Source organism: Primulina eburnea, chromosome 11 (assembly GCF_022965805.1).
Source record: "Primulina eburnea isolate SZY01 chromosome 11, ASM2296580v1, whole genome shotgun sequence".
NCBI classification, from domain to species: Eukaryota; Viridiplantae; Streptophyta; class Magnoliopsida; order Lamiales; family Gesneriaceae; genus Primulina; species Primulina eburnea.
The window spans coordinates 10,213,485-10,357,663 of NC_133111.1; the positions used below are offsets into that span (position 1 = coordinate 10,213,485).

The following is a 144,179-nucleotide window of genomic DNA, read 5'->3' on the forward strand; positions in this document are numbered from 1 at the left end:
CATAATCATAAATCATGCATGAAAGCACTAACAATGGGTTCCATAGTCTATGAAACCAATCTATATGAGCATGCAATGCAAATCAAATCATGTCTTGACTCGACTTAACTCTACTCTAGGGATCACGGTATGAATAAGACGTCACTGTCTGCCACCTACCCTCCCAATCGGGGTGACGGTACGTCTTATTCCTAGACTTCGGTCAGGTCTGCATCGAATGTCTACAATCGGAGGAAGTCTGCTCCTATGCGTCGATACACCGAACGTCTAGAAGTTTGGCAAATCTGCCAATGACTCTCCTATCTTAGATGCATGAATATAAATCTATAAATGCATAATCATATCAAAAGATTTGAATATAAATCTATAAACAAATCATAATCATATCAAAAGATAAACAATAATTCTAGTATGTGATTTTTGTTGGGAAACTCAAATTGAATCTCATTTGAGTTGTATCTTCCCCAAACAAAACATGAATTATACATTTCGTCGCACAATCTGTCATAGTCGAAGTCTCGATGTCGGATCTGTCAATATCAATCTGAAATGGCAATGTTGACACACATTGTATCAATCTCTAATCTCAATCAACACATATCTAATTCAATACTTGATCTCGGTACCAATTGACGGCATAACGACGTAATTTCTCGATACCGGTCGATTCAAATCTCAACAAAAATCCATATCAATTCTCAACAATGAATAATCAACATCATATATACATCAGACTCTCAAAATATGCATATTCTCAATCGAGATATGCTAAAATTCATAACAAATGCATACGGTACTATTTCTTCGATCCGATTTGCGAATATATAATCGCCAACTTCACAAGAACACATAATCTAGTGTAATTCACAATTTCCCCAATCACAATATCTCAAATCATGCAGGAATTAGATGAAACTTACATCCCCTTGTAGCCCTGGATGGAAGGAGTAATAATCTCCACTTGGATCAAAGTTTGGATGTGCAAACCTCTCAAAATTCCAACATTAAGAGCATAAGGAAGTGGAAGCTTGTCTCTTTGAATTTCTCTCGGTTCTCAGCTGTGCAAGGAGATGAAACGAAGACACACAATATATATATCCTGCATGTTGAGAGGCAAGTGTCTTATTTTTCAAGCACCACGTATGACCGCGGGTGCGGCATCTCAAAGACCGCGGGTGCGCTCAAGCTTCGGCAGGTCTTTTAATTTTCCAAAATTGACGGCCGCAGGTGCGGTCACTTCTGCACCGCGGGTGCGGTCCAAGTTCGTATAAAATCTTCTACCCTACTGGCCATTCATCGCGGGTGCGGTATGTTTCTCAGTGCGGGTGCGGTGTTGCTTCGACAACACATTCAAAAATCCAGAATTAATGACCGCAGGTGCAGTCTAAAATGGAGTGCAGGTGCGGTCTCTCATCCATGCAATATTTCATCATCTCATCTCCCTTAATACCTCTCATGACATGTCATGCATACTCATATCTTCCGAGTCTCACATCAATGAAGACTAATAAAGAAATCTCAAGCCTTACAATTTTAAAATACCTGATTTGGTAAATGAGATACTCAAAAAATTTAATAAAACACTGGATATTCGAGTAGGCAATATAACTTCACCAAGTGCTCGCATTTGCATCCAAGATGCATTTGGATGATATTTTTGTTTCATATAAATTTTTTTATTTTATTTAAAAAAAAAACAAATTCGCAACTGAACTTTTTGAAGTACATAGTTTTACTTTTGAAATACTTAATTCTACTTTTAAATACTTTCTTTGGTAAAAGAAATACTGATAATGGATATTACAATACTTGATATTCGAATATGCCTTTCACTTTTAAATATCCTCACATTTGCATCCAAGATGCGTTTGGAAGACATGTACATTTCATTTTTAAAAAAAAATTGAAAAAAAAAATTAAAAACTATGCAATGAACATTTTGAAGTACTTACTTTTACTTGCAACATACCTAATTTTAAATTTAAAATACTTCATTTGGTAAATATGATACTCAGAATGGATATAAAAAACTGGATATTCTAGTAGACATGTAAGTTTATCAAGTTCTCGCATTTGCATCCAAGATGTATTTGGATGACATGTTCATTTCATTTATTTTTTAAAAACAAAAACAAATTCGCAATTGAACGTTTTGAAGTACTTATTTTTACTTTCGAAATACCTACTTTTAATTTTTAAATACTTGATTTTGTAAATAAAATACTGAAAATTGATATTAAAATACTGGATATTCAAATATTCCTTTCACTTTTACATTTGCATCCAAGATGCATTTGGATGACATGTACAATTTATTTAAATTATTTTTTTTAGTTTTTTTTAAAAAAACAAATTCGAAACTGAACGTTTTGAAGTACTTAGTTTTACTTGCTAAATACCTAAATTTACTTTTTAAATACTTGATTTGGTAAAGGAAATACTCAGAATGGATATTAATATACTGGATATTCGAATATGTCTTTCATCCTCACATTGCATCCAAGATGCATTTGGATGACATTTACATTTCATTTAAATTTTTTCTCAATTTTTTTTAAATAAATTTGGCAACTAAGCATTGAACTTTTTTACGTACTTAGTTTTACTTTCCAAATACTTAATTTCAAAATTTAAATACTTGGTTTTGTAAATGAAATACTCTGAATGGGTATGTAAATACTGGATATTCTATTAGACAATGTAAGTTCACCAAGTCCTCGCATTTGAATCCAAGATGTATTTGGATGACATGTTCATTTCATTTAATTTATTTTTTTTAAAAAAAACAAATTCTCAAATGAACTTTTTGAAGTACTTAATTTTACTTTCGAAATACCTAATTTTATTTTTTAAATATTTGATTTGGTAAATGAAATACACAGAATGGATATTAAAATACAGGATATTCGAATATGCCTTTCAATTTTACATTTGCATCCAAGATGCATTGGATGATATGTACATTTCATTTAAATTATTTTCCCAAATGTTTTTAAACAAATATGACAACTAATCATTGAACTTTTTGACGTACTTAGTTTTACTTACCAAATACTTAATTTCAAATTTTAAATACTTGATTTTGTATATTAATACTCAGAATGATTAATAAAATACTGGATATCCTAATAGGCAACGTAAGTTCACAAAATATTGATCTTTTCTTCGAAGATGTATTTAGATTATATATTCATCTCTAGTGTATAATTTTTTGTGAAAAAGAATTTCAATTCCCAACTAAGCATCAAACTTTTAAAGTACTTACTTTACTTGATTAGTACCTAATTTCAGTTTGCAAATACGTGCTTTCCCAAACAAAATACTCAGAATGGTTAATAAAATACTGGATAGTCTAGTAGGCAACGTAAGTTCACCAAATGTTGGTCTTTCCTTCAAATATGCATTTGGATGACATATTCGTCTCACGTGTTTTATTTTATTTTTTTGTAAAAAAGAATTTCAAATTCCCAACTAAGTATCAAACTTTTTAAGTTGTTCGTAAATCAAAATAAGCACTTTGTCCACAAACACACTGACATACCTTTCCTTTGAAATTCTTTTTCACAAAAATTACAACACGTGAGACGAATATATCATCCAAATATATCTTCGAAGGAAAGCCCAAAATTTTGTGAACTTACGTTGTCTACTAGAGTATACATTATTTTATTAAGCATTCTGAGTATTTCGTTTGGGAAATCACGTATTTGTAAACTGAAATTAGGTACTTATGAAGTAAAGTAAGCACTTTAAAAGTTTGATGCTTAGTTGGGAATTTGAAATTCTTTTTCACAAAAAATTATAACACGTGAGACGAATATATCATCCAAATACATCTTCGAAGGAAAGACCAATGTTTTGTGAACTTACGTTGCCTACTAAAATATCTAGTATTTTATTAACCATTCTGAGTATTTAATATACAAAATCAAGTATTTAAAATTTGAAATTAAGTATTTGGCAAGGAAAACTAAGTACGTCAAAAAGTTTAATGCTTAGTTGCCATATTTGTTTAAAAAAATTTGGGAAAATAATTTAAATGAAATGTACAAGTCATACAAATGCATCTTGGATGCAAATGTGAGGATATTTAAAATTTAAAGTCATATTCGAATATCCAGTATTTTAATATCCATTATCAGTATTTTCTTTACCAAATCAAGTATTTAAAAAGTAAAAGTTGGTATTTAGCAAGTAAAACTAAGTACTTCAAAAAGTTCAGTTGCGAATTTGTTTTTTTTAAAAAAAAAAATAAAAAATTTTTAAATGAAATGTACATGTCATCCGAATGCATCTTGGATGGAAATGCGAGGACTTGGTGAACTTACATTGCCTACTAGAATATCCAGTATTTTAATATCCATTCCGAGTATTTCATTTACAAAATCAAGTATTTAAAATTAGGTATTTCGAAAGTAAAACTAAGTACTTCAAAAAGTTCAATGATTAGTTGTCAAATTTTTTTAAACAAATTTAGAAAATAATTTAAATGAAATGTAAATGTCATCCAAATGCATCTTGGATGCAAATGTGAGGATATTTAAAAGTGAAAGCCATATTCGAATATCCAGTATTTAAATATCTATTTCGAGTATTTTGTTTACCAAATCAAGTCTTTTAAAAGTAAAAGTTGGTATTTAGCAAGTAAAACTAAGTACTTCAATAAGTTCAGTTGCGAATTTGTTTTATTTTTTAAACAAAGATTTTTTTAAATGAAATATACATGTCATCTGAATACATCTTAGATGGAAATGCGAGGAATTGGTTAACTTACATTGTCTTCTAGAATATCCAATATTTTAATACATATTCCAAGGATTTCATTTACAAAATCAAGTATTTAAAATTTGAAATTAGGTATTTCGAAAATAAAACTATGTATTTTCAAAAGTTCAATGCTTAGTTGTCAAATTTTTCTAAACAAATTTAGAAAAAAATTTAAATAAAATGTAAATGTCATCCAAATGCATTTTGAATGCGAATGTGAAGTTATTTAAAAGTGAAAGCCATAATCGAATATCCAGTATTTTAATATCCATTATAAGTTTTTCCTTTACCAAATCAAATATTTAAAAAGTAAAAATTGGTATTTAGCAAGTAAAACTAAGTACTTCAAAAATTTCAGTTGCGATTTTTTTAAAAAACAATTTTTTTTTAATGAAATGTACATGTCATCCGAATACATCTTAGATGGAAATGCGAGGATTTGGTGAACTTACATTGTCTACTATAATATCCAGTATTTTAATACTCATTCCGAGTATTTCATTTACAAAATCAAGTATTTAAAATTTGAAATTAGGTATTTTGAAAATAAAACTAAGTACTTCTAAAAGTTCAGTGGTTAGTTGTCAATTTTTTTTAAACAAATTTAGAAAAAAAATTAAATGAAATGTACATGTTATCCAAATGCATCTTAGATGCAAATGCGAGCACTTGGTGAAGTTATATTGTCTACTCGAATATCTAGTGTTTTTTTAAATTTTAAATTTTTTTAGTATCTCATTTGCCAAATCAAATATTTTAAAATTGGAATTAAGTATTTCACAAGTAAAAGTAAGTACTTCAAAATGTTTTATGAGTAGTTGCGAATTTGTTTTTTTCCAAATGTTCCATGGAAACACCTATAATAACTGAATTTTTTGAGAAAGCATAAAACTGATAGTTTCATTTACAATATTAAGTAACATCAAATTTGGGTATCACATAAGGAAAAAAAAGTACTGAAACTTAAAAGTTAGTATTTTTGGCAAAACATTCCTGGAAAGAATTTGAAAGGAAATATTTGTAATAATAAGAAACCACAACAACTCACAACAAATATGAAACTATCAGTGAACCAAGCAGTTTAAAGATTAATACATACTCACTTCTTAACACATCTACAAATTGCAATTACAAAAACATAAATTGTAATATTCTTCATTAGAAACCTCAAATACTACCTAATAATTCTGAACACATTCAGTGTTGGTTTACAAAAAATTGTCATGCCATCAACGCACGATAAGTTTTACAATCACGTCAAAACAGCAAACAAAATGGCTACCATAAATGTAATGCTCCAAAAGGTCGATTAATTCAAGGAACAACACCAACTTACTAAAACCAACATTGTCATCCTCATCACTCATCACTCATCATTCACCTCATGGACAAATCATTTTAAACCTTTGAACAGGCCTCGTTCATCAGACAAAATCGCCAAAGCAATCCGAGTTCTATACTCTTCCATTCAAGTATTCCATTCTTCATTCCAAAATGTTGGGTTATCTCTATCAAAACATTCACCCCATAGACAAACATAAACACCACAATTCAAATCATTTCTTTGTTGCCTTCATTTTAACGCAATCACTTTTCCTTTGCCAACATCACAACTTTTCACATTCCAAAGATATCCAGACATATATTTGGCCTAAAAAACATTTCATTCAATATTAGTTTTCCAAAAAGTCATAAAAGATGTGTGTTGTGCACTTTTGATTTTTTTTAAAAAAAACTTTGTATCCGACTTATAATTTTCTTGGCTGCACCTTTGTAAACAGGACCACTAAGAGAATCCCTTAGTGTGAAATACTGATCGCCTCGAGTATACTCGAGCAAAATCCAATGTGCTCTCTAACTAATCGGGAAAATTATGTGCTTACAGAGTTCTAGAACATCTTTGTTTAGTTCAGACAACTTGCTCAATGTACTCCCGTATAACTGTGATGTAAATTCAGAAAAATCTTTACCTTTGACCCTCTTCTGCTTCATTTTCTCGAGCATCCGAATCACGTTAATCTATGCAAATTTTAAAAAAAAATTTAACTATCATTTTAATAAAAATATTCTTTAATTGACATCAAAAAATTTTACCTACACATTGGGAGACATGCAGTATATGTCATGCCTATATTTATGTTTTCTATTGCTCAAAGTATTGAAATAGGCATGAATAAGGTCAGATCGAAGTTCGCTGCCAAACAAACAAAGCAGCAACTCGTGCTCATGCAATATCGCGTCATCATCTTGCCAAACTACACCATTACAAAGACAAAATAACAAACATAACAACTAAAACAAACAAAAATGACAAATTATGATTTCATCATAATTTAAAAAAACAAGATCTTTTTATCCCTAAATATCCCCACATAATTACTTTTCAATTACGTCTCTCTTTTTTTTATATCTGATCATGACCATCATAGTCATGTCTTCCACGGAACTCCTGCAAAGATTCCTCTACGGCACTTTCAGCTATATCTTTAACATCAATATCATCCTATATAAAAACAACAAATATGAAAATACAAAATTCATTAACAAAATTTAATGCTTAACAAATCATAAAAAATATAAATTATTTTTAGCTATTGCCAAACAAATGAATTTTAAATTACCAGATCCAAGACGAGTGATGATTCTTGTTTTCTCTTGCACTTTGGGGTCCTACTAGGAGTTGTCAAATAGTCAGGATGTTTTCTATTTTCCAACCGATCTGTTCTTTTGTGAACCGTCTTCACAATAGATGATTTTGGATTAGAAATAATCATTTCTTTCCCTTCTCCAATGTCAGTACCTATGTGCACGTTGTCTCCAGAATTTGTGTTCATTTCCACTTCGTCCACAAACACTTTCACATAACTCTCCACTTTAACGTTGTCTTTTGTGTCCATTTTCAATTTGTTCTCAACAACTTCATTCAAACTTTCAACTACAGCATTGACATGTCCATTTACATCTTGCTCGGTATGACCTCCATCATACATATGTTGCATCCTTGAAGACAAATTGGGTTGTATCATCTTCAACCACTTCATTTTTATTCTTCCTTCAACACTTTAATCTCATTTTCAAGCCTTTTTATATGCTCCAACAATTCTGAATCATTGTATCGAGACTGAACCTGAAAATATAAGTGCTCTTTAAATATGGAAATTCATTAAATAGCATACTAATAAAAAATTGACTATCATTAAATACAAATGTTTACCTCAACAATCCTCTCTGTATCATCAACGATTTTTTTTTTCCTCCTCGAATGGTTTGATCTGCACAATCTAACAACAAGAAAGACAATTTTTTAGTTTTATTAATATATGTACACAAAACTATAGGATGATGTAGATTAAATTGCGCAAACCTTGTTCGATCTCTGCCTTTTTAGGATTCACGGGAATCTTTCTCTCTACCCACTTGAATAAACGAGGAAAGCAATGTAAAACACGCGGTTCACCAAGCATAGGAACTCTTTCATACACCCAAGCCTATACAAATAAAATGATTAGCATTTACTACAACCAACAATAACATATATAAGCTTCAAAAATTAAAAAAAATAATACAATCAATCCAACTGTGCAACCTCCCATTTACTTTTTTATCCTTTCTTTTCACTTTAGAGAATCCAAGATGGTCTTCAATTTCATCACGCAAAAACCTAAAGGCTCCATCTACCCAACCATATCCAAAACAAGCTTCCAAATTGTCCAAGTATGGGAAAATAAACTTTGGTGTCCCAAAATTACTAATAGGCAATATAACATAATTAAAAAGCAGAAAAATAAAAAATCTGAAAAAATTATCAATCTCAAGATCACTCCTTGTCACGCCCCGGGACGGTGGTTGGTGACATCTGTTGTTAAAAGCTTCGCTCAAAGACAATGGTTTTTCACTGTTGTTGTAGCTACAATTTGCGACGGTTTTTTACCGTTAAAAAACCGTTGGATTTTAAATTTGCGACGGATTTATCACAACCGTCTCTAAAATTAGCGACAGACTGCATGAATACCGTCGCTAAAATTAACGATGTTCTGGATAAATTCCGTCGCTACAATTAGCGATGGTTTATCTATGATTTCCATCGCTAATATTTTAGGTAAAAAAAAACTTGCTATACAAACAATATTCTTTATCTTAACTAACACTTAAAAATTTACCACAAATTATCGCAAAAATTTAATCCTACATAGAAACTAAAATCTTGTAAGAGATAAATTTTTTAAGTGTTGTGAAGTAGTAAAATTGTATAAGAGAGAAAAATTTTAAGTGTTGTGAGGTGGGTGTGGGAAATGGATCGAAAATGGTGGTATTTACAAAGAAATTGTGCGACGGTTGCAACTCAAACTATCGCTAGTAGCGACGGTTGTAGTGATACCGTCGCGAATTATGGCGGTATTTTCAAATTTTGAATTTTGGCGACGGTTTGCCTAATACCCGTCGGTATATTTCGCGACAGATATACTAAAACAGTCGCTAAAATTAGCGACGGTTTATGTAGAAACGTCACTACGTGAAAAAATGGGACGGGTCTAATTTTAACCGTCGCTAAAGTTAGCTACGGTTAGTCGCAAAACCGTCGTAATTTTAACATTGCGACGGTTTGTCAAAAACCGTCGCTAAAATTAGCGACGGTTTTAGAAAAAACCACCACTAAAATTTTTCTAACAAACACGCTAATAGACAATGGTTTTATAAAACCGTTGTCTTTTGCTTAAGAAAAGGCTCTACGACAATGGTTTTCACTAAAACCGTTGTCAAAAGTTTTTTAACAACGGTTTTAGTGAAAACCGTTGTCGTATGTGTGTTGTTGATTAAGAAATTTTTTGTAGTGAAATTTTTGAAAAACCTTAAAAGTTTCATTACCAAATGAATAAAGGAAAAACTTTATTTGTCCAAACATGAAAGTAAAATTAAAATTTAAAAGACATGTAATAAAAGTGTTTTCCAAATTCAAATACTGGAAAATAAAAATTCAGTTCTAAATAAAGCCTTAAAAAACGTCAACATCCTTCACATCAGTCTTATTTCCATTTTTCACACGATGTATCTTTCACCATCAGTTGGCAACCGATTCATTAGGAGACACTATCTTAACGTTCCAATTGACGTATTTGGGATAATCTTATTTCACCTGCCCATCGGCTCTTTGGCAAAAGAAACGAGTGATCACTTTATCTTGTTTTTGTAGCTCCATATATTGTGAATCACAAAGTTTTATACGGGGCCACCAAAGCGGCCGAGACAGCCGAAACCACAAGGACAACCACCTAAAGGGAATGTCCCAAAGACTACTGAAAAGCCACTGTGCAAGGAGTGTGATCGCCATCATTATGAAAAGTGCATGCGGGGAACCTACAAGTGCTTCAAGTGCGGAGCATTGGGGCATAATGCTAGTGATTATCCAAAGCTGAAGCAACCTACGACTGGAAGGGCTTATGTGATGCATGCTGAGCAAGCGGAGCCAGACACGACATTTATTACAGATAATCCGACTATTCGAGTGCTTAAAACTGTCTTATCTCTTGAAATAATAAGCATGGATCTAGAATTCAATGTGATGCATGGAAATTTATGACTTAGAATTGCATATTTCAAACTCTAGGATTTAAGAAGTTGAAATCTACAAAAAATAAATAATGAGAACCTAGTGCAATTGGTAATTTTGGAAACTTAAGGGGCTAATTAGCAACTTTCAAAAGTTCAAGGGGTTTATATGAGAAATTAGAGGGGCCTAGATGATATGAAATTCCTAAATTCTATGGCTTTAATCGAGAATAATAAAAATATTACCAGGACGAATATTGCTAGCGGGAATAACTACTTACTCTTTGCTAGATTCTGGAGATACGCATTCTTTCATATCTGAATCCTTCGTGAAACAATTGGGAATCCTACCAGTGGAAGTGGTTGAGATTCAAATTTATAGTACCTTGTGGTGAACATATGGTCTCTACAAGCATGATTAAGGGTGTGGAGCTCAAATTACAAAATAATATCATACGAGCGGACCTTATAGTACTACCTATGCCTGAGTTCGATATTATTTTGGGTATGTATTGGCTTACACATAATGGGGCCACTATTAATTTTTGAAGGAGATCAGTATCTATTAGACCACCGAATGGGAAAGAATTTATCTTTGAGGCGGCGCAAAACAATCAAATGCCGCATATTATTTCATGCATGTGTGCGAAGAAGCTTATTCAAAAAGGTTGCCAAAGTTTCTTTGTTAGTATTGTATCTGCACCCGACACTGACAGTCGATCTATTGAGGATGTGGAGGTAGTTAAGGATTTTCCGGACGTATTTCCCGACGATGTTTCTGGCATCCCACTTGAAAAAGAAGTGATATTCACTATTGAGTTGATGTCTGGTACAGTGCCGATCTCCAAGGCACCCTATCGATTAGCACCTGCTGAAATGAAGGAATTAAAAGATCAAATTCAAGAGCTATTAGAAAAAAGAATTATTTGCCCTAGCTTTTCTCCATAAGGTGTGCCAGTGTAATTTGTGAAAAATAAGGATGAAACTATGAGGTTGTGCATCGACTATAGGGCGCTAAATAGAGTGACAGTGAAGATAAGTATCCATTGCTTCGAATCGAGGATCTATTTGATCAATTGCAAGGAGCGTCAGTATTTTCGAAGATAGATATTAGGTCTGGATATCACCAATTGAGGGTCAAGGAGTCGGATGTACACAAGATGGCGTTTAGATTGCGATATGGGCATTATGAGTTTCTAGTGACGCCTTTCGGATTGACTAATGCTCCAGCGATCTTCATGGATCTCATGAATCGCGTATTCCAGTCGTATCTCGATCAATTCATTATTGTTTCATCGACGATATTTTGATATATTCCAAGAGCGGTGAGGAACATGATCATCATTTGAGGACGACCTTGCAAGTTTTAAGAGATCGGAAATTATATGCAAAGTTCAGAAAGTGCGATTTTTTGCTTGAGGGGGTGGCATTCTTAGGCCACATCGTGTCAAGAGAGGGAGTAGAGGTCGACCCATCTAAGGTCGAGTAAGTTAAGAAGTGGCATGTGCCTTAAAGTGTGATGGAAATACGCAGTTTATTGGGTTTAGCCGGCTACTACCGTAAGTTCATCAAAGGTTTTTCATTCATTGTAGTACCCTTGATGTCATTGACGAAGAAAAATGCGAAATTTGTATAGGGGCCGGAGTGTCAAAATAGCTTCGATCAGTTGAAACAAGCACTCACTACAGCGCCAGTTTTAGCTATGCCGACAGATTTAGGAGAATATGTCTTGTACACCAATGCTTCGAAACTTGGATTGGGTGTCATTCTCGTGAAAAATAAGCGAGTCATTGCGTATGTGTCTAGACATTTGAAAGTACATGAAAAGAATTATCTGACGCATGATCTTGAGCTCACAACAGTGGTATTCGCGTTGAAAATTTGGAGGTAGTACTTGTATGGCGAAAAATGCAAGATCTTTACGGATCATAAAGTTTTAAATATTTCCTCACCCAAAAGGACTTGAATATGAGACAAAGACGGTGGATAGAGCTTGTTAAGAACTACGACGGTGACATTAGCTACCATCCCGGTAAGGCTAATATAGTTGCGGATGCTTTGACTAGAAAGGAGACAGTCTTGGCACATTTATCATTACAGAAGCCTTTACAAGTGGAAATACAGCGTTTGAATCTTAAAGTTTATGCTAGGGGAGAGGCCCCTAGTCTCGCTACATTGACAGTATATTTCACTCTGCGATATAAAATTCGAGCCTGACAATCGAATGATGAGCAATTGTAGAAATGGAGACATCGAGATGAATCGAAGGACAACAAGTTATATTCAATCAAGGATGGCATAGTTAAGTATTGAGGTCGACTATGGGTTCCTAGTGGTGATTCACTTAGAATTGACATTATGACTGAAGCTCACAGTACTCCTTATTCTGTTAATCCCGGAAGTAACAAGATATACAAGGACTTGCAACTTTTATATTGGTGGTCGGGAATGAAACGAGACATTATGCGCTTTGTATCTGAATGCTTAGCATGTCAGCAAGTGAATGCAGAGCATCAAAGACTATCGAGAATGCTTCAACCACTCCCCATTCCCGAGTAGAAGTGGGAGAACATTACTATGAATTTCGTGGTAGCATTGCCAAAAAAGGTGAAAGGACTCAATGCCATTTTCGTAATAGTAGACCGTCTTACTAAATCAACACACACTACAAGAAATTTTTAAATCAACAACACCTCTACGACAACGGTTGTAACTAAAACCGTTGTCGTAGAGCATTTTGTTAAGCAAAAGACAACGGTTTTATAAAAATGTTGTCTTTTGGGGGTCAAAGACAACGGTAGGATCAATAACAACGGTTCTATAAAACCGTTGTTTTTGAGCATTTATGACAACGGTTATGTGAACTGTTGTCTATTAGCGTGTTTTCTGGACAATCGACAACGGTTTGGTGGGCTGTTGTCATATTTAGCAATGATTTAGCAAAAACGTCGCTAAATTTAGCGACGGTTTAATGAAAACCGTTGCTATTCCACAATTGCGACGTACAACCGTCGCCATCGTTAGCGACGGTTTTAATAAACCGTCCTTAAATTTTGCGACGGGCAAAGTTTAACCGTCGCATGTTTTCACCTAGCGACGATTTTATTAAAACTGTTGCTAATATTAGCGATGGTTACAGATTTACTGTCGCTAAACATAGCGAAAGTCATGATATAAACCGTCGCAAAATTTAAATTTTGAATAACCGCCCTAATTAGCGACGGGGTTGCCAAGAACCATCGCTACTAGCGATGGTTTAACCAATAACCGTCGCAAAATTTTCTATAAATACCGCAACTTTTGATCCATTTTCTTACACCCACCTCATAACACATAAAATTTTTCTCTACATACGATTTTAGTTTCGATTTAATGTAAATTTTTTTCCTTTAATTCTAGGTAAATTTTTAAGTGTTAGTTAAAATCAGGAATTATGTTATCATAGTGATATTGTAAGTTTTTTTTATATTTATTAAATTATTAAAAGTATTTTTTTTATTTTACCGAAAATATTAGCGACGGAAATCGTTATACTATCGTCGCTAAATTAGCGACGGAATGTATGAAAAATTTGTCGCTAATTTTAGCGACGGTTTCTGTCGTCCATCGCTATATTTGTAGGCGACGGTTTTGAAATCCGTCGCTAAATAGCGATGTGGTACGTAAATCCGTCGCTAAGTTTGTAGGCGACGGATTCTCATAATCCTTCGCAAATTGTAGCTACAAAAACGGAAAAAAACCATTGTCTTTGAGCACACCCTTTAACAACAGGGGCTTTAACAACAGTTTTAAAAGACCTACGACAACGGTTTTTCACCGTTGTCGTAGGCCTTTTTTCTCTTCTTTCAAGTGAAGACGAATTTTTCCATGACTTAGTATGCGGAGCTATACATTTGATAGATAGTTAGACTGCATGGGATTCCAGTGTCCATAGTGTCGGACAGAGACACACGTTTCTCCTCTTAGTTTTGGAAGAGTCTACATATAGCATTGGGGACTAAATTACTATTCAGTACCGCGTTTCATCCTCAGACAGAGGGTCAGTCTGAAAGAGTCGTACAAATTTTAGAGGATATGCTCTAAGCATGCGTGATTGATTTCTAAGGGAGTTGGGAATCATAACTACCTCTAGTGGAGTTCACTTACAATAATAGTTATCGGTCATCCATAGGAATGACTCCATACGAGGCACTTTACGGAAAAAAATGTAGGTATCCTATCCATTGAGACGAGGTAGGAGAGAGAGCTACGTTGGGACCCGAGATAGTTCAGCACATCACTGAAATGGTCGCCAAAATCCGAGATAAAATGAAAACTACTCAAAGTCGATAGAAGAGCTACGCGGACCAAAGAAAATGAGATCTCGAGTTTGCAGTAAGTGATCACGTGTTTATAAAGATAGCACCTATGAAAGGTGTTATGAGATTTGGCAAGAAAGACAAACTTAGTCCAAGATTCATTGGACCATTTGAGATACTCGAAAGAGTGGGAGCATTAGCATCTCGAGTGGCATTGCCACCTAATCTCGCAGGATTTCACAATGATTTTCACATATCAATGCTCCACAAGTACATGTCAAACCCTTCACATATATTGAACTTTGAGCCACTGCAACTTACACCAAACTTGTCATATGAGGAGATGCCTAATCAAATCTTGGGTAGACAAGAGAGAAACTTGCATAACAAGGTGATAAAGATGGTCAAAGTCAAGTGGCTGAATTACTCGGAGGAAGAAGCCACTTGGGAGACCAAGACAAAGATGAGGATTCGATATCCCGAACTATTCGGTAAGTCTTAATTTCGAGGACGAAATTTTATTTAAGAGGGGGAGGATTTGTAACGTCCAAAAACCAACCTGCGTAAACCACATGAATGCAAACGATTTAAATTGTTTACTTACTTTGCATAATTAATTTTAAATGCTTGCATGATGCATATTATATGATTAAAGGTATGATTACACAATTAAATCATTAAATGGCATGATTTCATGAGAATTGAAGATTTTGTCCGAATATTCGATAATAGACTGGGGAAAGGAGACCAAGGACGACCAAGACAAATGAATATTTTTCAATATATTTTTTCAAGGCTTCTTAATATGATTAAAATGATCAGAATTTTCTAAAAATGATAGAGTTCAAATTATTTTACGAGACAAAATCGATTTTATCCGGGAAGTTGGTTTTGGACAAACGAGGGACTTCTAAAATATCAAATGCATTATTTTTTAAAACTAATTTTTATAAACTTTTATTTTCAATTAAATAGGTGTTATTAGGCCTAATTTACCTATGATGAGTAGGCCCAATTTCCCCTAAACTTGAAAGCCCGAAACACAAGCCCGTTATCATGCAAATTAAAATATATAAAATATAAACCTAGGTCTTTTCGCACCCTATTAGCCGAAAACAACAAACACTCAAATTTAAAAATTCCAAGGGAAGAAAACTATGATTCTTCATCGTCCGTTCGTTCTTCTTCGCACCCCACGTCGACGATCGTATTTTCGAGCGTTTTAAAATGCAAAGGCACGTTTCTAAATCGTTTGACGCATCATTCAAACAATATTATGCATGTTTTTGATTAAGTTTGCATGAAAAATATTTATGTTCGATGGGTTTAACGATATAACGAATATTTTCAAAATTCTAATGTTTTTACGCATGTTCTTTGATGCTATGATTCCCAAGGATACGTTGCCAATATAATGCGTTTAAAGGATGGGGAAAGAGTCTTTAAGGGTTGAAACGAAGGCTGGAAATAGTGTTGGTCGTGGTAGGAGAGTCCTAGGGTTTCCTAGCCACCCGATTGTGTTATGGTTCGGCTAGGAGGTTTGTGCACCGGGGGCTTGGCCATGGCTGGCCAGGGACTCGGTGTGGGGCATGACTAAGGGCAAGTAAGAGTCCTAGCATGGCTAGGTCTCGAGGACGGCTTCTAGGGAAGAGTCCACAACCGCATGGACGCTTCCCATGCACACATAAGTGCGGTCTCTGAGGGAGTCAGTTGTGGCTTGGTTGGGTTGGTCTAGGCTGGTTCAATAGGGTCTAGGGAGGATGATCAAGGGACGGTACAGAGGCTGGTGCGGCTTGGTCCAAGGTGTCTCGATCAAAGCTTGAGGGAAAACTTGCGCGGCTCTTGTTCATGTGGGATGCGCTGACGCTTGAGTGGATCGAGTCCGGCAGTACACTCCTGAGGGCCTTTATTTTTCCACATTAGCTTGATAGTTAAAAGATTTAAAGATTTTGTTTAATGATTTTATTAGAGATTTTATGATTTTTTTAAGTAGGATGATCATGTTAAAGCTTAGAATTGAATTTTGTTGACTGACGATTTAGAGATTTTTAGGCACTTGAGATTTTAAATGTTCAATTATTTTGATTTATAAAAATGTTAAGTGATTTTAATTAATTATTTTTGAAATAAAGGTTATAAAAAAATATACTAGTAGGATTTTAAAGTTTAAAAAGTAGAGGACGTTTCATTTTGTAATTTAATTGTATTAGGATTATTCAATCTTTGGATATCTATCTCATTATTTTATTTAAGATCTCACATTTGTAAGTTTATCTTAAAGCTGAGTGGATAATTTTATCGTGTACAATATTTTTAGAGCTCAAAATTTAAGATAATATAGTGCATATATTTTTAATTTGGGATAAATAAATAAGCCATGATCTAAGTTATACAATAAGAAATTTTTGAATATAAGCAGGTAAATTTTAAGATATAAATTCAAAGTTGGAAAGATCATACCAAATTAAGATATAATATTTGAGATGCTATTGATATATCTGGATAAAGATTAAGTAAGGGGATAATATGATCCCTAAATTTCGAAATCTTGGAGTATTTAAATTTTGATTTTCGAAATTATGGAAACATGAAAAAGTCTACCCGGTAAAAAATGAAGGCATGAGAAAATTTAAAGTTTGCCTACCAGAATTTTAAGAAAAATCAAAAGTCCTATTTTTGGGAAAAATTACCAAAATTAGAAATTACTAAAAGAGATTTTTGGAATTTAAGAGCAAGGATTTAATAGTACTGGAAAATAAAAGATCTGCAAAATATTGGAAATTAGACGCAAAATTCGAAATTTTGCATGCTTAGACAGGAGTATAATTCAAAAATATATCCAAGGAATGGATATGTAGAATTCGAAATTATTCAGTATCATGGATAAAGAATGATAATTATCCTAAATTTAATGTTTGATTCAAAAATTCAAACGCTAGGATAATATACGATCAGGATAGCAGCAAACCTCTATAAATAGGAGAGCCATGCCATACAAAATTCACACCTCAGAATTCAGTCAATATTTTCAAATTCTCTCTAGTTGTCCCTAGGAAATTTTCGAGACTTTGCTCTCTTAGTGCTGTCGAGTATCGAGGCGCTGTTGCAGTTCAGATCCAGAGTTGGAAGTCGAAATTCCAGTGCAAGAACCCCATTTCTTTATGTTTTACATCAAAGATCTAAGGTAAGTGGACTCGTTTTAAAGATTTAATTTCGGTTATATGCATTTTTGTTTTTGAAAATTTGGTCGAGTGCAAATTCTTTTTCTACCCCTTTCTGGTTACGATTGTTGCATGAGTTATGTGTTGGCACTGTGAGTATTCGACTGAATATGGGTGGGAATCCCAATATGCATGATATGTTCATGGTCCTTATACGGTGGGATTATAACCGTTATACGGCTTCGCCCCTTTAGACGAGTAAAAATTAGGGACTGATATCAGTATAACCATAGAAAGTAGAGGAATCTCAGTGTCTAGTCGATGGTATGCATGTGGTATGAGTCGTGTTATGCATGATATATGTTCCGAAATTTTTCATGTTGTTTTGTTGTGCTTGAACGTCCCCCACTTGATGAGTGACGACCATATCACTCACCCATTACTCTCCCCTTACCAGATAAATTCGAAGAATAGGTTGAGCAAGAGGAGTCAGAACAATTTTGGGGCTGGTGATTCACGAGATCAGTAGTAGTCATGTTTTGAATTTTTATGTTTTAATTCCTTTGTAAAACGCTTCCACATTATTTATTTTTCAGTTGTAAAGACAATTTTATTTTGGAATGTATGAAATATACTGGTTTCGGTCTATATTGTGCTACGATGCCGGTTGTTTTTCGATTGTGTGATTGATGAACAACGCCGATATCGACTAACCCCGTTTCGTGGCGTGACAGTTGTGCCTCGGGAATATAATATTATATAATCTTTGCAGTCTTCCACTCATCATAAAAACTTAATTGAGTGGGGTTTCTACACATATGGTGTATCATACTAATTTATTTAATACTTCGTAAACCTACAATTAATTAGATCACCTTATTGAATATTTTATTAGTAATTTAATTAATTAAAGATACTAGATAACTTTGTTTTTTTCTTATTCAAAATTTGAAGGTTCTTATTGCTCGGTGCTGTTCTTGCGAGGGAAATTAATTTATAGAATCAAGATTTAAGCTGTTTTTAAATTAAAACATAGATCAATTATGATATATCATCAAAGATAATTTCTTAGTAGGTAATTATTGTTAGAAAATAATTGAGATTTTAATATAGATCTAAAGTTAGGATCTAAAGTTAGGATTTTCTAGTTGAATATGCAATCTTGTATACATTTATGGCGATGACATGTCAAAACTTTAGAGTTACACATGAATTGGTGACCTCAACTCATATTTTTAACTTGAAGAGTTATAATCTTCCCTTATTTCTAATTTACTCCATCATAAATTAGTAAATAAGTCTCTACATGAAATAAAATCTATATTTAAGTTTGATGTTCCAAACCCGACAAGATATAACTCAAGGAGATCACTTAATTTGGTTCCACATTTTGACATAGCAATCCATAAACACATCATATTAAATAAAATTTGTTGGAACAATATCATAGTAAAGATGATGAAAATGCAGTAACACATTCTCCTGCGAAGGTAAAATCCCCACTCATGGACGTGTGCATGTTCCATATCAATAACTTGAGTATCGAACATGTTTTTTAAGAACAATTCCGATGTTCTTGAATATGGTTGTTCTTGTATATTAAGAGAGAAAATAATTTTAGCGTGCGTGAATAAATTTATCTCAAAACAATTATTTCGATTGAGTTAGCAATACTGAAATTTTATTATTTTCAGTTGGGTTCTCCGTAAGTCAATCAGTATGAATGGTGCAGAAGTAGACTGACTGAGACTGTTGGAACAAACGGCTTATGAAGAAAATCGGTCGGGTTCTTCTGCATAGTATTTAAGATAAGTAAACTGAAAAGTAAGTAGGCACAAAGTTGTTTCCGGATGTAGAAGACTTTAACCTCTTCTTCTTCATGGAAGAATTGCACTAAAAGACTGAGGGTAATTGCAAGCAATTTGAAATCACCTACTTCAGTAGGACTTAACATTGCCTAACTAAACTCTTAGTAAACTCTAATCTAAAATGATTTGAGTAGTAAGACTACTTATTCTCAATTACACAGATTTCACAAAGAAATTTGAAGAACAAATTTGATCCTCAAAATGCTTAGATAATACCTTATCAACTTGTGCTGGCTTTTCAGTTTGGCTCATAAAAAGCTTCTTCCGAGAAGATCAGTATTCAAAAATTCAGCGCAATAAATAGTGTAAGTGTGTAACCATCAGGACTTGTTCAATTGATCTATTTATAACTTGATATGCAACGGTAATATTTCAAAATAATACATCTATATCCAAATAAAGATGTCGTTGTTGTCATATCATCATACTTTCTGACATTACCTGGTAGTGTGCAGAAACCTAACATTCTATTAAGATTCAATGATTGTTGGTACGTAACTTTATCTGTTATTTCAGCTGGGCTCTGATCTCCTAACGCTTATTATACTAATTCTTCATGGAATGTTTGGGTTTCGACTGACTGGTCAACTTTGATAAACCATCATTGGACTTCATCGGTTAAAATTGAATCGGTTCGTCAATTAATATCATTCTTATGCTTTATCAGTCTGGCTTTGTAATCAGTTAGAATCCGTAGAAAACTTCAGCTTATGAATATGCAGTTTTCCTTCTTGAATTTAGTTGGGTAGGTTCTATAATTATCCATTGCATCAACAATCATGTTAAATCACCAAAACTTAAAATGTTCCAACAATTTTCCTTTTTTGTGTTTGACAAAATTATGTCAATATTGAATTCATTATTTTCAACAATATATTCAACTGAGTTATCTGAATGAGTATATACAGATATTGTTCTTCATGAACTATCTTCTAAACTTATTGGAGTACTTGTCCGTAAACCTCTTCTGCGCATCAGTAGATTTAGGCTGACTAGAGCTAGCTGACTTCTTATGTTGCTTCTTCTTGTCAACAATAGAAGATGGATTGACGTAGAAAAACACAAAAGGTAGTTGAGAACTGATGTCGTTAATATTTTTATTAAAATTTGCTTAAAATTCCTCAATATTGGTGCGGATTTGAAAGTTTTTAACTTGAATTTGCCCCAAGATGAGTTGTAGTAGCTGCCTGAGCCATTTTTATTTGCTTTAATTGATTAAATATGTTGGTAATGCCCCTAGATAGATCTGATAATTCTTTGAGCATTTTATATTTAAATGGCTCCAATGCTTCCCTGATATTCAGATTGCTCCTTTTAAGAACTGTTATAGAGGAAGAGATGGCAGTCAGACTTGAGCTAATCTGATCTAGAGTTTTTCCATCAGTTAATCCAAATCACGAGAAAATGACTCTATTCTTGGAGTTTTGTGGATGCATCAACTGTTAGTCCAAGAGCTTGATTGTTGGAGGGTCCTGCTTGTCCGACCATTATGAGTCCTGATTTATTTCAGCTGATAGGTATCTCAACATGTTCCTCTAAATTCTGACTTATTTATTCTTCAGGATGCCATCTGAAAAGCTAGTTGCGATATGAAAACTAGTCTACTCCAAACTGATGATCTGAACTGGTCAGCTGAACTAATCTTCAAACTGGTCTCCAACTAGTTCTCAGAACTGGTCAGCAACTGGTTTGGTGAAATCAGTTGGCTCATTAGCTGGACTGATTCAGTTGAACTGGTCTTTGATATATCAATTGGACTGGTTCAGTTTGGGCAATAGTTGGTACTTTCAGTTTGCATCTCGATAGCTTCAGTTTTGGTTCAGAGACTGATCCGTTCGAAGCCTGATCAGTTTTGACTTTTTGTGCACTTGGGTAAACTTATTAGAAATAAAATAACAAGTTTTGTTAACATCAAAATCAAGATTGGGAACATGAAATATCCTAACAATATCTCTTTTTTTGATAATCACAAAACTTAAGCGGTAAAAACACTAAACACATCGCAATATTATAAAAATTGTAAAACCATACCTACTACTTTAATTCAATTTAAACAAAAAAATAAAGAATATACAAGTTGTAATATCCAAGCTTGGTGATCGGTACGGTTTTAGATTTCTTAAGTTTCTTGACTATTTGGGTAAGTTTAAGTATGTTGAGCCAATTGGAATGAGGCCAATTGGAGTGGTTAGATAAGACATAGAGGTGTAACTTTCTTATTTTGAGTTTTGTTCAAATCATTGTGGAAGGTAAGCCAAAAGTGCCCCGAAGTGTGTCGTGTGTTTCGACGTTCCTCCAGTGACACATGTTGGGATATTTAGCATAACTTTTTACTCAGACCTTCAAATGAAATAAAGCCAATTGGAGATGCAAGCTAAGACATAGAGCTACAACTTTGTAGTTTACCATTTTTTCCAAATTTTGACGGGAAGAGGCGTTTCGGAGGCGATCTTTGGAGAAGCTGTGCGCAGAGTACGCGGTGACCAGAGTGCACCCGCACTCCAACTTGCAGTGCACCCGCGGTGACTAGAGTGCACCCGCACTCCAAAATGCAGCGCACCCGCGGTCTACTATTTCAGATTTTTGGATGAGGTGCCGAAGGCATAGCGCACCCGCGGTGCAAGGGCTAGAGCACCCGCGGTCCGTGAACAGTAAAGTCATGTTTTTGGATTTAAGTGCTTAAATACAAGAGTTTGTTCCATTTCCCTCATTTCTTCTCCTACTTCTCGGTTCTTCAGCTCTAGGGAAGACTAGGTGTAATGCCCAAGAATTATAGAATTGATAAGACAAGATTATAAAGTGTTGCAAGGATGGAAAAACGAGAAATTCTGGAAAATGCAAGACCGCACCCGCGGTGCCAGACAAGACCGCACCCGCGATGTAAGGCTCGAGATTATTAATCTTTATTGAAGTACGACTTGGAGGATATGAGAATGCATGACCTCAAAATGAGAATGTTTAAAGGCAGGTCGAAGCCACACCGCACCCGCGGTGTATGGACAGTATGTTGGAAGATTTTATTCGTAACATCACCGCACCCGCGGCCTTTCAGGGACCGCACCCGCGGTCAATGAATTTCAGAAAATGAAAGGGCTGCCGAGAGCATAGCGCACCCGCGGTCCTGAGATACCGCACCCGCGGTTGTGCGTGTCAAGAGAAAAATAATAACACTTATCTTTGGCCATGCATATTGATGTGTTGTCTTCCTATCCCCTTTCATTCAGACACAAGAACCGAACTCTTCCTCCAAAGAATCCTTATGCTTCAAGGTAGATGAGAGCATTGGTGTGGAAAGATTTGTGTATCTGATTTTGAATCCGAGTAGAGATTATTGATCCTTGCATCATTGGCTACAAAAGGAAGTAAGTTTTGCTATGTTTCAGCATGTTTCGAAATATACGTGTTGGGGAAATGTTGATATGATTATGATTATGTGTTCTTATGCTCATGGTGAGGATAGAATTGCTACCGGATCGATTTTCAGATACCGTATGACGTTGTTTCGATTTTCCAGCATATTTATTGAGTTGAGATGGAATAATTTCAGTATGATATTGTGTTTTGATGAGATTATGAATTGTTGATATTGAGCTTAGTGTTGTTGAGTTATCGGTATGGAAGAAGTACGTCGTTATGCCGTCAATTTTATACCGAGACTGACTATTGAATTGCACAAGATTGTTTAAGTTGTGTTTTGATATATATAGCACATTGATTATGCCATTTCAGATTTGTATTGGCTATTGTGAACGCAAGACTCCGACTACGACACCGACTATTCGACAAGAAAGGTATAATTCATGTGGTCACGGGATTGCACAACTAGATTCAGATTTGATACGAGTTTCTCTAAATCACATACTAGACTGTTATTACATTTGATTATGAAATGTCTTGTTTATTGATTTATATTCAAGTCCTGAGATAGGAGATATTGGCAGATCGGCCAAAACTAGACCTTTCGGTGTATCGACGCATAGTAGTAGATTTCCTCTATGTGTAGACCCTCGATACAGGGTTGACCGAAGTCTAGGAATAAGACGTACCGTCACCACGAGTGGTTGGGTAGGTGACAGACCGTCTTATTCACACCGGGATCCCTAGATTAGAAACGAGTCGAGTCAAGAATTTGATGTTGAATACAGACTTGTATTCTTTTACATGTTTAGATTTTAATTCATGTTACTTGATATATGCTATGCTTTTGTACATGATTATTACATTGCATGCATACATGTTTTATACTGGGATTTGTTCTCACCGGAGTTATCCGGCTGTTGTCGTGTCTGTATGTGTGCATGGCAACATGTGGGGCAGGATCTGGGTCTCGAGCTAGATGAGAGATTGATGATAGTGTGGAGATCTCGGGCGTTGAAGCTTTCTAGTGTTTTCCTATTAGATTTGTACTACTTATGTTTGTAGTTGGGATTTGAACACTAGTGTATGATTGTACTAAACAGACTTGTATGTACATTATGTTGTTAATTATTATCGAGACAGATTATGTTTTAATTATACATTTGAATTAATGTTAAAAGCAAAATTTTGACCCACATTTTCGAGCAAAGATCCAATCGATCCCAAAAAGAATTGAGTTAGAGCCCGGGTCCCCACACTCGATGCATGGACAAAAAGTTGGCAAATTTATTCGAAGCAGGACCGCACCCGCAGTAAGAACAAGACCGCACCCGCGGTCGAAGCTTTCGAGAAAAATGAAGATAATGCCGAAGCATGAGCGCACCCGCGGTGCATGACATGACCGCACCCGCGGTCATGCGTGGTTGCTGAAAAATAAGACATGTTTCCAGATTTGCATGCAATATATATATATATGGTCATCCTCCTTCAGAATCAGAACAAGACAGCCGAGAATTCCTCCAGAAATCCCTTCAACTTTCGGTTGCTTTGATTTGTGATTTCGTGTGAACCGTCTATCAGAATTTAAATCTGATTTCGGTTTTGAGCTCCTCTCACCAAGAGCTACACAAGGACGTAAGTTTCGTTATGTTTTGAGATGTTTTGAGAATATGATGTTCCTAGAATTGCATGTGATTCAGATATAGCATTTCTACTACCGTAGACATTGTAGAATTGAAGTCAGATTAAAAAACAGACTGTTTCTGTAATTGTTATGATTTTCGAAAGATATTGACTGAGATTTTGATATCAGAATTGTATATTATTGATTTTAAATATACCGATATTGAGATTATGAGTTCTGGTATTATATCTGGGATGTTCAGATTGACGGGGTTATTCAGATTGTGTTGTTATGCCGTCGAAACATCAGTATTGATTTAGATTGATCAGATATGATATTGATTGAGATTCATTGTTATATTGTTGACTTGGATCAGATTGTATACCGAGTTGAGTATTGATAAGAACAGATTCTGAACTGAGATATATATATACTGATATTGTATTTGTGTGATTTGTCATTATCAGATTGATATGGACAGATTTGACTTCGAGACTTCGTCTTCGTCAGACCGGGACGACAAAGGTATAATTCATGTGATATTTGGGAAGATATAACTCAAATCAGATCTTATTTGAGTTTCCCAACTAAATCACATACTAGACTTATTGTTTATCTTTTGATATGATTATGATTTGTTTATAGAATTGTATTCGAATCTTTTGAGATAATTATGCATTGTTTACAGATGGTTATGCATTGCATTTGAGATAGGAAAGTTTGACAGAAACAGTCAGACTTATAGACGTTCGGTGTATCGTTACATAGGAGCAGACACCGTCCTATTGTAGATTATTCGATACAGATATGACCGAAGTCTAGGAATAAGACGTACGTCACCCCGATTGGGAGGGTAGGTGACAGACAGTGACGTCTTATTCACCCCGGGATCCCTAGAGTTATAGTTGAGTCGAGTCTATACATGATTTGACTAGAACTGTATGCATTTATTGTGGGGACCCGGACGCTAATCAAGTTCTTAATCATCATTGGGACTAATTAATCAATTATAAACAGGGTCTAATTTTCTTTTTTTTATGCGGAACGTAGTGAAATCAAACTAATATACAACTCAGTATATAAAAGTAAAAGTCCTGTACTACAAACATACATTCAACTAAGGTTTAAACAACTAATGTCAAGTGTCCAACCCTATCTACAATCCAAGTCCGGAGCCTCCACTCTAATCACGATCTCTCCTCATCTCCTGGACCCTGATCCTGTCCCACCTGTTGTCAAGTACACATACAGACAAGACAACAGCCGGATAACTCCGGTGAGAATAAATCTCAATATAAATCAACGAAACATGCAATCATATAAACAAATATAAAGCATGTAATCAGGTAACAGAATATGTAACAAATCTGAAACATAAACAATATCAAATCAAACTGTCGACATCAATCATAATTCAGACTAGACTCAATCCTAGTCTAGGGATCCCGGTTTCCAGATGTGGTATTCCTATATCGAATAACGTAAAGGATGGAACCATAATCTCTATTACTCGATATAACCAGTGCCCTGGTATTCCTATATCGAATTCCGTAATAGAAGAATTCCAATACCCTTTACTCGATATAACCAAATATGGTGTTCCTATATCGAATTACGTAATAGATTCCATTACTCGATATAACCAAACATCCAGTGTCCTGACCTAACCGTCAAGGACTGTAGTTCTATCGCTAGCATCCTATCTTGTGACATCGTGCAATGTGCCGTGGCGATACCACCACTATCCGGCACTTCTGTCACAAGATAACTCGTCTAATACCTGTCATCTAAAATCAAGAGAACAAGTATATCATCAATTCAATGCAAATATCAATGCAATAAAGTAAAGTATGTGATTTAGGGAAACCCAAGTCCAAACCGACTCAAGTCCATCTCCCAATACCACATTGACTTATACCTTTCTTTCGTCGGTGTCTGGCTCAGTCGAAGTCCTCAACTCACAGCCTGTCTGATACTGGCAATACCAACAATCTCATGTCAAGATACCGTTCAAATCAATAACAATCTGATCAATCTAGATTTAATTCAAAATCAACGGTATAATGGTACCATTTCAGTATCCCCGTCAATACAACATCACCAGATAATAGTTACAATCCATAACCCATATCCAGTATAATCTGTAATCCAATCACAATTCAAATCTGTCTGGTATAAATCAATATACCCTAAAAATTCATAACAATTCCATAATCAGTCTGTTTCTAAATCTGACTTCGCTTCTATGATGTCTAACATGTCCAGAACATCATATATGCATTACATCAAATTTCTACAACATCACATTTTCAAATGATACCAGAAATCAATAAAACTTACGTCCAGTTGTAGCTGTCAACGAGAGGAGTACGGTACTGTGTCCGGATTTAATTTCTGATATACGGATCACACGAAATCAAAAATCACAACAAACTAAAATTGAAGGGATTTCTCGGAGAATTGGCTCGGTTCTTTGCTGATGGAAAGTGAATATCTATATATATTAGGCATGCATGATGTGACAAGTGTCCACTCAAGTGCTAATTGCACTTTAGCCCCTGAAATATTCACTATTTGCAATTTGGTCCTCGCAACTCTTTTTAACTCCATTTCAATCCTAATTAATTACAAAAATCGTGGAATTTAATTCATCATTCCAAAATTCGTAAATTAAATAATCTCGGATTAAAATGATATAATCTCGGGTCTTACAACTCTCCCCCTCTGAGACATGATTTCGTCCTCGAAATCTCAAGCAATCATATCCCAGGCAATCAACTCAGAAATAACAGAAACTGAAATAGTAAACTCTAATCAGTAGAATAATTCTGGGAATTCCTGTCTCATATCTGATTCAGTCTCCCAAGTAGTTTCTTCCATGCTATGACGAGTCCATTGAACTTTCGCAAGAGGAATCGTCTTTGTTCTGAGCTGTTTTTCTTTACGATCGATAATCCGGATCGGTTTCTCGACATAACTCAATGTCTCATCCAGCTTGGTCTCGTCTGGCTGAATCACGTGAGAATCATCAGGGAGATATTTCCGCAGCATTGATACATGAAAGACATCATGTATTCCGGATAATGAAGGCGGCAAGGCAAGTCGAAAGGCACGATCCCCTATCTTTTCAAGAATCTCATATGGGCCGACATATCGTGGAGACAGTTTCTCTTTTTTGCCAAATCTGACAACTCCTCTGAAAGGTGAAATTTTCAGGAATACTCGGTCTCCAGCCTCAAATACCAACGGTCGTCGTCTGAGGTTGGCATATTTGGCTTGTCTGTCCTGAGCTGCCTTCATTTTCTTTTGAATCAATTTCACTTTCTCAGTCATATCTCTAATCATGTCAGGTCCAGTCTCAGGAACTTCAGAGATATCATCCCAATAAAGAGGGGATCGACATTTCTTTCCGTACAACGCTTCAAATGGTGCCATCTCAATACTCGTTTGATAGCTATTGTTGTACGAAAATTCACAAAGTGGCAATGCATCCTGCCAACCAGTGCTAAAATCAAGTACTACAGCTCTCAGCATATCTTCCAATGTCTGAATCGTACGCTCTGACTGTCCATCAGTCTGTGGATGATATGCGGTACTAAGATGTAACTTCGTACCAAGAGCTTGCTGCAGACTCTGCCAGAAGTGCGATGTAAACCGAGGGTCACGGTCTGACACAATCGACTTCGGCACTCCGTGCAATCTTACCACTTCCTTGACATAGATATCAGCCATCTGATCATATCTATATGTCATCTTGTATGGAATAAAACATGCAGATTTGGTCAATCGATCAATCACGACCCAAATCGCATCACAACCTCGGGAGGATCTCGGTAACTGTGTCACAAAATCCATGGAAATGTGATCCCATTTCCATTCAGGAAGGGACAAACTCTGTAATAATCCTCCTGGTTTCTTTCTTTCAGCCTTCACCTGTTGGCAATTCAGACACTTGGCTACAAATTTAGTCACATCAGATTTCATTTGTTTCCACCAATACTGTGTCTTTAAATCATTATACATTTTCCTACCACCAGGATGAATGCTAAAACGACTGTTGTGCGCTTCTGTCAGTATTCGTTGTCTCAATTCTGAAACATTTGGCACAACAATACGATTATTCACATACAAGACATTATCACGAACCTGATATTCCGATCGATGTCCAGCTCTGACCATCGCAGTCGAATTCTGTACATTCTGATCAACTTCCTGAGCTTCTTTAATTTTCAAAAGTAGCTCTGGTTCAGCTCGAACAGCACACAATCTCAGAGGCTGACGATCTGTCTCAAATACTAATCCAGACCAACAGCAATCTTCAATCAAATTCGAGACACCAATCGTCGATAAGTATAGTGCACATACTTTTCGACTCAGCGCATCAGCTGCTGCATTGGACTTCCCTGGATAATACTTGATTTCACAATCAAAGTCTTTCAGTAAATCCAGCCATCTTCGCTGTCTCATATTCAGCTCTGATTGCGAAAACAGATATTTCAAGCTCTTGTGATCAGAATATATTTCAAATTTCTCACCGTAGAGGTAATGTCGCCATATCTTCAATGCAAAGACTATGGCTGCCAATTCAAGATCACGAATTGGGTAACGGGTCTCATGTGGTTTCAATTGTCTCGAGGCATAGGCAATGACATGCCCTCGCTGCATCAGTATACATCCCAGTCCTCTATGAGATGCATCACAATAAACCACAAAATCACCAGTACCTGAAGGAATCGTCAACACAGGCGCACTGGTCAATCTCTTCTTTAACTCACGAAAACTGGTCTCATATTCCTCAGGCCAATTAAACGGAGCATTCTTCTGAGTCAACTGCGTAATCGGTTTAGCAATACTCGAAAAATCTTTAATAAATCGACGATAATATCCTGCCAAACCCATAAAACTGCGAATTTCCGGCACAGATGTAGGTCTCGGCCAAGAAATCACTGCCTCAACCTTACTGGGATCAACTGATATACCGTCTCCCGATATAATGTGACCCAAAAACACAACCTGTTTCAGCCAAAACTCGCATTTCGACAATTTAGCATACAGTTTCTCTGCCCTCAAAATTCTCAACACAGTCCTCAGATGATTAGCATGCTCAATCATATTCTTTGAATAAATCAATATATCATCAATGAATATGATAACAAAATCATCCAAGTATTTCTGAAAGACGCGGTTCATCAATCCCATAAATACCGCTGGTGCATTCGTCAAACTAAAAGGTATGACAATAAACTCATAATGTCCATACCTCGTTCTGAATGCTGTCTTTGAGATATCAGAATCCCTGACTCTCAGTTGATGGTATCCAGATCTCAGATCGATCTTGGAATACACAGATGAACCCTGCAACTGATCAAACAGATCATCAATACGAGGCAATGGATATTTATTCTTTACCGTTGCCTTATTCAGTTGCCTGTAGTCGATACAAAGTCTCATCGACCCGTCTTTCTTTCTCACGAACAGTACTGGAGCACCCCAAGGAGATACACTCGGTCTGATATATCCCTTGGCCAGTAAATCCTCCAACTGTTCTTTCAATTCTTTCAGTTCGATCGGTGCCATCCTGTAAGGAGCTCTCGAAATAGGAACGGTTCCTGGCATCAGTTCTATGCTGAAGTCTATCTCTCGAATCGGAGGCAATCCAGGAATCTCATCTGGAAAGACATCAGCAAACTCACACACCACTGGCAAGTCCGCCAATGATGGGCTCGTCTTCAGTAAATCAACTGAATATACCAGGAATCCATCCGCTCCCTTCTGCAATAATCGAGTCATATTTATGGCAGATATCAAAGGAATTCTAGCTCTAGAACCCTTACCATAAAATTTCCACTCCTCAGCCATCTCAGGTCTGAATCGAACTATCTTGTGGAAACAATCGACTGTAGCTCGGTACTTGGTCAACATGTCGATGCCGACAATACAATCAAAATCAGATAAACCAAGAACAATACAGTCTAAATCAATCGTATGCCCGTCGTACTGCAGTATACACGATTTCACAGATTTCACCGATATCAAACCTGTTCCTAACGGAGACGTGACAGATACTACAGTAGCTAAGGACTCAACAGGCAATGCATGCATTAAAGCAAATCGCTCAGACATAAAAGTATGTGATGCACCAGTATCAATCAGTACGTAAGCAGGATAACCAGAAATAAAACAGTTACCTGCAACTACATCATCGGGTGCATCCTGTGCCTGCTCCTCGGTCAAAGCAAAAACTCTGGCCTGCTGTCTCGGAGGCTGGCTCACGATCTGGCCCTCTCCTGGCCTCTGCTGTGACAGAGGAGACGGTACTGGCTGAAAGGAATGAACGGCAGATGGTCGTCTACCTGCCTGAGCCACTGATCCAGATGACTCAGCTGCCTGGGATCCCTGGGCACCTCGCTGTGGACACACTCGGGCAAAGTGTCCCTGCTGTCTACAGATACGACAGCTGCCAACTACTCCTCGGCACTGATCTGTGGAATGTCTCCCTCCACAAGTACCACAGTATGGTCCTGCATAGCTCTGGCTCTGACCGGTCTGTCTAGAGCCACTCGAAGTGGACGAAGTAGTCCCTGCTTTCTTAAATTGCTTCCCTCTAGCCTTCAAGAAATCCTTCTTCCCGGTACTACTGCTGCTGCCTCCTTCAAATCGAGGAGGTTGTTGTTGCTGTCCCGGTGCTGGAAGCACAAATGAAGCCTCTCTCTGCCTCATCAAGCCTGCCTCGGCTCCCTTGGCTCTGTTCAGGGCATCGGTGAAGTTGTTGGGCCTCCCAGTATTTACCAGCGTAAAAATCTCAGGATTTAGGCCATTTATGAACTGATCTGCTACGGCCTCATCATGTTCAGCTACTTGGGGAGCAAATCGGAGCAATGTCGAAAACTTAGCCACATAATCCTCAATGTTCAACTGGCCTTGTTTCAGGTTTGCAAACTCGGCTCCCTTGTCCTTCCTATAAGAAACTGGAAAGAACCGTAGATAGAATTCAGATTTGAACACATTCCAGGTAATGGCCGTACCTCGCTGTTCCAATGCCCTTTTAGTCGTGATCCACCAGTGTTTAGCAACGTAATGCAACTGGTGTATTATCAGTTTCACCCTCTTTTCCTCAGTGTACTCCAAAGATTCAAACAACGATTCAATATCGTCCAACCAACTTTCACATTCCACGGAGTTCTCCGTACCTTTCAAAGTTGGTGGATGAAATGACTGAAACCTTTTCAGCAATTTCTCCATTGCTGTAGGTGTCACATCCATGGGAGGATTCGAGGTACTCCCTTGTTCTGGCATTCTCCTCGGAGGCATATCTGATAACCAAAAGGGTTAGCAATTCCAACAATAATCCTGTTTCAAGCCTCCTCGGATCATCTTACTGCTGATCCAGAATCAGTTCTGATTCAATCTCAATAATACATGTTTTCAAATCAAATCAGATAAACAGATAAACATGCATTATAAAGCAGTAAATCATGCTAGCAATCAAAAGCAGGAAAGAAAACACATTCTACCCCGCTCACTAGCTCCTATCTCAATCTCAAGGATCTATCGCTCTGATACCACCTGTTGTGGGGACCCGGACGCTAATCAAGTTCTTAATCATCATTGGGACTAATTAATCAATTATAAACAGGGTCTAATTTTTTTTTTTTATGCGGAACGTAGTGAAATCAAACTAATATACAACTCAGTATATAAAAGTACAAGTCCTGTACTACAAACATACATTCAACTAAGGTTTAAACAACTAATGTCAAGTGTCCAACCCTATCTACAATCCAAGTCCGGAGCCTCCACTCTAATCACGATCTCTCCTCATCTCCTGGACCCTGATCCTGTCCCACCTGTTGTCAAGTACACATACAGACAAGACAACAGCCGGATAACTCCGGTGAGAATAAATCCCAATGTAAATCAACGAAACATGCAATCATATAAACAAATATAAAGCATGTAATCAGGTAACAGAATATGTAACAAATCTGAAACATAAACAATATCAAATCAAACTGTCGACATCAATCATAATTCAGACTAGACTCAATCCTAGTCTAGGGATCCCGGTTTCCAGATGTGGTATTCCTATATCGAATTCCGTAAAGGATGGAACCATAATCTCTATTACTCGATATAGCCAGTGCCCTGGTATTCCTATATCGAATTCCGTAATAGAAGAATTCCAATACCCTTTACTCGATATAACCAAATATGGTGTTCCTATATCGAATTCCGTAATAGATTCCATTACTCGATATAACCAAACATCCAGTGTCGTGACCTAACCGTCAAGGACTGTAGTTCTATCGCTAGCATCCTATCTTGTGACATCGTGCAATGTGCCGTGGCGATACCACCACTATCCGGCACTTCTGTCACAAGATAACTCGTCTAATACCTGTCATCTAAAATCAAGAGAACAAGTATATCATCAATTCAATGCAAATATCAATGCAATAAAGTAATGTATGTGATTTATGGAAACCCAAGTCCAAACCGACTCAAGTCCATCTCCCAATACCACATTGACTTATACCTTTCTTTCGTCGGTGTCTGGCTCAGTCGAAGTCCTCAACTCACAGCCTGTCTGATACTGGCAATACCAACAATCTCATGTCAAGATACAGTTCAAATCAATAACAATCTGATCAATCTGGATTTAATTCAAAATCAACGGTATAATGGTACCATTTCAGTATCCCCGTCAATACAACATCACCAGATAATAGTTACAATCCATAACCCATATCCAGTATAATCTGTAATCCAATCACAATTCAAATCTGTCTGGTATAAATCAATATACCCTAAAAATTCATAACAATTCCATAATCAGTCTGTTTCTAAATCTGACTTCGCTTCTATGATGTCTAACATGTCCAGAACATCATATATGCATTACATCAAATTTCTACAACATCACATTTTCAAATGATACCAGAAATCAATAAAACTTACGTCCAGTTGTAGCTGTCAACGAGAGGAGTACGGTACTGTGTCCGGATTTAATTTCTGATATACGGATCACACGAAATCAAAAATCACAACAAACTAAAGTTGAAGGGATTTCTCGGAGAATTGGCTCGGTTCTTTGCTGAAGGAAAGTGAATATCTATATATATTAGGCATGCATGATGTGACAAGTGTCCACTCAAGTGCTAATTGCACTTTAGCCCCTGAAATATTCACTATTTGCAATTTGGTCCTCGCAACTCTTTTTAACTCCATTTCAATCCTAATTAATTACAAAAATCGTGGAATTTAATTCATCATTCCAAAATTCGTAAATTAAATAATCTCGGATTAAAATGATATAATCTCGGGTCTTACATTTATGGATGTGGTTTCATAGACTATGAAACCTGTTTTTATTGCTTTCAGTCATGATAGCATGTTTTTATGATTTGATTTGAGTTGCATGTTTATCAGATTCGAGTTGCATGCTTATTTGATTTGATTTCACAGATCATGAAATCTATTGTTTTTAAGTTTATTCATGATAGAATATTTCATGATTTACTTTCTGTATATGAATGTTTACCATGTTTTATACTGGGATTTATTCTCACCGGAGTTATCCGGCTTTTGTCTTGTTTTGTATGTGTGCATGACAACAGGTGTGGGGACCCGGGCTCTAATTCTTATTCTTGGGATTAAATTGATCATTACTATAAAAGTGGGTCAAATTTTTGCTTTTAACATTAATTCTAATGTTATATAACTCAAGCATACACCATAGATATTAACAACATAATCTATAACAAAAGATACAAATATGTCTGGTTCCAAACCATATTCGACAACTAGTAATTAAATACAGTACATGCCAAAAGTACAACTACTAGTTCTTCTGCTATGCCCGAGATCACCACGCTATGTCCATCTCTCATCCTCTGCGTGACCCAGATCCTGCCCCACCTGTTGTTATGCACACATACAGACATAACAACAGCCGGAAAACCGGTGAGAACAAATCCCAGTATAAACATGTATACATGCATATAATCAATTAAACATGAAACATGCTATCATGAATGACATCATATGCACATGCAATGCAATGCGAATCAAACCATGTCCGGACTCGACTCGACTAGAACTCTAGGGATCCCGGTGTGAATAAGACGTCACTACCTACCCTCCAATCGGGGTAATGAACGTCTCATTCCTAGACTTCGGTCTGAGCTGTATCAACGGCGGCAATAAGAGTAATACCTACTCCTATGCTGAGATACACCGAAACGTCTAGCTATTTGACAATGCATGTCAAAGACTCTCCTATCTTAGATGCAATGAATATCAATATGTAAACAAAGTATAATCATATTCATATCTGAATATCACACTGATCATACATGCTTGAATACAATTCTGAAATCAAAGCATAAACATGTTAAAAGATTGAATATAATGCTATACACAATTCATAAACATGTTACAATATATCTAATAATACTAGTATGTGATTTTGGTTGGGAAACTCAAATAATATCTTATTTGAGTTACATCTCCCCAAACAAAACATGACTTATACCTTTCTTGTTAAACCTTTATCGATGTCGAGGTCTCGATGTCGAAGTGAGGTACGATGAATCTGAAATGGAATGTTGATATACAATTTATCAATTACTAATCCAAATCAACACCTATCCACTCTCAATACTTGATCTTGATACAATTTGACGGCATAACGACGTAATTCTCGACACCCTATATACTCAATTCATAATCATCACAATATCCAAGTCAAGATCTCAAAATCTGCATATACTTCATTCTATACATGCTGAAAATCGTAATAATAGCATACGATATCCGTTCTTCGATCCGGTTGTATTTCTACGGTGTCAATAACCACAAGAACACATTCTAAAGCTTAAACCATAATTCTCCCAACATATATATTTCAAAACATGCTGGAATTGAAGAAAACTTACATCACCTTGTAGCTAATAAAGAGAGGAGTTCAAAACCGAAGTCGGATTAAAGTTTGGGTGGCTAAATCTGGAAAAATCACAATTCAAAGCCTTGAAGAAAGTTGGAAGCTCTTCTTCAGAATTCTCGGATCTCTCTCTGCTGAATGAAGGAAACTAAGCCAATCTATATATATATTGCATGATTCAATACACATGGCAACTCCTTTGACGCACACGTCTCGCGCATATGCGCGGCATTACTCGCGCATGTGCGCGAGACCTACTGTCTCGACAACTTGGCAGAAATTCACACTCGCGCATATGCGCCATTACACTCGCGCATATGCGCCAATGTTTCTGGACGCTCCGCGCATATGCGCCACTAAATTCGCGCATATGCGCCAATGTTACTGGCCGCTCCGCGCATATGCGCCACTAAACTCGCGCATGTGCGCCATAGCCTCGGCCTTACTTATTCTTTTGCCTATCTTTCACATCTTTATTATACATTTCCCTTTCTTTTCTAGTCCAATGAAATATATCTACAATCATCTTAATTATCAATAAATCCATCTGATTATGATAACTAAATCTTCGAGCCTTACATTTCTCCCCCTCTAAGAAATGATTTCGTCCTCGAAATCGCACATCATTTATCAATGTAAGCATCAAAAGTAATAACATCAAAGTTAGATCAATACTTACATTATTGAAATAACTCGGGGTGTTTTTGTTGCATGTCGGCTTCTGTCTCCCATGTCGCTTCCTCAATGCCATGACGACTCCACTGAACTTTCACGAGTGGAATATTCTTCGTTCTGAGCTTCTTTTCTTTCCGATCAAGAATCTGTATCGGTTGTTCCACATAGCTCAATGTCTGATCAAGTTCAGCTTCGTCAGGTTGAATGACATGAGAAACATCTGGCATATACTTACGCAACATCGATACATGAAAGACATCATGTATCCCGGATAGAGAAGGAGGAAGTGCAAGTCGATAAGCTCGATCGCCAATCTTTTCAAGAATCTCGTAAGGACAAATGTATCGAGGAGATAGTTTCCCGCGTTTGCCAAATCGAACAACGCCTCTGAATGGAGAAATCTTTAAGAATACTCTATCTCCCGCCTCAAATACTAACGGTCTACGTCTGATATTGGCATACTTTGCTTGTCGATCTTGTGCTGTCTTCATCCTCTTCTGAATGAGTTTCACCTTCTCTGTCATGTCACGAATCATATCTGGCCCAAGTTCTGGTACCTCTGAAACGTCATCCCAGTATAGCGGAGATCTGCACTTCTTGCCATACAAAGCTTCAAACGGTGCCACCCGTCTGATAGCTATTATTGTAAGAGAATTCGCAAAGAGGTAGGGAATCTTGCCAACCAATGCCAAAATCTAGCACGACGGCTCTCAACATATCCTCTAAAGTCTGGATAGTCCGCTCTGACTGTCCGTCTGTCTGAGGATGTTAAGCAGTACTCAGGTGTAACGTCGTACCTAAGGCCTGCTGTAGACTGTGCCAGAAGTGTGAAGTAAATCGTGGATCACGATCTGACACGATAGACTTCGGCACTCCATGCAATCTGACTACCTCTCGAATATATATCTCCGCCATCTGATCTTGTCTATACGTCATTCTGTATGGGATGAAACAAGCAGATTTGGTCAATCTATCAATGATAACCCAAATCGCATCGCAGCCTCTGGATGATCGTGGTAACTTCGTCACAAAATCCATGGAAATGTGATCCCATTTCCATTATGGAATGGCTAAACTTTGAAGTAATCCACCAGGTTTCTTCCTCTCAGCTTTCACCTGTTGGCAGTTCAAACACTTAGACACAAATTCGGCAATGTCTGACTTCATTTGCTTCCACCAGAACTGTGTCTTCAAGTCGTTGTACATCTTCCTGCCACCCGGATGAATGCTGAACCGACTACAATGTGCCTCTGTCAGAATCTGCTGTCTCAAATCTGCAACATCTGGCACAACTAGATGGTTATTCACGTACAACACATGATCTCGTACCTGATATTCTGATACATGCCCTGATCTGACCATTTGGATTGATTTCTGCACATTCTGATCGGTTCTTTGTGCTTCCTTGATCCTCATGATCAAATTGGGCTCAACTTGGATCGTAAAAAGTCGTAGTGGCTTACTATCTGTATCAAATTCTAATCCAGATGTACAGCAATTTTCAACTAACTTGTTAACACCTATCGTCGATAAGGACAAAGAACATACCTTACGACTCAAGGCATCTGCTGCTGCATTTGACTTTCCTGGATAATATTTGATTTCACAGTCAAAGTCTTTCAGAAGATCTAGCCATCTACGCTGCCTCATGTTCAGTTCTGATTGAGAGAATAGGTACTTTAGGCTCTTGTGATCGGAAAAGATCTCAAATTTCTCGCCGTAGAGATAATGACGCCAAATCTTTAATGCAAATACGATAGCCGCCAATTCCAGATCATGAATGGGGTATCGAACTTCATGTGGTTTCAATTGTCTCGAGGCGTATGCGATCACATGGCCTCGCTGCATAAGAACACATCCCAAACCTCTATGAGAAGCATCACAATATACAACGAAATCACCCGTACCTGAATGTATCGTCAGTACTGGAGCACTGGTCAGCCTTTTCTTCAACTCTAGAAAGCTAGACTCGCACTCCTCTGACCAAACAAATGGTGCATTCTTTTGCGTCAATTGAGTTATTGGCTTGGCAATACTGGAGAAATCTTTAATAAATCTTCTGTAGTATCCGGCTAAGCCCATGAAACTGCGTATTTCTGGTACAGAAGTCGGTCTCGACCAACTGATCACCACTTCCACTTTACTCGGATCAACAGAAATACCATCTCCAGATATGATATGCCCCAAGAATACAACTCGATTCAACCAAAACTCACACTTGGACAATTTAGCATACAGTCGCTCGTTTCTCAACGTCTGCAAAACAATTCTGAGATGCTCTGCATGCTCATTTCTGTTCTTCGAATACACCAAAATATCATCGATGAAGACAATAACAAATTCATCCAAATATTTCTGAAACACTTGGTTCATCAATCCCATAAATACCGCAGGAGCATTTGTTAAACCAAAAGGCATGACAATAAATTCGTAATGTCCATACCTGGTTCGAAATGCTGTCTTCGGTATATCTACATCTCGAACTCGAAGCTGATGATATCCGGATCGCAAATCAATCTTAGAATACACAGAGGATCCCTGCAACTGATCAAATAGGTCATCGATCCTAGGCAAAGGATATTTATTCTTGATCGTTGCCTTGTTCAGTTGCCTGTAATCAATACACAAACGCATCGAACCATCTTTCTTCTGCACAAACAGCACCGGAGCGCCCGAAGGAGATACACTAGGTCTGATATATCCCTTGGCCAGAAGATCTTCTAACTGTGCTTTCAGTTCTTTTAGTTCGATGGGTGCCATCCTATACGGAGCTCTCGAAATAGGGACAGTACCTGGTGTAAGATCAATACTAAAGTCTACCTCACGAACCGGAGGTAATCCTGGGATCTCATCTGGAAAAATATCAGCAAATTCCCGCACTACTGGTATATCTGCCAACGCCGGGCTCGACTTTTGCATATCTACAGCATAAATAAGGAAACCATCTGCTCCTTTTTGTAACAATTTGTTCATAGTAAGAGCTGAAATCAATGGAATCCGAGATCTGGAACCCTTTCCGTAGAATTTCCACTCTTCTGCCATTTCTGGGCTGAACCTGACAATCTTGTGGAAACAATCCACGGTAGCTCTGTACTTTGTTAGCATATCAATACCGACTATACAGTCAAAATCAGCCAGACCCAACACTATACACTCTAGGTCAATCTCATGCCCCTCAAACTGTAGAATGCAATGTCTAACCGTAGTCACCGATATCAAACCACTTCCTAACGGAGAAGTAATAGACACGACATCTAGTAACGACTCAACAGGCAGAGAATGCAATAATGCAAATCGTTCTGATATGAATGTATGCGATGCACCCGTATCTATCAATATATAAGCAGGATAACCGCAAAGGAAACAGTTACCTGCAATGACATCATCTGGGGCATCCTGTGCTTGCTCTTCAGTCAAGGCAAACACCTGAGCCTGTTGTCTCTGAGGCTGACTCCCTGGCTGGCCACCTCTGGCTCGAGGCTGGGTCTGTGCTGGTGGCGGCTGAAATGAGTGAACAGATGAAGCTTGCCTCTCAGGCTGAGTCACGGAGGCAGACGATCCTGCAGCCTGAAATCTCGATGCACCACTCCTCTGAGGACAGACCTTGGCATAATGCCCCTGTTGTTTGCATACGTTACACCTGCCCACTACACCTTGACATTGTTCTGTGGCATGCTTACCTCCACAAGTACTGCAATATCCACTTGCCACCTCTAGACTTTGGCCAAAACCTCTCTGTCTTGACCCGCTGGAGCTCGAAGAACTGCTCCCTGCCCTCTTAAACTGTTTACCCTTTGCTTTCAACTGATCTTTGCGTCCGCTGCTGCTACCACCACTTTCGAAGCGAGGAGGAGGTTGTACTGGAGGTAATGGCGGTCTTGGACTCGGAGCCACATACGGAACATTCCGTTGCCTAAGCAATCCTGCTTCAGCTCCTTTGGCACGATTCAATGCTTCAGCGAAATTATTAGGTCTCCCAGTATTGACCAGTGTAAAGACTTCAGGATTTAAGCCATTTATAAACTGATCTGCCATGGCCTCATCATTGCCTGAAACGTGAGGTGCAAAGCGAAGCAAAGAAGAAAATTTAGCAACGTACTCTTCAATGTTCAATTGCCCTTGCCTCAGGTTTGCAAATTCAGCGCCTTTATCTTTACGGTAGGATACAGGGAAGAATCGCTGATAGAACTCCGTCTTGAATGCTTTCCATGTAACCTCAGTGCCACGCTGTTCTAGTACTCTCCTTATATTCACCCACCAATACTTAGCCACATCTTGTAGTTGATGGCCAATGAGTTTCACTCGTTTCTCGTCACTATATTCCAGAGACTCGAATAACATCTCAATGTCCTCAAGCCAACTTTCACACTCGATGGCATTCTCGGTACCTTTTAATGTGGGAGGTCGAAAGGATTGGAATCGCTTCAGCAACGTCTCCATAGGGGTCGCCATAACATCCATAGGATCTCCGGATGTGCTCCCCTGTTCTGGCGCTGCTGGTCGTAGAGGTATGGCTGCTCTTCTAGGAGGCATATCTAATGAACCAACGGATTAGTAAACAAGATATACTACTGTCTCAGCCATCCTCTAGTCAGTTACCTCTGATCTAGAATCGGTTCTGATTCAGTCTTAACCAATACATGCTGTAATCAATCAAATAACAAACAACATGTAACGAGTAAAGCAATAAACATGCTAGCACATCATAGAGCAAGGAAGAAGACTCGATCTACCCCGCTCATTCTATTCTATCTCAATCTATAGAACCTATGGCTCTGATACCACCTGTTGTGGGGACCCGGGCTCTAATTCTTATTCTTGGGATTAAATGGATCATTACTATAAAAGTGGGTCAAATTTTTTCTTTTAACATTAATTCTAATGTTATATAACTCAAGCATACACCATAGATATTAACAACATAATCTATAACAAAAGATACAAATATGTCTGGTTCCAAACCATATTCGACAACTAGTAATTAAATACAGTACATGCCAAAAGTACAACTACTAGTTCTTCTGCTATGCCCGAGATCACCACGCTATGTCTATCTCTCATCCTCTGCGTGACCCAGATCCTGCCCCACCTGTTGTTATGCACACATACAGACATAACAACAGCCGGAAAACCGGTGAGAACAAATCCCAGTATAAACATGTATACATGCATATAATCAATTAAACATGAAACATGCTATCATGAATGACATCATATGCACATGCAATGCAATGCGAATCAAACCATGTCCGGACTCGACTCGACTAGAACTCTAGGGATCCCGGTGTGAATAAGACGTCACTACCTACCCTCCAATCGGGGTAATGAACGTCTCATTCCTAGACTTCGGTCTGAGCTGTATCAACGGCGGCAATAAGAGTAATACCTACTCCTATGCTGAGATACACCGAAACGTCTAGCTATTTGACAATGCATGTCAAAGACTCTCCTATCTTAGATGCAATGAATATCAATATGTAAACAAAGTATAATCATATTCATATCTGAATATCACACTGATCATACATGCTTGAATACAATTCTGAAATCAAAGCATAAACATGTTAAAAGATTGAATATAATGCTATACACAATTCATAAACATGTTACAATATATCTAATAATACTAGTATGTGATTTTGGTTGGGAAACTCAAATAATATCTTATTTGAGTTACATCTCCCCAAACAAAACATGACTTATACCTTTCTTGTTAAACCTTTATCGATGTCGAGGTCTCGATGTCGAAGTGAGGTACGATGAATCTGAAATGGAATGTTGATATACAATTTATCAATTACTAATCCAAATCAACACCTATCCACTCTCAATACTTGATCTTGATACAATTTGACGGCATAACGACGTAATTCTCGACACCCTATATACTCAATTCATAATCATCACAATATCCAAGTCAAGATCTCAAAATCTACATATACTTCATTCTATACATGCTGAAAATCGTAATAATAGCATACGATATCCGTTCTTCGATCCGGTTGTATTTCTACGGTGTCAATAACCACAAGAACACATTCTAAAGCTTAAACCATAATTCTCCCAACATATATATTTCAAAACATGCTGGAATTGAAGAAAACTTACATCACCTTGTAGCTAATAAAGAGAGGAGTTCAAAACCGAAGTCGGATTAAAGTTTGGGTGGCTAAATCTGGAAAAATCACAATTCAAAGCCTTGAAGAAAGTTGGAAGCTCTTCTTCAGAATTCTCGGATCTCTCTCTGCTGAATGAAGGAAACTAAGCCAATCTATATATATATTGCATGATTCAATACACATGGCAACTCCTTTGACGCACACGTCTCGCGCATATGCGCGGCATTACTCGCGCATGTGCGCGAGACCTACTGTCTCGACAACTTGGCAGAAATTCACACTCGCGCATATGCGCCATTACACTCGCGCATATGCGCCAATGTTTCTGGACGCTCCGCGCATATGCGCCACTAAATTCGCGCATATGCGCCAATGTTACTGGCCGCTCCGCGCATATGCGCCACTAAACTCGCGCATGTGCGCCATAGCCTCGGCCTTACTTATTCTTTTGCCTATCTTTCACATCTTTATTATACATTTCCCTTTCTTTTCTAGTCCAATGAAATATATCTACAATCATCTTAATTATCAATAAATCCATCTGATTATGATAACTAAATCTTCGAGCCTTACAACAGGTGGGGCGGGATCAGGGTCAAGAAAATGATGAGAGAAGACGAATTAGCGTGGTGATTCCGGACTTACTGTAGACGTGGTTTATTACTTGAATTTAGTAACTGAACCTTAGACCTAGTTTGTACAATATTGTACTTTTATACTGAAATGTAGTTTTTATACAGAGATGTATATTATTTAGATTCCATTACCTTCCGCACTTGACATTTTAAAACGAAATATTTTTTAGACCCTGTTTATCAGAACTGATAATTAAATCCCAAATAAGATTAAGAAAAAGATCAACGTCCGGGTCCCCACACTAGGGTTCCAATTTCTCTCCTTTCTTTTCTTTAATACAAGCTTGTGGTTGGATTGTTATTGAGAGAACAAGGTTATTTATGGATCAAGGAAGCTAAGGTAAGCTTTTGGTGTAATTTATTCTTGGTTCTAGTATTGGGAAAAATCATGGGTTTGTGGTTGTGTTGGTTTTATGGATTAATTGATATGGTTTATGATTATTGAGATGTTGATGGTACAATATATGATTTATTGTTGTACGAATTCAACCAAGGTTTAAAACCAAGTGTTCCAAGTGGTTGTAAGTGGAATTTCATTCTTTGTGCTCACATGATATTATATGTATGATGTTTCAATGATTTTAAAGTGTTATTCCCTTCATTTGATTCATGATTATGTATTATTACACTTGTTATATATATTGGAGGCATTTTATGTCTGAATTGTGAAAAAGGGAATACAAGAGAATAGAGTCTTCAAAGTGTTTGATAAAATGCCAAAGAGAGAGTTCAAATGATTTATGGATTGATAGATACATAATCAGATATTGCATGCAATTAGTTGATCAACGACCATAGGCTTATATTCCTCAGAGTTATCGATGTATTTCGATGGGATATAGGTACAGAGACAGAGATACTATATAGATATCAATCCAACAGAGAAAAGAGAAATATCATCGTTATTGTTATTCATGCTATGATATTTATATTTCAGAGTTGATGGTATTTAATGATTTCAAAGTCATGTTTTACAGAGTATGATACGTATTCATTGCTATGTAAGAGTTCTACTTGCTGAGTTTTATACTCATTTCAGTTATTTCATGTGATGCAGATAAGAGCGATGGGCCGGGACGTTGGTTGTGGGCCGGAGTCATATGCATACCAAAGATGGAAGGAAGAAGATATTTTGATGGCATTTTGGACATGATCATAAAAATGATATTTTGTATTTTGGTTCTATCATTTCATTGATCATGTATTTACATTTGTTTGTAAAGATTTTTATGTCAAGAACTTTTTACCCTTCTTTCTTCAAGAAAATTTTAATTTCCGCTGTTATTTTATTAAAAACTTGTCAGAGGTGTCACATTTAGTGGTATCAGAGCACCGTTCTTCGGACCAATGCATATGACTTCGTCTACTTTCAACGGTCCGGGTATGTCTTCTTCTACATCTATTCATTGTTATCTATTGATTTGTATTATGTGAGTACATTGTAGGAGTATGCCTCCTAAGAGAAAGGCTGCAGAGGGTGAGGATAGTTCTTCCTCTAGAGTTGTCGATGAGTTCGGCAAGTTGTTGAAAGAGCAAGCCAAGGTTCATAGTGAGCAGATCCAGCTGTTGCTACGATTGCAAAGTACAGTCCAAGGTAGAGGACAGGGTAGAGGTCAAGTGGTTCAAGCAGTTGGTACTGATGGGATCTTTACTGCTTTCAAGAGAATGGATCCGCCTGAATTTGCAGGAAGCACTGATCCATTGGTGGCTGTGGAGTGGATCAAAGCTCTTGAGGCTATTTTCGATCATCTCAACTATGAAGACAAGGACAGAATCAGTTGTGCAGTGTTCATGTTAGTCAAAGCTGCACGCATTTGGTGGAATGCTACCAAGGTTGGTGTTGATGTTCCAGCATTGAAGTGGCAAGAGTTCACTGATCTTTTATATGACAAGTACTTCGCAGACGCACTTCGAGCTAGGAAGGTGACTGAGTTCTTGGAGCTTCGACAGGGAGGTATGAATGTTGATGAGTACATCTTGAAATTCGAGGAGGGCTGTCTGTTTGCCCCGTATATTGCTTCCAATGACAAAGATAAGGGTGCTCATTTCATTCGAGGCCTTCGAACAGAAATCAGAAGGGACATCAACATGTCGAAGGTTGTGACATTCAAAGAGATTGTGTCTAAGGCTTTGTTGGCCGAACAAGATGAGAAAGAAATTGCAAGAGAGAGACAGACAAGGCAGCAGGCCATTGCTCAGAGAGGCCAGGGTTCGAATCAAAGAGGAAAGGATCGTTTTAAAGGGAAAGGCAAGCTAGAGTCGAGTCCTAAACCACCGGCAGTTCCATTTGATCCCGAGAAGCCATTGTGTCCCAAGTGCAGTAGGCATCATCGAGGAGAGTGCAGATTTGGTACTCATACTTGTTATCGTTGTGGCACTGCAAGCCATATTGCCAAAGACTGTCCGAGAGGCTCGAGTAAAGAGAAGGTGCAGGGTCGCATCTTCACCATGACGAAGGAAGGTATAAATCATGATTCTTCTGTTATCTCTAACACTATTTTAATTTCAGGCAGAGTAGCTACGACATTGATTGATACAGGTGCTACTCATTCTTTTATGTATGAACTATTTTTGAGATCTTCAGGTCTAGTTCCTTATGTTCTTCCCCTCCAGTTCAATGTTGTTTTGCCTTCGGGAGATGTGTTGTGCCCGACTTCTATTGTGTATGCGTGCTCTGTTCAAATTGATGAGCGAGTGGTTTATGCTGATTTGATTGTTATCCCAATGGTTGCATTTGATATTATACTTGGCATGGATTGGCTATCGACCTATCGTGCAGTGATTGATTGTGTTGCTAAGACGATGAAATTTGCAGATGATGGCAATAAGAAGGTATGCTCGCCAGTGCAGGTACTTCGCTGGTCCTTCCTTTTATTTCGTGTCTTGAGGCTGAGAAGTTATTGTTTAGAGGATGTGATGGGTTTTTGGCTTCTATTGTGGATGTGGATAGAATTGTGAAATTGAATATTGATGATATTGATATTGTGAGAGAGTTCCCTGATGTTTTTGAGGATGATGTGCCGAGTTTACCGCCGGACAGAGATGTGGAGTTTGTGATTGATCTAGTTCTGGGTACGGTTCCTATTTCTAAGGCTCCGTATAGAATGGCCCCTTCAGAGATTAAAGAGTTGAAGATGCAGTTGCAAGATCTTTTGGATAAAGGTTTTATTCGACCGAGTTCTTCGCCTTGGGGAGCTCCGGTTCTTTTCGTCAAGAAGAAAGATGGGTCTTTGTGGCTTTGCATTGATTACAGAGAGATCAACAAAGTGACTATCAAGAATAAATATCCATTGCCACGGATAGATGATTTGTTTGACCAATTGCATGGGCTACTGTATTTTCGAAGATTGATCTACGATCTGGCTATTATCAGTTGAAGGTTAGGGAGTTTGATATCCCTAAGACGGCTTTTCAGACCAGGTATGGTCATTATGAATTTCTTGTGATGTCTTTTGGTCTGACCAATGCTCCTTCAGTCTTCATGGATATGATGAACCGAGTGTTCAAGCCGTATTTGGATAACTTTGTCATTGTTTTCATCGATGAAATTTTTATTTATTCCAAGACCAGAGAGCTTCATGCAGAGCTCCTCAGAGTTGTTCTTCAGTTGCTGAGAGAGAAGAGATTGTATGCTAAGTTGAAGAAATGTGATTTCTGGTTGGAGCAGATTTCTTTCTTAGGCCATGTTGTCTCGAAGGATGGTATAACTGTTGATCCAGTGAAAGTCGGGGCGATACAGAAGTGGCCTATTCCTACCACTGTATTAGAGGTACTCAGTTTTCTTGGTTTGGCGGGTTATTATCGTCGTTTCATTGCAAACTTTTCTAATATTGCCCTGCCATTAACCAATCTGACGAGGAAGACTATAAATTTTGAATGGTCCAATGAATGCCAGAGTGGATTCCAAGAGTTGAAAGATAAGTTGACGACAGCTCCAGTACTTGCACTGCCCAATGGTTCAAAGGATTTTGTTTTTTACACTGATGCGTCGAAGAAGGGTCTTGGTGCAGTGCTGATGCAACGTGGGAAAGTCATAGCCTATGCTTCTCGCCAGTTGAAGGACTACGAGAAGAATTATCCTACGCATGATTTGGAGCTGGCAGCTGTGGTTTTCGCATTGAAAATCTGGAGACATTACTTATATGGCAAAATGTGTGAAATTTTCACGGACCACAAGAGTTTGAAGTATTTTTTTCCCAGAAAGAACTTAATATGCGACAGAGGCGGTGGTTAGAGCTTGTCAAAGATTATGATGTGACGATTAGTTACCACCCAGGGAAAACGAATGTTGTAGCAGATGCTTTGAGCCGTAAGTCGAGTTCTTCTTTGAGTTCGTTGATTCAGCAGCCATTGTTGTTAGACTTGCAAAGAGAGGAGATAGCTTTGGTGGTTCCAGGGACCATTGCTCGCTTTTCAGCGTTGGTCATTCGGGCTACATTGACGGACAGGATCCGTAGAGAGCAAGCCATTGATGCACACTTGATAGAGATGAGAACCAGAGCAGAGGAGAGAGGTAATTCAGAGTTTGGATTGAATGGAGATGGTTTGGTGACATTCAGAGGCCATATTTGTGTTCCTACTGGTGATGATATTCGGCGAGACGTCTTGACAGAGGCACATACCGCGCCATATTCGATACATCTAGGTGGTACCAAGATGTATCAAGATCTTCGTAGACTCTATTGGTGGCCAGGTATGAAGAAAGATATTGCCATGTTTATTTCTCAGTGCCTAACTTGTCAGCAGGTGAAGATCGAGCACCAGAGACCTGCTGGGACATTGCTTTCACTGCTGATTCCTCAATGGAAATGGGAGCACATTACGATGGACTTCGTGACTGGTCTTCCAAGGACGCAGAAAGGTTTTAACTATATTTGGGTTATTGTTGATCGGTTGATCAAGTCAGCGCATTTTCTTCCAGTCAAGATGACGTATTCCATGAACCAGTATGCCGAAGAGTACATAGCAGAGATTGTTAGACTTCATGGTGTTCTTGTGTCGATTGTGTCTGATCGTGACCCTAGATTTACCTCAGAGTTTTGGAAGAGTTTGCACAGAGCTATGGGTTCACGGTTAGCATTCAGTACAGCATATCACCCCCAGAGCGACGGTCAATCAGAGAGAGTTATTCAGATTCTAGAGGATATGCTCAGAGCTTGTACTATTGATTATCCTGGTAGCTGGGATTCCAAATTGCCTCTTGTTGAGTTCACGTACAATAATAGCTACCAAGCGACGATTGGCATGGCACCGTATGAAGCACTTTACGGCAGAAAGTGTAGATCGCCCTTGTATTGGGACGAGATTGGTGAGAGGAAAATGTTGGGTCCAGAGTTGGTCCAACAGACAGCTGATGTTGTTGCGGTTATTCGAGAGAGGATGAAGACAGCGCAGTCGAGACAGAAGAGTTATGCTGATGTGCGTCGTAGGCCGTTGCAGTTTGAGGTTGGCGACCATGTGTTCTTGAAGATAGAACCTCTCAAGGGTGTGATGCGGTTTGGCAAGAAGGGAAAGTTGAGTCCGAGATTTATTGGCCCATTTGAGATCTTGGATAGAGTTGGTGATCGAGCTTATAGGTTAGTCCTATCGCCTGATCTTGACAGAGTTCATAATGTTTTTCATGTATCAATGCTCAGGAAGTATATTGTGAATCCTTCCCATGTTCTTCATCACGAGCCATTGGATTTGACGCCGAACTTGACTTACCAAGAGATTCCGGTCCAGATTCTGGATCGCAAAGTTAAAGTATTGAGAAACAAAGCGATCGGCATTGTTAAAGTCCTTTGGAGGAATCATTTGATTGAAGAAGTCACGTGGGAACCAGAGGATGAGATGAAAGAGAAGTATCCTGAGTTGTTTGTGCAGTGACGTCAATTGCGGGGACGAAATTCCTCTAAGGAGGGGAGATTGTAATATCCAAGCTTGGTGATCGGTACGGTTTTAGATTTCTTAAGTTTCTTGACTATTTGGGTAAGTTTAATTATAGTTTTAATGTTAAGGATGACGATTTATGATTTATAGTATTGTTGATGATAGATGTTGTGTAGTTTGATTGTAGCGTCATTACGATTAAATTCATGATAATTCGTATGTTGAGCCAATTGGAATGAGGCCAATTGGAGTGGTTAGATAAGACATAGAGGTGTAACTTTCTTATTTTGAGTTTTGTTCAAATCATTGTGGAAGGTAAGCCAAAAGTGCCCCGAAGTGTGTCGTGTGTTTCGACGTTCCTCCAGTGACATATGTTGGGAGATTTAGCATAACTTTTTACTCAGACCTTCAAATGACATGAGGCCAATTGGAGATTCAAGCTAAGACATAGAGCTACAACTTTGTAGTTTACCATTTTTCCAAATTTTGACGGGAAGAGGCGTTTCGGAGGCGATCTTTGGAGAAGCTGTGCGCAGAGTACGCGGTGACCAGAGTGCACCCGCACTCCAACTTGCAGTGCACCCGCGGTGACTAGAGTGCACCCGCACTCCAAAATGCAGCGCACCCGCGGTCTACTATTTCATATTTTTTGGATGAGGTGCCGAAGGCATAGCGCACCCGCGGTGCAAGGGCTAGAGCACCCGCGGTCCGTGAACAGTAAAGTTGTGTTTTTGGATTTAAGTGCTTAAATACAAGGGTTTGTTCCATTTCTTCTCCTAATTCTCGGTTCTTCAGCTCTAGGGAAGACTAGGGTTCCAATATCTCTCTTTTTTTTTCTTTAATCCAAGCTTGTGGTTGGATTGTTATTGAGAGAAAAAGGTTATTTAGGGATCAAGGAAGCTAAGGTAAGTTTTTGGTGTAATTTATTCTTGGTTCTAGTGTTGGGAGAAATCATGGGTTTGTGGTTGTGTTGGTTTTATGGATTAATTGATATGGGTTTATGATTATTGAGATGTTGATGGTACAATATATGGTTTATTGTTGTAGGAATTCAACAAAGGTTTAAAACCAAGTGTTCCAAGTGGTTGTAAGTGGAATTTCATTCCTTGTGCTCACATGATATTATATGTATGATGTTTCAATGATTTTAAAGTGCTATTCCCTTCATTTGATTCATGATTATTTATTGATACACTTGTTATATATATTGGAGGCATTTTATGTCTCAATTGTGAAAAAGAGAATACAAGAGAATAGAGTCTTCAAAGTGTTTGATAAAATGCCAAAGAGAGAGTTCAAATGATTTATGGATTGATAGATACATAGTCAGAGATTGCATGCAATTCGTTGATCAACGACCATAGGCTTATATCCCTCAGAGTTATCGATGTATTTCGATGGGATATAGGTACAGAGACAGAGATACTATATAGATATCAATCCAACAGAGAAAAGAGAAATACCATCGTTATTGTTATTCATGCTATGATATTTATATTTCAGAGTAACAAATATGTTGAAAGGTAATTCACTTGTGTGACACCTCTGACCAGTTTTTAATAAAATAACAGCGGAAATTAAAATTTTCTTGAAGAAGGAAGGGTAAAAAGTTCTTGACATAAAAATCTTTACAAACAAATGTAAATACATGATCAATGAAATGATAGAAACAAAATATAAAATATCATTTTTATGATCATGTCCAAAATGCCATCAAAATATCTTCTTTCTTCCATCTTTGGTATGCATATGACTCCGGCCCACAATCAACGTCCCGGCCCGTCGCTCTTATCTGCATCACATGAAATAACTGAAATGAGTATAAAACTCAGCAAGAGGAACTCTTACATAGCAATGAATACGTATCATACTCTGTAAAACATGACCTTGAAATCATTAAATACCATCAACTCTGAAATATAAATATCATAGCATGAATAACAATAACGATGGTATTTCTCTTTTCTCTGTTGGATTGATATCTATATAGTACCTCTGTCTCTGTACCTATATCACATGAAATAACTGAAATGAGTATAAAACTCAGCAAGTGGAACTCTTACAAAGTCATGTTTTACAGAGTATGATACGTATTCATTGCTATGTAAGAGTTCCACTTGCTGAGTTTTATACTCATTTCAGTTATTTCGATGGTATATAGGTACAGAGACAGAGATACTATATAGATATCAATCCAACAGAGAAAAGAGAAATACCATCGTTATTGTTATTCATGCTATGATATTTATATTTCAGAGTTGATGGTATTTAATGATTTCAAAGTCATGTTTTACAGAGTATGATACGTATTCATTGCTATGTAAGAGTTCCACTTGCTGAGTTTTATACTCATTTCAGTTATTTCATGTGATGCAGATAAGAGCGACGGGCCGGGACGTTGATTGTGGGTCGGAGTCATATGCATACCAAAGATGGAAGGAAGAAGATATTTTGATGGCATTTTGGACATGATCATAAAAATGATATTTTGTATTTTGTTTCTATCATTTCATTGATCATGTATTTACATTTGTTTGTAAAGATTTTTATGTCAAGAACTTTTTACCCTTCCTTCTTCAAGAAAATTTTAATTTCCGCTGTTATTTTATTAAAAACTGGTCAGAGGTGTCACACAAGTGAATTACCTTTCAACATATTTGTTACTTTGAATTTGATTGCTACTTCTCAGACCTCACATCTCCATTTTTGTCAATTTGAAACTCATGTACAAACAATAATGTTTGAGACATCATCGTCATTATTCAAAGTCACATACATCTTCGCATGAGTAGCTATGTATTGCAAAAAAAAAAAAAAAAAACATCTCTGGATTAATTACTGAACATTTTGTTGACAGCCTAAAAAAACAACTCCAGTAAACTAGCATAATCGTTTAACGGTATATGTGTATAGTAGTGATAGCTGCCAAAGATCTCTTAGCTCAAAGAACTACCTCCCGAATCCATCTATGTTGTGCTTCTACAATCCCTTCAAATCCATACAACTTTTAAAGAAAATCATACAACTTTCAAAGCAAAATGTGTTGATGTCCTCAGCTAATCTATGTTAACCAAGATACGAGGTGGGAGGGTAAGAATTACAAACATCGAGTAGTATACGACCGTCGCTAATGGTAATAGCGATGGTTTTACCAAAAAAATTGTCGCAAATTGTCTATAAATATTCGCGTTTTCGGTCCAATTTCCTCCACACCGCTTCACATCTACAATACATTTTTTCTCTCTTAGACGATTTAGTTTCGATTTAAGATAATTTTTTGTCGATTCAATTCTTGGTAAATTTTTAAGTGTTAGTTAAGCTCATGAATATTGTTAGCTTAGTCAGATGATAAGTTTTTTTGGTAGATTTATTAAATTATAAAATTAATTTTTATTTTACTGAAAAAAATTAGTGAGGGATTATGTCTAAACGGCATAGTAAAAAATCGTCGCTAATTTTAGTGACGGTTTATCTGAGCGACGACTTAGCGACGGTGACATTTTTTGACAAACCGTCGCAATATGATAGATACATCGTTGAACGCACTTTCAACAACACTGTAAATTACAACATTTTTAAATGACCTACGACAACGGATAAAATATGTTGTCTTTTAGCGTTTTTGTTGTAGTGAAAATAAATCACCGTTGCATAAACATAAATATTGGGCCAAAATCCGAAGAAAAAAAATCGAAGCTTTTGAAAAATATACATCAACATCACACACAAAATGCATACTACTGTCAAATCCTCAAAACCAAACCTTCGAAATAATTTGATGGGTTTAGGGTGCAACTGGATATTGTAAAAGTAAAAAAAAAACAAATATTATCCGGGAAAAAAATAGGCTCGAATAACCTGACATATGAAAAATTCAGCTCAAATATGCACATAGATTAGCTTAAATCACGAATATTAAAAACACATTACTTCCAAGAATGTGTTCGCCGTCGAACAAAACCGTCGATACCAAAGGTCGTTGGTGTGGACCGCATCGGAATGCAGCTATGACCAGAGGAGAAGAATTGTCGGAGGGGTAATGGAACATTATTAGAATTGGGTTTTTGTAAACACGTTTTCTTCCTTCTTCTTCCCATTTTACTTGCTTAACTTCGCTTAGTATAAATACCAGTTAGGAGCTTGAGCTTTGTAATTTTTCCCGCATTACGGTTATGAAAAATTCGTTTCATTCAATTTCATTACAAATCTAAAATGGTATCAGAGCAATAATCTGCACCAAATTCTTCAATGGCCAAAGGTGGTCAAGCTTCGAATAATCAAGCTGTTGCTCGAGCATCAATGGAAGATTCAAGTAGCCCGTTCTATTTGCACAATGGTTATCATCCAGGATTGAATCTGGTGTCCCATGCTCTTACAGGTACGAATTATAATACCTGGAATCGTGCTATGTCAATGGCATTGACAGCCAAAAATAAGCTTGGATTTGTCGATGGTAGCTTCTCGCAACCTCCTACTGATGATCTTGTGTACGGATCTTTGTTGAGATGCAATAGTATGGTAATATCATGGATTTTGAACTCTGTTAATCGCGAAATTGCTGATAGTCTGTTGTATTTCCCGACGGCGTATGAGATCTGGATCGATCTGCAAGATCGCTTTCAACAGATTAATGATCCTCGCATCTTTCAAATAAAGAAATTGTTAAACGGATTGCAGCAAGGCTCTATGGACGTTAGTACATACTACACGTGCATGAGAACACTTTGGGATGAGCTGAAAGAATTTCAACCAGTTTCAGTGTGTAAGTCTGGAGCTATAAAGGATTGGATCAATTACCACAACCAAGAGTGCAGTATGCAATTCCTAATGGGGTTGAATGAGTCCTATGAGCAAAATCAAGCTCAAATTCTTATGATGGATCCTTTGCCTATCATCTCGAAGATTTTCTCATTAGTCATGCAAGAGGAGAGACAACGCTCCTGTGAGGCCCGGGGCCGAAGAGGGCGAGGGGTGATCGCCGGTGCCATGAGGTGGCACGGAAAATGAGCGGCTCCTGGCAGGCTTCTAGGTGGAGGGAACATGAATGAGCTATTCTTACACCGGAAGGAGAGGGATTCCGAGAATGTTCAATGTAATGGACTGTACAGTTGAAAAGGGCTTAAAAGATTTGATTGGTACTACTGATATCAAGAAGGTGCATTTTCTTTTCGGTAGCTCATCACATAAGAACTCTAAAGTTAAGCGTGCTTGACTTGGGGCAATTTTGGAATGGGTGACCTCCTGGGAAGTTTCCCAGGGTGCGTGTGAGTGAGGACATAGGCACGCTGGAAAGACCCGTCTTGATACAGTGAGGACAGTCATCGAATATGGGGCGTTACAGCTCCATTCACACTGATGTGTTGAGTTCACCCATGAATAAATCCTCCACGCCTTTTCATTCACCTCATATTGCTTCTGTCAAAGGCACTTTCGGTGGTAAAGACGGACGAGGTAACAAAATTGATAATAGGCCTATGTGTTCTCACTGTAATATTACAGGTCACACTATGGACAAGTGTTATAAGATACATGGATACCCGTCGGGACATCCGAGGCACAAAACTAAACAGATTGACACTAAGATGCATGTTAATCAAGTTCGAGGTGCAACATGTCTTCCTGAGAAGGCCGTGAACCATGCTGGAGATGCATTGAGTCCAGAACATTGTAAACAGCGCATTGCATTCTTGAGTTCTCAACTTCAAATTGGATGTGGCCCTTCTTCAGATTCACAGCAGCATGAGAATTGTGAGGCCTCAGTTTCTTGTTTCAGTGGTACATTTCCTTCATACCTCAATCTCATCTCTAACATTCATAGACATTGGGTGTTAGACACTGGTGCCACTTACCACATTTGTTGCTCATTATCAATGTATCACACATCGACACCTGTTTCCTCTAAAGTCACTCTTCCAGACAGCTCCAATACACCAGCAACACATATTGGATCAGTTCATCTGTCTCCTGACCATATACTTGAGGATGTGTTGTGTGTCCCTGCTTTCCATTTTAATCTCATATCTATCAGTGCATTAACCAAATATATGCATTTTTCTGTGTCCTTTTCTTCTGATTCTTGTCACATTCAGTTTCTCACCAAGGGCGGGATGATTGGGACGGGTAAACAAGTTGGCAACCTATATGTTCTAGATCCACCAAGCCTATCTCCAACTGTCTGTAATGTCTCATTTACTCAATACAAACTATGGCATTATCGTTTGGGCCATCCTCTTCTACTAAACTCTCTGTAATTGGAAAGAATTCAAGTATTGATTCGATAAAACATGATGAGTTTTTTTATTGTTACATTTGTCATTTGTCCAAGCAAAATAGATTGGCATTCTTTTCAAATAATTCCATACGTAATGCTTCTTTCGATTTAGTTCACATTGATATATGGGTCCCTTCGATCCATTAAGTGTCGAAAGATATAAGTAGTTCCTCACTATTGTTGATGATCATTCACGATTTACCTGGATCCATTTATTGAAAAGAAAATCTGACGTGATAACCATTTTTCCTTATTTTTGCAAGCTGGTTTCCACTCAATTTGGAACCAAAATTAAGGCATTCGATCAGACAATGCCCATGAATTCAATTTTGATGAGTTCTTCAGGTCAGAAGGTATAATTTCCTATAAATCTTGTGTGGAACTTCGCCAGAAAAATTCTGTTGTGGAACATAAGCACCAACATCTTCTGAATGTTGCACGTGCCTTGATGTTTCAATCCCACATTCCTTTATCCTATTGGACCGATTGCATCAATACCACAACATATCTAATAAACAGAACTCCTTCTCCACGTTTGAATGACAAATCTCCATTTGAGTTGCTGTATCATTAACTCCCAAATTACACACACCTCAAATCCTTTGGTTGTCTATGTTATGGTTCCACACTCTCGAGCCAACGCACCAAATTTTCTCCTCGGGCCATAAAATCATTTTTCCTCGGTTATCCTTCTGGGTATAAGGCATATAAACTCCTCAATCTAGAAACAAATGAGACATACATATCTCGTGATGTCATTTTTCATGAGTGTGTCTTTCTTTTTTAGAGTCAAAGCTTACCCAATAATGACTTCTTTCGTGATAATGTTTTGCCAACTCAACTTGAACCAATCCCTTCCTCTACCCATGGTGAACATCTTCCCTCTACTCGTTCCGGTAGACATTCAATTCAACCATCTCATCTGCGAGATTATCATTGCTTCACTGTCAATTCTCCCATTCCCTCTTCTACTGCATATCCATTGAAGAATGTGCTTCATGACCACAGATTATCTTCTTCTTATAGAACATTTGTCAACAATATATCTATTGTTATTGAGCCTCAATCATACTCTCAAGCTGTTTTTTTCTGGAGTGGCGTCAAGCCATGTTAGAAGAACTGCAAGCCTTGGAGCGCAATGGGACTTGGACCATTGTTCCTTTGCCACCCGAGAAGAGTGTTGTGGGTTGTAAGTGGGTATATAAAGCCAAATTCTTGGCTGATGGGACTCTATAACGCTATAAAGCTCGCTTGGTGGCCAAAAGATATACTCAACAAGAAGGGATTGACTACTTTGAGACATTTTCCCCTGTTTCCACGCTTGTCACCGTTCGAAGTTTGTTAGCTTTAGCTGCTGTACATGGCTGGCACCTAATGCAATTGGATGTGAACAATGCCTTCTTGCATGGTGATCTCTCTGAAGAGGTATATATGTACTTACCTCTTGGATATCAGGTCAAGGGGGAGTCCTTACCTTCTCATGTTGTGTGCAAGTTACATAAGTCCTTATACAGCCTCAAACAAGCATCGCGGCAATGGTATACCAAGTTCTCCTCAACTTTGCTTCGTATTGGTTTTGTCTAATCACATGCTGATCATTCTTTGTTCACTCGAACTCACAAAGATACATTCATAGCATTGTTGGTCTACGTTGATGATGTAGTTATAGCCACCAACGATGAGGCAGAAGCTAGGGCCTTAAAGATACTCTTTAATGATCAGTTCAAATTGGAAGACTTGAGTGATCTAAAATACTTCCTTGGAATTGAAGTTGCGAGATTAAAGCGTGGAATTTACATCTGTCAACGCCACTATGCTTTACAGCTGCTAACTGACACCGGCCTTCTTGGGTGCAAACCACGAACAACACCTATGGATGTTAATCTCAAACTTACACATGATGATGGTGAATTGCTTCCCGACTCATTTTTATATCGCAAGTTGGTAGGTAAGCTCTTATATCTTACAGTCACTCGGCCTGATTTGGCCTATTCTGTTAAAAAGCTTAGCCAATTTGTTTCTGCTCCATGAGATAAACATCTACAAGCAGTTTATTCGGTGCTCAAGTACATCAAAGGAACAGCTGGTCAAGGACTGTTCAATAGTTCATCATCCAATCTTAAGTTAAGTTTATTCATAGACTCTGATTGGGCAGCTTGCTCGGACACTCGCAGATCAAATTTTTCTGGCTTTTGTGTGCTTCTTGGAGATTCCATTATATCCTGGAAATCAAAGAAACAACATACAGTGTCTAAATCCTCAGCTGAAGCAGAGTATAGGTCCATGGCTAATGGTACTTGTGAAGTGGTCTGGATGCTATGTTTGTTGAAAGATTTGCATGTCCATATTGATGGTCCAGTGGCCTTATTCAGTGACAGTAAATCGTCCATACACATTGCTTCAAATCCAATCTTTCACGAACGAACTAAACACATCGAGATCGATTGCCATGTTGTACGTGAAAGAATACAAGCTGGCATTATCAAGGTTTTCTACATTACTTCTCATTTGCAATTGGCTGACATTTTCACATAAATCCCTCCTTCTAGGAAGAGTTCGAGACTTGTTAGTTAAGATGGGAATTCAAAATATATATTCTCCATCTTGAGGGGGAGTATTAGAATTGGGTTTTTGTAAACATGTTTTTGTGAACACGTTTTCTTCCTTCTTCTTCCCATTTTACTTTCTTAACTTCGCTTAGTATAAATACCAGTTAGGAGCTTGAGCTTTGTAATTTTTCCCGCATTACGGTTATGAAAAATTCGTTTCATTCAAATTCATTACAAATCTAAAAAACATCGAAGTCGGATCTAAGAGCTAACATTTAATCACATCATTGAAAAATAATTATTCTAAGTGTAACATAGAATAATCCAATAAAATCAATCATTTAAAATATCTATTATAATAATAAATAAGACAAAACTAAGCTAGTTGTGAATGAATATAATGCATGCTCATGCGCTTATGAAATCAATGCTGCTCATTCCTTTGAAAATTGAAACTAAATATTATTGTTGAAAAATTTGACAAATCTTGGAGAGTCGGTGGACATGATCTTGTTTTTGCGTGCGTGCTAATAGATGCCTATTTAATAATTATTTTGACTATAACGAATGAGATGTATGATAAAAATTCACGTGCAATGTATTAAAAAACTGAGAAATTATAAGACAAAAAATCTAAAAAAATATGTAAAATGTAATTTTCTTCGTTAGATGATATTGGCTTTCAGAGTCGCATTAGATCGAGATCTTTGCCTATTTCACCAACAAATATTGGTAAAAAAATTTGAAATGAATGAATGGTTATGATGATAGTTGAATTAATTCATTTTCAAAAAATATATAAATAATTTCAACAGTGTTGCTAATTTTTATTTTCGAGGGGAAAAAACAACTATTGGGGATAAAATGAAGCAAAGATTTGGATCCAATATAGTTGTTGACTATGGTTTTCGGCTGCAAACAAAATTAGAAATAATGAAGACAAGCAAACAAGGTGTTCGTCGGCTGGTCGCCTCATGTGATTTAGCTTAGGGGTGTCAATCGGGTGGGTTGGGTCGGGTTGCGGGTCAACCCGCGAAATTTTTTTTTTTTTTTTTTCAACCCGAACCCAACCCGAACCCGAAGCAACCCAAAACCCCCCAACCCGAACACGAACCCGTCTAACCCAACTCAACCCGTCTAACCCGTCTAACCCGATTTTTTTTTTTATTTTTTTAAAAAAAATTAATGAAAAAAAATCGAAAAAATAAAAAATAATAATAAATATAGAAAAAAATATAATCGTTTAGCTGCCTATATAGCGACGGTTTTAATAAAACCGTCGCTTACAGCGACGGTTTTATTAAAACCGGTAAGCGACGGTTTTATTAAAACCGTCGCACATGAAACCGTCGCCGATTTATATGAGCGACGGTTTTAGTAAACCGTCGCTAATAGTTTAGGGTTTAGGGTATTAGCGACGGTTTTAGCAAACAGTCGCTAATAGTTTAGGGTTTAGGGTTCGGGGTTTTAGCAAACTGTCTATAAATTGTCGCGTTTAGAGTCGTTTTTAACATTTGCACTTAGTCATCCTGAGTGTTTATTAAATTGATATATCCGTTATCCTTACAATCAAAAAAAATGTCAGAACAAACCATATTTAGACGAAATTACAAACAATTTGTGGTTCCTAATAAAAAGTACAAAATTGTTGATGTCAATCGAAAAAAGAGTCTTGAATACTACGAACCATTTGTATTTCCTACGCAAGTCTCGCAAGTTGTGTATTTGACTTATCCAACAACAAAGAGAGCAGAATCAGATTGGATGCATGTGAGTACTCTACGTAGGCGAGCTTATGTCACTGATGTTGAGCCAAATACTGAGCATAATCAAATTGATGCGAACGATGCATTTCAAAATCATGGGAGCTATACGTTCACACACATCAACATGCAGATGGATCTTTCGTTGACACGCGATCCCGCCTCCTTCACGTAAGTTTATTAAATTTCGTTATTTTCATCAACGTTACATTAAAAAAATTCAATTTGATTCATTTTAAATCAACATCACAGGAGGAGATGGAGCGTTACATGGCTGATTCATTTTGTATGAAAACTTGTATTATTATTTACAGATTAATAATATGATTACATTTATCAAATTTTGTTAATTTTTTTTGGATTATACAGCACAATATATTTGTATTTCAGATTTAAATAATTATAACATTTAAAAAAAAAATATTTGCGACAGTTTTTGTTGAAACCGTCGCAAAATTAGCGACATTTTATACAAACCGTCGCTAAGTAGCGACAGGTATTAATAAAAACGTCGCCGATCTTATTCGGCGACGGTTTTGTTAATACCCGTCGCTATTAGCGACGGTTGTAGTCAAAATTCGTCGCTATTATACTCTGGGTCTAGAAAATAGTTATATAAATTGTAAAATTTTTTTAAAAAAAAACATGATGGGTTGGGTGGGTCGGGTGGGTCGGGTCATTGAGTGACCTGATATTTTTTTCAGGTCAACCCGGGGCAACCCGAACCCACCCGAGAAATTTTTTTTTTTCGGGTTTGCATTCGGGTCGACCCGTTTCGACCCGAACCCGAAAACCCCCAACCCAAACCCGATATTTTTCGTGTCGTCCCGTGTCGGGTTAGCGTGTCGGGTTCATTTTTGACACCCCTAATTTAGCTTCTCTGCACCTTTTTTGTCCTAAAACGAGTTGGTAAATATCTGTTGACAAATTTTCGGTAAATTACAAAACTAAAAAAAATTAGAATTCGTTACAAATATAATAAATTAGAATAATTTATTTTTTATAATAGACGCTTGTTTTCTCAAACCGAGAGATCCATGAATGGGGATCCTAAGCGTCTCTCCGAGATAGTGCCCAAATCCGACACAACCAAGATTTTTAGTGAAAATGAGAACCTATGATTAGCTTTTCGAGAAATTTCCAAACGCCTGTAACAATTTTCACATTGAACCTACAAATGTCTGTATTTTTGAGTTGCATCGACCACAACTTATCTAAAACAAGAAAAAGAAACAACTATCAATTTAGTTATAGATATTCGATTCCCGCCCCCAAGTGATGTTCCCATATCTTATTATTTTTCTCCTCCCCCTTTCAACAAAAGACGAGGAACTTGATTTTCTGGTGAGATGGGGATTTACCAGCACAAAGATTTTGATTATTCTTTAATTTCAAATGGAAACAAAAAGGCTTTATAAAAATTAAGATTTTGATGAGAACTCAAAGTAATTAGAATATATTAAAATGAATCGAAAGCCTAGAGAATCTCATCGGCACAACTTTCTGAAGCCTTCTCTCTTACTTTCTAATCGGGGAAAAAATGAATCTGTCAACCTATTTGATTCAGAAACCAAAGGGCGATTTTCTCCGGCTTCCTCCTTCACCATACCGGTCATTCCATTTTCGTAGCTCATTCATGCTTGCTGCGTCGTATGCGACTGATGGTCCCACCTGAAAAGGTTATCATATTGATCAATGTAACAAGAGGTAGTAAATCAGAACACATTGATAGCTAAATAAATTGTGGGTACATTTAGATTTGTATTAACCCATATGCAAGAATTTCGAGCTTTTGCTAGTGGCTTGGCTCAAGAATTTTGAGCAATTTACCTTCGCTTTGGAATGAATAAAATCATCCAAATTTAGTGGTCGTAACACGGCAATTTCATCTATTCTGTGACCCTGTAAAAAAAAAAGAGTAACAATCAGTCATGAATGAAGAAAGATTGATAAAAAGAGAACTACAGTCATGATTATGACAGAAAATGTAATGGAAAAGGGTTTTCGGAGAATAGTTCCTCATTTGCTTATGTATCAAAAAATTGTTCTGGGATATGTAGTTCACGATGATGACAGAAAAATGTAATGGAAAAGGGTTTTCGGAGTATAAATAGTTCGTCATTTGCTTATATATCAAAAATTGTTCTGGGATATGGAAGAAACAGGATCAGAGGAGAGAGCAGTTTCAATAGTTGGATCAAGAACAATATTAAGTTTTGAAACTTGGTGTGGAGAAGGTTTGCAATGAAACGACTGCAAAGTGTGTTTTCTCTAATTCATCACCGTCACCGTCACGTTTCGGCGAGTAATGCATTTTGAAGAAATAGAGCGGCAGGCTTGTAAGCAAATGATTTCAGCTAGAGATGTCAAAACGTCAGTCCCACCCAACTAGGCCTTAGCCCGCCGCCATCAAATGTCCGGCTCAGCAATTTTGCGGATAGGGCCCAACCCGCCAAAAAGTGGGGAAAAAATAATGAAAAAAACCAATTATATCCATATTTTATAATACATATATCATTGATCACATTTGGTCAAAAAATTCAATTAATATCATTAGCATAAGAAATCAAGAGTGCTTAAAAATTTGATAAAATGACAATAAATTAACATATGAACAAAGTAGAGAACATAAAAGTCGGGCTAACCCCACCCAACTCATAACCCAAACAAACCAACCCATTTTGACCCACTTCTAAATAGGTTGCTAAAAGCTTAGCACCAATCTTTTTATCATGGCTGACATTTTTATTCACAACTATGTTTCTTGGAGACTATTCTAAGGATTCAAAAGAGATTGATGGCCTTGCTTCAGCTTGATGAACATGAACTCTCGTATTTTTCAGATTCTAATTGACGATCGAAAAAAACAGAATGGCTTTATATATATAGAAAACGCTTCATGTGGGACTGGAAAATTTCGTCACTAATATAACAATCTGGTAGAGTTTACCTTGATTTCATGTTCTAGTAATTCTTGCACAGGTCTGTATGCTGCAGCAACGCAAAGGTTCTGCAAAGATAAAAAGTTCACAAAAGTTAAGCACCATACCTAAATAGGCACGAGTATCAACAGTACAATTTAGCCCATTCCGGAATTCCACAAATTACCTTTAGATCACTCCCCGAATAACCTTCAGTAGCATTTGCAAGTTGATCAAAAGAAAATCCAGATTCCAAATTTTCTCGAGCTAGAATTATATTGAGTATTTTCAAACGATTTTCAGCATCTGGCAGATCCACATAAATTCTAAAAGAAAAAATATATTCTTTTAGAAGCTGAACTTTAAGCATAACCTATTTGTTTGTACTCAGATAGTATCAACTTGAACGACAGTAAAATTTACCTTCCCTTCCAAAAAAAATTTACCTTCTTGGCAGTCGACGAATGACTGCATCATCAAGGTCAAACGGCCTATTTGTGGCACCAAGGATAAGGATCCTCTGGCTGTCTTTTGACCTCAGTCCATCCCAAGCTGCCATAAACTCATTTCGCATTCTTCTCGTGGCCTCGTGCTCGAAAGAACCACCGCGAGCACCAAGCAAGCTGTCAACCTGCATGCACAGCCATGCTGTAATATCTAAAAATGGGAATGCTAGCTAACAAATGAGATTTAACAAAATAGTAACAAGATAACAAGGGACCTTAACACCAACACAAAGCCGGTACATAAAGGTGAAAATAAAGACTGAAAGTCAAGAAGTAGCAATTTAGAATTGCATGGATGTAGCTTAGTTGCATGGTAATTCTCATAATTGGTCTCCATGTGAAGATGAAACTCTAGGGAATCCACAATGTTAAAATTATCAAGTTTCAATATAGCATCTATGTTAATCCTGGAAACTGCTAAAATAGCAGATGAGATAAATCGCAAACCATCTCAACGACATTATATCAAACATAGCCTTTCTCAGTATCCTAACATGTGGAACAATTACGCAGCATTTGAGATGATTTAAATTTAAGTCATTCCATCCAAAAATTCGGAGTCATCCGTAAATTCTTAAGGTTTTGACCAAAGCAATCATTTGCTGATACTATATAAATGGAATTCTGCACGCGAAGCTTTAAAAAAAACAGCACATGCATATAAAAATAACAGGACTTGCATGTGACAGGGATGAAGTTGTGATTAAAATATGAACACTTCACACAATTTTCCTTTTGTAACATCAAAACTTTCAAATTTTTGCAATGAAGTCCTACATAGAATAAAATATTTTGTTTCCACTTTTTTAAAAAATTGAAAAATGGTATAAAAATGTGCCAGTTATATGAACTAAAAAAAGCATACCGAATCAGTACTATATTTCATAAGCCACTTGCTACCTGATAATTTGCCTAAATCATTTTAAAAAGATAAGCTATCACCAACGCGATATGATTAACAACATATATACAATATATTCTCAATTGAGCACTCTGGGCAAAGAGGGATTAGAACTATTGACCCTTTCCACACATCAGTCGGCAGGAATAACATAGCAGGTCTCACCTCATCAATAAAAATAATTACAGGCGCAAGCTTGCTAGCAAAGGAGAAGAGAGCCCTCGTAAGTTTTTCAGCATCCCCAAACCACTACATGAAAAAAAAGCAACCAATTCATAATGTCAGTTAAAATAAACAAAGGAATTTTTTAAAGAACAAAAAAAATATGATGGTAATCCAATTTCTTGAAATAAATTCGGACATGCAAGTAACTTAATTCATCTTCTTTTTCAGTCTGTTCAGCTGTAATGAATCCATGCAACTATGTACATACAAGGGTGGCTGTATCATAAAACATACTGATAGTGATAGGTCATGTTACTGAAATCTCAATTTATGAGGTTAAACTTAACGTGTGTATAAAGATAGTCAAGTATAAACTCAATATTTCCATGCCTACTTGCACTATGGTCTGTATTTTATCTTTTGAAATTTCAGCAGCAGACAACAAGACTTCCCCTATGGTGCTCTGATATAAAGTTCGCCAAGTTAAATTTATTGTAGAGCATTAAAAAAAATAGAATCATATAGTCTTCAATTGAAAAAAACTTGACCAACAGTTCTCGAGTAAACAGCATCAAGTGTAAGGCTCCGTATCTTTTCCCTTTCTACCATGCTTGCATCCATTCATTTAATTAAGCAAGCAAATTATTGTTGACCCCAAGAGAGCCCTCAAACAAACAGATAATATTGTACGGGAAGTGACCCATGAGCAACCATCGTTGAAACTTGGTCCACTCTTAAGTCAGAATGTGAAGTAGATAACACAACAAATACCCAACACTACTGTTTCTTTTACCTTAGATGTTAGTGTTGAACCAGTAATGCTGATGAAATTAGCTCCCGCTTCTGTTGCAAGAGCTTTTGCAATCAGGGTTTTTCCTGTTCCAGGAGGCCCAAAAAGTAATATCCCTTTGCATGGCTGACAAAAGGTATAACCTGTTTAGAGGCTGAAAGACCATAAAATCGAAAAATTGCACATTATATATCTCAAGTTGAGTTACCCGCAGCAAATTTCCATGGGAAAAAAGTTCAGGCCTCTGCATTGGGAGGATCACTAGTTCATTCAATGCCCTTTTCACATCTTCAAGGGCACCAACATCATCAAATTTGACACCAATCTCACCTGGGGGAACTACTGCCGAAACAAAATTGGTCTCGTACTCATCTTTAGCAAGATTCTACAAGCAGTTTTTCATGTCAGCCAATGGACAAAGATGTGAACGGAGTGTTTATATTCTGGATGAGAGAGAGAGAGAGAGAGAACCTTCAAATTTTGAGAAGGCTTCTTGGATGCTGTTTCCTGCTCCTTTAACCTCAAAATTGCTAGTTCAAGGCTACACATGACAACTGACAGCCGTCACCTTAAAGAAGATAAAAGATGATTCAGAGATAAACACATATAAAGATAATTACCTCTCACAAGGCACATGCAACCGATCCCCCTTAACAGAAGGACTAAGGCATGAGGAAAGGTAGTGATTTTTAGCCCAGCCAACTACTTTCTCAGCTTCTGTAGCCCATCAACAAAATAGTATTATACATATTTTAATCACAAGAATGATGAAAAACACAACAGAATATTTGGGAAGTTTTCACTGCCCACTATAATTAGAAATATTTAGAGAAATTGCATTTACCACCCATGTGAAATATCGAAAAAACACAAACTCCTCATACAAAATTAAAGGTCATTTCAAACCATATGATTAAAAAATTAGGCATATTTACCACCATTAATAGGGGCTTTAAGCCTAATTTAAAAAACACAGGGTTTTAAATATCAATAATTTCACGCAGGGGTTGCACAGTTCAAAAATAAAAGTAAATATTGGCATATTTGAAGTGGATTTCAGGGAGTTTAATGCCATTTGTTTCTTGTGATATTGTTATCAACATTTGAAACATTATTATTAGCACTTAACAACAAGCAAGTTGAATCTCCCTTTTTGGCTTAAGTTGGTAACTTAAAAGAACCGAGTAAATATTCTTTCAGGTTGAGAACAGAATTGCAATTCTGTAAACTTGCAAATAAACTCTTCCAAACTCCAGATCTTAATGGAAACACTAAATCCAAACTTCTTCGTTAGTACGAGTGGCTATGCTATTAAGACCACATGCAACTAAGCTCGATATGTAGCAATTATGAATAGCTATGCAATTAAGTTTACTATGCATCTAGCTTTTTATAAGTAGTACAGGATAAAGAGCAGAACTATATGGTACTGAGTCCTCGACTAACAGACACAACTAGGAAGCTTACATAAAACAGGTAAGAAGATGTTAGATTTTCTTCCGTCAGGGGTTTAAATGCATCTTTATTTATCAATTCTGGTGAGTTGCTAGGAATAAATACAAAGATAAAAGATATATACTCACCTTTTAAATAATTTCTGGATACAAATGACAAAAAATAAAAATAAATTAGAAATATTAAAACAGGCAACAGCTAGTTTTCTGTTCAGATAGAAAGCATATAAAATCCTTCATGTTTTAATAAAAGTTCAATTGTCTGGAGAAATCCTCTCAATTGGAAAATAAAAGTGTCCAAAATAATCGACCATCATACTCCAGCTACTACAATTAAATACTGCAATCTTGCAGTAGACGGTGTAAGGTATTAAAAGTGCCCTATCAAAGAAATATGTGCACTGGCAATACCATTGATGCAATAAATTTTTTATATATAGTCACTGTAGAGGCGAAGTGACTTTGAACCCGAACAAAGATCAGCTTCTATCAAAGAATGGTTGACTTCATAATGTTTTATATATAAAGTTGTTTAATGAGTGCGGCTGACATGATTATAGAAATGAGTACATTCTTACTCCGCTTTGTCAATATCACACCATCAGTGTTCACATACAACAGATCCATGCATGATAGTCCATGTTCCTCGAGAACCTGAAAGGAATAATAACCATTTTCAGTAGATGCACAATGAGAAACTTATTCCTCTGAACTAAGTAACACAAGAGCTGGCTACATGACTGCAAAGAAAATTTGCTAGAAAGAAAATAAATTGAAAAAGAAAAAAATCTCACGAACATACCATATGCATTTCATTTAAATTACTTCGAGATATCACTATTCTTCTGTCTTCTTCAATCTGTTTGGTGAATATCCGTAGAAGATCTTCCTCCTGCAATAGTCAAGTAATCTTGCTGAGTCGCATTATTCCACCAGCTCAGGGCGTAATAACATGTATATGTAATTAGTGCTACCGACGGTTTTCAGGTTATGTAAACTTTTCATGCCTATCGATTATAAATACTCCACTGATTCAAGATTCAACGTATTCGAGATTGTAAAGAAAGACAGGTAACATTTTTGTCCAGTTTTTAACACGGCTTATCAAGCAGTACCAGATGTTAAAAATCTTTGCCTGAACAATACTGGAACGTGGTCAACATAAGTTTTGCAGTCCTAATAACTCAAGAATAAAAAATTTTCTATGCGGCTAATTCGTTATCCATGATGGAAACATGTTTGATGCAAAAACGGAAAACAAGGATCTTGAAAATAGAAATAAAGTATCAATGTTGAACAAGAATCTTGTAACATCTTGAACTAGGTAATAACAGAAAAAATACCTTTGGAGGAGATATGCACATCACATTAGTGAATAGAGTACAGATTTCATCGTCTTCAGATTGCTTAGCAGGCTTTAATCCTTCCGTGAGTCGCTTCAGGGGAAGAGGCTGAAAAAGAAACGTACAGATATAAAAAAGGCTAATCTTTCCTACGGTTATGCATGACCGAATGTCCAGAGCTGAAGAAGATTATCAAACGCAAACTTAGAATATAAAAGTGGTGAGTTATATATTTCTTTCCATTTGTTTTTATCTTCCAGAGACACACTCGTTTAATTCCGAACTTCGGCGCCATTATCAAGGATTCAGTGCACTTAACATACATATCCTCAACATATATGTTTCTGCCATATATAACAAGACAATTTTCCAATAGCTATATTAGTTTACAGACCTTTCTGCAAAGGGTTATCGCCTTCGTTTCCTAAACATGTTTAGTTCGCCTTTCTGATGCATAAGTTATAAACCATTATCATGAGTGCAACTCTCGTTTGGAAAACATCAAAAGAAACAGTGAGCTACTTGAAGAGGAGGGAAATTAACTCAATTACTATATCACGTACAAGCCAGAGAAAGGATAACTTTCAAAAAACAATAGCATAAAACTTACCAACTTAGCAAGCCGGCCCAGATTGGGAAGTATCATGGTCTGTTGAAAAGAAAAGGAAAAGTTCATCCATACACTCAGAAGTGGCACCCACTGCTGGGATCACAGAAAGGGAGGCATGAACATTTTTTATGGACAATGGTTAACTCAAACTTACAAATTTCTCCTTCTCTTTTGATCCAGTTTCCACTTTGTTTTGCCCACAAATTAAAACTACAGGTCCAGCTAATTGGTCAAACAACTCTCGCATCTTGCGGATAAACTCTTTCCGATTGGATTTTGGAACTGCCCTGGATAACCACAGAGAAGAATCGGGAAAATAGACTACGAGTGGCTGTTGAGACTCCAAGACCTGCAGTTATATGGGGGAAATTCAGTAAGCGAGAACATAAACTCGTTAATGAAGTTTTAATGAAGTCGTGTCATCGTACATCTGAAACAGATACCTCACATAGCGCTTCCATTGCAACATAGCAGTCGTGAACTTGGGCATCCAGATCACGCTCAATATTCTTAACTACAATATAAAATCAGAATAGGTAGGTAATAAACAGGACATGAAAGGTTTTAAGATGTTTTTAAGCCCATCAGATACAAGATTTAGCACTCTTCGACGATGAGGCAAACAGCTCAAATAACCAAATTGAATTATAGGATAAACAAATATCAAAAGGCTTATTAGGATTCTGATTTAATGTTGGAAGGAAGACAAAGTATTTACTTCTTTCTCCCTCCCAACAAGCATCACAAATAGATACCATAACTGCCCAGCCCATGAACACAGCTCTAAGGATAAGTCCTCCAAAGAATCTCTAGATGACGTCAACAAAATCACAACCAAATAATGAGTGAATTTTTTTTAAGCTAAACTAAGGATGAATCACTTGGTACAATTCCGAACATCAAAAGACAGCAAGTCCATAGTCCAGCGTTTCTGTAAATCAAACTTTGAATCTCAGCTATTACTTTTGAAATCACCCTCCACGATGTTGATGCCAAAGTTCATGATTATTGCCAAAGAAAAAAAAAAGATTAAAAATGCTCCAATTCTGCTCTTCAAACACCAATTCAACTTTATGCTACTACAAGCCATAATGACAATTTGTGTGGCCTCCCCTTTCCACTTGGACTATTGATAATTACTATTCAATCTTCGCATTATTCAAATAAAAAAATTGGTTGAATCACATTATGGTCATTGACATTACTACTTACAAGACACCGATCTTCCTCTAATTTACATATATTCACAATAACCATCTTTAAAAACCCTCCAAGCAATCAGTACAAGATCGCATATAAACACTCGCAAGTAATCAGTAATTACTATTCAATCTTAAAAACATTCTAAGCAAATATCAATCTTCACATTATTCAAATATCAAAAATTGGCAAAATTGCTTTATAATAATTGAAATCAATGTTTTCATAACCAGACAAGTGATCGAAACGGTTTACCTTATAAAAATGGTTCAACCGGTCGGAAAGTTCAATCTGACAGGTCGAATTAGAAAACTATTATATTATATAAAATAATAATATAATATAGTAAATAATATATTTTAAATTCTAAAAACCTTAAATATATATAAATAATAATAAAAATATTTATCAAAGTTTAAAATCAAACAACATACATACATATAATCAAATATAATTATATCCAAATTTTTTAGACAAAAAATAAATCAAAATATGCTCTAATGCTGCTAAAATAATATTTTTAACAAAGTTTAAAATCCAAGTAATCATATATATAACTAAAAATAATATTAACAATATAATAAATAATTTTTAAAGAAATATATATATGAGAAAATAATAAAATTCCAAAACAAAATTAAAAAATTAAAAAGTTGTGAATCGGTCAGACTGATTTTTAACCGGTTCACTATTTCATGACCGATCCGACCAGTTCTTGACCGATTTGACCGTTAAAACGGTTTACAGAGTAGGTCCGGACAAGACTAGTGGCCGTTTCTCGGTCATACCGGCCAGTCCGGTCCGATTTTAAAAAAAAATAATTGAAATTACTCCTTAGAAGACACTAATCTTTGTTTAATATATACTTACAAAAACCATCTTTAAAAACAATCCAAGCAATCAGTAAAAGATGGCATGTTAAGTGGCGCATCGTCTGATATCTAAGTATAAGCACCAAAATTACATGGAAAGTCTCAGTAAGAGCACTAATAAAAACCATAATTGGAATTTGAATATAAGATTAGGAAATATGAAGAAGAAGAAGAAGAAGAAGAAAATATTAAAATGTCACCCTTTCAAAATTATGAATTAGCACGGGGTAACCTTTATAAACTTATAACCACCCCTTTCATTAAAAAAATCAGAGTACATCAACAAAAGATTGAATTAGCATGAACAATACATGAAAATCAATCAAATTCATAAATGAATTCAATCCAAAGTTTTGTAGTATTTCCAATTTCCAAGTGATGAGCCTATACCATGAATCCAACAAACAGATGGTTGGGCAGCAGGCTCCGATCCTTTCTCATCCTGTTGCACTTCCTTTGTCGAATGGCCAAAAGTATCAAAAACAACAGCTATGTCGTCACCATTGACCTCATACACCTCCCCTCTTTGACCGCTACACAGAGTCCTGCAAAGATATAGCAGTCACTCAGTAACTGGTTGATTGTCTCAACAAAGGTACAAGGATTTAGAAAATTAAGTAAATATCAGCCAACTCAACACATAGGAAAATAGAACGCAATTCAATACAAGCCAACAAATTGGAGAAGTAGAGTGTCAGGAAGACTTAAAATATTCAGCAAATTTATCAAATTTATGTTCCGGAGATTCAACTAAAAAGCCTTTTAGAGCACGCTTAGCACGAAGATGACCACCAGAGACAAAAGAAACACAGCAACAGGGTTTTTCCATGCATCTAAACGACTTACCAACCCACCTGCGACGGATAACAGTATAAGCATTTGTTGGACCATCAGGTGTTGGTATCTGCCCCAATACAATCCTGTGCCGAATTCGATATGTCAAAGATCAGGTGCAGAAAGTTAAAAGTTAGGACCAATTTACTCTTATGATGGTCTTTTCAAGATAGTTGAGAAATGTTCCCCATGACCCACACCCACAGAGGGTGACGGTGAGAAGAATGAAAAGTGTATCAAGATTACCAATTTTACATATCCCATATATAAGCACAGACCCACACCCACAGAGGGTGACGGTGAGAAGAATGAAAAGTGCATCAAGATTACCAATTTTACATATCCCATATATAAGCACAATCGTGGATATATGTAGCTTAAGAAGGAAAAGGAATGACACAAAATAAAGTGAGTGTTGACCATAAATTCTATCCCACCGGCATTTGTACTGATAGCCTATATGTACAAGTACAAGCCATGAGATGCTTAAAAAATATTGAGGAGATTTGGAAATCAAAATTTATTCTCCCTTCGGATATTAAGTATAAAAAAAAAGGAGCAACAAACATTTTACAACAGGAAAATGCACAAATTATTTTAAAAAATGTGACAAGCTATATTGTCTAAAGGTTCCCCGTGACCCACACCCACAGAGGGTAACGGTGAGAAGAATGAAAAGTGTATCAAGATTCCCAACTATACATATCCCTATATACAAGAACAAATGTGGACATATGTAACTTAAGAAGGAAAAAGGACAAAATAAAGGGAGTGATGACCATAAATTCTAGCCCACCGGCATGTATACTGATGGTCTATTTTAATTAAAACAAGAAATGAGATACTTAAAAATATTAAGGAGATTACGAAATCAAAACTCATTATCCATTCAGAAATTAAGTAAGAAAAGAAAAGGAGCGAAGAACATTTTACAGAAGGAAAATGCACAAAATCATTTTTTGTGACAAGCTATATTTTCTGAAGGTGAAGAATCCCTCCATATTCTTTTTAATACAGGGTGCTTAAGCCTTCTATGCAGTTAGCAAGAAAAAATATGTAAAGCATTTAACAAGTGTTACAAATTTGAAGAATTTTTCGATTAGACGAATTAGAAATATATAATAAACTTCATCCGCAAAAACCAGAGGACTTATTTTCTCCAGTTTCTTTACTGGAAAAAGAAATTAAGGAAATTTCCCTCATCGTGACCACAGATTCTATTGATTCAACACATCCAATTGTCTGTAGTAATTGTTTTTTGCTGATTGTTACTAAAAAGAAGGAAATAACAACAATTTTATAACCCCGTCACCATATATTTTCAAATAGGTAGCAATCGTATTTTAACTGGGTAGCCACCCAATAAAAAATTAAGAAGAAATGCTGGGGGAAAAAAAGGAAGGTAGTAATTCACAAGCGATGTCAACATTTAACGGAAAGAAAAAACAACGCAGTTGTTTCATATTTAAATTCACATTGGTAGCACCACCTTTGTGTTGAGCAAACAAGTGTGAGCCAATTAACATAACATATCTTTACAACAACAATTTGAGAAACAACTACAAGAAACAAAACAGATAATCAAATTTCTGGGAGAACAAATAGGAATTTGCAACATGGGCAAACTACATAAAAGATCACCACACCAAATTAGCAATTAAAAAAATGCACATAAATACAGCAATACTCAACATTAAAAAAATATGAATGAACCATGCGCATCAAGGCACATACATTTGCATCAATGAAAATAATTTCTTAAAGATGGCTACACCATGAACAAATTTAAGTTGAATGGTTCACTAGGCAAAGAAAAATTCACAAGCAATCAAGAATCTCCGGCACAATGTAGAAAATGCAAACGGACTGCAGGCATATAATTGGAGCGAGAGCATTTAGCATTCTGCCACACTATCAGAACGCTAATAATATTGTCATGCCCATGATTGTATCAGTGGTTAAACTTTCAAAAAAAAAAATTGGCAAACTTCACAACGACTGCCAAATGAAAGAAGCAACCTTTTATTTGCTTCAATGCTGATGGAGGGTCCAATGTACTTTACCCGATCCCCTGAAAGACAATATAGTGAGATATAACTTGAAAATACTTGCAAAAAATTAAATAATATATTCAATCATGGACAAAACTGAAGAGCGTCTATTTTTAAAACCATCATCTAACAAAAGAGGCTTGCCAATGTATGTACTTATGTTTTTGGAACATGATCCTTGGGTTTCTAAAAAAGAAAGGATGTCAGACCATTGATTTATCAAACTAGGTGATGAGAGGGTAAAATTTAAAGCTTTGATTAGCTAGGTCTGGTGGAAGGGAAGAAGACAAAAGCTACTTCTCTTTGTTCCTACATACAAGAAAGTAGAAGGGAGACAAATTTGTGTTTTAAGGTCATTCCCTACAATTTCTAGATGTTACGAGGGATAAAATGTTGAATTTGTGGATGGGCTGCAATATCTTTACTCTTTCTCTCCCTCTCCATCTTTCCATCCTACCAAACAAAAGGGAAAGTGTGCAACACTCAGCCGCACATCCTCCACTCCACCGACCACTATCTCCTATACCATATATAGCATATTTAACTGGCTGCTGATATTTCAAAATAGTCCCTGTAAAACATATGCCTAGTTTTCTCCATAAAACATCGTAACCTTTAAGAATAATGCAGAAAATAATACAAGACTATGGAGCCTTACCCAAAATCAAATCAGAACTAGAAGTTAAATCATGAACCTTGTAAAACAAGTTTACAGTAGGCAACATTACCTTTTTTTAACGGCTGGTTAGCTTGATCCGAAGTCTCGTCAGCCTCCGGTTTTGAAGATCCTGAGGAGCTTTCTAGCGTCTCCGGAAACACTCTGCCATAACAAATATTATTTTATGAGTGCATTCAATGAAAAAATAATGCAATTCCAAGCTCTTTGAAGTACTTCCAGTTACCCAGTACCCTCAAAAAGAAAATATTAATTTGAAAATGATTATCCCAGATTGCATTATGGCCAACAATTCCATGTGTGTTAAGAGATTCTAATTCAAACATAACTTAGACCTATACTATCATAGCTTATGCATATCAGACACTTGTGCCACAAAACAAAGTGCTCCGCACAAATGCAGTAGGTATTCTAAAATTAGCTCCTTGATGATTGGAACATAATCGCATTAATAACATTTATACACTTGTTCTCTCTTTTCATTCTCAGATTCAAGACTGTTATTGTTTGAGATTTTACAAAAATGTTACCTTCTCAAACTCTTCAAGGTTGTAATGGGCAAGCTTTTTCAAAGCTTCAGCTGTAGCGTGTACATCAACTTCATCATCACTACCACCTGTTCTTCCATCACCACTGGTATAATCTTCCTCATTACTGGCCTCATTTTCATCCTCGCTTTCAGACTCTGATGTGCATTCTTCAACTGATTCTGTATTGTCCTCATCTGATTCATTTTCAGATGAACAATCTTCAGTAGAATCCTGAATAATCACCCACAAAAGAGTCTTGTCAAAATCTGGACCATTTCGCCAACTAATAAAGCAAGAGAGACATAAAAATAGAATATCAGAAAGTCAGTATCACCGAGCATGAAATAAAGGGGGAATATACACATCTTGGAATATAGTGTATACAGCAACAATTAGGGCAGGTAAAACCTCATTTTACTTTTTGAAGATGTAGCATTGAAGATGACGCATTTATGAGGAGTTAAATAAAAACTTGTAAGCTCTTGCAGACGGGAAGAACAGAGGCAGGCTCATCAAATAGGGGCAAAGAACTTCCAAGCTTACATATGGAGCCAAAATGCTGCTATCAAGCACTAATAGCGGAACTTGTAAGTCCCTTGCAAGTGCTCTGACCAATCTTTCCCGGTAAAGCTCTGTACCTTCAGAACAAGAACTTATTCTCAACAAAAATGTATCCTAGAATAACAACAATTTCTTAATAAAATTTGAAGCTGTATAGGTAAAAGATCTACCTGGAATGCTCTGCAGCAATATTCTTCCACTCGAAGAACTCAAACGACCACCGTAAGTAGTGGTAAACTTCTTGTGCTTCAAGTGGGACGCTACACATTCCACCAGAAGGTTTTTAGAGTGTTCACTGCAAGAGTAATATCTTTGAGTCCCAACAAGCAATTGACTGAAGCAAGGGAAGATAGCAAAATCTGGGATAGCACATACTGAATATAATAAGGAAAAGTATCCCATGAGAGAGAGATTTTCTCCCATGGCACAATCCTTCGCAGAAATTCATTTCTAAATCTTTCTCGCCGGGGTAGAAAAGGGGATTCCTTCTTTTTATTCTCCATAGCAAGCTTTTCGTTTTTCAGCCACTCCATTTGATCTTCCAACCCAAGTCGTCCGTGTGCATCACAATGCCTTACATTTTCAGACTTTTCTTCCTTGTGAACCTTTTTCTCATCACAACCGGCCACATCTTTGGCTTGTACGCACTTATCCTCACTTGCATTCCTTCCATTGCCTTCAGAACTATAAAATCTTAGTAGACAACTTCTCCAACTAATGTCGAACCTCCCATGAACACTTGTGCGCCTTCTCTCATGAACAAGTCCTGATGACCACCGAGAATTTGACAGATATCTCTCTGTCAAACTATCTCGAGACTCGTAATTCTCAGCATGTGGTGCAGATCTCAAACATTGCTCGCCAGAATGATACCGGCAATTAGTATTAACAAAGTATTTTCCGCGTAGAACTACGTGATTCCATTTTTTGTTTCTGTACGCTATTCTCATTGCATACATCGGAACTTGTTAACTGAAAAGAATAAACCCATAGCGCCAGAAAAGTTCACTTAGTTAACAAGGCAACATATTGATCATTTTGCAAATATTAAGGCACTTACCGAAAGCAATGGTTCAGATTTATGTTCAACCTATTTCCACGTGCAATGAATAACTGCCGAGAAATTCAAGCTTACTACAAGCTGGAAAAGAATGATTCCCCAATAAAATTTTTGAAATACATTGGTAGCTGCCCATAAACATGTGAGAAAATCAAAAACCATGTTTGAACCAACCAGCAGTGTTCATCAGAACAAATCAAGAAAGAACAACGAAAAATGTGGCATTCATACCGATGCAATTGCATAACAAAAGCAAATATGGCATTGTTAGATTTCAAAACTATACAGCATCCGTATTTGCATAATTGAGGAAAAATTGTGATAAAGAACGCAATCACAACTCACATGAATACAAAAATTGAATCAACGAAATTTGAAAAACCATGTGCTTCTAAATACGAACTTGTGTGCCAGAAGTTCAAGAAACAAAATTTAATCCCATCCAGTTATGACCATGCAAAGACATAAAAAAATAAACCAATAAAGCTACAATCTTTCCAGCTAAACAAGCAGAAACTTTCGTAATTCGATTAAATTCCAGCTAAAAAATGTCGTGACTTACATAAAAGGGAAAAAAACAATAAATTAAATTAAATTGGATAAACAAGAAACCCTTTTTTCTCAACAAATCAAAAAAAAAAAACCTTCACTACATTATTGTAAAAAAAAAAAGCAGTCCTTCTTTAACAGCAATATTCTGCATCAAAATTCCATTCATTGAAGATTAGTAGATTTAAATTACTCAAAGAAAGAAACTGACCTTTTTCACTTAGTTATATCAATATTTTTTGTCAAGAAACCAAGAGCCCATAATAGTATACAACACGAAGCGAGTGAAGAGAAGAAGAAAGGACAAGGGCGGGCGCCCGCTAATAGGGGAAGCGTGAGGAGAAGATGAATGCGTGCTATTTTCTTTTTCTGTTTTCAAAATATTTTTCCATGGGAAGGGGCGAGCGACTCCTTTAACAATGGTTAATGTAATTTTCACTTTCAAATTAAATTTTTTAAAATTATTTATTTTGTTCTGTAATTCCTTATTTTAACAATGAAACGAATAAGCACCGACTGTTCTAAAACGTTCCTTTGAACTTGAAGCTCGATAAAAATACCATTTTTCGAAAAAAATTAGTTAAGCGTAGTTTGACCGAATTAAACGTGATTAAAACGTTCGCATCTTTTTATTTTTAAATTTTTTTATTTTGAAAATATATATTTTTATTTTAAAATAATAAATTAAGTTTATAATTTAGATATTTATTTTAAATTTTAATTACAATTAACCATGTATGATAATGTTTTGAGATTATTACAATTATATTAAAGATAAAAAATATTTTTTCACGCTGAAGCATGTGTTAATCTCGCTTAAGCTTGAAAAGCTTAGAACTCGACATCCGCACTTTGAGACGTTTCAAGCTTTTTAGAACTTTGCTAATAAGAGTCTGATTAAAAATTTATTTAATATTAAATTCAATGTTTGTTACATTTGGTGTCATTTCAAGCCCAGTGGGCCGAATTAAGCTGAATGTCATTTCTAGCCCATTGGGCCGAATTAAGCTGGTTACTTTTCCCATTTTTGAGCCCAACTCAATGGGTTTTTAGTGCTTGGTAGTGGGTACAATTGGTCAGCAAAAATGACGACCGTGTGCCCTAATTGCTTCTTTAATAAGTCTTGTTTTTCAGGATAAATATATGTGTAAATATATTTTGTATTTATGGTATTTTAGAACATTGTTATATTATTAAATCATCATATTTATCACAAAAAAGTCCTATGAGACCGTCTTATGGACTAACTTTATGAGGCGGATTTTTGACCAGACTCGAAAAAAATATTATTTTCTACTACAAAATATCATATTTTTGTTAGTTATTTATAAAGAAATATTTTGTAATATATTATGATTTGAGTTAAATTTTTAACTTTTTATGTCAAAAATATATAGTGTAATATATCCTGCTTTGAATAAAAAAAATATTATTTTTAGGTCAAAACTATTATTTTTCCTCGTAGATATGAACATGATTGATCCATTTCAAGGACATAAATCCGTGAGACCGATAAACAAAAACCCTATTTTTTATTCATTAGAAATAGAATTAGTGTTTTCAAACATTAAATTATTGCCATGTTGTTATCCAAATGGTATAGAATATTGTTAGGGACAATTTGGAAATAAAATTGAATAAATATTTTGTTTGGTTTTTTTCAACTTTTTCTTATACAGTCCCCAGTCTGTATTTTTGCTTCTCGGAGAAAAGTACAATACAAGTAGAATTCCAAGTAGGCGATAGGCCAACTTGTATTCTTGCCATATATATAAACAAATAATTGAAATTGAAAACACGTATAAAACTAAAACTCTGTTTCTACATGTATCACCCACGTAACTTCCTAGTTGATCCTACTCTTACTTACGTGGATATAATTAAGGAATTACGTTAGGTTCCTTTCAATCAAAGGCCAAAAACTTTGACAGCAAGGGGGGCAAAAAATAATGTGTTATTTTGGGTAATCAGAAAAACTTACGTGAAAGAGTCTCGTTAGTTAATTTTGTGATACGAATTTTCAACCGACTCAATTCATGAAATATATTACATTTTATATCAAAAGTATTACTTTTGTTTTAAATATGAATCTCGTCTCAAGAAAATAAAACTGTAAGACTGTCCAACGTTTGATAATTTATGTTTATGTTAACAATGTATGTATTTGGTAATTGAGTGTATAAATTTCTTTGAGTGGGTCTCATGTGAGACTGTCTCACGGATCTTAATCCGTGAGACGGGTCAGCTCTATCCATATTTACAATAAAAAATAATATTTTTAGCATAAAAAATAATATTTTTTCATGGATTGCCCAAATAAGAGATCCGCCTAATTAATACGACCTGTGAGACTGTTTCATACAAGTTTTTGTCAATTTTTTTTTTACTCAACGGATGTTCAATTAAATATATTTAAAGAGTTCATTTCCTTATATATACAATAGTTTGTTTTAGGTATCTATAACTCGTGGTACCTTATTTTCAAAACAAACTATTATTAAAAAAAAATTAATTTAAAAATTTGATATGTTTAGTATTAAATGCTAGAGTGAATCTCATGTGAGACCGTCTCACGGATCATAATCTGTGAGACGGGTCAACCCTACCCATATTCACAATAAAAAGTAATGCTCTTAGCATAAAAAGTGATACTTTTGCATGGGTGACCCAAATAAGAGATCCGTCTCACAAATAAGATCCGTAAGACCGTCTCACACAAATTTTTGTCTAAATGCTAACATCTAAGTTATTAAATGGTCTATATATTTAAAAAGTCCCTTTTTTGTTTTTGTTGGAATTAATTTTAAGTTATGTTTTCACCTTTTAAATACTCAAATTTGTATTTCCATTAAATTTTTTTTCCGAGTGACGTCGACTGACATTAAACTTCATTGGTAAATAGACCGGTCAAGGGGTGAAAGAGTAATACTAAATGCCGCCACGTAACCTATAAAACAGTTGGCTTCAAATGGCCAGCTTTTAATTTAGGCAAATCCCCACACGCATTCACCTGCCCACAAGAATCCTTGAGGCGGTGTTTTCCGTTTGGACACACAATTTATACCTCCACTTTTGCCATTCTTAAACAACCCTCGGCTCCATTTCATGCTTATATATATATATATATATATATAGATATTATATAGGCCGCCTTTAATTTTTAAGCCGTCTTTGAACAGTAGTTTTTACTAAATGGTTTCTTCTTCAAGGATATATATGGTTTTGCGATGTTTGAATCTCTGATTTACTTCGATCGTGCAGTATAATATACTGATTCTTGAATGCATATATGCTCCCTTTGAAATAGTGGCCAAGTTTTCATCTTTCTTCTTTGCATATATTCGCTGATTTGTTCTTTCTTGATTGAGACCATTCATCCATCTTCATATGTTATGGAGTTGATCTTTCAAAGTCCCGATTCTGTAGTAGAGCTTTTTGCTAAGTAATCAAGCCACCCATATTTGAATTCAAAGCACACAATTTTGGAATTCAACAACACAATTAACACATGTGTTGATTAGTCAAAAATAATGAGGTAAGCCATGAGGTTTTATTTTTTGTTTTTTCCCTAAACTTTTCCTATAAATACCCATCCATTCTTCATTTCAAAATCACACCAAAAACACAAATCCTCTCATCTACAATCATAAGTGTAGAAGTGAGATAAAGGATTTAGTGTGAGATTTCTTAAGGAGTGTTTATCCTTGGAAGGAATAGGATTAGTGGAGAGAAAGTGAGTGTTAAAATCAGAGTGTTCTGAGTGAAATACTTTGTATTCTCAATTCTCTTGTCTTCTTTGTTATTAATAAAGAAGTGATCTCCTTGAGAGGTTTAGAGTGGACGTAGCCCAATCTTGGGGTGAACCACTATAAATATTGGTGTCCATCTTATTTATTGTTGATATCACTTATGATGTTCCGCTGCGATGTTACCTCGTTTATTTCCCTGATATCCCAACAACTGGTATCAGAGCTAGATTCTCAAATACTATAGGAAGTCCTCGTATGCTCTGTGGTTGCAGCTTAGTCTGAACTTCCACATCAGAAAAGGCTTTCTAGACAGTATTAGGGAAGTGGTTCTTTTGTGTTCAGGCTTTGACGATTATTCGTTGGTAGCATTCACAAAAGATGGAGGTACGCACAAGCAAGATGATTAGCCTTAATGGCTCTAATTATCAACTTTGGAAAAGTAAGATGAAAGATCTTCTATTCGTCACCAAGATGCACCTACCGGTGTTCAGCGAGTCTAAACCAGATGATAAATCAGATGCTGAATGGAACTTCGAGCACGAGCAAGTCTGCGGGTACATCCGACAATTTGTCGATGACAACGTGTATAATCACATCTCTAACGAGACACATGCTCGTACGCTTTGGACAAAGTTGGAGACACTATATGCCTCCAAAAGTGGTAACAACAAATTGTTCTATTTGAGCAAGCTTGTCCAGGTTCGATACAAAGAAGGAACTCTGGTCGCAGATCATCTGAACGAGATTCAAGGATTCGTGGAGCAGTTATCAAGTATGAGCATAAAACTTGATGACGAGGTGATAGCTCTGATTGTGCTAGCTTCATTGCCAGAGTCTTGGGAGACTCTGAAGGTATCACTCACGAACACAGCACCAGGAGGAGCCGTGAGTATGGACTTCATCAAGAGTGGCATCTTGAATGAAGAGATGAGGCGGAGATCTCAAGGATCCTCTACCTCACAGTCAGATGTTTTGGCTGCTGAGTCAAGGGGGAGAAGCAAGATCAAGAAAAACACAAATCAGAAGCCAAGAAGAAGCAAGTCCTCAGGGAGATATGCCAACATAAAGTGTTATCGCTGTGGAGAAAACGGACATATTAAAAAATATTGTCGGCAACCGAAAAACAAACATGAAACCGACGATGAGCAAACAAACGCCATTGATGAATTCAATGTTGTTCACGAGCTAGAGCAGGAGTCCGTAAATTTGGCAACTCAAGTAACTAGTTGGGTGATCGATAGTGGAGCAACAGTCCACGTCACATCTCGAAGAGAATGCTTTACATCCTACACACAAGGAGACTTTGGTGTGGTGAGGATGGGGAATAACGACTTATCCAGAGTCGTGGGAAAAGGAGATGTGAGCTTGACTACCGTGGATGGCTCTACACTGATCCTGAAAGACGTCAGGCATGTGCCAGATATGCGCCTGAGTCTGATATCGGTCGAAAGACTCGATGAAGAAGGTTTCTGTACAACCTTCCGAAATGGGGTATGTAAGATTTCAAGAGGATCACTTGTGGTGGCAAAGGGATTAAAGATGTCAAAGCTATATGTAGTTCAGGAAAATCATTCCGAAAGAGTGAACTACGCAGGGGAAGAAAACTCAACAGAGTTGTGGCACCGACGTCTTGGTCACATAAGTGAAAAGAATCTTACACGCCTTGTGAGCAAGCAAGTTCTGCCCGGTATAAAGCAGGTTCATATGAAACAATGCACAAACTGCTTAGCCGGAAAGCAAAACAGGATATCATTCAAAAGTTCACCTCCTAGCAGAGCAGAAAAAATTCTAGATCTGGTGCACTCAGATCTATGTGGTCCGATGCCATTGTCGCTCGGAGGAGCGAGGTACTGGGTAACTTTTATCGATGATCATTCTCGGAAAATTTGGGTGTGGACACTCAAAACCAAGGACCAAGTTGCGGAAACATTCAACAATTTTCTAAACTTGGTTGAACGGCAAACATGCATTAAACTCAAATGTATTCGAACGGATAATTGTAGTGACCCGTTCCAGGATCACCTACTAAGCAAGAACTTAAGCATGCACTTTACTTAATAACAGTAATCAGAGATAACAGCGGAAATAGTCAACAAACTATAAATATACAATCCAATCGAAGTCTATAACTCAACTAAAAATACAAGTACAACCATATCGAATAGAACAATACCGAAAACTAAACCAACCAGCTACTCAACGTCCTCCTCCTGCTCCTCCTGAGCTGTCCAACCTGAGGCCTGCCCCGTGGGAATGGGGTGTCCAAGAATAAACAAAACCGAGGACGTGAGCGATAAGAACGCCCAGTACAAAAGTATGAGTATACAGACTTATATGAAATGCACATGCTATGATCATGATACCAGGGTAGTCAAGAAACAGGAATCACAAAAGGATCTCAACAATGCTCAGTCTAGAGGCGCCAAGTGGATAGTGCCGCGCGGTACACCTCTGGGTCACTGCATCCACTACAAGACGGACGTGGACCTAAAATGTCCCGGACCACCGAAGCCCTCCCGACCCGTCGGCCACTGTGTACTCTCGGTGTCCATGCGTCCACAAAACAGGGCTGAGCGGTCCCAAGATATATAGCTTATCTCGAAAGAGATACAGCTCAACAGCAAAGGCTATCTCGAAGGAGAATACGGCTCAACGTGAAATGCAACGTGCAGTAATAAACGTGACATAATAGCATGCACCATATGACATATAACAATGCAGCAAATAATCATGCAACACATATATGAATGTATACTCAACCAGGATATCTCGGATAGTACTTTCGTACCTCTATCACAGCAATCCTAATCCACTGGAACAACCAGACAACAGGTCTAATCCAAGCCTATTCATCAAAAGCATACCCAATGAACAATACTACCATGCTCGGCTAGCAAAACCAGTACTCCCTAGTACTACCAAAGGTTTAGGGTTTACCTTCGTCCGTCGACAGCCCTTTGATGTCGATTGCCTCGAAACTCCGGCGCTGCTATGCTACCAATCCCGGCAACTCCCCGCTAGTGCCCAAATCTCGGAACAAGACTAGAACCTGTCAGAAACGACTGAAATGCTATGGAACTCTCTGAATTGGCGAGTCAAAATGAGAAATCCGAGCACTATTTATAGGCCATGTTCGGATCCTCCGAACATCACTTCGGAACGTCCGAACGCTACGTGTCCATTGGCTCTTGACAGCTCATGATCGGATCCTCCGATCATACACTTCGGACCGTCCGAACTTGCACGTGTCCAGCTGCTCTTGACACCTCATGATCGGATCCACCGAACCTACACTTCGGAACGTCCGAACTCCCACGTGTCGATCAACCCTTGACACCTAATGATCGGATCCACCGAACTCACTTCGGACCTTCCGAACTCTTCGGTGCTTCCGAACCATCTTCAGACCTTCCGATCATGATTAATTACCATTAATCCGTTAATTACCCAATTTGGCATTCGGGCTACTACATTCTCCCCCTCTTAAAAAGATTTCGTCCTCGAAATCAGGCTTAGAGGATGAACAAAATGAAATAACAATCATTGTTATTACATCTCAGACACACCAAACACTTGGCTACAAACTGGTAAACACTTCTCTTCATACCTTTCCACCAAAACTTGGTTTCCAAATCCTTATACATTTCCATGCTTCCAGGGTGGATACTCAACTTACCCCTATGAGCTTGAGATAAAATCTCGTCTCTCAATTTAGAATCTTCTGGAACTACGATTCTTCCTGACAGACACAAGGTTCCATCTGTTTGGAATGCAAAACCAGATGTGTGATCTCCGTTAGCTAACCTTGCTAACTGTTGTTTCAACTCTTTCATCTCTGTTGGTGCCAATCGTCATTAAATCCATAATGTTGACACGGTTCCTACGTCTCCTATCATCATGATCTCGGTGACGTCTTCCGTCACGATCTTTACGACGATGTTCTCGGCCAGCCACATCGTTTCCATAACGGCCATGTCCCACACTACCGTGACTGCTTCCATCTCCTGACATCTGAAAGGAAACTAAAATCAACTCCTAAATCCTCAAAACAGAATTACTAATGTCCCAAAAATCTTTGCATCTATATCCCAAAATCGCAAACATGCTCTGATACCATAAATGTAGTGACCCGTTCCAGGATCACCTACTAAGCAAGAACTTAAGCATGCACTTTACTTAATAACAGTAATCAGAGATAACAGCGGAAATAGTCAACAAACTATAAATATACAATCCAATCGAAGTCTATAACTCAACTAAAAATACAAGTACAACCATATCGAATAGAACAATACCGAAAACTAAACCAACCAGCTACTCAACGTCCTCCTCCTGCTCCTCCTGAGCTGTCCAACCTGAGGCCTGCCCCGTGGGAATGGGGTGTCCAAGAATAAACAAAACCGAGGACGTGAGCGATAAGAACGCCCAGTACAAAAGTATGAGTATACAGACTTATATGAAATGCACATGCTATGATCATGATACCAGGGTAGTCAAGAAACAGGAATCACAAAAGGATCTCAACAATGCTCAGTCTAGAGGCGCCAAGTGGATAGTGCCGCGCGGTACACCTCTGGGTCACTGCATCCACTACAAGACGGACGTGGACCTAAAATGTCCCGGACCACCGAAGCCCTCCCGACCCGTCGGCCACTGTGTACTCTCGGTGTCCATGCGTCCACAAAACAGGGCTGAGCGGTCCCAAGATATATAGCTTATCTCGAAAGAGATACAGCTCAACAGCAAAGGCTATCTCGAAGGAGAATACGGCTCAACGTGAAATGCAACGTGCAGTAATAAACGTGACATAATAGCATGCACCATATGACATATAACAATGCAGCAAATAATCATGCAACACATATATGAATGTATACTCAACCAGGATATCTCGGATAGTACTTTCGTACCTCTATCACAGCAATCCTAATCCACTGGAACAACCAGACAACAGGTCTAATCCAAGCCTATTCATCAAAAGCATACCCAATGAACAATACTACCATGCTCGGCTAGCAAAACCAGTACTCCCTAGTACTACCAAAGGTTTAGGGTTTACCTTCGTCCGTCGACAGCCCTTTGATGTCGATTGCCTCGAAACTCCGGCGCTGCTATGCTACCAATCCCGGCAACTCCCCGCTAGTGCCCAAATCTCGGAACAAGACTAGAACCTGTCAGAAACGACTGAAATGCTATGGAACTCTCTGAATTGGCGAGTCAAAATGAGAAATCCGAGCACTATTTATAGGCCATGTTCGGATCCTCCGAACATCACTTCGGAACGTCCGAACGCTACGTGTCCATTGGCTCTTGACAGCTCATGATCGGATCCTCCGATCATACACTTCGGACCGTCCGAACTTGCACGTGTCCAGCTGCTCTTGACACCTCATGATCGGATCCACCGAACCTACACTTCGGAACGTCCGAACTCCCACGTGTCGATCAACCCTTGACACCTAATGATCGGATCCACCGAACTCACTTCGGACCTTCCGAACTCTTCGGTGCTTCCGAACCATCTTCAGACCTTCCGATCATGATTAATTACCATTAATCCGTTAATTACCCAATTTGGCATTCGGGCTACTACAATAATGGAGGAGAATACATTGGATCCTTTGATGAGATATGCAAAAAGAACGGAATCAGACATCAAACAACACCACCAAAGACACCACAACTCAATGGATTAGCTGAGAGGATGAATAGAACTTTGGCAGAAAGAGTCAGAAGCATGCTCTCACATTCAAAGCTGACTAAGGAATTTTGGGGTGAGGCCGTGGTTGCTGCTGCATATATATTGAATCGCTCACCTTGTGTTCCTCTCAATTATGATGTCCCAGAGCAGGTGTGGCAAGGCAAAGAAGTTTCCTATAATCATTGCGGGTATTTGGCTGTGTTGCTTATGTTCATATACCAAAGGATGAAAGACAGAAGTTGGATGTCAAAACAAGAAAGTGCATATTTATAGGCTATGGCGAGGATCAACTTGGTTACAAGTTTTACAATACAGATCTCAAAAAGCCTATAAGAAGTCGTGATGCCATATTTCAGGAGAATGAATTCTTGGAGACTGCGGAAAAAGAGAATTCTGGATCTGAACAAGATCTGGAATGGTGGCCTTCAACGGTAAATCCACAACCGGTTGAAGATGAAGAATTGCAGAACGATCATGAAGATGATGATGAGATTCGTGTTCACAGTGAACCACCAGCAGAAAGTTCTCGTGGTACAATGACCACACGTTCTGGAAGAGAAGTGCGACCCTCAACCAGATATTCCTCAAATGAATATATCCTGCTAACTGACGGGGGAGAACCAGAGAGCTTCGAGGAAGCTATTACTAGTGAACACAAGGATAAGTGGATGGAGGCTATGCAAGAAGAAATGCAATCATTGCATGATAATGAGACGTTTGAGCTGGTGAAGTTGCCGAAAGGCAAGAAAGCTTTGAAGAATAAGTGGGTGTTCAGATTGAAGCACGAAGAACACAGTAGTCAACCAAGATTCAAAGCTAGGATTGTCGTCAAAGGTTTCGGACAGAAACACGGGGTCGACTTTGACGAAATATTTTCACCTGTGGTGAAGATGACATCCATCCGGATTGTGCTAGGGTTAGCAGCTGAGCTTGATCTGGAGGTGGAACAAATGGATGTCAAGACCGCATTCCTTCATGGGGATTTGGAGGAAGAAATCTACATGGAGCAACCAGAGGGGTTTGAAGAGAAGGGGAAAGAAGACCTCATGTGCAGATTAAAGAAGAGTTTGTACGGTCTCAAGCAAGCACCAAGACAGTGGTACAAGAAGTTTGAATCGGTGATAACTCAACAGGGATTCAAGAAAACCACTGCAGACCATTGTGTGTTTGTCAAAGATACCTCTGATGATGATTTGATGGTGCTTCTACTCTATGTAGATGATATGTTGATTGTTGGCAAAGATGCTTCTGAAATCAAAGGCCTAAAGAAGCAACTAAGCAAGATTTTTTCAATGAAAGACTTGGGGCCAGCAAAAAGAATTATTGGCATGGAAATCCATCGAGACAGGTATGCCAAGAAGACCTGGTTGTCGCAGGAGAAGTATATTGAGAAAGTACTTCAGAGGTTCAACATGGACCAGGCCAAAGCGGTTGGATGTCCTCTTGCCAACCACTTCAAGTTGAACTCAAAGCAGAGTCCTATTACAGAGGATGAGGAAGAAGAAATGAAAAGTGTTCCATATGCTTCAGCTGTTGGAAGTCTGATGTATGCCATGGTATGTACTCGGCCGGATTTAGCTCATTCAGTAGGTGTAGTGAGTAGATTCCTTTCAAAACCGGGAAAGGAACATTGGGCTGCAGTAAAATGGATATTCAGATATCTACGGGGAACCTCTAAACATAGATTGAGTTTTGGAGGATCCAGACTTGAGCTTGTAGGCTACACAGATGCAGATATGGCAGGAGATGTTGACTCCCGAAAATCCACATCAGGATACCTGATTACATTTGCAGGGGGAGCTGTGTCATGGCAGTCAAAGTTGCAAAAGTGTGTAGCATTATCAACCACTGAAGCGGAGTTCATTGCAGCAACTGAGGCATGCAAGGAGCTATTATGGATGAAAGGGTTTTTGGAGGAATTAAGTTTTGTGCAGGATCAATATAAGTTGTTCTGTGATAGTCAGAGTGCAATTCATCTTGGAAAGAATCCTTCAATGCATTCAAGATCAAAGCATATTGATGTACGCTATCATTGGATACGGGATGTATTGGAGAAGAAGTTGTTAAAACTTGAGAAGATTCACACAGATGAAAATGGATCTGATATGATGACCAAGACATTGCCGAAATGGAAGTTGGAATACTGTAGAACTGTTGCAGGTTTGATCGAATCACAAAATGGGCTTGAGGGGGAGAATTGCTAAGTAATCAAGCCACCCATATTTGAATTCAAAGCACACAATTTTGGAATTCAACAACACAATTAACACATGTGTTGATTAGTCAAAAATAATGAGGTAAGCCATGAGGTTTTATTTTTTGTTTTTTCCCTAAACTTTTCCTATAAATACCCATCCATTCTTCATTTCAAAATCACACCAAAAACACAAATCCTCTCATCTACAATCATAAGTGTAGAAGTGAGATAAAGGATTTAGTGTGAGATTTCTTAAGGAGTGTTTATCCTTGGAAGGAATAGGATTAGTGGAGAGAAAGTGAGTGTTAAAATCAGAGTGTTCTGAGTGAAATACTTTGTATTCTCAATTCTCTTGTCTTCTTTGTTATTAATAAAGAAGTGATCTCCTTGAGAGGTTTAGAGTGGACGTAGCCCAATCTTGGGGTGAACCACTATAAATATTGGTGTCCATCTTATTTATTGTTGATATCACTTATGATGTTCCGCTGCGATGTTACCTCGTTTATTTCCCTGATATCCCAACACTTTTTAGGTGTCTTTGTAAAGTATCTGTTAATGGTTCTCCGTTTTTTTTTTTTTTTTTTGTTAGACTAAGTAATTAGAACAGGAAAGATCGTTACGTTTTCTTTTTCCCTTTTTCACCGTCCAAATTCTGTAGTTTTTCGTTATGCCGAACCCGTTTTAATTTTTTCCTTCCGTGCGAAGTTTTTTTATTTGAGACCAAGCTAGCTTTTCTAGCAAGTTTCTGAATATCTTCTAACTAAGTCGGTCACCTGGTCAGCAAGAATTAGGAGTTTTAACTTGTTTTCTCATTCAGTAAGATCAATGGGTGAATATTCTGAAAGATGGAAGGTTTTGGCTCAGAATACGGCCACACCACCTGCCATCATTTTTCCTTATCATTCAAATGCGGGAAACACGAACACTGGTAGTAATCTTGATGAGCAAGATCAGGATGATCATGCACCTTCTGATTGCGAGAGCGGGATTTCCGGGACCCAAAATGTTCAGGAATTTCGGTTTTCTGGAAAGGGATTGATTAGAATGGATGAAGGAGACCAGATTTACGAGACTATCAAGAAAAAGGTGGTTACGACTCTGAGTGCTTGTGGATTCAATTCTCAAGTTGAGACCATTTACAGGAACGATTATTCTGGCATCATGAGTCGAGCAAAGCACATATCTTTCGGTATATATGAAAAAGCCACGGAAAGGAAGTGTAATGGTAATGCCAATGTGAAGTATGCTTGGTATGGCGCTCCAAAGCATGAGATTGACAATATTCTTTCCCATGGCTTCGGCCTTCCTGCTAGCTCTGGGGCTCATGGTCGCGGCGTTTATCTGTTTCCGGTTGATCATATTGGTGAAAGGTAGAATGACCTGAACCTTGCTCAATCTTTGTATTTCGTTATGATTGAAGACTTTCTTTGGGTTTGTCCCTTCTTCAATATCGTGATTGATTTAATTGACTTGTGATCCAGTATGCAATCATTGGTTGCTGATGAAGATGGGCTGAAGCATGTATTACTTTGCCGGGTAATATTGGGAAGGACGGAGGCTGTTCCGGTCGGATCCTGCATGTATAATCCGAGTTCAGAAGAATTTGATTCTGGGGTTGATAATTTGTTGTCTCCAAGGAAGTATATAGTTTGGAGTTCAAGCATGAACACGCGTATTTTGCCAGATTTTATGGTCAGTTTCAGGACATCCTATAGTTACGGCGGTGAGGATTCAATCCCAAGTTTTAGCACTAATTTTAATTCTTTACCATCTTATCTTGCATGTTCGTTCGTAATATGATGCACGGAAGTTAGTTTGATTGCAACAACTTTGTCCTTGCAGGATTTCAAGGGATCCCACAAACTTGTAAACGACCAAATTCAGATTGGATGCCTTTCGCAACACTAATACACGCACTCTCCAAGTTCTTGCCGCCTGATGCCATAAAGTTAATCACTAAGCATCACAGTGAACACAAGGTAAGTGCTTCTGCAAATCATTCTGATTTATGAAAAGGGCACTAGAGAATTTTTCGTGGACGAATGTAATTCTGTCACATTTTCTCGTGAAACAGAAGCAGAAGATAACAAGACATGAAATGATTCAACGAGTCAGACATATAGCCGGAGACAAGTTACTGATCATGGTATTAAAATCATATCGAGAGAAGGTACGGCTTATTATTCCATCTTGGTGGTTGAATTCTTTTCTTGTTTTCTGATTTTGTTTCCGAAATAAGAGTGCGATGTGTTTTCTCTGTTATGGGAATCTTATAGGAGAGGTGAAACTTACTCTAGCACGATTTAAGAAAGAAATATCTTGGTTTTAGCATTCACGTTTCCATTACACAGATGCATGAGTTTTTGTGGAAAATCACCGCAGCTCTGCCTGCATTTTGACCAAGTAACGCTACTTTAATTAATATCCTCCAATCGGGTAATCATATAGCGTTGAATAGTGTTCGCTTATGAGTCCGAACATGTCCAACTGTGCAAGATCATGTTCGGACCTTTAGTTCGTTCATGAGTTGCCCTTGTGCGCTCCTGTCTGTTCCCAAGAAATTCCGGTGCTGGTTTTTAATCGGTTTCTTTCTTGAAATTCAGCCTTGTTTCATTTGAGAGTTGTGTTGTTGATGCAGATCAAACCATCCCATAGCAGCATCATACAGCAATTGAACAGAAGCAACTGAGCTCTCTCGAAGAACAGAGATTATTGATGATCTTGATGGAGGTTGCCCACCCCCGCTTTGTGGAATATAAATGAACTTCGCCGAATACACACCAAAGATTACGTAACATTGTATTTCTTATCTCCCTCGCTTGTTTTTCGTAATGCATCCCTTTACTTGGTCCAAGACTGGTGCCACACTCGCAGATCAGTAGAACTTTCGTTCTTTAAGACGCGGTTGTCTATCATATTATAGCCTTGAGTATTCCAGTACGATGAGATTTGTAATTTTCGCTTGATGAATTTGGCCTGCTAATGAGAATGAGATTTGTTGCTGAACTTTGATGAAATGTATGGGGGTAGAGGTTTTAGTCTTGAGCATCATCCAATCACTACAAAAAAAAATTGGTAACCGTCGCTAATCAAATTAGCGACGGACCTTAAAATCGTTCGAAAAGTCACCGTCGTCTTCCTATTACGACGGTTTTGAACAGATAATCTGTCGTTAATTAGCAATGATTTTTGAGATAACTGCCGCTATTTATATTATTTTTTTCAAAAAAATTAGTTTTATAATTTAATAAAAAATATTGAGTTTTATAATTAAGTATACATATTTTCCAATAATCTCCTCAACTTATCTAAATTAATTTTTTCAAATTTGTAAATAATCTATGAAACGATAAAATCTTGCGATAAAATAAACGTTCAACAAAATTAAATAATATCATAAAACTGAAAAAACAAATCGTTCATAAGTAATACATGCATAGATATAATAAAAAACTAAGGAGACTAAGTTTCATCATCATCGCATGCATCATCGCTATGCCATCACCGTCATCGTGACCAAAGTCTTGTGATGGTGGAACGTACTGAGGTACTCAGGTGAGTACCTCAAGACCTTGTCCGAACATCGATGATGTGATGATCCAGCTGCGTATGGATCATCAAAATGTGATGGCCCTGCTAAAGCGCGTCCTCTGCTAGATGAGCCTTGACCATACAGAAATCTTCGGGATGTATGCGGCTCTGGATGTGGTTGTGGCTGCATTAATCCAGCGATGAGTCGACAGACGTGGTCCTCCAGAATAGTCATCTTATCCTTCAACGAAACATTCTCATGTTGGGTCGCCTCCAAAATGGTCTGCATCGCCTTCAAGTTAGATTGTGTCGCCTGCAGGTTGATAGGAGATGCTCATTAACGTTTTTTTGTGCCTCCCACTCTGCTCGCATCCTCTCTGTATCCTGTGACCCTCTGCTGGAACTACTCGAACCTCCACGTCGACGTCGAGCCATCTCATCCAGATAGATCGTGGAGACCATGGAACCACAGCCATATATTCGTCCCTTTTTCGGTCCACCGACGACCATGCTGAACATGTTGTTCACCTCTCTTGAAGTAGGCGGACTAGGAATCGTCCCATCGTCGAGAGATATCAAAGACTTCATTCATGTAAGCCTGCATGGCTTGCTGTTTAAAAAAAAAAAAGATGTTATAAAGAAACCATATTTCCTAACACATTTTAAAATGATATAATTATAATTAAACATAATACTTACATCAACAAAAGTCAAGAATATGTATTCGTTTTTCATACACATCCAAGATAGTAAATTGTACAGAGTAATAATATAGGTCATGATGAATACTGCTGGCCACTTTGTCCAAACGATTGAATTCCATCTATTGATAGTTTTAATCTCCCATTTTGGATTTCTGATGAAAAATATGGATGCAAATCATCAAAATGACGCAACGCTGCACAATCAGAAGGGTGCGTCATAGTGTCACTATAACGGCCTAAAATCCTTACTTGGAAAATTTGCGGAAAAATTAAAATTTTTCTTTTTAAATAATTAAAATTGCCTCCTTCATAAATGAACTTATAAATAAAGTTTGATGTTCAACATGGCAGCGGAAGAAATTAACATTTTTCGAAATAACAATAAAAAGTTTTTCCAACAATAATTAAAATTTTTGAGCCATCAATTAAAAATAAATGTTGAACTGAGGTCCTCGGGTTCCACTACTGCCGGCTCGAGCTAGCTCACTGGTCCCCGCCCTCGGCCCCGGCATCATCAGAACCTACAACAATCAAGTCTAGTGAGTCTAAAGACTCAACATGCATATATCGTAAATAACGAGTAAATACTATAGTAAAATTTCATGGAATAAAAATGTCATGTCATGAGGCATACCGTAAAAGTGTCGTGTCATGATTAATTATAATACGTGTATAACTGAACTGAAAATATCATGGTAAAAATGTTTGCTCCTTGGAGCCCTGTACTGAAATAGCCTGTAATAATTTTCCTGGTGAGATTATGGTATACGCAAGTGGCCCCTGCACTGAAACAGACCGGTAACTGGCGACCGGATAATAAAATGCTCCAATGACCGGTAACTGGCGACCAAGTAAAATAGTAAACGTCTGATCAGACTGTAGCCACAGTATACTGGGTGAAACAAACTCAACTGACATGTAACTGGCGACCGGATTTATCAATAATCCCATGATAGTGTAATGGCCACAAATAATATCGCATAATCTCAAAAATGAACATTTTATATATTTATGCACGTAATATAATTAAATGGCACAATTAAATATCCTGAAATAATTTACTGCTTGGATTGGATCGCTCTCAGGCTCGCTGCAACCTAATTATGTCATGAAAAATATGCAATAGATTTATGGGGCCAAACTATGCAATAACATTCTAAAATGTGACAATTACGCCTACCGACTTCGTATTTAATCATGACTCCGAACCAACCCGAACCAACACTGAACCGTCATGTAGTCATGATTAAAATACGCCTAAAATTATAAAATAATGCTCCTAAAATGGTGAGGGCCGAAATCTAGGTGAATGGAGGTCAAACATGAAACGCTCTTTCGAGAGTCAATTTGGCACATCGCACCGTAAATTCTCGTACGACCTCAAAAATGATCCGAATGACAAACGGTCGGAAACATGACCTTCCCAACTCAATGAGGCACTGTCCAGTCCAAGACCATAGGCTAAAAGCCCACCAAGAACTCAAACGATGCCTCTGAACCGCGAAATGCTTGCTGTTAAGAAAATTACAGCAGCTGCGTCTCTCTCTTTTGTTGCGTCGTTTTCGAGACTACCAGCCATTGGGCTTGAACCACCGACCAGAGACTCTTACCAACATCCCAAGGAATGATTTGAACCATGTCTAAGGGCCCTAGGCCAGCCACAATCCTCACCATTCCAGCAACCAACCGAAAAGATTCACCCGAGAGCACCTTTGCGCGCGTGAGGGGTGTTGTGCTTCGCTTGTTGTCTCGTCTCGTTCCAATGGCCATTTGATTGACCATGGCACGATCTAGACATCTTGGGGCATGGTGTGAACCGTGGCTAAGGGCTTTAGGCCAACCAAGATCCACACCATTCCACCATACTCGAACCAACACATGCTGTCAAAATCAAAGGGGCCGAGAAGGGGAGGGGCTGTTCTTGCGTTTGATTTAAAAACCGACTAACCATGGACCAAGCCACCAAAAAGGCGACCTATTCACGTCTTAGACCTGTTAGGGAAGTGATCCAACCATGGCTATAGGCCCCTAGGGCAGCCAAGATCAGATCCTTTCCCCTCATGACAGCAAACTGAATTTTTTTCGAACACCAATGGACACCAATGGAGTTGCTGGCATTTTTGAATTTCCAGCAAGCATGGGGGTTGAAGTACCGGACTAAAGTGATCCTAATCCATCCTAGAACATGTCTAGATGTCGCCTTGGGAGCCTGTAATCGAGCCAACCACCTGAAGGTACAAAAACAAGCAAAACCGTGAAGCTGCATCATGAAATTCGAAAATCTGCATGTGATGTTTTCTAAAAGTTCTGATGTTTTTCGGTTTATGGCTATCAAAACATGACCATGTAATGAAAATAAATGATATTAGGACTTGATTGAAGAGTCAAGGAAGAATATATGGATGTCTGGTTTCGTTTGAAAGAAAAACGAAAAGAAGAGGCGATCTGACGCGGAGAAGGTGGAGCGCTTTCTATTCTCCCTAGCTTGCTCGATTTCTCTCTTCTTTTCTCTAGTGCTAGCCACGATTTTTCTTCTAAAAAAACACTCTGAATTTCGGTGATGGAGGGGGGAATAATAGTGGTTAAAAGAGTGAGGAGAATGGGTGCAAAAATATAGGGAAAGATATCAAGACCAAGTCTACTTTTTTTGAATCTTGAATTCTAGTTGCTATCAAGTCTTCTTGGATGGATCTAGAAAGGGTTGGCCGATAATCCTTGCTAATCTAGACTAATATAATGCTCATTAATTAATTAAATAAGGTTGACTAGTAATTAAAAAGATTAGCATGCTAACACAACAAGGAATGGGTCAAAAGGGTGATGAGTTGGCAAGGCAATGGTCTAGATATCTAAGGTGGCCGAAAATTCACTAATAAATAGAGGGGAAATGTTGATTATCTATTAAGTTAATAACCCTTAAAAGCCTCACTAATCTTTTAATTAATTTAGTGAATTAAACCCTTAATTATTGGAACTTAAATGAACTTATTTCCTACTCACATCAAGTAATTAAATTAAATCCCCAAACCTCCTTATTAACTTAAATGAACTTACTTGCTAGCTAAAATAAATTCTGGAAATGTTTTCTAAATCTTAAATTCTATCTCAAAACTCCAACTTCAGTCCGACCTCACTGAAATAACTGAAATGGTAACAATCAAACTACTGCATGAAATAATAAAATAATTAACTTTAAATGCTCATGCAACAAAAATCATTTTTAATTTAAATACTAGAATTATGCATGGTTTATACGTAATCTAAGTTACGGGTTCTACAATCCTCCCCCCTTTAAAGAAATTTCGTCCTCGAAATTAAAACTCACTGAATAACTCGGGGTAACGATCTCTCATCTCCGACTCAGACTCCCATGTAGCTTCCTCCTCTGAATGATTGAGCCATCTGACTTTGACTCGCTTAACCAGCTTGTTTCGAAGCTTCTTCTCCTGCCTGTCTAGGATCTGCACTGGCCTCTCCTCATAAAATAGGTTTGGAGTAAGCTGCAACGGCTCAAAGTTCAGGACATGAGAAAGGGTTCGCCATGTACTTCCTCAGCATGGAGACGTGGAACACATTGTGTACTCCGGCCAGATTCAGCGGAAGAGCCACACGATAAGCTAGCGTCCCAACTCTGTCGAGGATCTCAAATGGTCCAATGAATCTCGGACTGAGCTTCCCTTTCTTGCCAAATCGCATGACACCCTTCATAGGTGCCACCTTCACAAAGACATGGTCGCCGACAGCAAACTCTAAATCTCTCCTTCTCTGATCTGCATAACTCTTCTGTCGACTCTGAGCAGTCCTCATTCTCTCACGGATCCGGGCTACTACATCGACAGTCTGCTGAATAATATCTGGACCCAACTCTGCTATCTCTCCTACCTCATCCCAATGCACAGGTGATCTACACTTGCGGCCATATAGTGCTTTATACGGAGCCATACCAATGGAAGACTGTAAGCTGTTTTTGTAGGTGAACTCCACCAATGGCAAGTTCGACTCCCAACTCCCTGAGAAATCAATGACGCAAGCACGGAAAAGATCCTCCAAGATCTGAATACTCGCTCTGACTGCCCATCGGTCTGCGGATGGAAAGCGGTGCTAAACAGCAACTTCGTACACATAGTCGAATGCAAACTTTTCCAAAACGAGGAAGTGAATCTGAGATCTCTGTCAGATACAATAGATACTGGAATTCCATGGAGTCGAACTATCTCTCGGGTATACAGCTCTGCATACTGAACCATGGTGAAAGTCGTCTTAATAGGCAAGAAGTGCGCTGATTTGGTAAGACGATCTACAATCACCCAGATGGCATTCGATCATCTGGCTGAACTCGGCAAACCGGTCACAAAATCCATGGTAACATTCTCCCACTTCCACTCGGGAATAGGGAGAGGCTTGAGCAAACCTGCTGGTCTCTTATGCTCGGCCTTCACTAACTGGCAAGTCAGACACTCGGATACAAATCGCCTGATGTCTTTCTTCATCCCAGGCCACCAATACAAAAGCTGCAGATCTTTGTACATCTTTGTACTCCCTGGATGGATGGAGTACGGGGACATGTGGGCCTCTGATAGAATATCTGCTCGGATAGAATCACTGCTAGGAACCCATATCCTATCTCGGTATCTCACAATACCTTCACTGACTGAATACAAGACACTGCCCTTGGCCTCATCTCTCTGCTTCCACTTTGCTAACTGCTCATCTGATGACTGACCGCTGCGAATACGGTGCAGAAGATAAGACTGAATGGTCAAGGTAGATAGACGGGGAACTCTACCTTGAGGATAAGTCTCAAGATTAAATCTCTGCATCTCAATCTGAAGAGGTCTCGACACTGTCAAATGAGCAATCACTGCAACTTTTCTGCTCAATGCATCCGAAACTACATTAGCTTTACCCGGGTGGTAGCTAATGTCACAGTCATAATCATTCACAAGCTCCAACCAACGTCTCTGACTCATGTTAAGCTCCTTCTGCGTAAAGAAATACTTGAGTCTCTTGTGGTCGGTAAAGATCTGGCACTTCTCTCCATACAGATAATGCCTCCAAATCTTCAAGGCAAAAACTACTGCGGCCAACTCTACATCATGGGTAGGGTAGTTCTTCTCATGAGTCTTCAACTGTCTAGAAGCATATGCTATCACCTTCCCATGCTGCATCAATACGGCGCCAAGACCGAGCTTCGAAGCATCGGTATACAGAACAAACTCACCGGACCCTGACGGAACGACCAAAACTGGTGCTGAGATAAGAGCTTGCTTCCAAGTATCGAAGCTCTTCTGACACTCCTCGCTCCAAACAAATTTCACATTCTTCTTGGTCAGTGATGTGAGTGGAACGCAATCGAAGAGAATCCTTTAATGAACTTCCGATAATATCCTGCTAAGCCAAGAAAACTGCGGATCTCTGATGCATTCTGCGGCACAACCCAATCTCTGACTGCTGCAACTTTTGCTGGGTCTACCTCAATACCACTGTTGGATACAATGTGGCCTAAGAACGCCACCTTCTCTAACCAGAATTCGCATTTACTGAACTTTGCGAATAATTTGTGCATCTGCAATGTCTGCAACACTGTGGTCAGATGCCTGTTGTGATTTTCCTGATACTTGGAGTAGACGAGAATGTCATTTATGAACACTATCACAAACTGGTCGAGGTATGGCTGAAATACGCGATTCATGAGATCCATGAAGATCGCTGGCGCATTCGTCAAACCGAACGGCATCACAAGAAACAAGTAGTGACCATAACGAGTCCTGAAAGCTGTCTTTGAAACATCAGCATCTCTCACCTTCAACTGGTGGTAACCGGAATGCAGATCTATCTTAGAGAAAATCGAAGCTCCCTGCAACTGGTCAAACAGATCCTCAATCCTCGGAAGTGGGTATTTATTCTTCACTGTAACCCTGTTCAACTCCCGATAGTCAATACAAAGCCTCAGCGTGCCATCTTTCTTCTTAATTTTTCATGGCCACCCATCGACTCTGACTGCCCACCGGTCTGTGGATGGAAAGCGGTGCTAAACAGCAACTTCGTACCCATAGTCGAATGCAAACTCTTCCAAAACGAGGAAGTGAATCTGGGATCTCTGTCAGATACAATAGATACTGGAATTCCATGGAGTCGAACTATCTCTCGGATATACAGCTCTGCATACTGAACCATGGTGAAAGTCGTCTTAATAGGCAAGAAGTGCGCTGATTCGCTAAGACGATCTACAATCACCCAGATGGCATTCGATCATCTGGCTGACCTTGGCAAACCGGTCACAAAATCCATGGTAACATTCTCCCACTTCCACTCGGGAATAGGGAGAGGCTTGAGCAAACCTGCTGGTCTCTGATGCTCGGCCTTCACTAACTGGCAAGTCAGACACTCGGATACAAATCGCCTGATGTCTTTCTTTATCCCAGGCCACCAATACAAAAGCTGTAGATCTTTGTACATCTTTGTACTCCCTGGATGGATGGAGTACGGGGATATGTGGGCCTCTGATAGAATATCTGCTCGGATAGAATCACTGCTAGGAACCCATATCCTATCTCGGTATCTCACAATACCGTCATTGACTGAATACAAGACACTGCCCTTGGCCTCATCTCTCTGCTTCCACTTTGCTAACTGCTCATCTGATGACTGACCGCTGCGAATACGGTCCAGAAGAGAAGACTGAATGGTCAAGGTAGATAGACGGGGAACTCTACCTTGAGGATAAGTCTCAAGATCAAATCTCTACATCTCAATCTGAAGTGGTCTCGACACTGTCAAATGAGCCATCACTGCAACTTTTCTGCTCAATGCATCCGCAACTACATTAGCCTTACCCGGGTGGTAGCTAATGTCACAGTCATAATCATTCACAAGCTCCAACCAACGTCTCTGACGCATGTTCAGCTCCTTCTGCGTAAAGAAATACTTGAGGCTCTTGTGGTCGGTAAAGATCTGGCACTTCTCTCCATACAGATAATGCCTCCAAATCTTCAAGGCAAAAACTACTGTGGCCAACTCTAGATCATGGGTAGGGTAGTTCTTCTCATGAGTCTTCAACTGTCTAGAAGCATAAGCTATCACCTTCCCATGCTGCATCAATACGGCGCCAAGACCGAGCTTCGAAGCATCGGTATACAGAACAAACTCATCGGACCCTGACGGAACGACCAAAACTGGTGCTGAGATAAGAGCTTGCTTCAAAGTATCGAAGCTCTTCTGACACTCCTCGCTCCTAACAAATTTCACATTTTTCTTGGTCAGTGATGTGAGTGGAACTGCAATCGAAGAGATTCCCTTAATGAACTTCCGATAATATCCTGCTAAGCCAAGAAAACTGCAGATCTCTGATGCATTCTGCGGCACAACCCAATCTCTGACTGCTGCAACTGTCGCTGGGTCTACCTCAATACCACTGCTGGATACAATGTGGCCTAAGAACGCCACCTTCTCTAACCAGAATTTGCATTTACTGAACTTTGCGAATAATTTGTGCTTCGGCAATGTCTGAAACACTGTGGTCAGATGCCTGCTGTGATCCTCCCGATTATTGGAGTAGACGAGAATGTCATCTATGAACACTATCACAAACTGGTCGAGGTATGGCTGAAATACGTGATTCATGAGATCCATGAAGATCGCTGGCGCATTCGTCAGACCGAACGACATCACAAGAAACTCGTAGTGACCATAACGAGTCCTGAAAGCTGTCTTTGAAACATCAGCATCTCTCACCTTCAACTGGTGGTAACCGGAACGTAGATCTATCTTAGAGAAAATCGAAGCTCCCTGCAACTGGTCAAACAGATCCTCAATCCTCGGAAGTGGGTATTTATTCTTCACTGTAACCCTGCTCAACTCCAGATAGTCAATACAAAGCCTCATCGTGCCATCTTTCTTCTTAAGAAACAAAACTGGCGCGCCCCGAGGTGAGAAACTAGGGCGAATGAACTCCTTGTCAAGAAGTTCCTGAATCTGATTATTAAGCTCTGCCATCTCTGTCGGTGCAAGTCGGTACGGTGCCTTTGAGATCGGAGCCGTACCTGGCATAAGCTCGATGGAAAACTCCACCTCTCTCTCAGGTGGCATACGGGAGACGTCCTCAGGAAAAACGTCTAAGAAGTCTCTAACAATTGGAACATCTGAGGCTGACTGACTGGGCGCCTCAGGGACAGATACAAAGGTTGCTAGAAACGCCCGACACCCTCTATGCATGAGCTTACTAGCCTTGACATATGGAATAATACGTGGTAGAGGAAAGTACATGTCTGGCTCAAATAAGAACTGCGTCATTCCAGGCGGTCGGACTAGAACAGATCTCCGCTGGAAGTCAATCAAAACTCTGTTCCGCATTAGCCAATCCATCCCTAGTATAATGTCAAACTCTGGCATCGGCAGTACGATCAGATCCGCATAAACAAGGTTGCCATGGAGCTCAAGATCTATGTCTCGTATCACACTGGTGGCTGTCATCTCCTCGCCAGACGGTAGTACTACGGAATAGGCTATATCTGGCCCAATGGTCTTAACTTTGAGGAAATTAGCAAAGACTTCTGAAATGAATGCATGAGTGGCCCCTGAATATATCAAGGCCTTCGTAGCGGAACCGAATATAAAAATTCTCCCTGGAAGATCGGAACTCTAAGTTGAACCGAATAGTTACAAAGACTAAACTTATAGACATGCAAAGGTTGACGTTCTACTAACTTAAATTTCCAAAATATTACAAAGTAGAGCATGCAATCCTATCGCAATTCTATGTTCAAAATATTAACCCAAAACATTAAGTTCCAAATGCAGACTCAAAGCTTAAGGTACCTGTCATCAACATAGTATCGGGGTTCGTCTCCGTCGCATGGAGAGCAAACACTCTGCCCTGGGTAGGCAGGTTCCTCTTAGGGCACTGCAGAAATAAGTGGTATGGACTACCACACCTATAACACTTTCCTGAGCCGTACAAACATGCTCCAGGATGGCGACGTGAACACTTAGGACAGAATGGGAGCTCAGGAGCCCTCGGGGCTGGGCGTCCCCGCTGCTGCTGCTGCTGGGCTCTGTTTCTAGGCGGCCCGTGAAAAGGCCTCTTGTTCTGCTGCTGATGCTGTTGAGGAGGAGGGCGGTGCGGTACCTGGGCTGGTCGCTTTCCCAAGCGATCTCTCTCGATATCACGCTGATCCTGCTCTGCGGCTAGGGCTTTGGAGACAGCGACCTCATAAGAAGTAGGGTCAGACACCCTAACATCACGGCGCAAGATCGGCCGTAGACCCACCAGAAAATGCATCATCTTGGCTCTAGCATCATTTGCAATCATGGGTACAAAATGACAACCCCTCTCGAACTTACGGATGAACTCCGTAACAGTCATATCTCCTTGCCTAAAGCTCATAAACTCAGTGGTCAACCTGGTGCGCACTTCCTCAGCAAAGTATTTGGCGTAGAACACCACCGTGAAACGTGCCCAAGTCAGGATAGCCAAGTCAAAGGCTACTGAAGCTCCTTCCCACCATAAGCGGGCGTCTCCTCCGAAAAGATAAGAGGCACAACGAACTCGATCCGCATCGCCAAACTCCATGAAATCAAAGATAACCTCGAGGGACTTGATCCAGCCCTCGGCAATCATGGTGTCCGACGTCCCAGAAAACTCTTTCGGACGCATCTTCATGAATCTTTCGTAGACAGCCTCGGGCCCTGTCGGCCTGGCCTGCTTCGCTTGTTGTCTCGTCTCGTTCCAGTGGCCATTTGATTGACCATGGCACGATCTAGACATCTTGGGGCTTGGTGTGAACCGTGGCTAAGGTCTTTAGTCCAACCAAGATCCACACCATTCCACCATACTCGAACCAACACATGCTGTCAAAATCAAAGGGGCCGAGAAGGGGAGGGGTTGTTCTTGCGTTTGATTTAAAAACCGACTAACCATGGACCAAGCCACCAAAAGGGCGACCTATTCACGTCTTAGACCTGTTAGGGAAGTGATCCAACCATGGCTATAGGCCCCTGGGGAAGCCAAGATCAGATCCTTTCCCCTCATGACAGCAAACTGAATTTTTTTCGAACACCAATGGACACCAATGGAGTTGCTGGCATTTTTGAATTTCCAGCAAGCATGGGGGTTGAAGTACTGGACTAAAGTGATCCTAATCCATCCTAGAACATGTCTAGATGTCGCCTTGGGAGCCTGGAATCGAGCCAACCACCTGAAGGTACAAAAACAAGCAAAACCGTGAAGCTGCATCATGAAATTCGAAAATCTGCATGTGATGTTTTCTAAAAGTTCTGATGTATTTCGGTTTATGGCTATCAAAACATGACCATGTAATGAAAATAAATGATATTAGGACTTGATTGAAGAGTCAAGGAAGAATATATGCATGCCTGGTTTCGTTTGAAAGAAAAACGAAAAGAAGAGGCGATATGCGCGGAGATGGTGGAGCGCTTTCTATTCTCCCTAGCTTGCTCGATTTTCTCTCTTCTTTTCTCTAGTGCTAGCCACGATTTTTCTTCTCAAAAACACTCTGAATTTCGGTGATGGAGGGGGGAATAATAGTGGTTAAAAGAGTGAGGAGAATGAGTGCAAAAATATAGGGAAAGATATCAAGACCAAGTCCACTGTTTTTGAATTTTGAGTTCTAGTTGCTATCAAGTCTTCTTGGATAGATCTAGAAAGGGTTGGCCGATAATCCTTGCTAATCTACACTAATATAATGCTCATTAATTAATTAAATAAGGTTGACTAGTAATTAAAAAGATTAGCATGCTAACACAACAAGGAATGGGGCAAAAGGGTGATGAGTTGGCAAGGCAATGGTCTAGATATCTAAGGTGGCCGAAAATTCACTAATAAATGGAAGGGAAATGTTGATTATCTAGTAAATTAATAACCCTTAAAAGCCTCACTAATCTTTTAATTAATTTAGTGAATTAAACCCTTAATTATTGGAACTTAAATGAACTTATTTCCTACTCACCTCAAGTAATTAAATTAAATCCCCAAACCTCTTTAATAACTTAAATGAACTTACTTGCTAGCTAAAATAAATTCTGGAAATGTTTTCTAAATCTTAAATTCTATCTCAAAACTCCAACTTTAGTCCGACCTCACTGAAATAACTGAAATGGTAACAATCAAACTACTGCATGAAATAATAAAATAATTAACTTTAAATGCTCATGCAACAAAAATCATTTTTAATTTAAATACTAGAATTATGCATGGTTTATACGTAGTCTAAGTTACGGGTTCTACCGTCACCGTCAAATGGTGATCATTATACCAACGCATATGCGACGATGTATCTTTCGAAGCATACAACCTTTGCAAACGTGGAGTGGTCGGAAAATAATACATCTTGTATGGAATTTCATTCTTCTCAGGATTTTGATATCGACGTCTACCACGTTTGTACCGATGATGTTCACATATCTTACATTATGTCAAAATATCGTCAACACCCCAATAACTGATCATCTGTTATTTAACGCTTTCTTACTGTTTAGGTTTTGGGATCACCAAAAAGGGGAAAATTGATTAACATGAATTTAATTGTGGCGATGTAAATAAAAACCAGCAGACCAGTAGCACTCCTTAAGAAAACAGTAGACTACAAGAAATCAGTAGCTACTGGTCTAGTAAAACAAAAGCATTAGAAAGGATAGAAAAGCAGAATCAGTAGAAGATGTTGCCTAACGTGAATACTTTAAATGTTACCGTTAATGTTACCAAGTACCAGTATTAATTACAGCATTAAATATTATACGGAGTCATTTAATGCACTTTACCAAGTTTAGTATAAAACAGAACTGTTTGTTTTATAGCTTTTCTGTAGGAACCACTTTTTGTAATAAAGCTGATTCTATCAGAGATCTGAAGACATTTTCTGTTTATGATCGTTGAACTCAGTCGTATATATATATATATATATATATATGGAACAAACCCTTACACAACAACGACGCTACGCATAATATCTTTTCAAGGATCAAAGCTATTTCACTCCACGAGACAACCTCGAAATTCCTTGATTACTTAGAGTTCAACACAAATAAAAATAGCACACGCTTCATAGCAAATATCTGATCTTTTGAAGATCATCTTGTGATACTGATTCTTACTCTCTTCACAATCTTTTACAACACTTATACTTTTTCAGGAAGAGATTGTAATCTGAAAAGAGTCTTTTCAGAACCTTGTGTATCACATTCTTTTTGAGTTGAGTAACTAAGAGTTTCAGTAGGCTGAGGTGTAAGTCCTTCTGAAGTGGGTGTGTACAAGAGTTGTACTGTAATATCCAAAGTCTTTTAGTTATACCTTTTGGAAACAGAAGAAGGGGAGACGTAGAAGATTTCATCTTCGAACTTCCATAAACAACTACTGCCTACTGTCATTATTGTCTTTCACTTACTTCATCAGATTGTTTCCGCACATATTATTGTAATCTAGGTGAACGTATACGCAACAAGATATACTACTATCTCTAACAGGATTTTAGTACATCATACAAAGAGAAGGAAAAACGAGTAGAGTTTATTCACCCTCCCTCTAAACTCAACTTCGATCCTCAACAATATCAAAACTGAAATTTAACATTGTAAAAGACAAAAATCGCAAATATACTAATATACATGACCAAATACAAGTTTCCCATAAATTTATGGACAAAATACGAGCTTCGTAAAATTTTAACTCTAAGCGTCACATCTCTTGTTGACTGATTGATCGAGTTTTTCTTTCATTGAAAAATCCACAAAATAATTTTAACTTTGTTGCTCGAAATAATCGTAATTGTACTAGTTAAGTTATAGAATCGTGTAAAAACTACGGATATCATCCCATAGAGATTGTATTTCCTAATTATTATTTTTAGAAATTAAACTTTAGCTAAATGTAAACGATTATTTAATGTAAATTTATCTACTAAAAATTTGAAGACAAATATAATGCAATAACACAAAAAATCATTTCAATAAAATCTTAAATCGGATGATAATGAATTTTTCGAAAATTTCAGTTCACATACTCCTCGTTTTTTCAAATAACTAATCTTGACTATTATCATGATTTTGACAAGAATTTATTTACACAGTCTCTCAAGTTATGTTAAAATAATTCAACATAATTAAATAATTAAATGTCTTTTATTATTTAGCATGCAAGATTTATGGAATCTCTTAATTTTTGACCTATTAGACTATCATTATCACGTGTATTCCATTTCATATATCTATGTAAATTGTACATCTACAAATTATATTATTCGTTTTTATTGTAAAATATTATTTTGAACTCACCTGCAATATCAAAATATCATGAAAGTTAGTTACACATTAATAATTCTATGAAAAACAGTATAATAATCAAACATAAAACCAAAGTCGATAATCAAATTAATCAAAACAATGTTTCGGGTATGATCCCCTTAAATTTCAACAAATAAAAAATTTGAGCTACTACACGCATAATAAAGTTATCAAAACAAAGTTTTTAAACTAAAATTACTAAAATAAGTGAAGAACAAAAGAAACATTGCGTGGAAATCCTCAAGTTTTTCTTGTTCCCTCGACTCTCGTCTTTTCTCTTGCGTTTGGCTGCTCTTGGAAAGTAAATTATCTATCAAAAGTTTCAATGACTCACCCAAAAACAGTGTATTACGCTTTCCATGTAGGTGATGATCTAGAAAAGTGGGTAGCTAGGACGGTCAAATTCACTTGCCCCAGTGCAAGCTGCTATAATTGTAAGGTCCAAAATACGATGATGTAACCTAACTGCATGCAAATCTAGGGAAAATAGAAAATGAATAATTAAATGGTTTTAATTGCATAAATTTAATAGGGTGTGCATGTTTACATGTTTAAAATGTACCTTTCTACATGAATGCATAAAACTGTGTTTTAAAGGCTATTCGAGACGCGATCGAGGAACGAAGACCGGGGACCATATGAGCGAAAATATTTTATTAAATAATTAATTTTAATTGTTTAATGTGTGGTGTATTTTAAATGAAATTTTCGAAAATATGTATTTTTACACGCCAAGTCGTATTTTTAAACGATATTCGATTTTCGACAAAAATATGAACATTTCGGGAACTCGGCTAATATTTCACAAATTTTCCTAAAAAAAATATTTTAAATATTAACTAATGGGCCTAATAGTCCTATTATGCTAGGTTGATGGGCCTAAGCTTATACCATATGTTTTAATTAAAATAAAAGGCCCTAACTTTCCATAACCTCACAACTCACGCCCTACCCCTCCAATCATACTAGGACTCTCCCTCACACACCACACGTCCACACACCACACAAATCGGAGAAGGAAACTCACATTTTGAAGGGATATTCAGCAAGGGTCCATCTCCGTCGACATTCCTCACGTCGCAAGCCGTATTTCGAACGTAATATACGCAAATGCATGCCTTAATCTCTTTTTTCTCATCTATCATACCATATTATGTGTTCGATGTATATTTGAATGAAAATATGTTGCCTTGTATTTATTTTTTTTTATGTCATATTATGCTTAGAACATGTGTTTTTACAATTCAAAACTCTTGTTAATATTGCACTAAGGAGGCTGCCATGTTAGGGACGTGAAAAGGGTCAAACTCAGAATGTTTAGGGGCTTTAGGGCTCACAGTTCCAGGCTGGAACGAGGGAGGATAAGGGATACATGGATCGAGGGTTTAAGGATGGCTAAGGCTCGATTTTGGATGATTTAGTGAGAACGACCGCGTGGGGTGCCGTCCAGGAAAAGGGCTGGGCTTTTGAGGGTCCTAGCCTCGAGAAAAGGTGGTCCGCGCAAGGCTGGAAGGGCTGGAAAAGAGGAGGCGCACGATAAGAATCTTCCTAGCCGCGACCGCGTGTTTAAGATGAACCCTGAATGTTTACGTGCATGGGCCATGGGGGATGGCTTAAGGGGGTCCTAGAGGGTTTGATTTAGGTCCTAGGAGGGTTGGTTAGGGGCTGGTACAATCGGTTAGGGTCTAGGTTCTAAAGTTTGTAAGGTGGTATGAGTTAGGGTTCAATCTATATAGGGAAAAAATTTCAGTAGCTAATCTAGGTTGACCGAGGGACTTAATTGGCTTGGTTTGGGTCTTATATGGTTGAGTTGGGTGTTAATAATCTTTTGTTCAAATTTGATAAAGTTTCGAGTCCATAAGAGTCAAAACCGGGATATATGTCTAAGTTTAAAAACGAAAAAAATTAGTCGAGAAGCCTATGTTCACATCTAAGAAATATTTATGGGTGCATTTTAAGGTGATATGTTAAGTTTGGAATGGTTTGGTTCGTTGTTTTAAAGTCTAAGGATAAATTGAGAAAGTTAAGGTTTCAAGAGCAAAACGGTCATTTTACATTTGAAAAATATTAAACGCCATGTCATTGCTCTAAATGCTATAATAAATTTTAAAAGGTTTATTTTAAATGTTGATGGAATTTTATGATAAAATTTTAATTCTAAAATACATCTTGCATGCTTGGTTTAAAAGAAAAATGATTTATATGTGCATGATTTTTATTAGTGATGGAAATAATCTCGGCCGGTGCTAGACGGTAAGGTGCCTTTTATATCGGCACTGTCCTTGGCATGAGCTCAATAGAGAATTCCATCTCTCTGTCTAGTGGAACGCTTGAAACATTGTCAGGAAAAACAATAGAGAACTCACTGACTACATCCACATCCTCCAACTTCTGACAGACTGGCTCTGTCACTGAAACAATGCTGGTTAAGAATGCTGACAGCCTCTCTTGATAAGCTTCCTTGCACACAAGCAGGAAATGACGTGCGGCAACTGCTGATGTCTGGCTGCCTCAAAAACAAAAGGCCTACCACTGGGCGGTCGGACAGACACTTACCTCTGTCGAAATTCTATGACTGCTCTGTTCAACTAAAGTCAATCCATACACAGAATGATGTCGAACTCTGGCAACGGTAGCACTACCAAATCTGCGCGCACCGTATACTTCTGTAACCGAAGCTCCAATCTCTTCACTATCTGATAAATGAACATCTGATCCCTGGATGAGATCGATACTCTAAACCCTGAATCCATCGCTACTGGTATGAGTCCTAGTTGCTTGACGAAGGATTCAGATATAAACGAATGTGTAGCCCCTGAATCAAGTGATGCATGCGTGGCTACACCTACAATATATATCCTCCCTGCGACAAAACATACCATCAAATCTAATAATGTTGAATTTAAGGAACTTCCTGATGCGAACACGGGTGGTCAAGCCCCAAGGAAAGCATGGGATCCTTTGCAGTTGCCGGACAGACCAATCACGAGGGGACGATTAAAGAAGTTCAAGGAGGCACTACAGGGAGTCATGAACAAGCATGAAGGGGTCGTGATGCATGGGAGTACGTTTGGAGGCCAACGGAATATGATTCAAGCATTGTTGGAGTCGGCCGAGACTACACGGATGTGTACACGGACCTGCACACGGGGTCCGTGTCCTTTACAGCCGAGGATAAAGAATTCCAGTGCCTACACGAACCCGAGCACGGACCAGTACACGGGGTCCGTGTCCTATGATATTTGCGAAGACAGTGTCTACACGGACCCGTACACGGAGGTGGGCACGGGGTCCATGTCTCTTGTTTCCAGCTGAGGTTTATTTCCCGAGTGTACACGGACCCGGGCACAGAGGGCTACACGGGGTCCGTGTCTGAGACGGCTGAGCGAGAAAATTTCCTTTCTAGAGTTTTAATTATTTTGGAGTCTAGATTTTGGATATCTTTTGTTAACAAAAACATATGGGGACGAAAATTTGGAACACAATTCAGATTATTATTGATATTTTATCATTGTTCTTGAGTTTTCTCTCAAACAATTAAAGCTTTTGCTTTGTCAAACAAAATCAAAATTGTCAAAGTTTTTAACTTTGTGGCGTTTTTCGATCGTGCTTGTGCGGATTTTCGTCGACTTGTTCTTCGAAGGTTCGTTACAATTTCGATTGTTTATCTCGTGATTATTTGTTGCTAGAATTTTCATAGTTTAGAGATGAAAATCACAATACACACACTTGATTCAAAAGATCGGGACAACAACGATTCTTTGTTCGTTATTGAATTGAGGGCGCGATTTGATTTTAATTGTGTTTGCTATTCGTTCGTACAGAGATTCACATCATTTGGTAACAGAGCTTAGGTTAATTGAATTCAAGTAAGTTTATCATTCATTCTATTAACAGATTTAATTATCCTTTTATTCCGCTTTCAGATCTGTTTGTTCTATCATTCTTCGTATTTTTCGTGAATCTGTGATTCTCGAAATTTGTTGGTGTCTTTTTTTTTGGGATTTTCGAGTAGTACTCAGCCAAAAAAAAAGAGTACAAAAATTCCGAAAATTCACCATTATTTCTTTTTGATATCTTGTTGTATTTTCTTTAGAGAGTCATATTCAATTGCCTCTCACAGTCAAATATATATATATATATATATATATATATATATATATATTCGGATTTCTTGTCTACACAGTCCAAGTGAGTCGGTCGCATTTGTTCACGAGTTGGAACTTGATTGTTTGATATACTCAAATACAAAGCTTGAGCACACCTTCGAGAGAAGCATCAAATTCGAGTGGAAACATTTGAGTGTGAGTGTTATTTCTTTGGAGTGGCTAGTGAGTATTTGTTGTGAGCAAAAAAAAATTGAGAGAAAAGACGAGTGAATTTTTTTTGGAGTGACCGTGAGCATTTGGGTGAGGATTATTTTGTTTCTACTAACGTTTTCTTGCAGGTACAAATTTGAAATTAGATGGAGAGGGAGGTAGGAGATAGTTCGAACCCGGGGTTGTCTAAGGTTCAAATGGAGGCGTTGTTTGGGCATTTTAGTAGGATGATGACGACCCAAATGGAGTCGTTACATGAAAGGTTGGATAAGCTTGAGGTTGATGTTAGTGGGAGTAAGTCTAAACCTAAGGATTTGAGTAGAGAGGATGAGGAGTATGATTTGGGTGGAGACGAGGAGAGTCAAAATGAAAATTGGGGTAGGAATGAAAGAGGTAGAGGATTTGGTAGAGGAAGAAGAGAAGCCTTACAGGGTAGATATGAGGGGAATAGAGATGATGGTAATATGGGTAGTATTAAGATGAAAATTCCTTCGTTCCATGGGAAATCTGATCCGGAGGCATACTTAGAATGGGAAAAGAGGGTAGAGTTCGTATTTGAATGTCACCACTACTCCGAACAAAAGAAAGTGAGGTTGGCGGTGGTGGAATTCTTAGACTATGCTCTTATTTGGAGGGATCAATTAGTGACCACTAGAAGGAGGTATAATGAGAGACCCATTGAATCTTGGGATGAGATGAAAAGAGTGATGAGAAAAAGGTTTGTGCCCAATCACTACTATAGGGAGATGTTTAGGAGGTTACAAACTTTAAGGCAATGGGTGAAGAGTGTTGAGGACTATTATAAGGAGATGGAAGTAGTCATGATTAGGGCAAACATTGAGGAGGATAGTGAGGCGACCATGGCACGTTTTCTTTGTGGTTTGAACAGGGAAATTCAAGATCAAGTGGAGCTTCGGCACTACTTGGATCCAGACGAGATGGTTCAAATGGCCAAAAAAGTGGAGCAACAACTCAAAAGGCATGGAGTTGGCCGCACCAATCAAACTGAGGGTTCATCATCTTCTTTGAGATCAAATGCGGTGAAGCGTGAGGAGAATAAGGTGGTGACCAAGCCCAAATTTGAGACCAAACAAGAGGTGCCTAAGCAAGGAGTTCAAGGTAAATCTGAAACTCCTTCTAATCGATCTAGAGATGTTAAATGTTTTAGGTGCCAAGGGTTAGGGCATATTTCTAGTGAATGTCCTAATAAAAGGGTGATGATTTTAAATGACTATGGTGAATATGACTCTCAAAGTGAGAGTGACGATGATGAGATGCCTGCGTTAGAGGATCCTGATGAGGGGTATGAGGCGGTTGTAGGTGAAGCACTAGTGACTAGGCGTATCATGAGTGCCCAAGTCAAGGAGGAGGAGACTAACCGAAGAGAGAACTTGTTCCATACTAGGTGTTTTGTGAATAAAAGGGTTTGCAACTTAATCATAGATGAGGGAAGTTGTACTAATGTGGCTAGTGTTGAAATGGTGGAGAAATTGGGTTTGCCTACACTAAAACACCCTCGACCATATAGGCTTCAATGGTTGAATGATTGTGCGGAAGTGAAGGTAACAAAACAAGTGCTAGTGCCTTTTTCTATTGGAAAGTATGTGGATGAGGTTTTGTGTGATGTGGTACCCATGCATGCATGTCATATTTTGTTGGGTAGACCTTGGCAATATGATAGGCGTGTGTCACATGACGGGTTCAAGAATAAGTACTCATTTGTCTTGAAGAAAGAAACCATTGTATTACTTCCTTCGTCCCCAAAGCAAGTGTTGGAGGACCATTAGAAAAAAAAAAAGATGAGGCCGAAAGAAAGAGTGAACAAAAAGGTGAGGTGGCCTTGGAAAAAAAAAGATATGACTGAAAAAAAGAGTGATCAAAAGAGTGAGATAGCCATACAAAAGAAAAATGAGAGGAAAGAAAATGAGAGGAAAGAGGCCAAAAAAAATATATATGGCCCAAAAAGGTGAGTTGAAAGAATTGATGCACATACAAGAACCATTGTGTTAATTCTTTACAAGGAGATTCTTCTTAACACAAGTGATATAGCCGGGTCCCTTCCGAGCATTGTTGTGTCACTTTTGCAGGAATTTGAAGATGTGTTTCCGGAGGAGTTACCTCAAGGCTTACCACCATTGAGGGGAATCATGCACCAAATCGATTTCGTGCCAGGGAGTGCATTGACAAATCGTCCAGCCTATAGGAGCAACCCGGAGGAGACTAAGGATCTTCAACGGCAGGTAAGTGAGTTGTTAGATAGGGGGTTTGTGCGCGAGTCCATGTCACCTTGTGCTGTACCTGTTCTATTAGTTCCTAAGAAAGATGGCTCATGGCGTATGTGTGTAGATTGTAGGGCAATCAATAACATAACCATTAATTATAGGTATCCCATATCTAGACTAGATGATATGTTAAATGAATTGCATGGTGCATGTGTCTTTAGTAAAATTGACTTGAAGAGTGGGTATCACCAAATTAGGATGAGGGAAGGTGATGAGTGGAAAACTGCATTTAAAACCAAATATGGTTTATATGAGTGGATGGTCATGCCATTTGGCTTAACTAACGCTCCTAGCACCTTTATGAGGTTAATGAACCATGTTTTGCGTGCATACATAGGAAAATTTGTTGTTGTTTACTTTGATGATATCCTAGTATATAGCAAAGACTTGGATGAGCATGTTAATCACTTAAGACTTGTGCTACTCACACTAAGGACTGAAAATTTATATGCTAACTTGAAGACATGTGATTTTTGTACAAGCAAACTTGTCTTTCTTGGTTTTGTGGTAAATTCACAGGGTATACAAGTTGATGAAGACAAGGTAAGTGCTATTCGAGATTGGCCAACGCCTAATACTGTTGGTCAAGTTCGAAGTTTTCATGGTCTTGCCAGCTTCTATAGGAGGTTTGTTAAGGATTTTAGCACACTGGCAGCACCTATGACAGCGGTAATCAAGAAGAACGTTCCATTCCATTGGGGCGAGGAGCAAGAGAAGTCTTTTGACCTTATTAAGCAAAAATTGTTTAATGCTCATTTACTTGTTTTACCTGATTTTGCTAATACTTTTGAAATTGAATGTGATGCATCAGGTGTAGGTATTGGTGGAGTGTTGATGCAAGGAGGGCGGCCGGTGGCATAAATTATTGAGAAGCTCAATGGAGCAGCGCTGAACTATCCCACGTATGATAAGGAGTTCTACGCACTTGTGAGGACCCTAGAGACGTGGCAACACTACTTGAGACCTAAGGAGTTTGTGATTCATACGGATCACGAGTCTCTGAAGCACCTTAAGGGGCAACAGAAGTTGAACAAGCGGCATGCCAAGTGGGTGGCATTCATAGAGACATTCCCCTACATCATCAAGTACAAGCAAGGTAAGAAAAATGTAGTGGCCGACGCACTATCACGATGGTACGTACTAATCTCTACCTTTGAGTCAAAAGTTTTGGGGTTTGAGCATGTGAAGGAATTGTATGTGCTAGATGAGGACTTTAAGAGTTTGTTTGAAACTTGTATGCATGGTCCACATGAGAAATTCTACTTTCATCATGGTTTCTTGTTTAGAGAAGATAGGTTGTGCATCCCTAAATCATCCATTCGCGAGCTACTTGTTAGGGAGGCACATGGGGGTGGTTTAATGGGGCATTTTGGCGTGGCTAAAACTTTAAGTGCATTGCATGAACATTTTTATTGGTCACACATGAAACGTGACGTTGAGCGTGTTTGTGATAAGTGCATTACTTGTAGGCAAGCTAAATCTAAAACACAACCACATGGATTGTATACACCACTTCCCGCCCCTAGTGAACCTTGGGTTGATATTTCTATGGACTTTGTTTTGGGGTTGCCTAGGACAAAGAAAAGGAGGGATTCAATATTTGTTGTTGTCGATAGATTTTCTAAGATGACACATTTTATTGCTTGTCACAAAACCGATGATGCTTCTAACATTGCGGACTTCTTCTTTAGAGAAGTCGTTAGGTTGCATGGCATGCCTAGGACTATTGTGTCTGACCGTGATGTTAAGTTTTTAAGTTATTTTTGGAAGACTTTATGGGCTAAACTTGGCACAAAATTGTTGTTTTCTACTACTTGTCATCCTCAAACGGATGGGCAAACTGAAGTTGTTAATAGGACTTTAGGAGCACTTTTGCGTGCTATTCTTAAAAATAACTTAAAGAATTGGGATAACTGTTTGCCTTTTGTTGAATTTGCTTATAATCGTTGCGTGCATCGTACTACAAATTATTCGCCATTTGAAATTGTCTATGGTTTTAATCCTTAAACTTCGTTGGATTTGATGTCTTTACCTGTGAGTGAAAGGTTAAACATGGATGGAAAAAAGAAAGCTGAATTTGTTAGGAACTTGCATGAAAAGACCAACATTGAGAAGAGAAATGAGAAATATGCCAAGCAAGCCAACAAAGGAAAAAAAAAAGGTGATATTTGAGAAGGGAGATTGGGTGTGGCTACACTTGAGGAAGGAAAGGTTTCCCGAGAAGACGCGTTCAAAGCTATTACCTAGGGGCGATGGACCATTTCAAGTCCTTGAAAGGATCAATGACAATGCCTACAAACTTGATCTACCAGGTGAGTGTAAAGTCAATTCTACTTTCAATGTTAGTGACTTGTCGTTGTTTGATGTAGGTGACGAGCAAGATTTGAGGACAAATCCTTTTCAAGAAGGGGAGGATGATGCAAACACGGGTGGTCAAGCCCCAAGGAAAGCATGGGATCCTTTGCAGTTGCCGGACGGACCAGTCACGAGGGGACGATTAAAGAAGTTCAATGAGGCACTACAGGGAGTCATGAGAAAGCATGAAGGGATCGTGATGCATGGGAGTACGTTTGGAGGCCATCGGAATATGATTCAGGCATTGTTGGAGTCGGCCGAGACTACACGGATGTGTACATGGACCTGCACACGGGGTCCGTGTCCTTTACAGCCGAGGATAAAGAATTCCAGTGCCTACACTGACCCCAGCACGGACCAGTACACGAGGTCCGTGTCCTATGATATTTGCGAAGACAGTGTCTACACGGACCCGTACACGGAGGTGGGCACGGGGTCCGTGTCTCTTGTTTCTAGCTGAGGTTTATTTCCCGAGTGTACACGGACCCGGGCATGGAGGGCTACACGGGGTCCGTGTCTGTGACGGCTGAGCGAGAAAATTTCCTTTCTAGAGTTTTAATATTTTGGAGTCTAGATTTTTGATATCTTTTGTTAACAAAAACATATGGAGACGAAAATTTGGAACACAATTCAGATTATTATTGATATTTTATCATTTTTCTTGAGTTTTCTCTCAAACAATTAAAGCTTTTGCTTTGTTAAACAAAATCAAACTTATCAAAGTTTTTAACTTTGTGGCGTTTGTCGATCTTGCTTGTACGGATTGTCTTCGACTTGTTCTTCGAAGGTTCGTTATAATTTCGATTTTTATCTCGTGATTATTTGTTGCTAGACTTTCATAGTTTAGAGGTGAAAATCACAACACACACACTTGATTCAAAAGATCGGGACAACAACGATTCTTTGTTCGTTATTGAATTGAGGTCGCGATTTGATTTTAATCGTGTTTGCTATTCGTTCGTACAAAGATTCACATCACTTCCTATCGACAATTAACCCAAAATCTTCGAACAATCACTGACCTAACCCAAACATCGTTCCCAAAAATTCGAAATTATTCCTTTAAAAGATCCAAAATTTCAACTTAGCCCCTTAATGTTTCGAAAATTGCACTATGACCCTTTTCATTTTCGAATTCAAATCCCAAAATTATCGATTTTAGCAATTAGGTCCTCAAATTATCGGTTATTACAATTGGGTCCCTAAAATTTCTCAAATCAAACAATTAAATTCTTCATCCCAATCAGGTAGAGCATGCATCCTAATTCTTTCTATGTTATAAATCCCAAAATTTAATCATCATGCAAGCATAAAATCCATGCAATAATGCGATTAAGTGAAATCTTAAACAAAAGGGTTACCAGTAATCAGTGTCAATTCTGGCTCTGCCTCAGCCTCAGCCTCCTCGGCATACATCACATAAGCTCGGCCAGTAGTGGGGCCCTTGCTCCTAGGGCAATCCGCTGCTTTATGGCCCTCCTGTCCACAAACAAAGCATTTAAAGGTTCCCCACTTGCACTCGCCGAAATGGAACCTGTTGCACTGACTGCAAGGTTGGACGGCCCTTGGCTTAGGCACCCATGGAGCCTGAGGAGGTCTCTGCTGTTGGGGCCTCCTAAACTATCCTTGGGAATTCTGTTGCCCCTGCTGCCTTGGTGGCCTAGTAAATTGCTTCTTCTGAGGCTGGGAGCTGGAGTGAGTCTGATGCCGCTTCCTCTGCATCTCATAGTCTATGTATCTCAGAGCATGCTCCGCCTGAAAAGAGCAGGCGGTGGCCTCATCGTAACCTGCCGGCCTCATCAGCATGACGTCCCGGCGAAGGGTCGGTCTCAGTCCATCTAAGAAATGCCTCAACTTCTTGGCGGAATCTCTCGCTATCATGGGCACAAAATGGCAGCCCCAGTCAAACTTGCGGATAAACTCCGTCACAGATAAGTCCCCCTGCTGGAGACTCATGAACTCCCTCGTCAGGCGACCCCCTGACGTCAGCAGTACTCGGGTAGCTTGGTCCCCTGGCGGTGGTGGTGGAGGTTCTCTGCCACCTCCAGGAATCTCATCATGCCCATCTGTACTGAGAGCACGTCTGGGAGTCATATCTGAATACAGTCCAATTTATAAACGTAACACATCATGTAATTAATCTAGTTTTTTAAAATAATAAATCTTTAAATCGTAAAAGCAATTAAGCATGTAGAGTAAATCATCATAGAGCATAAATCATATTAATATGCAGGTGATAATAGAAAATCATTTAAAACATAAAAGCTTACAGACTTGAGGCTTGAAGACTGAGCGGCGGAAGCTGGCGGTGGCACAACCCTATACGGGAACCTGGCTCTGATGCCAACTGTAATGTCTACTCATTTAAAAGTGCGGAAATATTTTTTCTTATTTTTTTATTTTTTTAAAAGCTCACATGTTCGAAAAATACTCAAATGTTTTGCATGCATGCGCCCTACTGAAAAATATAACATTTTAAAAATGAACTTCAATATTTGACGGTAAAACTAGTGCTGTTTAAAAATAACCAAACTCATCCAAATTATACGTAAACATAAAAGAATAAAAATCCTAAAATCATCAACATATAAAAATGTTCATATCCTCTCAAATTTCAAAAATCATAATGCGGAAAACATGCGGTCCTCGGGTCGTGTCACCGCACCAAGTCTACCTAATCAGAGTTCGGCACCTCTAGTCCTCTCATCATCAAGCTCACCTGCATCACGCACGCCTAGTGAATCTAAAGACTCAACACACCTGTACATTCACCACTTAATAAAAATATGTATATAAGTAATTTTTTCCTTAAAACCAAGCATGCACCATATTTATCATAATTTCATAAAAATCATAAATGTGATGCGTAAACATTTAAAACATGATAAAATGTGATAAGGGCGTTGCCAGGAGAAAAATCTCGACTCAGGCCCAAAATGACCATTTTGCCCTTTGGAAACCCAAAATGACCATTTTACCACTGGACCTCTAAAATTTCGACCCGAAACTTATGAAACTACATTCTAAAAGTATTTCTTAGACGTAAAATCGAGCTCGTTTCAAAACGTAATCGATTCGTTTTAAAACTTGGCCCGGGGTCCTGGTTTTAACCCGAATCAACCCGAAACTTAACCGAATTTTTCTCAACTTTTTGCCACACCTTAAAAACATCTAAAAGGCCGTAAAATCACCAAGAATAGACCAACAAGCCCCTCGAATCAGCCCCAAAAATCTGCTGGAGTTTCGGCCTTCCTAAATCGCACCCTAATTTGCTCACATTCCAAAATCACGGTGCTAGCCTACTCCCGACGATACCAGTCATGAAGCAGCCTGCCCTAGACCTAGACCAGACCCTATTATACCTACTTGAGCAGCGTCACAGCCACATGCAGCCTACATGACACGCACGATCGCTACCTTCTCAAAACACACCAATCGAGCCAAACTCACTCAACTCTCCCTTGCGGCTTCTAAGATAGGACCAGCAGCATTTGGGCCTTCCCCAGCAATGACTCAGACCCCACATGGTCCGGTTTAAGCCTTGGATCGACCCTTGCACCGCCGATGTACCTCAAACCCACGGCTTAGCCACATCGAGGCCAAACAAACATCAACCCCGATCGGCCCTCAAACATTCTCGACTAACTCGATCAAGTTTCGACTCCAGCCACTAAAACTCATCACTCTCGACATTAACAACACCCTGTCGACACAATATAGCATCCCCTTACACAAAAAAACCATAAAATCGTGAGCAACGATCAAGGAAATGCAAGATATACATGAATATCGAAAATCTCTCATGCACAAGGTTGGATAGAAAGTTTTTCATGCATATACACAGTCATCATCATATAAAACATGATTCATGAGTAACAAATGATACAAATCGTGCGTTGATGAATTCTACGCAAAAACGTCAAAGAACGAGTGTCGGGGAAGCGCCGAAGAATTTTGAAAGAAAATGGATATGGCCGAAGCCTTCTGCTGAGGGAGGTGCTGAAAACCGAGAGAAAGCTTATAGGGGAAGGGGAGTGTCGGCTGTTACATTTAGGTTTAGGTTTAGGGGAGTTTAGGGGAATAATAAAATGGTATAATAAACTCTAATGGGTCATTATTTATCATAAGATTTTTGAGCCCACTAAGATAAAAAATAGGCCCATCAAGCCCAAACACACTTTATAAAAATATTTCGTTTTGGTAAGTTTTTGAAAATATTACCCGAACCCTCAAAAAGTCCCTCGTTTCGATAAAATTTGTGTACCGCTGAAAAATATGCTATGGCGGGTAAAAATACACAACAAAACTCATTTTTTGAAAAAATACATTTAAAACATTTTATATTAATTAATAAAAATTAATCATGTAATTAAAATAATTTTCCCGATAATTCTCCGGTCTTCGTTCCTCGTTCGAGCGCGAAATGCAACTTAAAAATCATAGTGCATGAAATTTTAAAATTTCATGAAATAAATCCTATCATGCAATAATTGTGCATAAAATTCATGAAATTAATTAAACACATAATTAAATAAAATCCTAGATTGCATGCATTCAGGTTATGTGAATTAAATTCATGGATCTTACATATATACTCTTTTGCTCAGAAGGATCTAGACTAAATGCGAAGATGATCATTTTTGTCGTTTTTGGGATATTGTGTCCAGAAATGCAAAAAATGGGATATTGAAAATAATATTTTATTCATAATTAATCTTTGTCTTTTATATCATTTGAAATATAAGTGTTTTGCATTTCTAGACTTGTTTGACCTAATCTAATCTTGATATTTATTCTACATAATTTGTTTTTTGTATTTATCCCTAAGATATGGTATCTTAGATTTGAATAGAGTTTTATTCCTAATAGTCTTTTGTTTCCATGTTTGTAGGATTGATTTTATGGGAAGATAATTAGGTCAAAATTTTGTTGAAGTATATATACGAAATATTCAAAAGAGAAGAGTGCGTAGCTGTTGAAGTTTTATGAACACACATAGAGTTCAGAGTTGAAGATTTTCGTATGAAGAATTTGTGTAATTGATTCACATACTTACTGTGTTGCTGATTGATGTTGATGACACTCGAAAAACAACACTGCGTGAATTATTGAGTGAAGAGTGGTTTCGTTTGGTTTTAAGCAATACATTTTTTGTTTTTATGGATCTAGTATTTGGTTTGATTTTTTTATGCATTTTAATTCGTTGGAGTGTCAATTAATTTATTTTTGTTAATCTCACTAGTACTGGTTTGTGTAAACGATTTACATATTTCTCTAGTGAATTTTTTCCATGAGACATTATGTAATGCCCGGAACGTTAAATCTAGTAATCTGTAATTATTGATTTATAATTGATATGATTATGGAAGGATTAATCGGGACATGAAATAAGATTTCATATGAAGGGTGCAATTTTTGGACAGAACTAGTGGCGCCCGAGCGGTAAGAAATGACCGCCCGAGCGCCAAAGTTCAATAGAAACACGTCTTGGACAGAAGATGTGGCGCCCGGGCGGTAGTTTGTGACCGCCCGAGCGCCAAGGTGCATTAGGAAAATGATTCGGACAGAAAGCTTCGCGCCCGAGCGGTAAAGATTAACCGCTCGAGCGCCGATCAAGATACATGAAATTGTGCCACATGCTAATCTTCCTCAAAAAGGGAGAACCGAGAAAAAGGTTCCAGAGAAGCTTTTGAAATCCTTACGCCTTTATATTTCAATCTGTCCGTCAGATTTTAAATCCGACTGCAGTACTGTGTTCCTATCAACGCTGGCTACTACGGGACGTAAGTTTTGCTACGTTTTGACATGCTTTGAAATTATGATATTGTCAAAATTGAATAGAATTCATATATGCTGTTCTTGATATGTTGGACATCATATAATCGAAGTCAGATTAAGAAACGGACGGATTATGGAATTGTTGTGATTTTCTGAAATTAATTGACTGAGATATGATATCAGATCATATTGGTATCGATTATGAATTGAGGGAATTGTTATCTGGTGATGTGGTATTGACGGGGATACTGAGTTTGTACAGTTATGCCGATGATTTGAATTAAATCCAGATTAATCAGATTCAGTGTTAAATTGAGAATTGAATATTGATATTATGATTCTCGAAATACTGTTTCAGATTTACAGAGACAGTCTTGAGTTCAGAACTTATATTGCTACTGACCGAGACTACGAACGGAAGGTATAAATCAATGTGTATTGAGACATCGACTCAAGTAGGATGTACTTGAGTTTCCCTAAATCACATACTTATTATTTGTTTATCATTGTGTTTAATGATTTGATTTAAATGCTTGTTCTATGGAGTTATAGGAGCATGCATTAGACGAGTAATCTTGTGACAGAAGTACCTGATAGTGGCAGGTAACCACGGGTACATTGCACGATGTCACAAGATATGGTGATAGACCATAGTCTATGACGGATGCGTCTGGACACTGGATGTTTGGTTATATCGACTTGGATAGAACTGGAGTCTTTTCTATTACTGTTTGTCGATATAGGATTGCCACATCTGGACACCGGGATCCCTAGGCTAGGATTGAGTCTAGTCTGAATCGTGGAGTCACGAGTATTGTCGACTAGGGATGTAAATGACCCGAGCCGAGCCGAGCAGTAGCTGGCTCGGGCTTGGCTCGTTTCATTATTTTCTCGGCCCGGGCTCGGCTCGAGCTCGGCTTGTTAATGGCTCGTTTATCTTGTTTAATGAGCCTGGCTCGGGTTCGCCAATAGCGACGGGTTTTGATTAAAAGCGTCGCTAATAGCGACGGGTATTGACACAAACGTCGCTAATAGCGACGGGTATTTACAAAAACGTCGCCGATCTGGATCGGGGACGTTTTTCGTTGGCGACGGTTATGGATAACCGTCGCCGATCTGATCGGCGACATTTTTCTACAACTGTCGCAAATAGCGCTAGTTACAGACATCGTCGCCAAAAAGAGACGGTTATTTTAGACCAACCTGTCGCCATTAGCGACGAGTTTTATAAAACCCGTCGCTAATGTCGCGACGGTTTGAACAAAAACCGTCGCTAAATGTTTTTTTTTAAAATGTTATAATTATTTAAATCTGAAATAAAAATATATTGTGCTGTATAATCGAAAAAAAATTAACAAAATTTGAGAAATGTAATCATATTATTAATCTGCAAATAATAATACAAGTGTTTCATACAAAATGAATCAGCCATGTAGCGCTACATCTCCTCATGTGATGTTGATTTAAAATGAATCAAATTGAATTTTCTTAATGTAACGTTGATGAGAATAACGAAATTTAATAAACTTACGTGAAGCAGGTGGGATCGCGTGTCAACGAAAGATCCATCTGCATGTCGATGTGTGTTAACGTATAGCTCCCATGACGTTGGATCTCTGCCATGTCGTGCTCGCTAAAATAAATTCAATAATTGTAAAACATTAACATTTATAATTAATGAAATATATATTTTTTCCAAAGTACAATTCAATAAATGTCATGAACATCGTCGCTCGAATATTGAACTTCTTCTATTTCACTTTCAGTTCAAATCAATTTTGTTGTCGTACATAACATTAACATCGACTAGATTTTGAGACGATAAAAGAAATTGAGTTGAGATGTCATGAGGTCCACTTTCGTTGTTTTGAAATGCATCGTTCGCATCAATTTGATTATGCTCAGTATTTTGCTCAACATCAGTGACATAAGCTCGCCTACGTAGAGTACTCACATGCATCCAATCTGATTCTGCTCTCTTCGTTGTTGGATAAGTCAAATACACAACTTGCGAGGCTTGCTAGGAAACACAAATGGTTCGTAGTATCCAAGACTCTTTTTTCGATTGACATCAACAATTTTGTACTTTTTATTAGGAAACACAAATGGTTTGTAATTTCGTCTAAATATGGTTTGTTCTGACATTTTTTTCGATTGTAAGGACAATTGTTATATCTATTTAATAAACACTCAGGATGACTAAGTGTAAATGTTACAAACGACTCTAAAGGCGACAATTTATAGACAGTTTGCTAAAACCCTAAAACCTAAACCCTAAACCCCAAAACCGTTGCCATCAGCGACGGTTTTCTAAAACCGTCGCTTATATTAATCGGCGACGGTTTATTCATAACAGTCGCTATTATAGCGACGGTTTGATGTAAACCGTCGCTATAATAGCGACAGATTTTAATAAACCGTCGCTAAATTTAATATGCGACGGTTTTAATGCAGACCGTCGCTATATAGCGACGGTTTATTAAAAACCGTCGCTGATATTTCCGTTTTTTCGCCCATCAACCACTTAAACGAGCCGAGCTCGAGCTCGAGCTCATGAGCCAGCTAAACGAGCCGAGCTCGAACTCGAGCTCACGAGCAAACTAAACGAGCCGAGCTCAATTTTGAGCTCACGAACCTATTATCGAACATGTTCATGAGCTAACGAGCCGAACATCATTAATCTCAAGCTCGGTTCAAGAAAATTGTCGAGCCCAAAATAAGGCTCGGGCTCGGCTCGATAAGCTTAACGAACGAGCCCGAACGAGCTTTTTAACGAGCCGAGATCCGAAAAACTCGCGAACAGCTCGGCTCATTTAAATCCCTATTGTCGACAGATTGATATTGTTTACATTTCTGATTTTGATATGTATTACTGTTATCTGTTTCATGCTTTGTATTGAACATATGACTGCATGTTCTTTGATTTATACTGGGATTTATTCTCACCGGAGTTATCCGGCTGTTGTCTTGTTTGTATGTGTACATGACAACAGGTGGGACAGGTTCAGGGTCCAGGAGATGAGGAGAGATCGTGATTAGAGTGGAGGCTCCGGACTTGGATTAGATATAGGGTCGAACACTTGATATTAGTTGTTTAAACCTTGGTTAAATAAATGTTTGGGGTACAGGACTTGTACTTTTATTTTATACTGATTTGTATCTTAGTTGGATTTCACTACGTTCCGCATTTAAAAAAAAAATTCGACCCTGTTTTATAATTGATTAATTAGTCCCAATGACGATTATGATTATGATTAGCGTCCGGGTCCCCACAACAGGTGGTATCAGATCGATAGATCCTTGAGATTGAGATAGAAGCTAGTGAGCGGGGTAGAATGTGTTTTCTTTCCTGCTTTTGATTGCTAGCATGATTTACTGCTTTATAATACATGTTCATCTGTTTATCTGATTTGATTTGAAAACATGTGTTATTGAATATGAATTGGAGCTAATTCTGGATCAGCAATAAGATGATCGGAGGAGGATTGAAACCGGCTTTTGTTTGGGATTGCTAACCCTTTTGAGTTTCAGATATGCCTCCGAGAAGAGTACCGGAGCAGGGTAGTACATCGAACCCTCCCATGGATGTGACAGCGACACCCATGAAGACACTTTTGAAAAGATTTCAGTCTTTCCATCCACCTACTTTGAAAGGAACCGAAAATTCAGTGGATTGTGAAAGTTGGCTGGATGATATTGAAATGATGTTTGATTCGTTGGAATATACTGATGAGAAGAGGGTGAAACTGATAGGACACCAATTGCATGACATTGCCAAGCACTGGTGGATCAACACAAAAAGGGCATTGGAGCACCGATGTACGATTATTACCTGGAGTGTATTTAGAACTGAATTCTATCAGAGGTTCTTTCCAGTGGCATACAGGAAGGAAAAGGGAGCGTTCTTGAGACAGGGCCAACTTAACATCGAGGAATACGTGGCCAAGTTTTCTTCACTGTTGCGCTTTGCTCCACATGTGGCGGATCATGACGATGCTGTGGCGGATCAGTTCATTAACGGCCTGAATCCGGAAATATTTACGTTGGTGAACACGGGAAGACCGAACAACTTTACCGATGCTTTGAATAGAGCCAAAGGAGCCGAAGCCGGTCTGATGAGACCGAGAGGAGCTTCGTTTATGCTTCCAGCACCGGGATTACAGCAACCACCTCCTCGATTTTAAGGTGGCAGCAGTAGTGGCGGAAAGAAGGACTTCTTGAAGATGAGAGGAAAGCAGTTCAAGAAGTCAGGGAGCAGTTCTTCTAGTTCTGGGAGTCCTCGACAGAGCCAGAGCTATACTGGACCTATTTGCAATACTTGTGGAGGGAAGCATCCCACTGAGCAGTGCCGAGGAGTGTTTGGCAGCTGCCGTATTTGCAAGCAACATGGACACTTTGCTCGAGTGTGTCCCCAGAGAGGTGCCCAGGGATTCCAGGCAGCTGACTCATCTGGATCAGCGGCTCAGGCAGGTAGACGACCATCTGCTATTCATTCTTTTCAGCCAGCACCGTCTACCCAGTCACAGCAGAGGCCAGGAGGGAGCCAGACAGTGAGCCAGCCCCCTAGACAGCAGGCCCGAGTTTATGCTCTGACTGAAGAGCAGGCACAGGATGCACCTGATGACGTTGTAGCATGTAACTGTTTTATTTCGGGTTATCCTGCATACGTATTGATTGATACTGGTGCATCGCATACATTTATTTCTGAGAGGTTTGCATTGAATCATGCATTACCTATTGAGTCATTATCTGCGGTAGTGTCTGTTTCCTCCCCGTTAGGGACATGTTTGATATCAGTGAAGTCTGTGAAATCTTGTATATTGCAGTACGATGGACATAAGATTGAGTTAGATTGTATTGTGCTTGGGATATCTGATTTTGATTGTATTATCGGTATTGATACACTGACCAAGTACCGAGCTACAGTCGATTGTTTCCACAAGATTGTTCGATTCAGACCTGAGATGAATGAAGAGTGGAAATTTTACGGTAAGGGTTCTCGTGCTAGAATTTCTTTGATATCTGCAATGAATATGACACGATTATTGCAGAAAGGAGCGGATGGATTCCTGGTATATTCAGTTGATTTACTGAAATCGAGCCCATCATTGGCGGATTTGCCAGTGGTGTGCGAATTTGCTGATGTCTTTCCAGATGAGATTCCTGGATTACCTCCAATTCGAGAAATAGACTTCAGCATCGAGTTGATGCCAGGAACAGTTCCGATCTCGAGGGCTCCTTACAGGATGGCACCGATCGAATTAAAAGAATTGAAAGAACAGTTGGAGGATTTACTGGCCAAGGGGTATATCAGACCGAGTGTTTCTCCTTGGGGTGCTCCAGTACTGTTCGTGAGAAAGAAGGATGGGTCGATGAGACTTTGTATAGATTACCGGCAACTGAACAAGGCAACGGTAAAGAATAAATATCCATTGCCTCGTATTGATGATTTATTTGATCAGTTGCAGGGTTCTTCGGTGTATTCCAATATCGACTTGAGATCTGGATACCATCAATTGAGAGTCAGGGACTCTGATATCTCTAAGACTGCATTCAGAACCAGGTATGGACACTATGAATTTATTGTCATGCCATTTGGTTTGACGAATGCACCAGCGGTATTTAAGGGATTGATGAACCACGTCTTCCAGAAATATTTGGATGATTTTGTTATCATATTCATTGATGATATATTGATTTATTCAAAGAATATGATTGAACATGCTAATCATCTGAGGATTGTGTTGCGAACTTTGAGGACGGAGAAATTGTATGCTAAACTGTCGAAATGCGAGTTCTGGTTGAAACAGGTGATATTTCTGGGACATATTATATCAGGAGACGGGATATCTGTTGATCCCAGCAAGGTTGAGGCAGTGATTTCTTGGCCGAGACCGACATCTGTACCAGAGATTCGCAGTTTTATGGGTTTGGCAGGATATTATCGCCGATTCATTAAAGATTTTTCGAGCATTGCCAAACCGATTACGCAGTTAACTCAGAAAAATGCTCCATTTGTTTGGTCTGAGGAATGTGAGACCAGTTTCCTCGAATTGAAAAAGAGATTAACCAGTGCACCGGTGTTGACTATCCCGTCAGGTACTGGTGATTTTGTTGTTTATTGTGATGCATCTCACCGAGGATTGGGTTGTGTTTTGATGCAGCGAGGGCATGTGATCGCTTATGCCTCAAGACAACTGAAACCCCATGAATCTCGATATCCAATTCATGATCTTGAATTGGCAGCCATAGTCTTTGCGTTGAAAATATGGCGACACTATCTGTACGGTGAGAAGTTCGAGATTTATTCTGATCATAAAAATTTGAAATATCTCTTTTCACAGTCAGAATTGAATATGAGACAACGGAGATGGCTGGATTTATTGAAAGATTTTGATTGTGAAATCAAATACTATCCGGGGAAATCTAATGCAGCAGCAGATGCACTAAGTCGAAAGGTATGTTCTCTATCCTTATCGACTATGGGAGTCTCGAATTTGATTGAGGACTGCTGTTTGGCTGGACTAGTATTTGAGACAGATAAGAGACCAATGAGATTATATACTATTCAAGCGGAACCGGAGCTGATTGTGAGAATTAAAGCGGCTCAGAAAGGTGATCAGAATATACAGAAGTCGATTGCTATGGTTAGAGCTGGACATCGATCGGAATATCAGGTTCAAAATGGTATTTTGTATGTGAATAATCGTCTTGTGGTGCCGAATGTTTCGAATTTGAGACAGCAGATACTGACAGAAGCGCGCAACAGTCAATTTAGCATTCATCCTGGTGGCAGGAAAATGTATAATGATTTAAAGACACAGTATTGGTGGAAACAAATGAAAGCGGACATTTCTACATTTGTATCAAAGTGTCTCAATTGCCAACAGGTGAAAGCTGAGAGGAAGAAACCAGGAGGATTGTTACAGAGTTTGTCTATTCCTGAATGGAAATGGGATCACATTTCCATGGATTTTGTGACACAATTACCGAGATCCTCCCGAGGTTATGATGCGATTTGGGTCGTGATTGATCGATTGACCAAATCCGCATGTTTTATTCCATACAAGATGACATATAGATATGATCAGATGGCCGATATCTATGTTAAGGAAGTGGTTAGACTGCACGGAGTGCTGAAGTCCATTGTTTCAGACCGTGATCCTCGGTTTACATCGCACTTTTGGCAAAGTTTGCAACAAGCTCTAGGTACGAAATTGCATCTTAGTACCGCATATCATCCACAGACTGACGGACAGTCAGAACGGACGATTCAGACATTGGAAGATATGCTGAGAGCAGTAGTGCTTGATTTCAGCATTAATTGGCAAGATGCATTACCTCTTTGTGAATTTTCGTACAACAATAGCTATCAAACGAGTATTGAAATGGCACCATTTGAAGCGTTTTACGGAAAAAAGTGTCGATCGCCTCTTTATTGAGATGATATCTCTGAAGTTCCTGAGACTGGATCTGATATGATCAGAGATATGACTGAAAAAGTGAAATTGATTCAGAAGAAAATGAAGGCAGACCAGGACAGACAAGCCAAATATGTCAACCTTCGACGTAGACCGTTGATATTTGAGGCAAGAGACCGAGTGTTCCTGAAGATTTCACCTTTCATGGGTGTTGTCCGATTTGGAAAGAAAGGGAAGTTGTCTCCACGATACGTCGGTCCTTATGAGATTCTCGAGAAGATAGGAGATCGTGCCTATCGACTAGCATTGCCGCCTTCTTTATCTGGAATACATGATGTCTTTCATGTATCAATGCTGCGGAAATATCTCCCTGATGATTCTCATGTGATTCAGCCAGACGAGACCGAGCTGGATAAGACATTGAGTTATGTCGAGAAACCGATCCGGATTATCGATCGTAAAGAAAAACAGCTCAGAACAAAGACAATTCCTCTGGTGAAAGTGCAATGGACTCGTCATGGTGTTGAAGAAGCTACTTGGGAGACTGAGTCTGATATGAGACAAGAATTCCCAGCATTATTTCACTGATGTAAATTTTCATATACAGTTCTTGTATATATATACTCCTTGTTAATACGAATAAAATGCCTGTGATTTCGAGGACGAAATCGTATTTTAGGGGGGGAGAAATGTAATGCCCGGAACGTTAAAACTAGTAATCTGTAATTATTGATTTATAATTGATATGATTATGAAAGGATCAATCGGGACATGAAATAAGATTTCATATGAAGGATGCAATTTTTGGACAGAACTAGTGGCGCCCGAGCGGTAAGAAATGACCGCCCGAGCGCCAAAGTTCAATAGAAACACGTCTTGGACAGAAGATGTGGCGCCCGGGCTGTAGTTTGTGACCGCCCGAGCGCCAAGGTGCATTAGGAAAATGATTCGGACAGAAAGCTTCGCGCCCGAGCGGTAAAGATTAACCGCTCGAGCGCCGATCAAGATACATGAAATTGTGCCACGGCTCTCTATCATGCAACGTTGGCATATATATATATGCCATATATATAATTGAATAGAATTCATATATGTTGTTCTTGATTTGTTGGACATCATATAATCGAAGTCAGATTAAGAAACAGACGGATTAAGGAATTGTTGTGATTTTCTTAAATTAATTGACTGAGATATGATATCAGATTATATTGGTATCGATTATGAATTGAGGGAATTGTTATCTGGTGATGTGGTATTGACAGGGATACTGAGTTTGTACCGTTATGCCGATGATTTGAATTAAATACAGATTAATCAGATTCAGTGTTTAATTGAGAATTGAATATTGATATTATGATTCTCGAAATACCGTTTCAGATTTACAGAGACAGTCTTGAGTTCAGAACTGATATTGCTACAGACCGAGACTACGAACGGAAGGTATAAATCAATGTGTATTGGGACATCGACTCAAGTAGGATGTACTTGAGTTTCCCTAAATCACATACTTATTATTTGTTTATCATTGTGTTTAATGATTTGATTTAAATGCTTGTTCTATGGAGTTATAGGAGCATGCATTAGACGAGTAATCTTGTGACAGAAGTACCTGATAGTGGCAGGTAACCACGGGTACATTGCACGATGTCACAAGATATGGTGATAGACCATAGTCTATGACGGATGCGTCTGGACACTGGATGTTTGGTTATATCGAATTGGATAGAACTGGAGTCTTTTCTATTACTGTTTGTCGATATAGGAATACCACATCTGGACACCGGGATCCCTAGGCTAGGATTGAGTCTAGTCTGAATCGTGGAGTCACGAGTATTGTCGACAGATTGATATTGTTTACATTTCTGATTTTGATATGTATTACTGTTATCTGTTTCATGCTTTGTATTGAACATATGACTGCATGTTCTTTGATTTATACTGGGATTTATTCTCACCGGAGTTATCCGGCTGTTGTCTTGTTTGTATGTGTACATGACAACAGGTGGGACAGGTTCAGGGTCCAGGAGATGAGGAGAGATCGTGATTAGAGTGGAGGCTCCGGACTTGGATTAGATATAGGGTCGAACACTTGATATTAGATGTTTAAACCTTGGTTAAATAAATGTTTGGTGTACATGACTTGTAATTTTATTTTATACTGATTTGTATCTTAGTTGGATTTCACTACGTTTCGCATTTAAAAAAAAAATTTAGACCATGTTTTATAATTGATTAATTAGTCCCAATGACGATTATGATTATGATTAGCGTCCGGGTCCCCACACATTATACAAGTATTCGTACTTGTGCATAATTTAATCTGATTCGTTCTAAATATTAAATTTAACATGTGTTAAATAATTAAATTTCCATTGCATGTTGTGTACTGGTATTGACAACACAAGAACAAAACGCTAACTTCTGATACACATCATAATTTATTTCTTGTTCGTTTATGATCAACAACATCATTTCAATGATTATATAAAAAATAATTTATTTTTACTCCTCTAAAGTAGGAGAAGAAATGTAAAAATAATGAGTGTATTATAGGTATAGCAAAATATGTTTTTATCTTAAACACCAAAATCAGTTACTTTTGTGTTTTATTTTGATGGATGAATTTGAAGTTAATTATTTTAAATCCATAATAATGTGTGAATTTGAAATAAAATCCACTCAAATCATTCGAGACAAACATAACCTAATTGATTTATGACAAAAACTTGTGTGAAAACGGTCTCACGGGTCGTATTTTGTGAGACAAATATCTTATTTGGGTCATTCATGAAAAAATATTATTTTTTATGCTAAGAGTATTACTTTTTATTGCGAATATCTGTAAGATTAACCCGTCTCACAAATTAAGATTCGTGAGATCGTCTCCTAAGAGACCTAATCTTGATTTGTTTGGGTCATTTCAAATTGTTTTTTCAAATACTTCATTAGATACAAATCATTGCATCCAAACACAACTAGGGCCTCTCGCTTAATTTTAATTACTGGTAATAGATATGCTAAATCAAAATTTTTACTTAATTTTGGAAATAATTATTCATTCCCTGCATTATTTATGGCGACGAATTGAAAACCAGAAACTCAAACAAAATTTTCATCCAATTATATAAGAGTAATTATATATGTACAACCAAATAAATTTGTACAACAATTTTTATAACACAAAAAATTCAATTTATCACAACATCGTTATTAATTCAATACAAAATCTCATGAAATAATAGAAACATTGCACAATAAAATAGCAAAATATCACGATATAATTGTTTATTAATATATATTTCCCTCTCCGACATTTACGACTTTGATAAGAGAATTATCTAATCTATTTATCAACTAAAAACCACTTTTAAAGAATGAATTATTTTGTCTATTTGTGAGGGCAAAAAATCTAGTCGGTGAGTTGTCCAAACAATTGGTAGTTTAATGATTTTCATAATTATTTATTAAGCTAGTTGGCCAGATTTAGAAGCAAAAATAATTGCTTACTTTGTAATGTATACCCATTCAAATCAATCATCATATATAAATTTCATTATTATTTTAGTCATGACGATTTGTTAATTCACTGAAAAAATTTGTTAGTTATTTTATTTAGAAATATCCATTTTCCTCATGGAATTCAATGTTACTAGCATTTAGCGACGTTATAATTTTGCAGAATGTGATGCATGGATGCGGTACAATGAGTCGAAGATGAGCAAAAATTTGTGTGAGACAGTCTTACGGGTATTTTTTTGAGACCGATCTCTTATTTGGGTCATCAATGAAAAAATATTATTTTTTATGTTAAGAGTATTATTTTTTATTATAAATATCGGCAGGGTTGACCCGTCTCACAGATAAATATTCGTGAGACCGTATCACAAAAGACATACTCTCGGAGATGACCTAATAAACTAATTTCAATGTTTATACTTTCTAAATGTAATCCAAAACTTTGCGGTGACTGACTTATTCCAATGAAAATCGTTGTTTCCAAGCATGTTTGGACAAAGATAAGGGCAAACTCTTTCTAGAAAACTAACTATATTATAAATTAGTTAATGTTTCTAGATCAATGATTTCGTTTTTACATGTCTTTTTCTTGTTAATTTCAACAAAGCTACGAAATCCAATCACGTCTGTTTTTCTTCCACCACTCATTTTCTTTCTTGGAAAATGTAATCAATGTTTGGTCGTGTCTTCCATTTTTTCTTTGTCCCAAGAATATATTTGAATGCAAAGATTGATTATTTTATTCAATACATTCACATCTATTAATTTCGACATCAACACAATAAAAAATAATACTCAATAAATATAAAAAAAACATAAAAATTATGTCAATACTCCAAATCCAAAATTTATACTTAAATATTTTTAAATACAAATTCTTACATGTGGCCATTATGTAAAATTAAGTTTAGACGCGCTCTTTTTTTTTTTATTATTATTATTATTTTATGACGTGAGAATCTACTAACTGTTGTTATTTGATGTTAATTGGGCAAACTTTTGATTAACGTAATAGCCTGCAAATCACGTTAGTCAGATAAACTATATTGGGTAAATCATGTATGACATGCTCGTCTAAAAAAATCAAAATCTTAATTATCGACTAAATATTCACCTACTACATCAGCTCGCTAGAGTCCATCTATATTCATTATTCGTCAATTTGTAATTAGTTTTGGGGGAAAAAAACACTAAAAATATAATGTACGTGTGAAGCAGGGATCATTACGTATGAACCAAGCAAGGAATTCAAAAGACGTGAAGGGTCTAAAGTCAATCATCTCTTTTTCACCTAAATGATCTACACAATTTTTGCATTTAAAAAAAATAAAATTTCAAGTGCCACCCCTGTGACAATTTGAATACACTCATTATATGTTAAGCAAAATGTCATTAGATTAATCACTTGACATTGGATCACTTCTAGTTAAGGATTTTTGTATTTTTAGGCTCTTAATATCAAGGTTCTAAAAAACGTGAAGCATCCCGAAGCGAGGATGTCGAGCTCCAAGCTTTTTAAGCTTAAGCGAGATTGGCACATGCTTCAGCGTGAAAAAGCATTTTTTTATCTTTAGTGTAATTGTAATTATCTAAACCCATAAATAGATAAAATAATACGTAAATATGATAAATTTAAGTCGGATGCATTAATTCTCATATTTATAAAAGCATAAAAATCTCAAAATTACAATCTTTATTTGTTTTTACAATTAAACCACATTAAAAACATTAAATATGTGTCAAATCATTATCAGACACGCTTAATCATAATTAAAATTAAAAAATAAACATATAACTTATAAACCTAATTTATTATTTTAAGATAAAAAAACATTCCTTCAAAATAAAAAGAAACTAAAAAATAAACACATGCGATTAATTGTGCTTAAGCAAGTTTAATTAAGCACTTTAATTACACTTAATTTAGTCAAACTATAGTCAAACTGTAGTTTGACCGACTTTTTCCGTTTTTCTCTCAAGCGGGACTTTTTTGTCGATGTGGGGACCCGGACGTTAATTCATTCCTTAATCGTCTTTAGGAATAAATAATCAAATGTAATAAACAGGGTCTAAATTTTTTTTTTTAAAATGCAAAGCGGAAACGTAATGTAATTAAATTCAAATTACATATTATACATAATCTAACAATTATTGTATGATCTACATAGTCCAACTAGGTTCAACTACATGTTCGTGCTGAATCCTAAGTTGCTTCTGAAGCCCGGATCTCCACGCTATCTAGTCCAGCCTCGTTCTCTTCTTGACCCTTATCATGTCCCACCTGTTGTCATGCACACATACAAACAAGACAACAGCCGGATAACTCCGGTGAGATATAAATATCCCAGTATAAATCATGTATACATGCAATCATATAAACAATATAAAAGCATAATACAGCAACTCATATCCTATATCAAAATCATGATATGAATCAATAACAAGAATAAGTTGTATCCTAAACATGTACCCTAATCAGGAACATAAATCAATATCAAGAATAACTCATATTCTAAGCATGTACCATATCAGGAACAGCAAGAAACATGAACCATATTCAGGAACATAATCAACATCAATAAATATAAATCAATATAATCGTCACTCAGACTCGTGACTCCACGTTTTAGACTAGACTCAATCCTAGCCTAGGGATCCCGGTTTCCAGATGTGGTATTCCTATATCGACCAACAGTAATAGAAAAGACTCCAGTTCTATCCACGTCGATATAACCAAACATCCAGTGTCCTGACCTAACCGTCATGGACTGTGGTCATATCACCAATATCCTGTCCTGTGACAAAGTGCAATGGGCCAGTGACCAGTCCTCACTATCCGACCCTTCTGTCACAAGATGAAATGTCTACGACTAAGCATATCCGTTTATGACTCAAGACATACTTTGTCTATAAATCCATAGACCAAAAATATCAAACGTATTCAATTGCAAATAACAATGCAATAAAATAAAGTATGTGATTTAGGGAAACTCGAGTCAAACCTCCCTCAAGTTGTGCAATCCCAACTCAACATTAATTTATACTTTTATCTCCTCCCTCAGAAGAAGAAGAATTCCCGACTCTATCTCGGTCCATTCTCAATATGGTAATCACAATATCGAACAGATATAATATCAATAAACAATTCAATTCAGAATCTGTTCTGATCAATACTCAAATCAAAACACATAATCTGATCGATGTCACTTGAGATACAATCTAATCCATCTCGACGATATCACGATATAATCAAAATCACTACCGAATCTGATCAATATCAATTAACTGATGTTTCAACGGTATGACAATACAGTCTCAATAACCCCGTCAGTCCAAACATCACATATATAATACCAGAACTCATAATCAATATCGACGCCAGTCATAATCTCAATAACAATACATATCTGATATGAATTCTCAGTCAAATCGATTCCAGAAATCATAACAATTACATACTCAGTCTGTTTCTCAATCTGACTTATCCTATGATGTCTAATATGACAAGAACATCATATATGAATCATATTCAATTCTGACAATATCATAATTTCAAAACATGTCAAAACGTAGCAAAACTTACGTCCAGTTGTAGCCTACGTTGATAGGAACACGGTGTTGTACTCGGATTCAAAATCAGACGGCCGGATTTTCTCACAACCTCAATTTCACCCGAAGCTTCCCTCGGTTTTCTTCTTTTAATTCTGAATAAACGTTTGTATGTATGTATATATATATATATATATATATATATATATATATATATATATATACATATATATATATATATATATACACATCGCACCTTACAAGACAAGTGGCATATTCTCGTTCTGCATGCTTGGCGCATATGCGCGCCCAAGATCCGCGCATATGCGCCGGAAGCTGTATTCGGCTACTGGAGTGTTCGCGCATATGCGCGCAAATCGTCGCGCATATGCGCGAGACCTACTGCCTCGTGCCATCGATCACCCGCGCATATGCACGTCCATCTCGGCGCATATGCGCCCAAGGTTCTGGACCTCCCGCGCATGTGCGCGCTTACACTCGCGCATGTGCGCGAACTTCTCTGGACTCGCTGTGGGACATTCGCATGGCTCGCGCATATGCGCGCACACTTTCCGCGCATATGCGCGAGACCTTCGGGTCACGCACACCCAGCCCTTCCATTTCGATTTCCTTTCGTCTTTCCCGGTCCGATCCGTTCCATTTATATTTACCATAATTAATCAATAAATCATTTCAGATTAATTTCAGATTACAGTAATTATACGCAAATCATTTCAGATTACGGTAATCCAATTCTCGGGCCTTACATTTCTCCCCCTCTAAGATATGATTTCGTCCTCGAAATCACAAGCAATCCACTCGTGTAATACAGATAATCATATCATATATCAAATCAGAGATAAGAAGGAGAGATATAGAACTGCAATAAGCTTATATCATAATCCTACTCGAAATAACTTGTGATAGAATCAATCACAATTATTGGCTATACAACATCCGTATATGCCAATCAACAATTCCATAGCAAATCAATATCCCAGTCAGAGATATACTCAATCTTCGGTTTCAATTACCAACAATCATCGTCCGACATTGGCTTAATAGTCTATGTATTCTGAGCTATCCGCATTGCTTCTAAATCCGTTTCATTTTTCTGATCAGATTTCTGATCCTATCAACTCCTATCGCAGGTATCACTGCCATATCATCCCCATATGAAGGAAATTCACAGTTATCACTGTACAATACCTCGACTAAAGCTATTTTAATATTCATCTGGTAGCTATTATCGTACAATAGTTCAAGAGTGACAAGGAATCATGTCAACTAGTGCTATAATCCAGCACTACATTTCCTGGATATCCTCCAGTATCAGGATAGTTCACTCTGACTATCCGTCAATCTATAAATCATAGATGAAAAATCATGTTATACTTTCAGCCAAAAGTATAAAATCAAACGAAAATCACAGTCTGATAAAATCAACTTTGGCATTCAATACAATCTGACTCCCGTTTCTGACATACCTCTCAGTCGTCTAGTCATATTTGTAAGTCATCCTGTATAATATAACCTATGCAGATTTGAACAATCGTTCATTCATAACCACTATCTTGGCAAGATTATAGTAGTGTCATCACAGCATCCCTAGAAATGTACTTCCATTTCTATTTAGAAATCAATAATCAAGATAATCAATCTCTTGGTTTCCATCCTTCTGTCTTTCTTTGTCAGCGATGTAGCCATGTCAATACAAATTCTGACATAACTGATTCCATCTGTTTACGTCAAACCTGTCTATTTGAATTATCACACATTTCCTGTTACCAGAATAGTACTGAATCTACTACTGCATGCAATCTGACAATACCTGTCATTTCACATTCGAATATCTGGCACAAACAAATCAGCTAATAATATAAATTAAAGAAAAATACCTACCTGATATTCAGTTCTGACTATCAAAATCAAGTTCTGAACAGTCTGATCAAACTTCTGAACTGCTTTAATCTTCAAAATCAGTTCTGACTCGACTGAACTGTATATAAACTCAACGGTTCATATCAATCGGTATCAAACACGGATTCAGAATGACAACAATATCAGATCAAATTCAGAATATCAATACACAATACTGATTTAATAACTGCATAGAATGCAATTTCTGACATTTCGAAAATTCTGCCATATTCACTGTCGTTCTCAGCCACTGATCACGGTCTCACAGTGCTACAATCAATCAGGATACTATCTTCAGATATCATAGACTCTGAATACAATCTGTTACAATCAAAATTCATATCCGAACAATTCTGTATACAACACTCTCAGTACCCAGAATATTCACTACAACTGTCACTGTCCGATTCAATCAATCATACGCTGCGAATTTATCAAAATATCATAGATAAAACGAGCATCTAATCATCAGAACACTTCTAAGCACATGATTTATCAACCCATAAACGGAACTGAAGTACTTTACAGAGAAACATATAATCAGATGTAACTCTAACTCTTCAGGCAATAAATCTTTCCACTGATATCTCAATTCTCTCAATTCAATCAGTATCAGTCTATAAGAAATTTCTAAAATGAAACCAATACCTGGAATCACATCAAGGCTGAAATAACTCTCCCTGATACAGGACAACTTGAAATCTCATCAACAAAATTATAGCAACTTCCTGCTACCAGTAAATCAATCCCTGATAGGCTCATCTTCAGTAATCAACTGAATATATGAGGAATTACTCCATTCCTTTCGATAATCATCGAATCTTATATAATACGGACATCAAGGAATTTAAAATCAAGAATCCTTACCGTATATCATTCATTCTTTGGCCATTTCAGGTCCAAATCTTACCATTTCCTGGCAAGACTCTAGAATAGCTATGTACTTGTTCGATATGTCAATATCAATCATGCAGTCATCATCAGACAGTGCAAGTACAAGCTAGTCTAACTCAATCTCATTCTCAACTTACTGCAGTATATGACATATCACAGAATATCACTGATATCAAATTTCTTTCCAAAAAAAAAATAAGGAATCAAGACTGCAGTAAATACAGACTCAACAGGTACAATGTATATCAATGCAACTCAGTCAAAGATAATCGTAAAGAATGCATTAGTATATATCAATACATATGCAATCTAATCATAAAAGACCAGTACCTGTCACTGTATCATCAAGTGTGTCCTGGGTCTGTTTCTCGATCACCACCCCCAGATGATCCTGCTCCCTGAAATCTTCGGGCCCCTTTCTTTGGACAGATTCTAGCAAAGTGTCCTTGCTGTTTACAGAAGTTGCACCGACCAGTCACTCCAGTGGCATAGCTCCGGGGAATGTCTCCCACCGCAATTCCTGCAATAAACTCCAGTATAATTCGGACAAGAGCCACTGGAGCTAGATGAACCGCTCCCAAACTTCTTGAATTGCTTCTTTTGAACTTTCAACATCTCTTTCTTTCCACCACTGCTACTGCCAATCTCAATTCTGGAAGGCAGTTGTTGTGGTATCGGTGTTGGAAGAACATATGAAGCTTCCTTTTGTCTCATTAGAACGGTTTCTGCTCTTCTGGCTCGATTCAGAGTATCAGTAAAATTACTCGGTTGTTTCACAGTTACCAAGGTGCGTATTTCTGGATTCAAGCCCTTGATAAACTGATCAGCTACAGCTGTATCATTTCTAGCCACTTGCGGGCCAAACTTTAACAAGGTGAAGAAATGGGCCAAATATTCATCAATCTTCAATGGACCCTGCCTCGAATTTGCAAATTCTGCACTTTTGTCCTCTCGATATGATAGAGGTACAAACCTTTGATAAAATTCCACTTTGAAAAGTTTCCACGTAATCGTGAAACCACGCTGTGCTATGGCTTCCCGGGTTATCAGCCACCAACTCCTAGCGACTTCCTGTAGTTGATTCTCAACCAATTTAATTCTGCACTCATCTATGAATCCCAGAAATTCAAACAACATTTAATCTCCTCCAGCCAAATCTCACAATCAGCTGGTGCCTCAACACCCCTCAAAATCGGTGGTTGAAACGACTGAAACCTTATCATCTGTGTTTCCATCAGAGTTTCAGACACATCCATCTGATCATACGATGTACTACCCCTTTCTGGAATCCTTCTAGGAGGAATATCTGATAATCACAGACGTTAGTAGTAACAGGAGACAAATTCGTCTCAATCCCAATCCTGATCAGCTTACCTCTGATCAAGAATTGGTTCTGATCCAGTTTCAAATAATACATATTACCAAATCAACTCAGATAGTCAGGTAACATGTAGCTTAATATACAGTAAAAACATACTGAAATCTTAGCATATACAATGTAATATTCAATCATATGCCATATAAATCCAGGCAGTAAAGCATAATATCATGCTAGCATACACAATGTAATTCTACATTATAATCAATCACATGCTAGCAATCACATACAAGGAAAGAAAACTCATTCTACCCCGCTCACTCTCCTCTATCTCAGTGCTAAGGAACCTATAGTTCAAGGACCTACAGCTCTGAAACCTAATGCTCTGATACCACCTGTTGTGGGGACCCGGACGTTAATTCATTCCTTAATCATCTTTAGGAATAAATAATCAAATGTAATAAACAGGGTCTAAATTTTTATTTTTTTAAAATGCAAAGCGGAAACGTAATGTAATTAAATTCAAATTACATATTATAATAATCTAACAATTATTGTATGATCTACATAATCCAACTAGGTTCAACTACATGTTCGTGCTGAATCCTAAGTTGCTTCTGAAGCCCGGATCTCCACGCTATCTAGTCCAGCCTCGTTCTCTTCTTGACCCTTATCCTGTCCCACCTGTTGTCATGCACACATACAAACAAGACAACAGCCGGATAACTCCGGTGAGATATAAATATCCCAGTATAAATCATGTATACATGCAATCATATAAACAATATAAAAGCATAATACAACAACTCATATCCTATATCAAAATCATGATATGAATCAATAACAAGAATAAGTCGTATTCTAAACATGTACCCTAATCAGGAACATAAATCAATATCAAGAATAACTCCTATTCTAAGCATGTACCATATCAGGAACAGCAAGAAACATGAACCATATTCAGGAACATAATCAACATCAATAAATATCAATCAATATAATCGTCACTCAGACTCGTGACTCCACGTTTTAGACTAGACTCAATCCTAGCCTAGGGATCCCGGTTTCCAGATGTGGTATTCCTATATCGACCAACAGTAATAGAAAAGACTCCAGTTCTATCCACGTCGATATAACCAAACATCCAGTGTCCTGACCTAACCGTCATGGACTGTGGTCCTATCACCAATATCCTGTCCTGTGACAAAGTGCAATGGGCCAGTGAAGAGTCCTCACTATCCGACCCTTCTGTCACAAGATGAAATGTCTACGACTAAGCATATCCGCTTATGACTCAAGACATACTTTGTCTATAAATCCATAGACCAAAAATATCAATCGTATTCAATTGCAAATAACAATGCAAGAAAATAAAGTATGTGATTTAGGGAAACTCGAGTCAAACCTCCCTCAAGTTGTGCAATCCAAACTCAACATTAATTTATACCTTTATCTCCCTCCCTCAGAAGAAGAAGAATTCCCGACTCTATCTCGGTCCATTCTCAATCTGGTAATCACAATATCGAACAGATATAATATCAATAAACAATTCAATTCAGAATCTGTTCTGATCAATACTCAAATCAAAACACATAATCTGATCGATGTCACTTGAGATACAATCTAATCCATCTCGACGATATCACGATATAATCAAAATCACTACCGAATCTGATCAATATCAATTAACTGATGTTTCAACGGTATGACAATACAGTCTCAATAACCCCGTCAGTCCAAACATCACAGATATAATACCAGAACTCATAATCAATATCGACGCCAGTCATAATCTCAATAACAATACATATCTGATATGAATTCTCAGTCAAATCGATTCCAGAAATCATAACAATTACATACTCAGTCTGTTTCTCAATCTGACTTATCCTATGATGTCTAATATGACAAGAACATCATATATGAATCTTATTCAATTCTGACAATATCATAATTTCAAAACATGTCAAAACGTAGCAAAACTTACGTCCAGTTGTAGCCTATGTTGATAGGAACACGGTGTTGTACTCGGATTCAAAATCAGACGGCCGGATTTTCTCACAACCTCAATTTCACCCGAAGCTTCCCTCGGTTTTCTTCTTTTAATTCTGAATAAACGTTTGTATGTATATATATATATATATATATATATATATATATATATATATGTATATATATATACACATCGCACCTTACAAGACAAGTGGCATATTCTCGTTCTGCATGCTTGGCGCATATGCGCGCCCAAGATCCGCGCATATGCGCCGGAAGCTGTATTCGGCTACTGGAGTGTTCGCGCATATGCGCGCAAATCGTCGCGCATATGCGCGAGTCCTACTGCCTCGTGCCATCGATCACCCGCGCATATGCGCGTCCATCTCGGCGCATATGCGCCCAAGGTTCTGGACCTCCCGCGCATGTAAGCGCTTACACTCGCGCATGTGCGCGAACTTCTCTGGACTCGCTGTGGGACATTCGCATAGCTCGTGCATATGCGCGCACACTTTCCGCGCATATGCGTGAGACCTTCGGGTCACGCACACCCAGCCCTTCCATTTCGATTTCCTTTCGTCTTTCCCGGTCCGATCCGTTCCATTTATATTTACCATAATTAATCAATAAATCATTTCAGATTAATTTCAGATTACAGTAATTATACGCAAATCATTTCAGATTACGGTAATCCAATTCTCGGGCCTTACAGTCGAGCTTCAAGCTTAAACGGACTTTTTAGAACACTTCTTAATATCGAGTTAATAGTCGATAAATACATTTCATTTTCGTCCATAAAAATCAAATATTTAGTTTTGAGAGTCCTCGTAACATAAGTTTTGTTTTCGCTCAATTTTCTTTTAACTCGACCTTTAAGAACTAATACCTAAATCAGACATGAAACAAATTTGAGTTTGTATATGTCCCAAAAAAGTAAAGGGAGTCACATGCACAAATATCACCAAATATTACCCTACTAAATTATGCTGCACCCTACCACACCCAATCACACTCTTCCCGTGGCGCGTTTGCGTTTTATTTTCCTAACTTCCTTCTAAAATTTCAACTATGTATTTCGCTGCTATATAATCTCGTATGCTAGCCTGCACAATTTCGGCCATTTCGACCCCTCTCTCTCTCTCTCTCACACACACACATTCGACGTGTTCCGCCATTTTCCCAACCTGAAGAAATGCAGGCGGGAGAGGTATCCTCGCTTTCTCCCAGTTTCAACAGCTATTCTAACACCAATCTTGTCGAAATAGCAGCTCGGGTCGTTGAAGAATTTCGGGTTGGGAATGATTATGATGAATTATACGATGAATTTTACTATGAAAGGAAAGAGGATTTCGAGTCCATCCAAAGGGAAGCTGAGTACGATGATAAGGATGAGGAATTCGAGTTTGCTACTAAAGGTTCTGAATCGTCTCCGATTTCTGCTGACGATATCTTCTGCGACGGTAAGATCAGACCCGTTTACCCGGTTTTCGAAACTCATTTGTTGATCGGGGGAGATAAGATTCAGAACGAGGTTCTCCAAGAAAAGGGAACGAAACCGATTCGGCTTTCGTTGAGGAAGCTTTTCATTGAGGAAAGAGAAACAGCAACGACTTCGTCGAGCTCGTCTTCAGACGCGGATGAACTCGACGGAGTCCCGGCGGAGACGTACTGCGTGTGGAGGCCGAAGGCGGCGACGCCGCTTAAGAGCAGCTCAACGGGGTCTAGTTCGAAGAGGTGGAAGTTGAAGGACTTTTTGCATAGGAGCCACAGTGAGGGAAGCAAAGACGGTGCCGTTTTGTTGACTACTAGTAACAGCGTCATAAAAAAAGAAACGGAGGCGGGTGCTGTGAAGGTGAAATCTGCGGCGGCACATCCTCCGGCCACGTCGCCGTATACCCGAGACGGCGGGTGAAGCGGCGGACGTACTTACCGTACAGACAAGATTTGGTTGGGATTCTCTAATGTAAATGGCCTTGGAGTAAGGACGTTTTCAGAATACTGATATTATTTTTATTATGAATATCATATTATTTTTATTGTAATATCATATTTTATTTTATTTTTCACTTTTCGTTTTTCCTGAGTAGAATCGGGTGTGCTTTGTACATATCGAATATTGCAACCTTTTAAATTAATTGATTGCCCTTTCGCCTGTTTTTTAATGATTTCATATAATTAATAATTTTTTTTCACCAAATCCTCTTTAAAATGTCGAAAATATGCTCTCTCTTTTTCATATGAAAATTAAATAAATATCTTATATCTTAACTAATATTAAAAGTGGCATGTACATCTCCTGCATCAATCAATCAGGTAGAAATATGACAGAGTTTAAGTATTTTGATAAAATTATTTATCAAAATGATCAAGAAATATAACAGTTAAAAGAAAACTAAATTTACTACAATTCATATATAAGACTTGTTAGACTAGTTAGAATTCTATCTATACTAACCAGACATTGTTTGTTGTCGTATTTGTGTCATCCAGCTAGATCTTGCAGCGTTCAGTTAGCATAGATAACATACGAATTAGTCCAGTGTGGGGACCCAGACGCTAATCAAGTTCTTAATCATCATTAGGACTAATTAATCAATTATAAAACAGGGTCTAATTTTTTTTTTAAAAGTGCGGAACATAGTGAAATCAAATAATATACAACTCAGTATAAAAGAAAGTACAAATCATGTACTGTCTATAAATCAGTAAAACTAAAGTTCAACATCTAAATATCAAGTGTTAAAATCCTATATACATTCAAGTCTGAAGTCTCCACTCTATCACGATCTCTCATCATCTCTGGATCCTGAACCTGTCCCACCTGTTGTCTTGTACACATACAAACAAGACAACAGCCGGATAATTCCGGTGAGAATATAATCCCAGTATAAATCAACGAAACATGCAATCATATAACCAAAAATATAAAGCATGTAACAGGTAACAGCAATATGTATCAAAATCTGAAACATAATCAATCACAGACTGTCGACAATGCTCGTAACTCTACAATTCAGACTAGACTCAATCCTAGTCTAGGGATCCCGGTTTCCAGATGTGGTGTTCCTATATCGAATTCCGTAATAGAAGGAACAGTGATTCTATTTACTCGATATAACCAAATATGGTGTTCCTCTATCGAATTCCGTAATAGAATAAATTCCAATTCTATTTACTCGATATAACC

General features: G+C 38.0%; 4 protein-coding genes across 5 annotated transcripts; 3 read left to right on the forward strand and 1 right to left on the reverse strand.

The window, feature by feature from the left end:
* Positions 1-53,112: 53,112 nt before the first annotated feature.
* On the forward strand, positions 53,113-53,871 carry LOC140805379 (uncharacterized). The gene has a single exon (XM_073161651.1). It carries the CDS (start codon positions 53,113-53,115, stop codon positions 53,869-53,871), a length of 759 nt encoding a protein of 252 aa, XP_073017752.1.
* Positions 53,872-54,191: 320 nt separating this feature from the next.
* LOC140805380 (uncharacterized) lies at positions 54,192-57,670 on the forward strand. The gene is made up of 6 exons (XM_073161652.1): positions 54,192-55,037; positions 55,399-55,488; positions 55,923-56,244; positions 56,382-56,708; positions 56,799-57,083; positions 57,186-57,670. The coding sequence occupies exons 1-6, from the start codon at positions 54,192-54,194 to the stop codon at positions 57,668-57,670; spliced, it is 2,355 nt and encodes a 784-aa protein (XP_073017753.1).
* Positions 57,671-60,911: 3,241 nt separating this feature from the next.
* Positions 60,912-76,865, reverse strand: LOC140805381 (uncharacterized). Its single transcript, XM_073161653.1, has 24 exons — positions 76,682-76,865; positions 75,237-75,833; positions 75,032-75,156; positions 74,844-74,938; positions 74,290-74,531; positions 73,823-73,914; positions 73,063-73,114; positions 70,600-70,754; positions 68,581-68,651; positions 68,292-68,486; positions 68,138-68,176; positions 67,528-67,635; positions 66,987-67,076; positions 66,763-66,838; positions 65,351-65,447; positions 65,202-65,271; positions 64,939-65,115; positions 64,734-64,856; positions 63,941-64,024; positions 62,815-62,999; positions 62,556-62,694; positions 62,398-62,457; positions 61,278-61,349; positions 60,912-61,118 (listed from the first exon to the last, which is right to left on the reverse strand). Exons 2-24 carry the CDS (start codon positions 75,818-75,820, stop codon positions 61,011-61,013), a joined length of 3,039 nt encoding a protein of 1,012 aa, XP_073017754.1. The 5' UTR covers positions 75,821-75,833; positions 76,682-76,865; the 3' UTR covers positions 60,912-61,010.
* An 11,782-nt stretch (positions 76,866-88,647) lies between these two features.
* Positions 88,648-91,165, forward strand: LOC140804723 (probable inactive poly [ADP-ribose] polymerase SRO5). Of its 2 annotated transcripts, none has more exons than XM_073160820.1 (5): positions 88,648-89,487; positions 89,599-89,858; positions 89,960-90,096; positions 90,192-90,287; positions 90,756-91,165. In XM_073160820.1, the coding sequence occupies exons 1-5, from the start codon at positions 88,943-88,945 to the stop codon at positions 90,804-90,806; spliced, it is 1,089 nt and encodes a 362-aa protein (XP_073016921.1). In that variant the 5' UTR covers positions 88,648-88,942; the 3' UTR covers positions 90,807-91,165. The 2 variants fall into 2 exon arrangements, with proteins under 2 accessions (XP_073016921.1, XP_073016922.1); XM_073160821.1 differs by having other exon boundaries at positions 89,599-89,840.
* The last annotated feature ends 53,014 nt before the right edge of the window (positions 91,166-144,179 follow it).

What these genes read in the sequence shown, in the direction of transcription:
- LOC140805379 (XM_073161651.1), top strand. Translation starts at nt 53,113, where the DNA reads ATGGCCAAAGGTGGTCAAGCTTCGAATAATCAAGCTGTTGCTCGAGCA.
- LOC140805380 (XM_073161652.1), top strand. Translation starts at nt 54,192, where the DNA reads ATGGGGCGTTACAGCTCCATTCACACTGATGTGTTGAGTTCACCCATG. An exon ending in TGAGTTCTTCAGGTCAGAAG is followed by an intron (nt 55,489 to 55,922) that starts GTATAATTTCCT and finishes TTTCTTTTTTAG; the next exon opens with AGTCAAAGCTTACCCAATAA. An exon ending in CTCAACTTTGCTTCGTATTG is followed by an intron (nt 56,709 to 56,798) that starts GTTTTGTCTAAT and finishes TTGATGATGTAG; the next exon opens with TTATAGCCACCAACGATGAG.
- LOC140805381 (XM_073161653.1), bottom strand. Translation starts at nt 75,820, where the DNA reads ATGTATGCAATGAGAATAGCGTACAGAAACAAAAAATGGAATCACGTA. An exon ending in AGCATTGAAGCAAATAAAAG is followed by an intron (nt 70,755 to 73,062) that starts GTTGCTTCTTTC and finishes ATATCTTTGCAG; the next exon opens with GACTCTGTGTAGCGGTCAAA. An exon ending in GTTCAACACTAACATCTAAG is followed by an intron (nt 64,025 to 64,733) that starts GTAAAAGAAACA and finishes TTTTTCATGTAG; the next exon opens with TGGTTTGGGGATGCTGAAAA.
- LOC140804723 (XM_073160820.1), top strand. Translation starts at nt 88,943, where the DNA reads ATGGGTGAATATTCTGAAAGATGGAAGGTTTTGGCTCAGAATACGGCC. An exon ending in CGGTGAGGATTCAATCCCAA is followed by an intron (nt 89,859 to 89,959) that starts GTTTTAGCACTA and finishes TTGTCCTTGCAG; the next exon opens with GATTTCAAGGGATCCCACAA. An exon ending in AGCATCACAGTGAACACAAG is followed by an intron (nt 90,097 to 90,191) that starts GTAAGTGCTTCT and finishes CTCGTGAAACAG; the next exon opens with AAGCAGAAGATAACAAGACA.